The sequence below is a fragment of the Trachypithecus francoisi genome, unplaced genomic scaffold (genome assembly GCF_009764315.1).
Source record: "Trachypithecus francoisi isolate TF-2019V2 unplaced genomic scaffold, Tfra_2.0 Lachesis_group10, whole genome shotgun sequence".
In the NCBI taxonomy this organism is placed as follows: Eukaryota; Metazoa; Chordata; class Mammalia; order Primates; family Cercopithecidae; genus Trachypithecus; species Trachypithecus francoisi.
This window is the reverse complement of record NW_022681455.1, coordinates 41,796,349-41,929,281: the sequence shown is the minus strand read 5'-3', so window position 1 is coordinate 41,929,281 and position 132,933 is coordinate 41,796,349. Positions and strand designations below refer to the sequence as shown.

At 52.5% G+C, this 132,933-nt stretch overlaps 4 protein-coding genes across 13 annotated transcripts in view; 3 read left to right on the top strand and 1 right to left on the bottom strand.

Moving 5' to 3' along the window:
• The window catches only part of PRICKLE4 (prickle planar cell polarity protein 4), a 9,327-nt gene extending 5,683 nt beyond the window's left edge, over positions 1-3,644 (bottom strand). Inside the window, exons 1-4 of the mRNA XM_033217135.1 lie at positions 2,358-3,644; positions 1,735-1,794; positions 600-743; positions 1-85 (exon numbers count right to left, since the gene is read on the bottom strand). The exon at positions 1-85 is cut by the window's left edge and continues 23 nt beyond it. Coding sequence (XP_033073026.1) covers positions 1-85; positions 600-743; positions 1,735-1,794 — 289 coding nt within the window. The 5' untranslated portion in view covers positions 2,358-3,644. The remainder of the gene's footprint in view (positions 86-599; positions 744-1,734; positions 1,795-2,357) is intronic.
• An 80-nt stretch (positions 3,645-3,724) lies between these two features.
• Positions 3,725-13,863, top strand: FRS3 (fibroblast growth factor receptor substrate 3). 2 transcript variants are annotated; one of them, XM_033217133.1, is made up of 7 exons: positions 3,725-4,057; positions 5,984-6,113; positions 7,131-7,219; positions 8,550-8,736; positions 11,089-11,250; positions 12,076-12,224; positions 12,509-13,863. In XM_033217133.1, the coding sequence occupies exons 3-7, from the start codon at positions 7,154-7,156 to the stop codon at positions 13,418-13,420; spliced, it is 1,476 nt and encodes a 491-aa protein (XP_033073024.1). In that variant the 5' UTR covers positions 3,725-4,057; positions 5,984-6,113; positions 7,131-7,153; the 3' UTR covers positions 13,421-13,863. The 2 variants fall into 2 exon arrangements, with proteins under 2 accessions (XP_033073024.1, XP_033073025.1); XM_033217134.1 differs by lacking the exon at positions 3,725-4,057 and adding an exon at positions 4,122-5,120.
• Positions 13,864-36,933: 23,070 nt separating this feature from the next.
• On the top strand, positions 36,934-48,217 carry PGC (progastricsin). 2 transcript variants are annotated; one of them, XM_033217123.1, is made up of 9 exons: positions 36,967-37,097; positions 39,576-39,726; positions 39,870-39,987; positions 40,976-41,094; positions 41,882-42,081; positions 44,230-44,349; positions 45,163-45,310; positions 47,107-47,205; positions 47,924-48,217. In XM_033217123.1, the coding sequence occupies exons 1-9, from the start codon at positions 37,039-37,041 to the stop codon at positions 48,074-48,076; spliced, it is 1,167 nt and encodes a 388-aa protein (XP_033073014.1). In that variant the 5' UTR covers positions 36,967-37,038; the 3' UTR covers positions 48,077-48,217. The 2 variants fall into 2 exon arrangements, with proteins under 2 accessions (XP_033073015.1, XP_033073014.1); XM_033217124.1 differs by lacking the exons at positions 44,230-44,349; positions 45,163-45,310; positions 47,107-47,205; positions 47,924-48,217 and adding exons at positions 42,525-42,572; positions 43,145-43,688 and having other exon boundaries at positions 36,934-37,097.
• Positions 48,218-49,402: 1,185 nt separating this feature from the next.
• TFEB (transcription factor EB) lies at positions 49,403-104,000 on the top strand. 8 transcript variants are annotated; one of them, XM_033217119.1, is made up of 10 exons: positions 63,202-63,299; positions 88,460-89,059; positions 96,424-96,658; positions 96,742-96,996; positions 97,841-97,921; positions 99,632-99,752; positions 99,850-99,906; positions 100,482-100,557; positions 101,737-101,884; positions 102,902-104,000. In XM_033217119.1, exons 3-10 carry the CDS (start codon positions 96,446-96,448, stop codon positions 103,379-103,381), a joined length of 1,431 nt encoding a protein of 476 aa, XP_033073010.1. In that variant the 5' UTR covers positions 63,202-63,299; positions 88,460-89,059; positions 96,424-96,445; the 3' UTR covers positions 103,382-104,000. The 8 variants fall into 8 exon arrangements, with proteins under 8 accessions (XP_033073007.1, XP_033073013.1, XP_033073012.1 ...); XM_033217116.1 differs by lacking the exons at positions 63,202-63,299; positions 88,460-89,059 and adding an exon at positions 49,403-49,511; XM_033217122.1 differs by lacking the exons at positions 63,202-63,299; positions 88,460-89,059 and adding an exon at positions 50,037-50,306.
• Positions 104,001-132,933: the final 28,933 nt, after the last annotated feature.

Sequence of the window (132,933 nt, the reverse complement as noted above, 5' to 3'; positions counted from 1 at the left end):
GCTGCAGGAGGGTCCGAAGCCCAGTCCAGTCCGGGGCTTGGTTGGTGTCCAGGCAAAGGGAACCCAAGCTCGGAACTGAAGGACCCTGGGGAGACATGGAAGAAGGGGAGAGGTGAAAATAGGTTTTTCTTTCTCCTTTCCCCCTAGTCATTGCCACCTCTTCTCCCATCTAGAGCAGCTTCTAAGCATGCCCTCCATTTGGGAGGGTCCTCCTTCCAGATCTTCACTGAGTGCAAGGATAGCTGACTGATGCCTGTATCTGTGGTCTTCCTTGAGGGAGGCTGGGGAGGCCCCACACCCCAAAACAGCTTCCCTTATGCTTTCCCTTCTTAACCCCCTTCACGCCTTGGGGCCAAAGCCCCTAGAGTCTGCTTTGACAACACAGATTCCCTAGGAGAGGTAATGGATATTCATGTGAATGAGTTTAAAGTCAAAACCCCATGTTCTAAGCAGCTGCAGAGACAGGAATTCCTGAAAAGAGAGAAAGGCAATAAGAGATTAGGCACGAAGTCAAACTACCTCCGGGTTACTGGAAAAAGGTGGCCACCCCACAGGATAGAGGATATGTTGGTCTCAGAGGAAGGGCACAACTTTACTACCTGAGCAGAGGTGTCCTCAGGGTCCTTCCCTGGCAGGTGGCCTGAGTCACTGTCTGAGTTGGCTGGCGGACCTGGATCCTGGGGCTTGGGGCTGTCCTCTTGGTGGGGCCAGCCAGAGTTTTGCACTGACATTAGTGGCAAAGCCTACCCCAAAACAGTAAGAACACCTCCATGTATTAGGCCGTTACAGTGTGCTAGGAAGTGGTAAGTGCTTTACAGGTATTATTTCCCTCAGTCCTCCCAACACCCAAATGACTTAGGTAGTATTATCCCCATCTTACAGATGGCCCAACTGAGGGTCAGACCATGAGTAACATGCCTAAAGTCAAACAGCCAGTAAGTGGCAGAACCAGGTCTTGAGGTCATGTCTTTTGGTCCAGAATTTCTGAAGTTCAAACTTCTGGGGTCTCCCAAGATTGGGATGGAGGTAAGCGGAGGCCCATGGTAGAAGGAGAGGGCACTTTGCCTTTCTGGTGGGCCTTTGGGCAGGCTGGCCCCTCTCTCCTTACCTCATCAGCCTTAACTTCCACCATTTCTCACCATGCACCCACAGCCCCAGTGAGCATGCTTCTTCACAACTTCCTACATGGGTCCAGTTTTTCCAGCTACATAGGCTTGGGCCTCTGGTTAAAGGATCTCCTTACCAGGAAACCCTTCTCAGCCTCTGTGACCATACCAGCTCTCCCTTCCCTGAGCAACTGAAGCAAGCACTGCCCCAAGATTCAGTGCCCCAAGATTTAGCACCTAATGTTTTTCTCTTTGCTCCCTCATCTCTCTCGGCTCCTCATCTATAACTTCCTCGAGGACAGGAACACCTTGCACTTTTATATTGCAATTGCATTGGATAATCTAAGTTCATCTCTTCAGTTTTCCTCTCGGCAACTCCTGATATCGCCACAATATCTCGGGGGTAAGAAGTGACTATTGGCTGGGCACAGTGGTTCAGGCCAGTAATCCCAGCACTTTGGGAGGCTGAGGTGGGCGGATCACCTGAGATCAGGAGATCGAGACCATCCTGGCCAACATGGGGAAACCCCGTCTCTACTAAAAATACAAAAATAAGTCAGGCATGGTGATGGGTGCCGGTAATCCCAGTTACTAGAGAGGCTGAGGCAGGGGAATCGCTCCAACCTACCTGGGAGGCAGAGGTTGCAGTGCAGTGCACTCCAGCCTGGGCGGCAGAGTGAGACTCCATCTCAAAAAAAAAAAAAAAAAGTGACTATTAATGTAGAGAAGAGATGAGCCCTGCCCTCAAGGAGCTCATAGTGGGTAAGACAAAGATGAAACCAGGTAGAATGGGATCAGAGCTCTGGGCAGATACAAACCCTGGAAAAAAAAAAATAACCAGAGCAAACTTTTTAATAATATTTACTCTGTGCCAAGGACTCTTCTAGAATATTATATAATATAGTCTATCCTCACAATAATCTTATGAGGTAATTTCTTTTATTCCACTTGACAGTTGAAACAAGTTAATTAACTTGCCCAAGATCATACCAGAGGCTAAGGGAAGCCTTAGGGGGACCTGGCTTCTGAGACCTGGGATAGATTCTCAAAGTAGCTGGGCACAGGAGGGTCATCATCAAATCTCTGGCCTCTGTAAGACTGGGCCAGGGATTTGTATTGGGGTTGAGGTGAGGGTTTAGACCGTAACAGTTAATATTGCTTTCCAGCACTGAACCCTCCTCAGCACTGCCCCTCCACTCCCACTTCAAATGTCCTGTGCCACCCTTCCCTCCTTCCTGGCTTCACACCCACCTGCTTCCTTCCTCTTCTGTCCCTCAGGTCAGGTTTCCTGTGGAAGGTGGCCAGGATGGGCTGTTCACACCAGGAGTAGCCACTAACAGCATTGCCCCTGCTCCAGGGAGCAAGAAAGGAGGAAGCATCTGGGGCCCCAGGAGGGGACTTGCACCCTCTTCCATTTTAGCTCTAGTTTGCAGTTTGCATGGAATTGTCCAACACAGAAACAACGCTCAGAAATCAGGCCTCTACTACTCACCCTTCCATCTCCCCAAAGGCAGCCAAACTCCACCTCCACCTAGCACTGGGACACCCTTACTAACAGGCCAGCTGGATTCCCTCCATAATTCCCTTCCCCCTCCTACCTCAGATAAGGGACAGAGCTGAATCCCTTGTCTTGCCTCCGTCAAGGTGCAAGAGGGCTCAGGAGCTGGACATCCCCAACCCCCGCTGCCCTGAAGGGCAGAGCCTGAGAAGACTTAGGGCTTGGGGAGGTGGAGGGATGGGAAGATTTCTGGGGACAATGGGAGGGAGAAGGAAGCGGAGTGCCCGGTCCCGCCGAGTGCCCTCTCGGTAGATCCCCAAAGCTTTTCTAGAACTTGGCGGGCCCGCCTCCGGGGCTGGGACGCGGTGTTTCCCGAGTCCGCTGGGCTTCCGGGTCTGGCTGCTGGGATTTTAGGGGAGTGGACCAGGACTTGGCTGGGGTCTCACCATCGCTGTGCATCGCTGTCCGGGCAGTTCTGGACCGACTCTGCCGTCAGGCCCCTCACCCAGACCCCACCCCAAGGCGTCAGCGCCCGCCCCCGTCCGCCCCCGCCCTCACTAATAGCGTGGCCCTTCCTCTCCCACGCCCCAGGGGTCCCCGTCCGCCCCTCCCCTGCTGGTGGAGAGGGGCGGCTCAGGCAGGGGCCTAGAGCTGCAGATTGGGGGCGGGGGGGAAAGCAAAACAAAACCACATTTGTGGGATCTCAGGGTGGAAATGTGCGGGCTCCACGGCCTCTGCCATGCAGGTGCAGGGGCTCAGACTGGGACTGCTCCCGGCAGGCATCCAGTAGACGCCGGGAGCCCCGTTTACGTTGGGTTCTCAACCACTCGCTGAATGGAAACGCCTCGCCAGGCCCGCAGCCCTGTCCCTCCGCAGTTCCCAGGTCTCCCCAAACTCTCCCTCTGGTGTCCCAGCCCCGCCCTCCGCGTGTTTCCCTTCAGTTCTCTCCCCCTTGTCTCCAGTGGTCCCCCTGGCCCCTTCCCCTCCCCTCAGCCCTCTTCCAGGTTACATCGTCTTGCCCGTCTCCCTTCAGGTCCCTTCAGACTCTCTCCCCTTCCCTTCGTTTCTCGCCCAACCCTCCGTCCCGTTTTCGCTCGCTGCAGCACCCCCAACTTTGGTGTCCTCAGCCCCGCCTCTGCGCCCCGCCTCCGCCGCAGGCTCCGCCCTTCTCCCCCCCCGCGTCGGGCTTTCTCAGCCCCTGGCCAGGAGCGCCCTCTGGCGTCTGCGCATGCTCACTGCTCCCGACTGCAAAGTCCTCCAAAGGGACCTTCTAGGCTGCGTGCCGGTCGCCCCCGCTCGGGTCCGCCCGCCCGCAGCGTCTCGTTGGTGCTGCCGGTGACCTCCGACCCCGCGGCCGCGGGGCGGGGCGGGGAGGCCTTAGCTCTGGGCGGGCGGCGGCTGCTGCAGCGGGACCCGGGAGCGGGGCCCGGCGCCGCCCGGGCCGCGGGGCGATGTGAGTCGGGGCGCGGCGGGGCGGGGACGAGGCGGCTTCACCGAGGCCGCGTCGCGCCGCGCCGCAGTCTCCACTCCCTCCCTAGGAAGCCCCGGGCGGGCGGGCGGGCGGCGGAGCATCGGGGCTGGGGGCGGGGATCCGGGCAGAGCGCGCACCCAGACCTCCTCATTCCTTATGAGCGTCTAGAAATTCCCCTTGACAGTCCTGCAGACTCTGGCTCCCCTAACCCACCTCTACCCTCGCCGCCCTGGACACAACATCGCATCTCCTGGAGCCCTCAGAACCCCCTCACTCGCTCAGCAAATCTGCTATGCGCACGGACCCAACATTTCTCTTGGATGCTCCCAAATGCTTCCGCTGCCCGGAAATTCCTAGGATCCCTCATATCCCTATTCTCCTTGCACTATCCAAAATGCCCACATCCAAAATTCTTGCTCATGTTTCCCCAAACGTCCTCATACGTTTTCAGCCCCCACACCCCCTCTAACTCCTGCCCCTGATCCATAACTATCCGAGACCAGAGGCCTCTCCCCATTTCCACTCAATGCAGTCCTTCCTCAGTGAGCTATATGATACATCCTGATATCTTAAGGAGAAGAGATGGTGACAGGGAAGTGCAACCCCTCCCCCATCTTGCATCCTAGAGTTCTTGGTGCCCCCGCCCTCCCCCCACCCCGTCGGTGGCTCACGCCCCAGTATTTTCCCAGCAACTTGTCTTTAGTCCTTGCACACCTCCCTGAGCCTGCTTCTTCCTTCCAGAAAATAAGCCAGATCAAGGGGATGGGGTCCTTTTACCTGGAAGTTGTCCAAGGTTGCAGGGTGCAAGGGGCCCTGGGAAGTATTGTTTCTCCAGAGCAGGAATGTGGAATGTCCAGGGGTCTGCAGGGTCCTGGCTTGTTGACTTGTTTACCTTGGGCTCAGATGCCCTGAAATTTTGGCTTACTGTTAACATTTATGTTGAAATTAGGCCTTTCAGAGCTTGGGGAGCAGAAAATCTATCAAGCTTCCAAATGCGAAATTGAAGCAGCCTGTCTTGGAAGAGGAACATGTCAATTTTAGTGATGTTTGTCTTACATTTTTACCTCTACAAGTTATTTAAGCTAGAAGCTCCCCAGTTTATAGATGGTTTCCCCAAAAACTAAGACCTTAGGTGGGAGTTGGGGGGTTGACTTAAGTCTCCCAGATACTTAGTAGCAACAAAACTGACTGGAATATTGGTTTCCTGAATCTTAAACCAGTGTGCTCTCTCTACTATATCACAGTGTCCTTTTGAGAAAGCTCTTTGTAGAGTTAAAGTTCTCTGCAAAGGTAAGGTGATGGTTTTGGTGTTTGTTGTAACAGCACTCAGAGGGAGACCTAAAGTGACTTAAAAGGCCTTGGCCAGGCGTGGTGGCTCACACCTGTAATCCCAGCACTTTGGGAGGCTGAGGCGGGCAGATCACAAGGTCAGGAGATCAAGACCATCCTGGCTAACATGAGGAAACCCTGTCTCTACTAAAAAAAAAAAAAAAAAAAAAAAAAATTACCGGGCGTAGTGGCGGACGCCTGTAGTCCCAGCTACTCCGGAGGCTGAGGCAGGAGAATGGCGTGAACCCAGGAGGCAGAGCTTGCAGTGAGCTGAGATCGCGCCACTGCACTCCAGCCTGGGCGACAGAGCGAGACTCCGTCTCAAAAAAAAAAAAAAAGGCCTTGGGTTGTCTTAGACTTCAAACTCATTGATGCTCTGGGATTCTGTCCCTCTCAGGACCCATGGGGCTTGGAATTTGTGCTCTCTTTGCCCTTGATTTTTCTTTCTTCATTGGTGTTTTTGTCCCATTAGGGCTGAAACAGATATCCAGGTGGGATGGACTGCCAGGTCAGTTTCATTAACAGTTGGGAGTGAAGATAGAAGGTTTTATTAATCAGTGTCTCTGTTTCCTGTGCTAGGTGAGCCCCAGGTGTATCCCAGAGGGATCCGGGTGACTTCTCTGCAGACCGTTTGCCATGACAGCCCAGCAAGGACGGGGGGAATAAAGTGGGAACCCTTCCCCATGCCCTTCCCAATGGCCTGGGTGAGGTAAGAGCTGTGTATAGGAGTCAGTTTTATGGCGTTTCCCAAGTTGGGAGGAACAGAGGATACAGGTCACCTGGTTATTCAAAGCTTTACCATTCAGCAGGAGTTCTAGAAGAACAGCTAATCCTACAGATTGGATTGTAGGTTGTGACAAGTTGCAACCCCTTAAAACTGCTGCTTGGTATTGGTCCATGCGTTTCTTGTTCCCTTAGGTCATTCAAGCCTGGGTGGTGTCCTCTTCATTCTAGGCACAGCTCTGACTGTTGTGACATATAATCCAAGTACCAGAATCCTGGAGGGAAGAGCCAAATAGTAAGGCCTCTGGTCTCCCCTTCAGACAAAGGGAAGCAAACCTAGCATTTTTTTGTGTGTGAAGAAATATCCAATTGAGGTTATTAAAATTGTGCACTGTTTTAAATGTTCAGTCTTCCGAATGTATCTTTTTGATCACAGTGTAACAACTCACTTGAAGAGGGTATCAAAAAGATAAATTTGCGCTGGATGTTGGGATGGTAGTAAGGGAGAAGAGAGAACTTGGATGAAGTAGAATGGATGAGGTAAAAAGGGAGGAAAAAAGAGACAGGTACAGGCCAAAGTATCTGAGACCCCCCCAAGTGACAATTTCTTTGCTGAATCCAAATAAGGGCCTTGGGTTGGCATCCACCTCCATCTGCTGTAGATCACTTCTCCTGGGCCCCTGCTTTTCTTCCTGCCTATGTCCTTCCCTTGTCATTACATGGGTCAGAATCCTACATACTTCTCAAGGTCCAGATCAGTTACCTCTGAGAAGCTCTCTCCCCCATCAGCATTCATCCGTAACACATTGTAACTTGAATTAAGGTTTATCAAATGTGTGTCTGACCTGGATTGAGAATGTGAAGTCTTTGAGGGAGGGTCTGTATCACACAGTCTCTTGGACAGAGTAGGTGATCACAATGAGGTGCTTCTTCCTGAGTTCCCCAGAGCAGGGTTTTTTGAAGCTGAAGTTGGTGACCTGCATATCCCATATGTTTTTCCTAGGGCAGGCTGGCTGCTCTGACACCATGGGGAGCTGCTGCAGCTGCCTGAACAGAGACAGCGTTCCAGACAACCACCCCACCAAGTTCAAGGTACCCAGAGCCCTCTCTTCTCCTGCGTTCCCAACATGGCCTCCTGGGCTCAGACACAACTTAATGGAGTTGTCTCCGCTTCTCTTAACAGCAAATCAAATGCCAGGCCGAGTTGTAGGCTTATGGAGACTTCTCGAGCTCACACCCTCTCAAGTAGCCTAAGAAAAAGAGGCCCAGACCACTGCTGTTTTCATGGCTCTTGGTATTACCAAGAATGAAAAAATGCCATAATGATGCTTTTGGAACTGTTGTCAGTGTGTTTTTATACCTTTATATATCCCCCACTTTTTTTTTTTTTTAGAGAAAACAAAATTATGTATTTGTGGGTTAATATATGTAAAGTATTTAAAATAGTGCTTAGTGGCCAGGCACAGTGGCTCACACCTGTAATCCCAGCACATTTGGAGGCCAAGGTGGGCGGATCACCTGAGGATCAGGAGTTAGAGACCAGACTGGCCAACATGATGAAACCCCACCTCTACTAAAACTACAAAAATTAGCCAGGTATGGTGGCACACACCTGTAATCCCAGCTACTTCGGAGGCTGAGGCAGGAGAATCACTTAAACCCAGGAGTTGGAGGTTGCAGTGGGCCGAGATCACACCAGTCAGTGCACTTCAGCCTGGGCGACAGAGTGAGATGCCATCTCAAAAAATAATAATAATAAATAAATAAAATTAAATAGTGCTTAGCACACAGTAAGCACAACATTAGTGTTTGCTGTTTGCTGTGGGAAGCTGAGGGCAGACCCAAGTCCACCTGTGCGCTCCCCTGCCCCACCTCTCTGTAGAGGGAGCCTCCTTCCTCCTCATTCTGGGGCATCTTGAAGCACATGTTTCTCCAGCCCACCAGAAGAGGGAGCCCTCAGCAAGGGCACGTAGCTGGGGACAGGGTAGAGGAGATATGTATTGTTTCTGCCTTGGGCTTGACTTTTCTATGTCAGGGTGTCCCAGTCTCAAGATTTTGAATTTGCAATTGAACTCCTTCCCCATTAACACCTGGCCCTTGGATACTAAGCCATGGGCTGTCTGGGGTCATCTAACGTTTGTTATCTAACCGACTGACCTTGGAGGTCAACTACCTACTTCTTCCCTCACTGTCCATATGACAAAACTCAGCCCCAGAGAAGTGGGATTTGCCCAGTGAACTGCCGTGGGTCCATGAAACTGCTTCATATAGTTATGTAGCATTCAGTAGAATCTGTGATAGTCAGATGTGACCTTTGGTTCCCCACCTCTTGTCCTGCATCAGATTGTCTCCCAGTGGCTCAGGGAGCCATGCGAACACTTGTTGGACTCACTCATTGACCCTTCTGTCCTCTCCCCTCCAGGTGACAAATGTGGATGACGAGGGGGTGGAGCTGGGCTCTGGGGTGATGGAGCTGACGCAGAGTGAGCTGGTGCTGCACCTGCATCGGCGTGAGGCCGTCCGCTGGCCCTACCTCTGCCTGCGGCGCTATGGCTATGACTCCAACCTCTTCTCCTTTGAGAGTGGCCGCCGATGTCAGACAGGGCAGGGTGAGTACCAGGCCCTGCTCCACCGTGGGATAGGGGCTTATGCAGGACTCTAGGGTTCCTAACGTACAGATTAGCCCCCAAGAGGTTAATGTTGTCCCCATCACCTGTGGGCAGTAGAGTGTGATGTATTCTCCCTGCAGTCAGAGGTCAGGGGTGGTAGGTTATTCCATGAGGTCAAGGCTAGAGCCAGCCACGGCTCTCTGAAGGAGTGGCATAGTCTGGGTTTATCTCTTAGGATTCAGACTTAAGCTGTGCAAAAGGAATACTGCATGGGATTGTGTTCAGTGCAGTTTGGGATTATGACTATGCAGAGGTGGAATGAAGGAGCTTCTCTGATGAGGCTGCCAACAAAATAGTGAGCCTCTGAGGTCATGTTTGCTGGAGGAGACATCCTTCCGTACATCTTTTTTTTTTTTTTTTTTTTTTTTTTTTTTTGAGACGGAGTCTCGCGCTGTCACCCAGGCTGGAGTGCTGTGGCCGGATCTCAGCTCACTGCAAGCTCCGCCTCCCGGGTTCACGCCATTCTCCTGCCTCAGCCTCCCGAGTAGCTGGGACTACAGGCGCCGCCACCTCGCCCGGCTAGTTTTTTGTAGTTTTTAGTAGAGACGGGGTTTCACCGTGTTAGTCAGGATGGTCTCGATCTCCTGACTTCGTGATCCGCCCGTCTCGGCCTCCCAAAGTGCTAGGATTACAGGCTTGAGCCACCGCGCCCGGCCTCCTTCCGTACATCTTACACTTGGAGTTCATGAGGCAGAGGCATGGGCGCTGGGTGAGCAGGCAGAGTGGGCAGAGATATTCTTGCTTCTAGTGATGTTTGATCTACACTTGGGTTCCCGGGGGGCTACCCCTGGCCCCAGCACAGGGTTCTCTGCAACTCCAGGCTTTCCCAGTCTTTTGTATTTCTCGTCGTATTTTGCCAGAGTAGTTCTTTTTTTTCACTATTTCCTCCCCATCCTATTTGTGCAAACCACAGTTATCCCAGTCCACAGCCTAATTGTGTCTTACTTGTGGGTATATGCACAGGCACACCCCAAGTACCCTTCCCTAGGTCCAGGTCCCCCTGTTACAGAGGGGAGTGTAGGAGTCCAGGCTGGCCCAAGACCCCAAGGGCATCTTTGAGTCCCCTGATTCACAGACACTCAGCCCAGTCCTGCTGTTCCTGGGACCTTGAGTTGCAGCATTGCAGTTTGAAGGGCTGTAAGGCTGGCTGCATTGAGGAGCCATGTGATTGCCTTGCCATATTTGCCTTTAGCTAGTCTGCCCATCATTTCTTTCTTTCCACACCAGAGTTTAATGTATGAGGTCAGGGACCTGTATACAGTAGGCATTCGCTTTCTGGCCACGCACTGGGCTAATAAGTGAATAAGCAGGGAACAGAGTAGACCCTCTTGTCATCAGCGATCTGAGGGCTGGTGCTCTGGATGGAGCTTTTTTACCTAGGAAGCAGGGGGTGTTAGGCAGAGGAAGATGGGGGCAGCATGTGAGGTAGAATGTTCACTCACCTGGCCGGGCGCAGTGGCTCATGCCTGTAATCCCGGTACTTTGGGAGGCCTAGGTGGGTGGATCATGAGGTCAGGAGATTGAGACTATCCTGGCTAACACGGTGAAATCCCGTCTCTGCTAAAAATATAAAAAATTAGCTGGCTGTGTTGGCGGCCGCCTGTAGTCCCAGCTACTCGGGAGGCTGAGGCAGGAGAATGGCGTGAACCCAGAAAGCGGAGCTTGCAGTGAGCCGAGATCACGCCACGGCACTCCAGCCTGGGCGACAGGGTACCCTAGTACCCAAGGTACCCTGCCCCACCACACCCACACCACATTGAACACTCCAGCTGTACTCCTCTGAGGTGAAATCATTTTCATAAGGATGTGTGAGTTCAGGTATCACAAGAAGAGAATCAAAATCAAGGTGCAGGCCAGGCGCGGCGGCTCACGCCTGTCATCCCAGCACTTTGGGAGGCCGCAGCAGGTGAATCACCTGAGGTCGGGAGTGTGAGACCAGCCTGACCAACATGGTGAAACCCCATCTCAACTAAAAACACAAAAAATTAGCTGGGCATAGTGTCGGACACCTGTAATCCCAGCTACTTGGGAGGCTGAGGCAGGAGAATCTCTTGAACCTGGGAGGTGGAGGTTGCAGTGAGCTGAGATCGTACCATTGTGCTCCAGCCTGGGCAACGAGTGAAACTCCGTCTCAACAAAGAAAAGAAAAAGGATGCTCGGGATGAGAAGAGGCTTTCCTGCCCCGCAGGACTGGGACTGGAGTTCAGGGACGTTTCCCACACGTTATGCATCTGTTGAGCTCCTCTGGTCCTTCCCTACTGCCCAGGGTCATTTCTTCCTCTCCTTCTCTAGGAATATTTGCATTTAAGTGTTCCCGGGCTGAGGAAATCTTCAACCTCCTTCAGGATCTGATGCAGTGCAACAGCATCAATGTGATGGAAGAACCTGTCATCATCACCCGCAATAGCCACCCCGCTGAGCTTGACCTCCCTCGAGCCCCTCAGCCACCCAATGGTGAGGAGACCCCAGTGTATACACACGCACAGGCCCAGGAAACACAAATCTTGGAGGGATGAGTCAAGCTGGCAGGTTAGGGGAAGGCTGGGTGAGCCAGCCTTCCAGGACAGTTTGTCCATGATCAGAACCGTTCTTGAGGATCGGTAAATCCTGGGCTGGGCTAGGTGACTCAGGCTGAGGCTGTTGAGTCCTGGGCCTTGTATTGACCGATGGTTGGGCAGCAGACAGGAAGACTTTGGGTTTCCATAGAAACGGCAGTCTGGAGTTTTTTTGCTTTCTTCCTGTGTCTATTGGGTCATCCCCATATACTTTCCTTGCTAGTGCAGGCATCTCTGGCCATGACCGTATTCTGGAGAGGGTCCTACAATTTCTGCTTATTCAGTCATTGAATTCAGACCAGGCACCTGCTTGGTGTTCTGCTTGTTGTTCTGCGCTCCCTGGACTGGCCCATGGGGGGCAGGAGAAATAGAAGCACAGTCCCTTTTTTTTGAGGAGCTTTCCTGGACCTTACTGGCAGACCTAGAATGAAGCAAAGGGATGGTCCAGTGACAGCAAGATGTGCTTCACGCATTTTGGGTGAGGCTATAATGGAGACAGTGGTGAGGTGCTTCAAGCTGAGCTTGAGGGAAAGGTCAGGGTTTGAAGAGCAGAGGAAAGACGAAGGATAATGGGGGCTGGTGGCTCAGTGGGGTTTAACCACTGTGAGGCCCTGAGAACATCTCTCCTCCATTGGAGGAGTCCCAGAATGCCTCACACACAGCTGCAAGTGGTTGTCAGTTGGCTTAAGTTCCCCTCCCCTGGACTTGTCTCCCCTGTGTCCAGCTCTAGGCTACACTGTCTCCAGCTTTTCCAATGGCTGCCCTGGAGAGGGCCCACGATTCTCAGCTCCCCAGCGGCTCTCAACGAGCAGCCTACGGCACCCCTCGCTTGGGGAAGAGTCCACCCATGCCCTCATTGCTCCTGATGAGCAGGTGAGCAAGCAGCCGGCCAGCCCCTACCCTGTTGGTCTGGGTGGGGATGAGGGATAGGAAATAAGGCCACCTCCTCCCAGTAAGGATCACGGGAAGGGGAAGAACATTGTTAGGGTCCCTTCCTGTCCCTAAAAGGGAGTGTCTTCCTTGGAAGAGTTGGAGGACAGGGAAGAAGAAACTCCAGCTCTTTTTCTGTGTGCTTTTCTTCTCTCATCCTGTCCTTTCTGTTCTCTTTTCTCCCTGCCCTGGGACACTCCTGCCTCACTTGGACTCTCTGTCCCCAGTCCCACACCTATGTCAACACACCGGCCAGTGAAGATGACCACAGGGGCCGCCACTGCCTGCAGCCCCTGCCTGAGGGTCAGGCACCCTTCCTCTCGCAGGCCCGGGGTCCTGACCAACGGGACCCACAGGTGTTCTTGCAGCCAGGCCAGGTGAAGTTTGTGTTGGGCCCGACCCCTGCTCGGCGGCACATGGTGAAGTGCCAGGGCCTCTGTCCCAGCCTCCATGACGCCCCACACCACAATAATAACAATGAGGCCCCTTCCGAGTGCCCAGCCCAGCCCAAGTGCACCTACGAGAACGTCAGCGGGGGGTTGCGGCGAGGGGCCGGCTGGAGACTGAGCCGAGAGGAGCCGGGCTGGAATGGCCTTGCCCACCGCCGGGCCGCCCTGCTGCACTATGAGAACCTGCCCCCGCTGCCCCCTGTGTGGGAAAGCCAAGCCCAGCAGCTGGGAGGGGAGGCTGGGGATGATGGTGACTCAAGGGATGGGCTCACCCCCTCTTCCAATGGTTTCCCTGATGGTGAGGAGGACGAGACCCCACTGCAGAAGCCCACCAGCACCCGGGCCGCTATCCGCAGCCACGGCAGCTTTCCTGTGCCACTGACCCGCCGCCGCGGCTCCCCAAGGGTCTTCAACTTTGATTTCCGCCGGCCGGGGCCCGAGCCCCCAAGGCAACTTAACTACATCCAGGTGGAGCTAAAGGGCTGGGGTGGAGACCGCCCTAAGGGGCCCCAGAACCCCTCGAGCCCCCAAGCCCCCATGCCCACCACCCACCCTGCCCGAAGCTCAGACTCCTACGCCGTGATTGACCTCAAAAAGACAGTGGCCATGTCCAACCTGCAAAGAGCTCTGCCCCGAGACGATGGCACCGCCAGGAAAACCCGGCACAACAGCACCGACCTGCCTCTGTAGGGACGTCCCGGTCCTCACCACCCTCTGCCCCACCGTGATCCAGCCTCTGCCTCACACTCCTTTCCTCTGAACCCACCCTCCCCAGGGTTCAGGGTTGCTTTGCAGAAGGCATGGAGGTGGGACTAGATGCTTCCCTGTGCTGGCTGGAGTCCCCAGAGATATCAGCCGCCGAGTCTCCTGGTCTGTCTCCAGGCTGGGGAGAGAAGGGTGACCAGGCGAGGAGGGAGCCGAGACATCAACTGTGAAGGGTTCCTGTGATTGCGTTTAGCGCCCTCCCGTTCTGTCCATTTGTCTTGTCTGCTGACTGTCTGTGTGTGTTTTTTTTGGTTGGAATTTTGAAACATTTTGTACCTGTTGATTTTATTTATCAGTTTATTTTTCTATTTATTGTTTTAAATGTAATTTAACATATTTATTATTAATATAATTATTTTTAAATTCTGGCCCAGTGGATATCATCTTCTCAGGGAATCTTTTCTGGTGTGGTACTGGGTTGGACACAGGGCAGGCCTAATTGAGGTAAGAGTTTCACTCTGGGGAATTTGGGGCAGTTATGGTTTTTGTGACAAGTCCATGTTTTTTTTTTTTTTTTTGAGACAGAGTTTCGCTCTTGTGGCCCAGGCTGGAGTGCAATGGCATGATTTCAGTTCACTGTAACCTCCGCCTCCCGGGTTCAAGCAGTTCTCCCACCTCAGCCTCCCAAGTAGCTGGGATTACAGGTGCCTGCCACCACGCCCAGCTAATTTTTGTATTTTTAGTAGAGATGGGGTTTCTCCATTGTTGGCCAGCCTGGTCTCAAACTCCTGACCTCAGGTGATCCACCCACCTCGGCCTCCCACAGTGTTAGGATTATAGGCATGAGCCACCACGCCCGGCCAGTCATTTATTGTTCTCCTCCAAGAAGCCCTGGCCATGAACTTAAAGTTGCCAGGGATGGATGCTCTGTTGAAGGAAAGCGGTGGGATGCCTGGAGTCCTAGAAGCCAAAAGGAGGTCCTGTGAGGACTGCCCTAATGAGGTAGAGCCCCAGCCATCTGAGGCCGACAACAGGTGGGGAGTGCAGTGGAGTGGACACAGCTACAGAAGAGGTACCTTCACCTTCTCGGGGAGCCTTTACTGACGCCCTTGCAAGTAGGCAGGCCCCAAAGGGCACTGCTGTCCTTTACCACCTTAGCCCAGAGGTGGATCCTGGATCCTCCTTAGCTGCCCCCAGCATGGCTGAGTCAAGACTAGACCTTTAAACAGGACTTTACTAAAATCCTAGGATTATCGCAAAATGAAAAAACATGGTGTAATGTGTAACTAGATAATCTGGCTTGCTAAGTGTCTTTCCTAGAGAATGTCCCTTCAGGAATGGACTGTTAGGATGCCTCTACCCTGCCACAAGGCTGGGCGCTAACAGAGCCGCCACATTGAAGCACCTGCCTAGAAGCGCAGGGTCCAACGGGGATGTGCTGCACACACACCCTAGTGCTGATTCGTTCCAGGAGCTCCTTTCTCTGTCCTGAGGCTGCCTCTCTCCTCTTCCTTCTCTTGCTGGCTTCCTTTCCTCCAAAACTCCCATTTCTATCTGAAACCCCAGTGGGGTTCATCTAAAGGAAATCCTGCTTTTGTGATAAGCCACTCAGGGCCCAGGTGAAGAATGAGAGCTGTGTTTGTCCAACTTGGGGAAAAGCCTTGTCACTGTTTGTGCCCCCAGCTCCTTGTCCTGTGGAGCAAGCAGACCTGTCCTCTTCCTCACCAAGGAAACAAGCCCAGGCAAGACACCCCATCCAGTTCCCTCCCCCTCCTACTGTCCAGGACAACTGCTGCCTGGGCCTCATTTCCTGGAGCTCACCTCCACTGAGTGGGGGTTGGACTGGCAAGCTTCCAGACCCCCCCGACCTCAGGTGTCACTTTCTGTCAGTGAAATGGGCAGTGACAACTGACCACAACAGGATATGAAAAGGCCCTTCGAGTGGGGCCCAGCAGAGCTCAAGAGGGCAGCTGCCACAACCCCAGAGCTGGCACCAAACCCTTTTCCCCCTTATATCCTTTTGATCTCTGGACCAGAGGGGTCACCTGCTGCAGGTTGGATTCATTGCAGTTTTCCACGCTGCAGTAGGGAAATGCTGTCTTCTCTCTGCAGCTTATCCAAGCAGCTCGATTCTGTTTGGATGTCCTCATACACTTGCCCCTGCTACTACTCGTGACCTCCACAGTCAGGGTGGTGGGTGTCTCCGAACAGGAGGGTGGATGTGGGGGAGCAGGTATGGCTATGCCAGGACCAGAGTTAGGGGTCCTGGCCGTGCTTGGGACTCATGGGTCAGTGCAGGTTCCACGTTATCAATGGACAGATACTATGATGGGGTAGCCAGAGGCTGGCTTAAGAGACCCAGGGTCCTGACTTGGTCATTATCTCTGCTACCTTAAGCATTTGGTTACCCAAATGGGCTCGGTTTTTGCACCTGGAAGACATGGAGCTGGTATGAGAAGTAACCAATGAAACCATGAACATGGCACCACGTTGGAAGTAGACAAGACTCCTGCAAGCTGTGCTAACAACCCAGCTGTTCCCTTAGAAGTCACAACTCTTAAGTCCCTCAGGCTGTTTCTTTGCTGAACAGATCAAGAAGGGGCAGTTATTCTCATTCTCTGGGTCCCCAGATCCTAGCCTGACCCCTGGGGTCTCCCTAGAGCAAGTCATAATTGCTTCGATGAGCATGTTTGTGGGGCTTGGAGGAGTCGACTTGCAGCTCAGTGTGGCCCCCAAACCTTTCCTGTCCCCTCCCCTGGTCACTGCCTCTGGCCCATGGGGTCTACTACAGGAATTTTCCTCTCGAGGGAAGGACAGGGTGTGAGTGGACAGCTTTCCTGGCGGGAAGGGGTGGGTGGGAGCGAGGCACAGGAGGGTAACTGCCGCCCCTGTGTTTGAGCCCGCCCTGCCGACAGGGTGTGGTGCACAGATAGAATCAGTTTCCATCACCATCATCATCCAAAGATCATCACCAACATCAGTGCGTGTTTGCCGAGTGCTGGGTTCTCTTCTTTAGAAACAGGCTCTACCCACCCCTGGGCTGCCCTCAGGAAAGGACAGGATCCAGCATCCTGTCTGGGAGTGACATTTCAGGTCAGACCAGGAGGGGCCCTCCCCAAAGTCCCCCCCCCCCGGTAATAATAGCACTTTACAAGGGTATAAACACAGTCAGCTTTCCACAGGGACTTGTTATTTATCTTTATCAGGACTCACTGGCGGGATGTTATCATCACTGTACAGAGGAGGAAACAGGCCAAGAGGTGACGTAACTTGCCTTGGGCCACGAAGTTAATTGGCGGCTTGGGCTAGGGCTGGATGCCGGTCGTGTGTCTCCTCCACCCCCGCTCCCTGCCTGGCCTGAAAGAGCCTCGTTCCCTCAGGTGGGCTGTGTTGGGTGCTTCTCCCTGGGTTGAGTCCCAGCAGGGGATCACATTCCAGTGCTCCCACTTAGGAATCCTGAAATCCAAGCCAGGGCCTTTCTCAGTTAACTACAGGGTGAACCTGCTCTCCCCTGGGGCCTGCCCTACACCCACTTACCAACTCTGCCCCTCTACTCTCATTTCCTCAGAAATGGCTCCTGGTTGTATCGATGGGAGAGGCCAGGGCAGGTGTGCAAGAAGAGGCTTGACTTCACTCGCCCCTGCCTGCCTCTCCGGAGAGCAAATCAGCCTCATGGGAGGCCCTCAGAGCCTAGGCTCCCTGAGCTCTGGGGCGCTCTCTGACCAATATCTTCAAGGGGCATCCTACTCACAGGTGGGGGGCTTGTAATGAGGCACCCTTGGGCCTTCAGAAAGGTATAGGGAGGGCTGAGGCAAGGGTGGGGAGGGCTTCAGGGCTCTGTATAGTTCACAGGGTCCAATCCAAGATAGAATCTCAGAGCTTGTAGGGCAGCTAAACTAGGACCCATCCAGGGATTTCTGCAACAGGATTCCTGAAGATGTTTATCTAGTGTTTGCTCACACATTTCCAGGACGGGGAGCTGACTACCTAACAAACCCTCCCTCGACTCAAGTCTTATGAAGTCCCTACAATTCTTCCCATTGGGTCCTAATTCTGCTCCTGGATCAGAGCATGGCTAAGTCTAGTCTCTCTGCCAAGAGTACTGAACTTTGAAAGTTGGCGTCACTACTTACTAACAACTTGACTCATGCCCCAGTTTCCTCATCTGTCACACAGGGATAATAACAGTTGTTGTGAGGGTCAAACAAGAGACTGTCTCCCCAGCATGAACCAAGGCGACTGCCCATAGTAGGTGCTCAGTAAGTGGCAGATGTTATTTTTACCTGAACATGTTCTTTCTTTCTTTCCTTCTTTCTTTTTCTTTCTTTTTTCTTTCTTTCTTCCTTTCTTTTCTTTCTTTCTCTCTCTCTCTTTCTTTCTGTCTCTCTCACTCCTCTCTCTCTCTCCCCTCTCTCTCTTTCTTCTTTCTTTCTCTCTCTCTCTCTTTTTGAGATGGAGTCTCACTCTGTAGCCCAGGCTGGAGGGCAGTGGTGTGTGATCTTGGCTCACTGCAACCTCCACCTCCCAGGTTCAAGCGATTCTCCTGCCTCAGCCTCCCGAGTAGCTGGGATTACAGGTGCCTGCCACCACACCCAGCTAATTTTTGTATTTTTAGTAGAGACGAGGTTTCACCATGTTGGCCAGACTGGTCTCAAACTCCTGACCTCAAGTGATCTGCTGTCCTTGGCCTCCCAAAGTGCTGGGATTACAGGCGTGAGCCACCACAGCCGGCCCTGAACATGGTTCTTTCCAGCATGGCTAGTTGTCTACCGCTTTGTGTTCTAGTTTGACCCAGAACTGAGTGCCCGACTTAGCGTAAGTATAATGTCCAAGTTAGCACTTTACTGGCCCTGTTGACTCTTGGGCCCTTAAAGCTGATCCTGACCTGAGATCACCAGGTCTCCACTTAAACAACTGCAGCATTCCTCACCCCGACCTCTTCTGTGTTGGAGTCCTTGGCTTGTTAACTGTCCATTCATTCAGGTGACATTTCTTCTTGATGATTGGAGTCTGTTCTGGAATTTAGAGGCACTAAATTGTCGCTAAGACAAGTGAAGAGTAGAGAGGGGTGGCTGGGGGTGTCTGAGAGAAGTGTCTGGGAGGAGGGTCTCCGCTGAGGGTGGATCGTGAGGCTGGAGTACCTGGAGCTCTCAGCCAAGTGCTCCTGGGAACTTGGTTCTGTGAGCCGCCTGACAAGAAGGTCTTCTCGCCACTTGTTCTTTTTCTTTGTTTGTTTGTTTGTTTGAGACAGAGTCTCACTCTGTCACCCAGGCTGGAGTGCGATGGCATGATATCGGCTCACTGCAACCTCCACCTCCCAGGTTCAAGCGATTCTCCTGCTTCAGCTGGGATTATAGGCACCTGCCACCACGCCCAGCTAATTTTTGTATTTTTAGTAGAGACTGGGTTTCACCATGTTGACCAGGCTGGTCTTGAACTGACCTCAAGTGATCCACCCACCTTGGCTTCCCAAAGTGCTGGGATTAAAGGCGTAAGCCACCGCACCTGGCCTCGCCACTTGTCTTGCTTCACCAGGTGAATCACTCTCTGGGTCTCTCTGGGCTCCTGTTTCTCCCAGGATGGTCATTCCTTGCAGAGTTGCCTGTGGAAAGGAGCTGGATGAGTGACGCAGGCAAGTGAGAGCATCACCTGCGTTCCAGGTGCAAGTTGTCATTAGGCTCACTTTTTTTTTTTTTTTTTGAGATGAAGTCTCACTCTGTCGCCCAGACTGGGGTGCAGTGGTATGACCTTGACTCACCGCAACCTCCGCTTCCCGGGCTCAAGCAATTCTCCTGCCTCAGCCTCCCGAGTAGCTGGGATTACAGGCTCCCACCACCATGCCTGGCTAATTTTTATATTTTTAATAGAGACAGGGTTTCACCATATTGGCCAGGCTGGTCTCAAACTCCTGACGTTGTGATCCACCTGCCTCAGCCTCCCAAAGTGCTGGAATCACAGGTGTGAGCCACCTCTCCCAGGCCATTAGGCTCACTTTTAAGGGATCATTAGTATAATGGATGGGGGCAGGGAACCATTAGCCCTGCTGATGAAGGGGAGTGTCCACAGCTGTCTCCTTCTCCCTGCACTTTACCCCCTTAGCTGGAGAGGCATGGTCCCTTGGGAGTCTTTCCATGTTGCCTACCTCCACCTGTCCCCGTTCAGCCTGGCCTGGTTGCCCTCTGGGTAACAGTGTCCCAGAAAAAGTGTGTGGGGTGACAAAATGGAGAACTGGGGGCTCTGGCTGTCAGGGGGAAAATAAATGTAAATTGTAATTAAATTGTTCATTCTGACTGTGTGCTGCCTGGGCTAGAGAGAGCTGGGCGGCTGCTGGGGAGGAGGTGGGAGCAGCAATGGCAGGTGGGGTGCAGGACATCAGGCTGAGGGGTGTGTGGGGTGGGGAAGAGTTACCAGCCATCCTTTGAGACTCCTTGTCTCTCTAGTCCAATGGGCTGGTGCTGGCCACTTTCCCCAGTGAGCTCCTGTCCCTGGGATTAAATAGCCTGAGGAACATCAATTTTGTATTCATGGGGGTGGGGGAGGGGGACACATGTACAGTCACACAAGTATAATGGCTTTGATTTCCCATACACTGGACACAATGGGCCCAGGATACAGAATCTGGGTTGTGTGGGCTGAGTCCAGACAAAGCCCTGACTCCCCAAAGCTTGCAGTCTAGTTGGGGGAATGAGGATCACACCAGACAGGATTATGGGACACGTGCCTCTGCCATTTGGTAGCTGTGTGACCTCAGGCAGATCACTCAACCTCTCTGAATCTGTTTTCTCATCTATTAAAGGGAACGAATGACTTACCCCATAATATTGCTATGAGTTCAATAGGAAAACACACATAAATCGTTCAGTGGGTACTTGGCACGGAGCCAAAGCTTAGCTTTGTTATGGTTGTCACAGTAATAAGTGATGTGGAGAAGCTTCCTGAAGGAAGTGGACCACGAGCATGAGGAGGGCTTGGGGACCAAGAGGGAAGTGTGGGCTTAGCAGTTAGCCTGGTGGGAGGGCTGGTGGGAGGGCAGTTGGGAGGGGAAGGACTGGGCTGTTGGGAGGAGAGAAGCAGATGGGGCGTGAGGTGGGAGGGCTGGGTTAGGGGTGGTCAGGGAAAGTGGAGGCGACTACAGTTTCCAGGCTGTGGAATGGCGGGCTGTGCGCCTGCATGTGGATTGCATGGGTCAGGCTGTGGATCATGAGGAGGCGTGGCTCAGACCGGGTGTGGACATTCACTCACCATTCACCCAACACATATTTTTGTTTTGTTTTAATTTTTGTTTTTTGAGACAGAGTCTCGTTCTGTCACCCAGGCTAGAGCACAGTGGCGTGATCTTGGCTCACTGCAACCTCCGCCTCCCAGGTTCAAGTGAGTCTCCTGCTTCAGCTGGGATTACAGGGACCCGCCACCACGCCCAGCTAATTTTTGTATTTTTAGTAGAGACAGGGTTTCGCCATGATGGCCAGGCTGGTCTCGAACTCCTGACCTCAGGTGATCTGCCCACCTTGGCCTCCCAAAGTGCTGGGATTCCAAGCGTGAGCCACCGCACCTGGCCTAATTTTTTCTTTTTTTTAAATCTTAATAAGACTCTGTCTCCTATTCATAACCAACACGTATTTATGGAGAGCCTGCTAACGTGCCAGGCACTGTGCTGAGTGCTGGGGACAGAGCAGCAAGGAGGACAGATACAGCGCATGCCCATGTTACATTCTTCTGATGGTGAGGCGATTAACTGGCAAGTATTAGTACATTAAGTTTAGGGAAGAGATAACTTTAAAGAAAATTTAAAAGGAAGCCAGATGTGGTGACTTCTGCGTATAATCCCGGCGACTTGGGAGGCCAAGGTGGGAGGATCACATGAAGCCAGCAGTTCGAGACCAGCCTGGGCAATATAGCGAGACCCCATCTCATATATATATATATATATATATATGATTTTTTTTTTTTTTTTGAGAAAGGGTATCACTCTGTTGCCCAGGCTAGAGAGCAGTGGCAGGATCTCAGCTCACTGCAACCTCTGCCTCCTGGGTTCAAGAGATTCTTCTGCCTCAGCCCTGGAGTAGCTGGAATTACATGTGTGCACCACCATGCCAGGCTAATTTTTGTATTTTTTGTAGAGACGGGGTTTCACCATGTTGACCAGGCTGGTCTTGAACTCCCGACCTCAAGTGATCCACCTGCCTCAGCCTCCCAAAGTGCTGGGATTACAGGTGTGAGCTACCATGCCCGACCTCTAAAAATATTTTTTAAAATAGAGGCTAGGTATGGTGGCTAATGCCTGTAATCCCAGCACTTTGGGAGGCCGAAGTGAGAGGATCACTTGAGCTCAGGAGTTCAAGATGAGGCTGGGCAACATAGCAAAACCTCATCTCTACTAAAGATTTAAAAAAAGGGCCGGGCGCGGTGGCTCAAGCCTGTAATCCCAGCACTTTGGGAGGCCGAGACGGGCGGATCACGAGGTCAGGAGATCGAGACCATCCTGGCTAACACGGTGAAACCCCGTCTCTACTAAAAATACAAAAAGTAGCCGGGCGAGGTGGCGGACGCCTGTAGTCCCAGCTACTCGGGAGGCTGAGGCAGGAGAATGGCGTAAACCCGGGAGGCAGAGCTTGCAGTGAGCTGAGATCTGGCCACTGCACTCCAGTCCGGGCCACAGAGCAAGACACTGCCTCAAAAAAAAAAAAGATTTAAAAAAGATTAGCTGGGTGTAGTGGCATGCTCCTGTGGTTCCAGCTACTCAGGAAGCTGAGGCAGGAGGATGGCTTGAGCACAGGAGATTAAGGCTGCAGTGAGCTGTGTTAACACCACTGCACTCCAGCCTGGGCACAGAGGGAAACCCTGTCTCAAAAAATTAGAAGAAAAGAAAAGAAAAATGCACAAAATGTGGTTGAGTGTCGGGAATGGGCATGTCAAGGAAGACCTCTCTGGGGAGGTGACATTGAAGCAGAGATCTGAGCGCAAGACAAAGGCTGAATGAACCGCTGAGAGAAGGAAATTCCCAGCAAAGGGACGACAAGTGCAAAGGCACGATAGGGGAAATGTGCTGGATGGGTTCAAGGAAAAGCAAAAGGGTGAAAGGAGGCCAGTGCAGCTGTCAGAGGGAAGAAATGGAGTGAGTTGGGGATGAGGACATGAGGAGGATTCATGCCCTCGTGAGGACCAGGACCTGGGGAGGCATGCAGATTTTACTTTAAGAGCAATAGGAAGCTATTGGAGGGTTCTGAGTAGATGAGATCCAGCTTAGGTGTTTGTTTGTTTGTTTTTGAGACAGAGTCTCGCTCTTGTTGCCCAGGCTGGAGTACAGTGGCACAATCTCGGCTCTCCGCAACCTCCGCCTCCTGTGTTCAAGCGATTCACCTGCCTCAGCCTCCAGAGCAGCTGGGATTACAGGCATGCGCCACCATGCCTGGCTAGTTTTGTATTTATAGTAGAGATGGGGTTTCTCCACCTTGGTCAGGCTGGTCCTGAACTCCCGACCTCAGGTAATCCACCGGCCTTGGCCTCCCAAAGTGCTGGGATTATAGGCGTGACCCACCGTGCCCAGCCAAGTGTTTATTGTATAAGCACCCCAGTACTTGGTAATTTGCTACAGCAGCCCAAACTAGGACAGGAGGCTACTGCTATAACCTACAGAGAGATGATGGTGGCTTGGAATTGGGTGGTGGCAGTGGAAAAGGGGAGAGGTGGACAGATTTGGGATGTATTCTGGAGGTGGACCCAATAGGACATTGACAATCGAAATATTGGTAGGAGGATATGGGAAAAGGAAAAAGAAGATTAAGGAGGACTCTGAGGTTTGGGGTCTGACAAGTGGAAGAAGAGAGAACTTTTATTGATATGGGAAAGGAATTTGGGGGTAAGAGGAAGAGATTTGAGCTGGAGGCCTGAGGGGACAGGTCCCTTGACACTGTGACCCATCCCTGGAGCCAGAGACTGCAGAGCAGGTCCTTCAAGCACCGCCAACTCAGAGCTGACGTCTCTACCAGCCCCACACTCCTGGGGGCCAGGCCAGGCCTTATGGAGGTCCCACCTCACTGCTCCTGTCCCTGTGATTTGTCCTCTGCTGTCTGCTGAACCTGTGACCAAGGGTGACCCAGATGCCAAGCCCCACCACAGCCCCAGGGCTTTGGGACATGCAGCAGCAGTGCTGCGGGTGGAAGGGCATATTCATGTCCAGAGCAGGTCTGGGGAATCCGCAGAGAGAGTACAGCAGAAGTGAGACAGACTCCCTGGAGGACAAGCCCCTGGGGCCTCGGGCCTAGCACTAGGCAGCAGTGACACATTCTCCTACAAAGGGACAAAGTGGAGATCCTCAGAGATCCTCCTGGAACTTCAGGATCGGAGACTTAGCTCCCTGGAATCTGAGCAGGACTCGGGGAGGGACCCCAGACTTGGCAGGAAACAGGCATAGTCAGACGGACACCTCCCAGGTAACCTCAGAATCAGCAAAAGGGGATCTTTGGCAGGAAATCAATGCACGTGGCTTTAAGGCTCATCTAAGGCCTATGGATCCTTTCTCTTCCCCATCACTGTGGGGTGCATGAAGACCCCCTGAAGCTAGGGGTCCCCCTATCTGCTCTAGTTCTCAGTTTCCCACACTGTACAATGGGCACACAGAGCCAGGCCCTCTGGATGTTGGGATGTCGGGAAGGGTTGATGTGCTATACATACCTACCATGGGGCATCCCTCTGGAGGCTGCGGCCCCAGCCCTTGTCGTGGGCCCCTGGTGTCCCACACTAGGAGTCCCTGAGCACAGGGAGAGCCGTGGCCAGTGGCACACTGCGGCTCACAGGCACACCTCTCCAGAACCCAAATAGATTGGCCAGGATCTGAGCTGGCTCCAAGGACCTGGACTGTAACCATATCCATATGAGGCTTGACTCAGGGCCATGGGGTGGAAGACATGAGGGCCGGACCTAGAGCCTCCTGAGCCCATTATCAGTGTTTGGTTTGGGACTTTTGCATTAGGCTCAGTTCCTGCTCCTTATCCAGGCCCTGGTGATTACATTCTCTGGTCTTTGATGTGCCGGAACCCGGACACTGGGCTCTCCCCTTTCTGCCACCCAATCCTCAAACCCCAGCACTTCTCAACCCCACCTAGAGAGACCTAGTCTGGGACCATGTCCAGCTCAGTCCAAACAACCCCTCCTTTATGGCCTCTCTTACCTGCACTGCCTCCTGCTGCCCCCACCAACCCCCACAGGGTATTGGGAGAACATGGCATAGGAGCGTGGGTTCCTCCTGGCACCTCTGGAACAGGTCTGGGAGCTCCCCACCAAGAGTCCTATCCATATCCCCCCCCGCGCCCCAGCCACCATCCCTCCTCTGCCTGGATCTTTCCCCCTGCTTCCTAAGCTCATGGCTGGGCTAGGGTGAGGTCTCTCCCTCCAGCTTTGGTGAAGAGGTGAAAGCTGCCCATGAGCAAGTGGCTGCTCCTTGCCCTCATTGGCTTCCATTTCTCTGAAGGGCTGCTCTGGTGCAGAGTCAGGGGGTGATCAGGGGCAGGGACAGAGGTGTCAAGTGTGACTGTACTCCAGGCCTGGTCTTTTTTTTCTGAGACAGGGTCTTGCTATGTCATCCGGGCTGGAGTGCAGTGGCTCAATCATAGCTCACTGCAGCCTCGACCTCCTGGCCTCAAGCAATCCTCCTGCTTCAGCCTCCAGAGAAGCTTGGACTATGGGTGCATGCCACCATACCTGGCTAACCTGCCCAGTCTTGAAAGACATCAAAGTTCAGGAGTTCCTTCCTTCCCTGTATCCAGGAATTAGATTAGATTTCCCTTGGAGCAGATTCGATTTCTTGCTCTCATACGTCGCGTTCAACCCTGTCTCCCCACTGAATCCACCACTGATGGCAGCAAGAGATGATTAAATAAAGCAGTGAGACTGTGGCCTATCTCAGTCCCAGGCCTCATGCTAACGTTGGCTGGAGAGCCTTAACTTGTGGTTGTCTGGACTTAAGAGAAACTGGGCTATGAGTGAAATCAGCTGAACTCCCACCTGCCAGGGTCCTGCTAAAGAAATGCAGGGGCGGCTGTCACTTACAGAATTCCTGAAGAAACACCAGCCTGACCCTGCCACAAATACCTCAACTACGTCACACATCAATGACAGAGGCTTATACACTGCTGTCCCATATGATAATAATACTGTATTGTTACTGTACCTTGTCTAAGGTTAGACACACAAATGCTTACCATTGTGTTACAGTTGCCTAAGGTATTGAAGACCGCAACACGCTGTGCTGGTCAGGGTAGGAGCAACAGGCCCTACCACACAGCCTAGGTTTCTGTAAGTGCGCTCCATGATGTTCACACAATGAAGTCTCCTAATGACCCCTCTCTCATAATACATTCCTGTCATTAAGTAACACATGACTGCCTATACACCTGAGTGGGTCAGGCTCTGCCCACCCACCTGTCACCACCCAGCTCCTCACAGGGGTGACTCATTTCTTACTGTGTCACCAAAGCTGAATGAAGCTGAGTCCTGAGAGGACACAGCCCTGTCCTCAGGGAGTCCCAGTCTGAGGGAGACGCAGCCCCGTCCTCAGGGAGCCCCAGTCTGAGGGAGACGCAGCCCCGTCCTCAGGGAGCCCCAGTCTGAGGAAGACATACAGCCCCGTTCTCAGGGAGCCCCAGTCTGAGGGGAGACACAGCCCCGTCCTCAGGGAGCCCCAGTCTGAGGGGAGACGCAGCCCCGTCCTCAGGGAGCCCCAGTCTGAGGGGAGAGGCAGCCCCGTCCTCAGGGAACCCCAGTCTGAGGGGAAATATCTTAAAGACTCAAGACAGTGGGGAAGTCATCTGTCAAGGTCAGAGTCATGCCCTGTGGGAGCTGCTGAAGGGTGGGACTGGGGGTCAGTGTGGGCCTGGGGCCCAACTCACCCTCAGTGCCTGAATCTCTCTCCCCAAATGTATTACTCTGGGGAGATCAAGCTGGGGACACCCTCAGAGCTTTATGATCCTCTTTGGCATGGACTCAGCCAACCTGGCAGTGCCGTCAGTCTTCTGTGAATGCCCAGCTGTCGTGCGTGCTCTTCTAGAGCCCACAGGAGGGAGGTGTCTAGAGCTTGTGGGAGAAACAGTCCCTCCCTCCTGTGAGCTGCAGCAGTAAGTCCCAGAGTGGCAAAAGGCATCATTCTTGTCCTCCTGAAGCTTCCAGTCTCTTCAGAAAGGTCAGGAGCACAGGCAGGGGAGAGCAGCGCACATTATAGGCCATATGTTTCATGATGTCCAATACAGATTTCAAAAAGAAGCCCCTCGGCTGGGTGCAGTGGCTCACGCCTGTAATCCCAGCACTTTGGGAGGCCGAAGGGGGTGGATCACCTGAGGTCAGGAGTTCGAGACCAGCCTGGCCAGCATGGTGAAACCCCGTCTCTACTAAAAATTCAAAAATTAGCTGGGCCTGATGGCGCATGCCTGTAGTCCCAGCTACTCATCGGGAGGTTGAGGCAGGAGAATCGTTTGAACACGGGAGGTGGACGTTGCAGTGAGCCAAGATCACACCACTGCACTCCAGCCTGGTGACAGAGCAAGACTCCGTCTAAAAAAAAAGAAAAAAAGAGAGAGAGAGAGGCCCTTTGGAGGGCTGGAGATTCAGGAAGGGCTACATGGAGGAGGCAAGGTGGGAAGAGCCACCAGAATTGGAAGTGGCAGAGGCAAAAGGTGAGGGCACCAGGCAGGAGAAGCCACAGGAGCCAGTGTGGCCTTCATCTCACCATTTAGGAGAGCACAGGGTCCAGGGTGGGGTGCAGGTCACCACCGGAACCAGATGGCGCTGATGTGGCGTGAGGGGAGGGGAGGCGCAGTGTGGGCCTGATGTGCATGCCTTGCTCCTAACAGCCAGGCACAGGCGCTCCTTGAAGGGCCGTCTCAGCAGAGGCCTGGGCTTTGACGTTGTGACTATAGGTGGGGGCAGGCAGCCAGCCAGTGCCCGACTGAGTTGGGAGTCCAGCTTCCTTCCTGCTGAGGGAGGTGGCGACATCCTGGTTCTCCTGAGGGCCACCCCCAGTGGATTCCCCTCCTCTCAGGGGGGCAGACCCAGGGTTTGGCCATCACCAACCAGGAATGTGGCCTAAGCCAGAGGGAGCTGGACACTACCTTCTAAAGCATTCCCTTTGATGGGATAATGGGGTTGTCCTATCCATCCATCTCTGCACCTGGGGCCACCGCAGTCATGGATGGCCTTGTTAAGTGGAACCTGATTCCAGAGCCGTGGTCAGTTTCTATCTCAGCAGGTGAGAGAACCCTTCCCAGGAGCTTCCTCCTCCACTCCTCCATGCTTGATCTATCTCTGAACAGAAGCTTCTGTTCACAGTACCACAGCCAGGGCCTGTGTGGGTACAAGAGAAGCAGGATAGTGACAAAGTGGGCCAGGGCTGCTGGGTTGATTCAGAGAATGGGCTCCTGACATTGGGGTCTGATCACCCTGCAGCTGCCTCCTCCCAAGTCTGTGTCTTTGGTTTCATAGCCAATAGGATGCAGTTACTCAGGAGAAGTCGCCTTTGGGAACATGAACAGCCAGCTGTGCACAGGCAAGGCCCACTGGAGCCCTGTGAATGCCAGAGTTATTGGAAGGTCACTTTGCTTTAACCCATTGCGTCCATAAAATCACAGGTGGAATGCACCTGTTATATATGTCTGCAAAATGTATTACGACAAAAACATGGCTATTCAAAGGAGGTCACTCATCCCTATTTCACGTGAACTCTCCTCTGCATCTTTGCCATTGTGAGCTATGTTATAATGGGTGAATATGTAGTCTCCCCAGCAGCCCAGGACTCCCTGAGAGCAAGGACTGCCTCCCCTCGTTGCCACTGGGGTTCTCTGAGGACTAGTGTTCTGTCTCCTTTCTTCTCTCCCTTCTCTTCCTCCTCCTTCTTTATCTATCTATCTATCATCTATCTATCTATCTATCTATCTATCTATCTATCTATCTATCTATCTCTGTCTATCCTCAGAGACCTTTGTTCTGATCTTCTTTTTAAAATGTGATTGGCCAAGCGCGGTGGCTCATGCCTGTAATCCCAATACTTTGGGAGGCTGAGGTGGCTGGATCACAAGGTCAGGAGTTCGAGACAAGCCTGGCCAACATGGTGAAACCCCGTCTCTATTAAGAATACAAAAATTAGCAGGGCACGGTGGCAGGTGCCTGTAATTCCAGCTACTTGAGAGGCTGAGGCAGGAGAATTGCTTGAAGCAGGGAGGCAGAGGTTGCAGTGAAACGAGATCATGCCACTGCACTCCAGCCTGGGTGACAGAGCAAGACTCTGTCTCAGAAAATAAATAAATAAATAACTTAATAAATAAAATAAAATGTGTTTTTGGCCGGGCATTGTGGCTCATGCCTGTAATCCCAGCGCTTTGGGAGGCTGAGGTGGGCAGATCACTTGAGGTCAGGAGTTCAAGACCAGCCTGGCCAACATGGCGAAACCCCATCTCTATTAAAAATACAAAAATTAGCCAGGCGTGGTTGCATGTGCCTGTAGTCCCAGCTACTCGGGAGGCTGAGATATGAGAATTGTTTGAAGCTGGGAAGTGGAAGTTGCAGTGAGCTGAGATTGTACCACTGCACTCCAGCCTGGGTGAGAGAGTGAGACTCTGTCCTTAAAAAAAAAAAGTGACTTTATAAAAATTTTGTATTGAAGTATAATGGATATATAGAAAGTCAGTCGCATCTATCAAGATTGCAGCTCACTGACTTCTCACAAACTGAACATACCCACAAAACCAGTACACAGATCATGAAACAGAATGTTATCAGCATTCCCCAAAGATCCTTTTTCCTTTTCATGCCCTGCCTCTAGCCCCCTGCCCAATTTAAAGAAAAAGATTAATACTCAGCTGATAGTAAGGGCCGGCTCTGTGCTGGCACATTCATAACCAGGGCCTTATTGAATCATTATGGCAAGCCTGCAGGGTAGGTATTATTCCATTCTACAGTCAAGGGAACCCAGGCTCAGAAAGGGTAAGTGAATTGTCAGGATCAAAGCATTCATAGGTGGTGGAGATTGGCCTTTTAAAGTCAACTGCATGTCACACATCACATTCCTTAATATGTGCATGGAAGAGTGAGTGAAGAATTTGAATAGAGTCCACAAGTCGTCAGAAATAAATCTATGTGGATATATCTGATATTATTTTCCCAGAAACATCCCTTATTTCTTCTGGGAACTCCTCCTGTCCACACTCTTCAAAATGCTTCCTAAGAGAGCCACCAAATTCTTATATGATCCTACCTGCTGCCCATAGTTGACTGATTCAGGAGAGGACACCTGACCTCTGATGGGCCAATCAGAGAACTTTCCTGGAATTTTGGGTTAATTATTTCTCTGGAAAGGTAAGACTCAGCTGCTGTTGGTCAGTTACATGGAAAAAGCCAACCTACCAGAGGAAAGAGAGAGAGGAGAGAGGGCAAAGCAAAGAGAAGCGGGAATGAGAAATGGAGAAAGGGTCCTAGTAGTGTTTGCATCTCAGATTCTAACTGAATCCTAAGGCTCCACCCTAGCCCTCCCCTTCCTGAAGCTGGGCTGCTCTGCGAAATGCACCTTCATCCACCCAATACAACCTCCTTTCCACCAACCCAGAAAGGAAGCAGCCATCTGCAAGCAAAGGTATGTTAATCAAAGACCAGAGGAAAAAAATAGTTTATCTGTCCATTCATCCCTCTAGATATACAGAGATCTATTTTCAGATGTTTGAGATACAGACAGATAAAATGAACTCCTCTGTATTCTACCATGGTAGAATGGGAATAAGGTAACCTATGTTGTGTGATTGTTGTGAGAATTGCAAGATTAAACCCGTAGAAAGTACCCTGCCTGGCACATCCTCAGTGATGGGATATTTTGGCAGGAGAGTAAGAGCCCATTTTAAAACCCTAGGTTCAGTTCTTCCTTACAGTAGAGTCCTAATTAATAAATGTAGAAGGAATGATGGAAATAGAAAAATCACCAACACCATTGTAATGACTATTGCAAGCGTGAACCAGTAAGGGATGCTAAAATTAATGGGCAGAATGATGAGAAACAGGATACTTGCTTAGCCTCAAAGTATCTCTCCAGAAGATACTTAATCATTACCAGTGGAAAAATGGTAACTTTACTGCAGAGAAATCTGGTAGACCTCACCTCACCACATGATCCAGGTTAAATGAGCAGTAATAAGACACATCAATATCATGTATGTCCTGGTACAGTGCACTGAGAAGGGCACATCTCTGTGGCATACTTCCCAAAATGCATGCCCTTAATCTCATATGAGCACACATGAGAATAACCTAAATTGAGAGGCATTCTACAAAATAACTGTAGCAAGATCAGGCCAGGCACAGTAATTCTGTAATTATGAATTACAGGCATGTAACTCTCACACCTCTGCAAGAGACCCCACTACCAGTATTCCTCAAAAGCTGCTCCTTGGCCGGGCGCGGTGGCTCAAGCCTGTAATCCCAGCACTTTGGGAGGCCGAGACGGGCGGATCACGAGGTCAGGAGATCAAGACCATCCTGGCTAACACAGTGAAACCCCGTCTCTACTAAAAAATACAAAAAAACTAGCCGGGCGAGGTGGCGGGCGCCTGTAGTCCCAGCTACTCGGGAGGCTGAGGCAGGAGAATGGCGTGAACCCGGGAGGCGGAGCTTGCAGTGAGCAGAGATCCGGCCACTGCACTCCAGCCTGGGCGGCAGAGCAAGACCCCGTCTAAAAAAAAAAAAAAAAAAAAAAAAAAAAAAAGCTGCTCCTTTAACCTCTGCTTGAGTGACTCTAAGAATGGAGGGCTCACTATTCTACTCCTTTGGATGATTTTTAGCTTGTGAGCCCAAGTGCTATTGATAGCAGTGAGGAATTGGAAATAACCCGAATGAATAGGGCCAGGTAATCTTAGCTACCAAGATGATAAAGCACTGTGTGGCTACTGAAAGTGATAAAAATGTGGCCTATCTTAATAAAAGAAATAAAATAAAAGAAAGAAAAGAAAGAAAGAACATGTAACTCATACCTGTAATTCCAGAACTTTGGGAGGATGAGGTGGTAGGATCACTTGAGGCCAGGAGTTTGAGACTAGCCTGGGCAACACAGTGAGACCCCGTCTCTACAAAACAATTTTAATTTAATTTAATTAATTTTAGAGAGAGAGTCTGGCTCTGTTGCCCAGGATGGTCTTAAACTCCTGGCCTCAAGTGATCCTCCCACCTCAGTCTCCCAAAGTACTGCAATTCTCCTGCCTCAGCCTCCCGAGTAGCTGGGATTACAGGTGTGCATCACCATGCCCGGCTAATTTTTTCTATTTTTAGTAGAGATGGGGTTTCACCCTGTTGGCTAGGTTGGTCTCGAGTTCCTAACCTCAGGTGATCCACCTGCCTTGGCCCCGCAAAGTGCTGGGATTACAGGTGACAGCCACCGCACCCCGCCAATTTTTCTTTTCTTTTCTTTTTTTTTAATGGGCTAGGCATGATGGTTTGCACCAACTACTTGGGAGACTAAGAGGGAGGGTCAATTGAATCCAGGATCAAGGCTGCGGTGAACCATGATGGCGCCACTGTACTCCAAACTGGAATACAGAGTGAGACCCTGACTCAAAAAGCAGCACATAAATAAAAGAAAGAAAGAAAAAAGAAAACTAAATGCCATATGGAATCCTAGACCAGATCCTGGACCAGAAAGAGGGCAGGAATGGGGAAACTGGGGAAATTTAAATAAGATCTGTAGAATACTTAATAATATTATATCAGGGTTCATGAATGTATTTGGTTAACAGAAAAAAGAAGTATTCTATCAGGGTTAATTTCCTGGTTTTGGTAATTACACTATGGTTATTTATGTAAGATGTTGACATTGGGGATGTTGGATGGAAAGTATGTGGGAACTCTCTGTACTGTGTTTATAACTTTAAGTCTAGAATTTTGTCAAAATAAAAATTAAAAAGCATACATTTTTGAACTTGAGAAAAACAAACCTCAGGTCCAATATGTCCCCAACAGGTTCAGTTGAACTAATGGTGTAAGTATAAAAGACACATACAACATTTAAGGGAAAAAAACTATAAAATCAAGGCAATAGCTGAAATTGTACCTAAAAATGTATGCAGACAGCCGCCAAAGATTTAAGGTTTTTAGATCACTTGTCTCCTGAGTTAAGGCAACAAACTCAGGGGTTAGAGTATACAGGGAAAACTGAGATACCAGGCCCGATCTCACACCCTCTGCAAGAGACCCCACTACCAGTATTCCTCAAAAGCTGCTCCTTTAACCTCTGCTTGAGCAACTCTGAGAATGGGGGGCTCACTATTCTACTCCTTTGGATGATTTTTAGCTTGTGAGCCCAAGTGCTATTGATAGCAGTGAGGAATTGGAAATAACCCGAATGAATAGGGCCAGGTAATCTTAGCTACCAAGATGATAGAGCACTGTGTGGCCACTAAAAGTGATAAAAATGTGGCCTACCTGAATGCACAGAAATGTGTATATGCAGTAATCCAAAGTGACAAGGGCAGAACAGTAGTTGCCTTTACACAATGATCATGGCTATGTTCACATCTCAGTGTGTACAATAAGAGCTGGAAGATAATTTAGAAGGCCACAAATAGTTGCAATTTTGAGTTGCCTTGATTTTTTTAAAAAGTGACCTATGTATAGAATTTTAAATACATTTAGTATGCAGAATTTTATTTCTTTCTTTTATTTTATTTATAATTTTTTTTGAGACTGAGTCTCACTTTGTTGCCCAAGCTGGTGTGCAGTGGCACGATCTCGACTCACTGCAACCTCTGCCTCCTGGGTTCAAGTGATTCTCATGCCTCAGTCTCCTGAGTAGCTGGGATTACAAGTGCCCACCACCACACCTGGATAATTTTTGTATTTTTGTAGAGACGGGGTTTCACCATATTGGCCAGGCTGGTCTCAAACTCCTGAACTCAAATGATCTGCCTGCTTCGGCCCCCCAAAGTGCTGGGATTACAGGCGTGAGCCGCCGTGCCCAGCCTAGAATGCAGAATTTTAAAAAAATCCTCCATTAAGGGACTTGGGGATTGTCATGTCATGATTGATTGAGAATGTCTGCATGGAACATTAGATAGGGAGGGATTCTAAGGCCATGTTTGAGCCCCGTGGGAGTGACATGATTGATTAGTGATGTCTGCCAATGGTGGTGAATGAGCAGTGGTAGTGTGCATGCTATGTAGTTGCCACCTCTTCTAGAGACATTCCCATTCCTATCGTCATTTTGTCATTTTTGTAGACCTTCTGAAGATGAGTTTGTGATATTGAAGGGACCATGTGCAGGAAGAAACCTCTTCCAGTTAAAAGCTATAGAATTTTGAGTAAGTCACTGGGATATAAGATGGTATGAAATAAATACCTTAAGGGAACAAAAGCAAAATTTTCCACAATAACAGTCAGTTTGAGAGTAGGTGGGCTCAATAGAGAAGACTTCATGGCATTTGTGCTGGGTCTTGAAGGATGAGGAGGTTTTACAGGTGTCTATGCTCAGGAAGCGTAATTCAGATGGAGGGCATAGTGTGGATAAAGGCATAAAGGTGAGAAAATAATAGGCCTCCTGGGGAGAAAGAAAGCAAAGTATATATGTAGGTTAGTTGTAAAAGATGATTTTGGAAATGTAGGAAATGGAAAATGTCCTGAATGCCAAGATAACAAGTTTGAGTTTTATTTAGATAGTGGTGGGCTTCTGGTGAGTTTTGATGCAAGTGATGCTTAAAGGAAATGAGACTAGAAGGCGATAAGAAAAAGCCTGGGCACCACCACCATGAGGGGACCTAAGGACCCGGAATTTGACAAAATCCTCTGGGGGCATAGGCTAGCAATCAGAACCCTGGGATAATGGGGTATGGAAGCTATAACTAAGCCCCAGAGAGACAATCTCCTGAGCTCTATCCATTGTTCAGAGATTTCCTGAGCTCTGAGCCAGGCACAGGGATCAGAAGCTGTGGGCTCTGCTCCCTGGGAGCTTCTAGTCTATGGAGAAAAAAACAACATGGCCCTGGGAAACAACTGGAGACCAATCCCAGACAGTGTGAGATCCAGTACCAAGGGAAGGACACCAGCTGGGTGTGCAGCATTTAGGGGTAGAATTTGGGTGAAAGCCAGCAGGTCAGGCATCCTGGGGCTTCTGTACTCACAGGAGGTGGCCTGGAAGACTTCTAAGATATCCTTTGGCACTGCAGGCCTCTGGCTCTTGGAGGAGAGACCTTGAGGGAGAGCAGAATTTGACCATGTAGCAGAGAGAAAGTGGGTTTTTCAGATATGGGGGGCAGCAGACAGGGCAGACCACAGGCAGGAGAGGACTTGGGATCTGACCGAGCTGTCAGAAGATCAACTGGGTAGGCAGAGGCTGTAGGCCCCATGGTCTGGCAGCCAAGCAGGGATGCCCTAGCTTGATGCAGTTGGTCAGGGACTCTCAGAGGGATTTGTTGGGACTTGGGTGTTTGGGGAAGGTTAGCCTGGCAGCAACCAGACTCCTGGAATCCTACCAGATAAGAAAAGGGTCCCTGAAGCCTTTGTTGGGGAATCTGGAGGCTTCACATGACTTAGGGTATCCCATGAATTCTGTTATATTAAAGGATTTGGCAAGATTCTAATGACCCGGGCTGGGCACGTGGCTCTCGCCTGTAATCCCAACACTTTGGGAGGCTGAGGCAGGCGGATCATGAGGTCAAGAGATTGAGACCATCCTGGCCAATATGGTGAGACCCCGTCTCTACTAAAAATATAAGAAAATTAGCTGGGTGTGGTGGCATGCACCTGTAGTCCCAGCTACTTGGGAGGCTGAGGCAGGAGAATTGCTTGAACTCAGGAGGTGGAGGTTGCATTGAGCCAAGAGAGAGCAAGACTCCATCTCAAAAAAAAAAAAAAAAAAAAAAAGATTCCAATGATCCTGTAACTTTTATTTACCTGCTCTTCCAAATATGGGGACTCGCCCCAACCCAGGGAAGGCATTCCCTATCTTGTCTTTCACCTCAGAGTCCAATGTACCTCTGGGGACTGCAGGGAGGAATGGGAGCTGAGTCGGCTTGAGACACCATCAGGTAGGGACCTCCCTTCTGTGCCAGGCCCAGCCGACTTCTAGTCCTCCCTCCCCTCGCGCATTATAAGGCTTAGGGAAGCTCCAGGGCTCTGGCTGGGCAGTGGGTGGCAGTGGCCACCCCCACCTGCTGGATGATATCAGTGTTTAGCAGATCTGGTCCTGGCCTTCTGCCTGGGGCCTGAGGACCTGATAAATCTGCTTGGACCCCTGAGTATGGGGTACAAGGTGACAGAGAGGATATTGGCATGGGGATTTTTTTCCACTCACTCCAAAATGGAGAGCTGTCCTGGGCCAGGTGGGCAGGCACTGGGCCAGCTCCAAGTCACCTCAGGCAATGGGAAGCTGGAGCTGGGAAGTGGGGTGGGGTTTGGGGGAGGTAGGAGGAGGGGTGGAGTCCGAAGATGAGGGATAGAGGAACTAATAAATCAGACTTGGGGACTGCACAAGGGCTTGGGAGTGGGTCCTGGGAGACATAGGCACTTTAGGAGAACTGGAGACAGAAGCAGGGACGCAGTGGGGCAGAAAAGAGAACGAGGAACAGCAGCAGGGTGCAGGCCTGTCACTCCTCATATGCCCCTGCTCCAGGCCTCTGATCCAGGCTGGTATGAAAGGCACAACCAGAAGCTGGTGTGGCTTATTCTATGAGTGTGTCTTGAGCATTTGCTGAATTATGACAAGCATTTCTCCAAGTGTCCTGTTTGATCTTGAAAGCCTCTGAAGCTGCTCAAATAGCTGTGACTTCAGCCATTGTCATCCCAGCCCCACCAGCAGCACCAGAACTCCCGACACTGCCATCAGCACCACCCTCACCACCACCATCATCATAACCAGCATCCTAGCTACTGACCTCCTGACCCTCTGACACCCCTATCTCCTCCCCTGAGGGTTTGAGGGTGCTAGGAGTTAGGACTTGGAGTCAAAGCTCCAAGTACACAACCTAAAGACAAACAGTTCTCAATGATTTTGCCCATCCAGAAGACACTTAGCAGTGCCTGGAGACATACTTGGTTGGCACAATGGGTGGACTGCTCCTAGCGTCCAGTGGGTAGAGGCCAGGGATACTGCAAAACATTCTACAGTACACAGGATGGGGTCCACAACAAAGAACTATTTGTTCGAAAATGTCAACAGCACTGAGGTTGCGAAACCCTGGCGATAGATCCTATCTATCCCAGCACTCTGCCTCTACCTTTTTCTGGCCCTTGTCCCCAAATGCACACATTATGCCTCTGGTTTGGGGACAAGATGTAATCTTCACCACTCCATCTTACAGTAACTTTCTCTCTTATCACTTGTACCTCCTGGCCTCTGATGCTTGAACTAAAAAGTCAATAAGATGAAAGTCTGTTGCGGCCACCCTCAAGAAGGAAAAATACACAGAAATAATTGATACACAAAGAACAGGGCACACCCTGGGTTGAGGTCATGGCTGCCCAGGGCAGGGAGGCAGCGACTAGGCTAATCCTGGGCATATAAAAGAGGAAAGAGTACCCAGGTCTTCACTCCACTGCGACTGCAGAACTTGGAGTGGCTCTTCCTCTGTGGCCAGTTGGAGACCAGCATCATGAAGTGGTTGGTGGTGGTCTTGCTCTGCCTCCAGCTCTTGGAGGCAGCAGTGCTCAAGTGAGTCTGGGACCTGGCTGCTGGTGCAGGGAGACTGGGTGGGAGCCTAAAGCCCTGCCAAGGGCAGCCGGGCCAGGGGACACCCTGCCTGTCTCTACTCTGGGACTTCTGCTAAGGGAAGGGAAGCCTCCCTTTGCTGATGTTGGACAGGACACATAGGTGGAAGGAGACACAGCCCCTGCCTTCAGGAAACTTCCCACCAAAGGGAAAAGCACAATCCCTTCCCCCATCTGATGAGGAAAAGATAGACCTGAAACAGAGATGGTAGGGGTGACTACTGCCCAAGCAGCCCCTGAATGGCAGGTGTGGATTCTTCCCACAGAAAGGAGCAATCCTTTCTGGATAAGGGATATCTTATCCAGAATCCTTTCTAAAAATTGTTTTAAGGCTGAAAATTTACTGGCAGATGCCAAAATCATCTAAGCAGAAACACAGTAAATATAAATCTCTATACCCAAGGGGTCAGAAGAAAACTCTGGAGTAGATGGCATGGCTCACAGGCCATCAGGAAGGCTCCCAGCCTGCCATCTTGCCTGTTACTTCTCTATCCAAGAGTACTTCCTGAGGCCAAGAGCTGGCTCCTCTCAGAAACTTCTATCAATATGCATATTTGGTAGAGGTGGTTAATTAATTTTCATAGCTCAGGCTGAAGGGGTTTAGCAGAGAATTTCTGGGGAACGCAGAGTCCCCCGGAAATGGGGATTAAGCAGGAATTCTGGAGCCTAGAGCAAGGCCAGAGTGGACCCCTAGAAACTCCCAGGCAATGGCAGCAAGGAAGTCTGGGAAGGAGAGTGCCGAGGGGGTGACTGAGCCCATAGGAAGGGACAGAAGCCGTGATTTCTAAGTTCCAACTCTAGAGCTGATCTGTGGTCCAGACCACCCAGACCAACTTCCCATGGTCCTGGTGTCCTGAGAAGAGCAGTGATGGGGCCTAGGACATGCAATTAGCAGCTGGGACAGAACTAGGACCCTGTGTCCTGAGTCCCAGCTAGTGCTGTTGCCCTTGCTCCATGCTCTGTCACATCCAGCTGTTGCCAGGTGCCTGAGGGCCGCCATAGGAAGGAACTCTGGGGTGAACTTTGCTATCTCTGAAATCTTCTTTTTTTATTTGAAACAGAACTTTGCTCTTGTTACCCAGGCTGGAGTGCAATGGCGCGATCTTGGCTCACTGCAACCCCCGCCTCCCAGGTTCAAGCGATTCTCCCACCTCAGCCTCCGGAGTAGCTGGGATTACAGGCATGCACCACCATGCCCGGCTAATTTTGTAATTTTAGTAGAGACAGGGTTTCTCCATGTTGGCCAGTCTGGTCTCGAACTCTTCACCTCAAATGATCCAACCGCCTTGGCCTCCCAAAGTGCTGGGATTACAGGCGTGAGCTACCGTGCCTGGCCTGAAATCTTTTCTTAAAAATGTTAAAAATGTACATATCCTGGGCCGGGCATGGTAGCTTGGGCCTATAATCCCAGCACTTTGGGAGGTCGAGGCAGGCGGATCATTTGTGATTGGGAGTTCGAGACCACCCTGACCAACATAGAGAAACCCTGTCTCTACTAAAAATACAAAATTAGCTGGGCATGGTGGCCCTTGCCTGTAATCCCAGCTACTCAGGAGGCTGAGACAGAAGAATCGCTTGAACTCTGGAGGCGGAAGTTGTGGTGAGCCGAGATCGCGCCATTGCACTCCAACCTGGGCAACAAGAGTGAAACTCTGTCTCAAAAAAAAAAATAAAAAACAAAAAACCAGTACATATCCTGGGCCGGGCGCGGTGGCTCACACCTGTAATGCCAGCACTTTGGGAGGCCTAGGCAGGCGGGTCACGAGGTCAGGAGTTCGAGACCAGCCTGGCCAACATAGTGAAACCCTGTCTCTACTAAAAATACAAAAAAATGCTGGGCATGGTGACAGGTGCCTGCAATCCCAGCTACTTGGGAGGCTGAGGCAGGAGAATCTCTTGAACCCAGGAGGCGGAGGTTGCAGTGAGTGGAGATTATGCCATTGTACTCTAGCCTGGGTGACAAAAGTGAAACTCCATCTCAAAAAAAAAAAAAAAAGTACATATCGTGAAAAGCGTAATGCTTAAAGTCCCTCTTCCTTTCCTGGGGAGGAATCTATGGGATATTTGACAGCAAAGGGCCAGAGAGATAGGAGGACCCTTGAGATAGAGTGAGGAGGGCATGCATGGATGGGTGAAATGAATGGTTTTCTGAATCTTAGAGCGAGTGCTGAGAAGAGCTTTGGAAGAAAGAGGGGAAGAGGCAAAGGGAGGAAGACACACACACACACACACACACACACACAGAGAGAGAGAGACAGAGAGAAAAAGGCTGAGAGAGAGAAAGACACACACACAAATAGACAAGAGGGAACAGAGTGGCAGGGAGGTTGAAGCATGTAGTTAAGAGAAGGAGAGAGAGAAAGAGAGGACTGGGAAGAGAGGAAGGAGGGAGGGCCTAGCCTCATACACAACGCTTCTGTAGGGTGCCCCTGAAGAAATTTAAGTCTATCCGTGAGACCATGAAGGAGAAGGGCTTGTTGGGGGAGTTCCTGAGGACACACAAGTATGATCCTGCTTGGAAGTACCGCTTTGGTGACCTCAGCCTGTCCTACGAGCCCATGGCCTACATGGATGTGAGTCCTGACCCTTCCTGGGGGTAGCCTTCTCTCTGGTGTGGGCTGGAGGGAAGGGGCAGGTCCCTTCACTCCTCTGCCCATGGAGAAACCTGGGGCCCCTGCATCCCTCTGGAACTAACAGCCTGCTCCATGGCCCCCAGGCTGCCTACTTTGGTGAGATCAGCATCGGGACTCCACCCCAGAACTTCCTGGTCCTTTTTGACACCGGCTCCTCCAACTTGTGGGTGCCCTCTGTCTACTGCCAGAGCCAGGCCTGCAGTGAGTGCTGGGCTGGGCAGAGAGGGGCAGTGGGCAGGGCAAGGCACTGATACTCTCTGGGGAAGGCCAAACTTCCAGAGGGAGCTCAGGACTGAGGGGAACTCAGTCTTGGGGAGGACCAGAGACATGTGCAGGGCCACACAGCATGCCCAAGCCAGAGGAAAGATGCTGGTCCTGCAGCTGGATGGCCCCTTTGCCTTCCCTGCCAATATGTATCCCTTTGCTTATGCCAGCCCCTAACCCGCCACTCCCTTTTATTCCACTCTCCCCATTCTCTTTACTCTGGGCAGTGCCATTCCATTCTATGTGACTAATTTTCAGTCCATTCCATCCCACTCCATTCTACTCCATTCTATTCTGCTCCACCTCAGTATTTACTAAGTTCTCACTGAGTGTCTCCAAGAGACATAATAGAACAATATAGGATGTGAGCTCCATATTATAGTGGTTTTGGGAGATAGGCAATGTTTGCTTTCCTAAGGTTGCCTTGGTCCCTGCTGAAGCCTTGGGGTTTGGGTCCTGACACCTCTGGCCCAAAGGTTCCTTGATGGCCCCACCCTATGCTATGACTGGCTTCTTGATGAGTGAAGGTGGGGGCACTTGGGGATGCCCCAGAGGGCTGGGGGGAATGCTGGGATGTGGTGCAGGCCCATTCGCTTTTTCATCTGATGAGTAATTACTCGGCACTGCTGTGAGCCAGGTGCTCTGCTGGGGGCCAGGGACTCAGAGCTGGGTTCTCTGCAACCCTGAGCACAGGGAGGCCACAGTCCTGAGGCATCCGAAGACTCTGTAAGTCAGAAGGGGCTTTGGGGCCAAGGCTGGCCAGCTCCCATGGACCTTCCAATACCACCCCTTGACTTGGCAACCAGGGATGCTGAGGTCCCAGGATGTGAGCGCAGCCTGAGCTGAGGTGGGAACCCAGCATGCCTGAGAGCTGAGCAGCCTCGCCCCGGCCAGCCTGATTCCCCATGCCCTGACTCCCCTGCAGCCAGTCACTCCCGCTTCAACCCCAGCGAGTCCTCCACCTACTTCACCAACGGGCAGACCTTCTCCCTGCAGTATGGCAGCGGCAGCCTCACCGGTTTCTTTGGCTACGACACTCTGACTGTGAGTTGGCATGGGGAGTGGAGGCTGAGGCTGTGAGCTGTAAGCTGGAGGGGACAGTTAGATGGAGTCACCTGAAACACAGTGGAATGCTGGTGTTCTGATGTGCAGGACAGGAAGGCAGGACAAGACGGGTCCATTCAGTCACTCCCTCAACACTCACTGGTGGCCACCATGTGCCAGGCACTGGGGCACCATCCTGAACAAGAGAGACATGGTCCTTTTCCTTAAGAAGCATAAGGCCTGGGGAGCTCAGAGAAGAAGGAAATGGGTGAGGAGGTGAGCTGTGGCAGTCAAGGAAGGCTATGCAGGAGAGGTGGCTCCTGCAACACCTGTCAAAAAGGGGCAGAGGTGGCCAGGCACGGTGGCTCACGCCTGTAATCCCAGAACTTTGGGAAGCCGAGGCGGGCAGATCACGAGGTCAAGGGATTGAGACCATCCTGGCCAACATGGTGAAACCCTGTCTCTACTAAAAGTACAAAAAATTAGCTGGGCGTGGTGGTGTGTGCCTGTAATCCCAGCTACTCGGGAGGCTGAGGCAGGAGAATCTCTAGAACCAGGGAGGCAGGGGTAGCTATGAGCCGAGATCATGACACTGCACTCCAGCCTAGTGACAGGGCGAGACTCTGTTTCAAAAAACAAACAAACAAACCAAAAAACCAAAACAAACAAAAAAGTAGGGGGCAGAGGTGAGGAAGGGATGAACAGAGGCTTGAGGAGTCTCTAGGGGAACCTAGGGGAGGTGAGTGGAATCAGACTTGTCACCTCCCCTCGTTTGTGTCCCCATTAGGTCCAGAGCATCCAGGTCCCCAACCAGGAGTTCGGCTTGAGTGAGAATGAGCCTGGTACCAATTTCGTCTATGCGCAGTTTGATGGCATCATGGGCCTGGCCTACCCTGCTCTGTCCGTGGATGGGGCCACCACAGCTATGCAGGGCATGGTGCAGGAGGGCGCCCTCACCAGCCCCATCTTCAGCGTCTACCTCAGCGAGTGAGCAACCAGCTGGCCGGTCCCCACCTCCCGGGGTGCTCCCCCCAGCCGCCCTGGACAACTGACGCTCAATACTCAATGCTTTGGGGTTTGGAGACATTCCAGCGGGCATCTGGCTCCAGTCAGTCTTGCTCCAGGGCCTTCCCTCCGGGGCTTCCTCTCAAATCCTCTCCCAGCCACCCCACCACACCCCACCCCTGCACCTGTCCCCAGTCCCCTCCGACTTGTCTTTGCATTCCATAGCCAGGATGGAATCTCTTTCACAGCGGCTGAACTTTGCCCTGAGTTTTGCTGCTCTGATTCTCAGCACCCCTTGGAAAGGCCTCCTGGTGGAGAAGTGGGTGGGGCAGTTCGCTCACTTCCTTCTGACCAAATGTTTTCTACCTGTATCCCTCTTTTGCATAGTAATGTATTGCTTCATCTCCTTTTATCTATTGTTCTAGCCCGGTCCTGGAGTCTTCTGGTCTAGGTCCACCGCTGACCCCTAGCAGGTTGTTATCCCTGCCAGTCAACACAAGCATGTGCAGGCATTTAGTGAGACGGGCAGTGGGTGGGGGAGAGCGGCCTGGGGCCCGCTTTTCTTTTTTCTTCTTCAAAATTAGCCGGCCAGTGGCTTGTTTTTTTTTTTTTTTTTTTTTTTTTTTTGAGATGGGGTCTTGCTCTGTCACCCAGTCTGGAGTGCAGTGGCGCAGTCTCGGCTCACTACAACCTCTGCCTCCCGGATTCAAGCTATTCTCCAGCCTCAGCCTACCAAGTAGCTAGGATTACAGGCGTGCGCCACCGCATTCAGCTAATTGTTGTACTTTTAGTAGAGACGGGGTTTCACCACGTCGGTCAGACTGGTCTCAAACCTCTGACCTCAGGTGATCCACCTGCCTCGGCCTCCCAAAGTGTTGGGATTATAGGTGTGAGCCACCGCAACCAGCCTTAGCCAGCCACTTTCTAGAGACAGTTAGCTTCATTGGGCTAATCCGGGGAATGTGAAGTTCCAGGACCTCACCCTGTTACTAATGTTGCTAACTTCCTCTCCACCTCTGTTTACGATTCCTCTGCGTGTAAACAGAGCAGCTCCACCCAGCTCCACTCTCCAGCTACCAGGGAAGCCTCTGGAACAAACACGGAATATCCTTACCCCCTTCACCAAGACCCTACCTGTCTCCAATCTCAGCAGAAAAGTAACAAGCTGGGCCCGGGTGGGGCTCTCGGGGACATGTCTACCAGAGGCAGGAAGTGGAGGGGAGAGGACAGCAGAGTGTGGGGTGGGGGTCCCAACCACTAGGGGCCCCCCCAGATGTCAGCATCATTCAGGAGCCCGAGGCACTGGGAATTCCAAGGCCTGGCCAGAAAGCCCCAGTCTAAGGGACACATCCCCTTCCCCAGGGACCCCCAATCTAAGGGATACAACGCCATCCTCAGGGAGCCCCAGTCTGAGGGAGACACAGCCCCGTCCTCAGGGAGCCCCAGTCTGAGGGGAGATACAGCCCCATCCTCAGGGAGCCCCAGTCTGAGGGAGACACAGCCCCGTCCTCAGGGACCCTCAGTCTGAGGGAGACACAGCCCCGTCCTCAGGGAGCCCCAGTCTGAGGGGAGACGCAGCCCCAACCTCAGGGAGCCCCAGTCTGAGGGGAGACGCAGCCCCAACCTCAGGGAGCCCCAGTCTGAGGGGAGACGCAGCCCCAACCTCAGGGAGCCCCAGTCTGAGGGGAGACGCAGCCCCAACCTCAGGGAGCCCCAGTCTGAGGAGAGACGCAGTCCTGTTCTCAGGGAGCCCCAGTCTGTGGGGAGATTCAGCCCCATCCTCAGGGAGCCCCAGTCTGAGGAGAGACTCAGTCCCGTTCTCAGGGAGCCCCAGTCTGAGGGGAGACTCAGTCCGTTCTCAGGGAGCCCCAGTCTGAGGGGAGACTCAGTCCCGTTCTCAGGGAGCCCCAGTCTGAGGGAGACACAGCCCCATCCTCAGGGAGCCCCAGTCTGAGGGGAGACTCAGTCCTGTCCTCAGGGAGCCCCAGTCTGAGGGGAGACTCAGTCCTGTCCTCAGGGAGCCCCGGTCTGGAGCAGTGAAAGAGCTGTTTCCCTGTGGAGGCGACTGCTTAGGAGGGAAGCCCTTTTCCCTGGTGCTCCCTGACTTCCCCTTCCCTTTCTCTCCTGCAGCCAGCAGGGCTCCAGTGGGGGAGCGGTTGTCTTTGGGGGTGTGGATAGCAGCCTGTACACGGGGCAGATCCACTGGGCGCCTGTCACCCGGGAGCTCTACTGGCAGATTGGCATTGAAGAGTGAGTCTGTGGTGAGGCTCGGGGATGTGGCACTTCCTTGGAGTGGGCTTCCAGGCCATGTCACACACACACACAGTCTGGCACTGCTCTGGGATGGGGCAGAGGACCCCTGAGGCTTCCTCCTACAAAGCTGCAACTGCCCTCTGCAGGAGTGACAAAGCCCAGCTCAGCCTGGAGAAGAGAGTGGGTGTGGACAACATAGGGAGGGGCAGGACTTGGACTCCCGAACATTAGGGACTCTGCAGTCCAACCCCATCATGGGCTCACAGATTAGAAACGAGGGTGTGTTCGAGGTCAGGAGATCAAGACCATCCTGGTGAACACGGTGAAACCCCGTCTCTACTAAAAAAAAATACAAAAAACTAGCCGGGCGAGGTGGCGGGTGCCTGTAGTCCCAGCTACTCGGGAGGCTGAGGCAGGAGAATGGCGTGAACCCAGGCGGTGGAGTTTGCAGTGAGCTGAGATCTGGCCATTGCACTCCAGCCTGGGTGACAGAGCGAGACTCCGTCTCAAAAAAAAAAAAAAAAAAAAAAAAAAAAAAAAGAAACGAGGGTGTGTTAACGACTCTTTTGCTCAAAGTCCTTACAATGAATCAGTGGCCCTAGTTTTCAGTGTTTTTAGAAACTTACTTGACACTTTTGAGGAATAGGTCCCATGGCGTGATGCAGGTGAATAGCTGGATTGATCTTTGCAGGGTCCTCACATTCCTCAAGAAAGTAGCTGCAACTGTTTGTCCCACAGCGGTGAGGAAAGCCCGCCCCAGCTGCCCTGAACTGGGGGAGTCCTGAGGCTGCCTGTCTTCTCCCCATACAGGTTTCTCATTGGCGGCCAGGCCTCCGGCTGGTGTTCTGAGGGTTGCCAGGCTATCGTGGACACAGGCACCTCTCTGCTCACTGTGCCTCAGCAGTACATGAGCGCTCTTCTGCAGGCCACCGGGGCCCAGGAGGACGAGTATGGAGAGGTGTGACTGGTGGGGGTGTCTCCCTTCCCCAGGAGGCTAGTCCAGAGGCATTCATGATTTCCCCTGAGAACACAACAATAGCCATCTGAGCACTGGGCTCATGCCTGTAATCCCAACACTTTGGGAGGCCGAGGCAGGCAGATCTTTTGAGCCCAGGAGTGCGAAACCAGCCTGGGCAACATGGTGAGACTCTATCTCTACAAGAAATACAAAAATTAGCTGGGTGCGGTGACATGCACCTGTAGTTCCAGCTACTTGGTAGGCTGAGGTAGGAGGATTGTTTGAGCCCAGGAGGTGGTGGCTGCAGTGAGCCATGATCTTACCGTTGCACTCCAGCCTGGGTGACAAAGCAAGACCCTGCTTCAAAAAAACAAAAGGCCTAACTCTTGACCTCCATGCCTCTATCTGCCCAAGGCACTGGGGGCAGGGGGACCTGGGACGACTGGGGCTGGGGGCAGGATGGGGGCCTGGAGGCTTGTTCAGGTGGGGCCAGCTGCTTGCGCCAAAGGGGAGTGGGAGGTTACTATTAGGCAGGAATTTCTTCTGAGCTGCAGTCACTCAGCAGAAACAGAGGAAACACTTGCTGGACTTTGGGATAAGAGCAAAATGATTGGAATGTGGGGCTGAGTATGTGAGCAAGCAGGGCTGACCTTTTATCCACACCTCCCTCACCTCCACAGGACCACGCTCCCCTGCACCTGTCTGTCCTGAGTCCAGCCAAGGGTTTGTCTAAGTAACCCAAGCCCACTACCACTAATTGTAATTTTGGGAGACCAGTGGGGTACTCATTATGCAGATCTGTGTTTTTCCTTTTTTTTTTGTTTTTTTTGAGACGGAGTCTGTCTCTGTCACCGAGGCTGGAGTGCAATGGTGTGATCTCGGCTCACTGCAACCTCTGCCTCCTAGGTTCAAGCAATTCTCCTGCTTCAGCTTCCTGAGTAGCTGGGACTACAGGCGTACATCACCACGCCTGGCTAATTTTTTTTTGTATTTTTAGTAGGGATGAGGTTTCACCATATTGGCCAGGCTGGTCTTGAACTCCTGACCTCAAGTGATCTGCCTGCCTCGCCCTCCCAAAGTGCTGGGATTACAAGCGTGAGCCTCCACGCCCAGCCATCTGTGTTTTTGTTGTTGTTGTTGTTGTTGTTTTGAGACAGTCTCACTCTGTCACCCAGGCTGGAGGGCAGTGACACAATATCGGCTCACTGCAAGCTCCGCCTCCTGGGCTCAAGCAATCCTCCCACCTCAGCCTCCTGAGTAGCTGGAACTACAGGTGTGCACCATCATGCCCAGCTAATTTTTGTATTTTTGGTGGAGGCGGGGTTTCGCCATGTCACCCAGGCTGGTCTCGAACTTCTGGAGTCAAATAATCTGCCTGCCTTGGCCTCCCAAAGTATTGGGATTACAGGCATGAGCCACTGTGCCCGGCCAGATCTGCATGTTTTAAAATGCCACTTGCAGGCTGGGCATCATGACTTATGCCTATATATATATATATATATATATAGACACTTGCAGAGAAAGAGGAGAGGTTCAATCTCTAATATGGGAAATTGAGGCAAGAGGAGTGGGGAGGTTCTGGGATCACTCTAAATCACACCCATTCTGTGAGTCCATGGGTATAATGCCAGCATTACCTACACAGGACTTTCCCTTGGAGTTGCATTTTCTAGTCCAAAAACAGGCTTAGGGCTTGGGTCCGGGGCTCAGGCCTGGGATCCAGGGGCTGAGATGATGGGGCTGGTGGGTGCTATCAGGGGGAAGATGAGTTAACCAGGGACCGATTCCTCTTGCAGTTTCTCGTGGACTGTAACAGCATCCAGAATCTGCCCACCTTGACCTTCATCATCAATGGCGTGGAGTTCCCTCTGCCACCCTCCTCCTACATCCTCAGTGTAAGTCCTGGTCCCTGCAGGCTGAGCCACCATGATTGGGGGTGGGAGGAAGGGCTGGGGAGCCGGAAATGCTGGGTCTCCTACCTTGTGCCATTTTCTGACTCCGTGCTGCACTCATTTATCTTCCGCATTCATTGATTCTAAACCCCCGTCTCTGGAACAAGGCTATGAAATAGAAGATTGTCATCGATGATCAATTATTATTAATTAGTGGGAAGAGGCACTGGGCTCTTTGTTGAGCACTTACAGACCACTGTGCAAAGCACTTTGCTTCATGATCCCATTTAATTGTCACAGTATTTAATGAGGGAGATACTCATTTCTGTTTTACAAATGAAAACTTGGAGGTTCAGAGAGGTTGAGTAACTGATTCAAGGCGACACAGCTAAGGTTTGAATCCAAGTTGGTTTGGCTGCAAGGTTTAACCACCAGGCTAATCTGCTCCAAGTTGGGAGCAGGAGGGAGGTCTGTGGGAAGGGAAGTTTCCCATCATGGGGAGAAGAGACCCTGCTGAGGACCACCGCAGCCTGAATGTACCTGTTCCAGAAATCCTCCCACCAGCCCTGCTCTGGTGGCTCAGCTGGCCTATGAGCTCTGAAGGCAGAGATCCTGGCTCCCTCAGCTCTGTACTTGGGCTCCCAGTCCAGGGCCCAGAGCTGAGCAGGACCCAGCTCATGTGTGAACCAATGAATGAGTGCTGCCTTTCTGTGTTGAGCAGAACAACGGCTACTGCACCGTGGGAGTCGAGCCCACCTACCTGTCCTCCCAGAACGGCCAGCCCCTGTGGATCCTCGGGGATGTCTTCCTCAGGTCCTACTATTCTGTCTACGACTTGAGCAACAACAGGGTGGGCTTTGCCACTGCTGCCTAGACTTGCTGCCTCGACACGTGGGCTCCCCTCTTCCTCTTGGCCCTGCACCCTCCTGGGGCATTGTATCTGTCTTTCCACTCTGGATTCAGCCTTCCTTTTTCGGACTCTGGACTTTCTCTAATAATAAATAGTTCTTCTTTATGTTGGTCATGCTGTTGTTTTTGGAAGGGAGTTTTCCCTGAGTGGCTGGGAGCTTTCCTGGTGGGTCACTGTGATTCTAAGAGAAATGGGACCTACGGTATGGCTTGGGATGGGCTCTGTAACCCTCAGAACTTAAAGTTCACACTTTTCCCCTGGAAAGGGAAGGCAGTGGTAGTGCCATCATGGGTGACTGGGCCGGGGGCAGGGTCGGGAGAGTGTTCCTGTGTGATAGGCAAAGAGGGCCTACTCTAACAACCTAAAATGCTCTGCTGGCTGGGCATGGTGGCTCACGCCTATAATCCCAGGACTTTGAGAGGCCAAGGTGGGTGGATCACTTGAGGTCAGGAGTTCGAGACCAGCCTGATCAACATGGTGAAACCTTGTCTCTACTAAAAATACAAAATTAGCCAGGCATGGTGGCACATGCCTGTAATCCTAGCTACTTGGGAGGCAGAGGCAGGAGAATCACTTGAACCCAGGAGAAGGAAGTTGCAGTGGGCCAAGATTGAACCAGTGCACGCCAGCCTGGGCAACAAGAGTGAAACTCTGTCTCAAAAAATAAACAAACAAACAAACAAACAAACAAATAAAATGATCTGCTGACCCGATTTATCAAACTACCACCAGAACTACCCCAGTGACACTGGGACCCACATGTATGTCTACTAGCAGTGTGATTAGTGGTCTAACACACCCCAGGTCTAGGTGGCTGTCTCCTCATCTGCTGATCAAATTTGAATTAGAAGTTTCTGAGGAATTCTAGATGCCCGTGTGCACTTGTAACAGTCATGGGGTCCTTTAGAGAGGAGGGCAATGCTGCCAGAAACTATTTCTTGGGGGGCTTCAGAAGGCCAGGGCTGTTAGGCTGATAGTATTTTTACCCAGACCCCTAGGTCCCAGGATGTGTATTTGAAGAAGGGTTCCTCTCAGCTGTGGAGAAGAGGGAGAGCTACTTGAGTCACAGAGACATGGAGCCTACTTGCTCTAACCAACTCAGCAAGGGATCTTGTCCCTTTGGACTTCATCCCTGTCCTCCTCAGGAGCCTCTTAGCAAAAGATGCAGAAACCAGGAGCAACGTGGTATGTGGGGAAGGAGAGAGAGGACGAAAAAGAGGAGGGGGAAGGAGAAGAAAAGCAGGGGAGGGGCGGGGGGAGGAGACAGGGAAAAAGGGGCGGGGAAGAGGAGAAAGTAGAGAATGATGCCTCCGCGCCCTGTGAACTTCCAACAAGGGAAGGTGACATGAAAGGAGATCAGACAATTTCTGTCCAGCAACATGACAGCAAGCTCCGGCTGGTGAGTGGGGCGTGAATGTAGAACCCATAATGGGGGCAGGCTGCCTTCTACAGTCATATTTTACCCTGTCATTCGCCAGGCTCACCCCGGCCTTGCCCCTTATGATCAGGGGCAGGGATAAAAGCGCAAGATCCAGATCTTGCACCCTACTCCTGAAGAGAAACTGGAATTTGCCACAGGTGGAGTTTCTATGGCAACAGCACACCATCTGGGACCCTCTATCTTAGACTGCCGAAGGACAGTCGGCTGCAGGTTCCTTCTAGGGGGTCGGACACGCTACAGAATGTATCGTAGTAAGCCCTGGTTTGGGACATTACTGACAGGAGAAAGAAAACTTGCAAAGGAGTAGAAGTGGAACAGAGGTTCCGAGTCAGGAGCCTCTTTCCCTGCAAGCTTTGGTCGGCTGAGCGGGACTACAAATCCCGGCGTACCTAGAGGGAATGCCCCGAGAACTACGCTTCCCAGTGGGCGCCGCGGTCGAGCGGCTGGGAGGCGGGGCGGGTGCTGCCCTCTGCCGGGAGCGGAGGGAAGTGTGCGCGGAGTGACAGCCGGAGCCCGGGCGCCCGGCGCGGGGCTCGGTGACAGCGGAGGCGGCGGCCCGCGCGGGACGCAGGGAGCGGCCGCGGCGCCGACGGCGGCGGGAAGGGCGGACAGGGCGGGCCTCCCTGGTGGCGCGGGGCCTGAGCAGCCTGGGAGCAGGTGGCGGCCACAGCTCGCGGGCCAGGCACCCGAACTTGGGACAAGTTGTCGGAGCCGCGGGGCGCCGGCGGCGGACAGATTGACCTTCATAGCGAGGTGAGCGGCACCAGGGGGCGAGGGGCGCGAGGAGGGCCCGGGACCCCCGACCCAGGCTCCGTGGCCCGTATCCCGTGGGTCCCGGAGACAGGTGGGTGGGTGGGGGATGCCGGCAGGAGAGGGAAGCAGGACCGTGCGCGCCGCCACCCACCCGCAGTCCGTCCGCCCCCGGGCGCCCAGCGCGTAGCCCGAGCGGCGCTGCCCGCCAAGCCGGGAGCCCCCTCGGCCCCTCCCTTCAGGCGCGGGCCGGGGGCGGCTTCTCTGCGACCTTATGTAACCGGGCGGGAGGGGCCGGGCGGGCATGGCCTTCCCGGCCCGGAGCTGGGAGTCGAAGGGGCGGGAGGCGTGATGGTGAACTTGCAAGAAGTTTGAGGGACGCGCTGGCCCAGCGCCCACTCCCCCTCCACCGGACACGGCTGGGGCAGACGATGCCGGAGAGGGGGTCGGAGGTAGGGGAGGTTTGCGGGGGCTGAGTCTCGCCCGGCCAGCGGGGGAGTGGGAGGGCCGGAGTGGCGCCACGCCCCGGGGGCTGGGCTGCTGGAGTGGGGGCGGGTGGAAGTACCATCTCTCCCTCCCTTCCCGTCCCTTCCTCCAGCTCGGTCCCTTGAGGAAGCCGCCCCTGGCCTCGTCCCCTCGAGTCTCTGGGCAGTCTCTTTCTCCCCGTGGGTTATTCCATGACCCTGGGAACACCAACCCCGGAGCGCTCCCTCCATGCGCCCCGTTGTCTGCCTCCCCCGGAGTTCCCAGCCGCCTGCCCGCCCCCCGAGTTTCCCCCTCCCCCCGTCTCGATCTCCAATCCCGGAAAACACGCTCCGATCCACTGAGTCCGCGCCGCCCACCCCCGGGCTGTCCCGACCAGCTCTGGCCCAGCGCGTCCGCTCGCCTCCTGGAAGGGAGAGGGCAGATGCCAACTCGGCCCCCGCCCCTCGGCCCCCACCCCGCGCGGGGTTCCGGCTTCACGCACGGCTGCCCCGAGCTGCTCCGGGCTGCGCGAGCAGGTTCGCGCCGCAGCCGCCTGGCGCGCCCCAGCCCCGCGCCCCGGGGGAGGAAGGGAGGGCGCCCGGGGCGGGGCTTGTCTGCGCGAACCCTGCTGGGCCCAGGCCCCAGCCCTCCGTTCTCCGCCAGCCCCTGGCCGCTGCGCCTTCCCCCGAAACCCCTCTTAGCTCCAGCCGTCGTTCTCTCGCCTGTCTGTTCTGGGGACGGTTCAGCGCGGAGCTTCTGCACTCAACTTGAGCGCAGTTTTTGGCTTAGCGCTCGCTGGGGAAGTGCAGGTTAATTACTGCCCAGCTCCCATCCCCTGCCCTCCCTCAATCCCGAGTGAGGGGCTGCTTCATCCCTCAGTGAAAGGATGCAGGCCCCTAGCGACACCTCTGGGGTGTGGTGGCCTCAGGCCCCTACACCCGCCCTGGCCGAGATTCTATTGGCCCAGACATGGCACTGTAGGGCAGCTGGAGATGAGGTGGGAGGCTGGTCTCTGGTTTCCTCCTGGGTGGCCAGATGCAGACGCGCTCGGTTAGAATGCAGTTCTTGGTGCCACGACTGGGAGACAGTCCTCAGGCCCTCCCCTCAGGGAGCGCACTGTCCGGAGAGGGACAGCCAGCAGTAGTTCCTGGCCTGCCAGAAGAGGCAGAGGAAGGGGAAGGGTCAACTGCCTTGAAGTCCCTGCCTGCTAACCTGATGGTATGCTTTCACCATGCCGGTGTCCGCAGCCCCAGGACCATGGGCAACTCGCCTGGCTCCCTTCTTTCCGTCTGCCTCCTGGCTGCGAGGCCTGGAGAGCTGGGAGCCAGAGGGTGTAAATGAAGGGCAGGGCTGTTTGGGTGACGACATGCTCTGCTTCTCCCCAGGGAAGCCAGTGGTGCTTACCATCTACAAGGCCTGTTACAACTGCAGGGTTATTTTGTCCTCAACTCAGCTCTGAGAGGCGGAGCCAAATGGGGACCCAGGTATCTTGGTCCTGGGTGCCCTGGAAGGAGTTCAGGGGCCAGGACAGGGGACACCCTAGGTGGGCACCGAATCCAGGGAGAGCCAGCTGGGCTTTTGCGGGCTAATGGCCTGGTGACTCACAGTCAGAGGTGGGCAGGGAGTGGGCCAGGGCAGGCAGGAGCCCTTCCAGGGTCCCACGTGTAACAACCTGTTTCTGGAAAGCTCAGAAGTAGGTGGAAGGGGACTCCCACCCCTCAAGCCTGGCTGCCCTTTGAGGGTCTCGCTTTTGGCTCTGAGCCCTCCTGGGGCCCTGTTTATGACTGTAATTGCATCATTAGCCAGAGCTGATGGAGTTACTTAGCACCTGCCCCCACAGGGCGTGGCCCAGCCACCCCCTGGGTTCTGTCTCTTCCTTTTCAAAGTCAGCTTGGTTTCTGCAGGCAACAGGGGTTTCCCCAACCACAGCTGTCATGAAAACCAGGTTGGGCCTTTGTCCTGGGGATGGAGGTCAGTCAGCACTTGGGGCCCGGCTTGGGGCTGCCCTGGAGATGACCATGGAAATTGGGTTGGCCTCCTCTGATCGGAGGGAGGGAGTTCATGGTTCCCAGAGCTGCCAGAAATGTCCACATCCCAGGACGCAGTGAACATACGTACATGTGCAGTGTGGATCCTCATCTGAGAGGAGGGAGATGAAAACACACCCACCTCACAGGCTGTTGTGAGGACTAAGGGTGCGGCAGTGTCTGGTACATGGTGAGGACATGATGTTGCTTTCTGGTTTGGTGTGGGGTTTGTGTACTGGTTGTGCGTGTGTGTGTGTGGTTAAAGCGCCTAGGAATGTGGGTATAGATGGATTGTGAATGTGTGCCTGTGAGAGGGTAACAATAAAACAATATTATTTTAATAGAATATTCATCTCTTCTTTTATGCTATACTAGAACAATATTATAATAAGATTTATTACACAACAGTTGCCAACATTTATTGTGTGTTTACTCTTTACAGTGAGGTGGGAATTACTGTTTGCGTTATACTTACTCAGAGAAGTTAAGCAAGTCACTTAAAATCACACAGCCTGGAAGTGACAGGATTGGAATTTTAACCTAGGTCTATTTGACTCCAAAGTCTGTGTTCTCAGTCCCTAAAGAAGACCACTTCTTCAAAGGGTTTCCCAGGAGTTCTCTCTTAAAAGGTGGGGTGTGGTGGTCTAGAGACCATCTTTCCTCTATCCAGGGTTTCCTGCTCGAAGCAGATCTTTGGGAGGTCTAGGTGGGAGGATCGCTGGAGCTCAGGAGTTTGAGACCAGCCTGGGCAACATAGCGAGACCTGGACTCAATTGAAAAAAGAATATGTGTGAAGGGGGAAAAAAAAAAAAAAAAAGCAGGGTAGGAACTTGCGGAGGCCCTGTCTGAGCACCATACCTGTTTCCTGGCCTTTCTTCTGAGCTGCAAGCGTGGGTGACCAAAGGACCCCCGGCTGGAACCTGTCTTGACTGGCCAGGGAAGGAGACGGGTTCAGGCAAGATTTCCTAGGCTTCTTTGGAAGCCCCAGACACCCAGGAAGGGAGGAGGCATCCTTACTGATGGCCTCCTAGGTGCCCAGCTTTGTGCCATGCGCTTCATGTCCATTAACGTACAGTGCAGCCCTCAGCAGGCCCTTGTTTAATCAGATGTGCAGAAGAGGCTGTGGGGATCACTGGGTGAGAATGGGATGGCAGTGAAAGTCATAAGAGCACTGGACCAGGAATCAAGAGCCCCCACTCTGCCTCTCACCGACTGTGTGGCTGGGCAGGTCTCTGCTCTGTTCAGCCTCAGTTTCCATATCTGTGAATCTGGATCATCTGTGGGATTCCCTCCAAAGTGAACCTTCTACAAATCTTTCCCAAAGGCACTGGGGAGGAAGAGACAGGAAGAGAAAGGAAGGGGTGATGGGGGTGGGTTGTTAGGGGTGTTTGGGAGATGCTGCAGTCTGCGGAATTGAGCTTTAGCTAAAGACTGGTCCTGGGGAAGCAAACAGGAAGTTTTTCTTGGGACAGCCATAGCCACTATATATTGAGCACTGGGCCAGTGTCACCTGACCGGGGGTTGTTGAGAGCATGGGCTCTGGGGCCAGGCTATATGGCTTGCACAGCTCTGCCACTTAACACAGTGAGCCTCGGCAAGCTGCTTAACCCCACTGTGCCTCAGTTTCCACACCTAAAAAGTGAGAGTTCTTGCCGCACCCACCTACTAGTGCTGTAGTGAGGGCTGAGTATGCTGATGTTGATGCACATGTGGTACTTAGAATAGCATCTAATGAACTCTTATGACTCAGTGAGTTATTTATTTCTCATTCTTACGTGAGGAAATAGAGGCCTGGATAGCTCTAGGGAAGGAATCAAGACCTGTGGGTTGCAAACAGGCCTCCTCGTGTGTCTAACGTCCTCTGATGTAATGCTTTACATGAGGTTTCCCACAGCTCTCTGTCCCACCACACCAGCCTGCTCTCCTCATTGAACAAGACGGTGCAGGGGGCTTGGCAATGCCTGCAGCGTCTCTACCACCCCTGCCCTGCCTCTTGGGTTTCCCTGGGTAGTGTCTGGTCTGGCCACTGACCACGCACTCCTAGCTGTGGCTGTCCCCTGCTCTCCTACCATCTGTCCCTCCTCCACGTTGCACCAGAGATACAGATCCCCTTGGCTGTGATGTCACTGAGGGCAGAGATAAAATTGCAGTGATAGGGTAGGATCTGGGACTTTTCATGCCCACAGGAAATGCTTTGCTGTGAAGTGGGAAAGCCTTGGGTGAGAGCCAAGAGGAGCAGAGGCAACAGGCAGGGTCATCACCAGCTTTCCTTCCTGGCTCTTAAGTGTGGGCTTAAGGAGGAGAAATGAGGTCTTTTGTCCAGCTTTCTTATGGAAATAGCCACCTGGCCCCATAAGATCCAGCACCTGCTTGCTGGCCACGCAGGCCACCTGGTTGGCTCTTAGGCATACAGCGGTGGTCCTAGAGTAAGATGTGGTGCCATAGGGATTAATCCAGGAATTCCACCAGACTCTCCATCCAGAAACCAGTGGCTCATATTCCCTCTTCTTAGCCCTTCCTTGCTCCTTCCTTATAAGCAAATCTTTTCCTCCATCAGGGCACACCTTTCAAAGAGACCGGGGCACTGTTTTATCTTACTGCAGCCTGGCTGGATATTATGATCACCTGCAGAGCTCTTAGACCACACCATTGCATCTGAATCTCTTGGGGAGGGGCCTAGGCATCATTCTTTAATTTTTTTTTTTTTTTTTTTTTTCTGGGATGATTCCGACGCCCTTGCTCTAGGGCAGTGGTTCTCAAATTTGGGCATCCTGAGAACTCCCTGGAGGAATTGTTTAAACATAGATGCTGAGCCCCTCCCGGTGTTTCTGCAAATTCCATGCAGTCTAGGATTTGAATTTCTGACAAGTCCTCTGGTGATGCTAATGCTGCTGGTCCCCAGAGCACATCTGGAAAACCAGTGCTTTGGGCCCTGCCGCTTTATAGCTACCCAGGTGAGAGTCGCCCTTCTCCTGGGTTATGTGTCTCTGACTTCGGGACTGGTAGGCCTGTCTCCTTTTGAAAGCAGGTCCCCAGGGGCACGGACCACTTCTGAGACAATTTGGTGTCCCCTCTACAGTCAGTCCTTCCCCTTTCTCCACATGTCCCCACCTCCCATGAAACTGTCCACTGTTGGGCCTTGCAGCTCTTGGTCCCACTGTCTGGGACGAGCGCTTGAAACTATGCACTGGTTGATGAAGGCAGGATGAGGCAGACAAACAAGGACGGCGCTAGCTGAGGGGCCTCAGAACATGCGTCAGGGTCTGAAGCTGCTGTGAAGGTGCTTGGAGCTAAAGTAGCATTGTTGCAATAATTGGGGAGGCGTTCAGAGAGGACCCTCACTTTGTTGAAGGGAGGCTCTTAAAATACTTCCCATTGTTTCACTTTCCTACCTCATGGAGGGCAAGTATTTGATTCCAGCTTGAATCATAGTTCTTGTTGACAATAAAAATGATAGAGACACACATAGAAAGAAGCTGTTCCCTTCTCCTTTCCTCCCCCAGACCAGAGATGTAGGGAGGGTAGAGGAAGGCCCCTGCTGGAGGCGGTAGAGTCTCTGTCATCTTCCAGGAGATCCTGGGCCGTGAGAGAGCGGATGCTTGGGAGAGCCTGGGGGCTGGCCCCTGCAAGGAGGGAGGGTGGAGTTGTCTTTGGAAACTGGAGGGAGTTGGGGTGAAGCCTGGTAGGAGGTGAGGAGAGGTGGCAGGTCCCACAGCCCTGCGGCAGGGGAGGCGAGGTGGGGCCGGAAGTGGGGGTGAGATTGGCGTCTGAGCCAGCCAGCCCTCTGGTGACTGGGAAGAGGGTTTGGTGTGTTTTGGTCCATGCTGCACCCCTAGCACCTAGAAGAGAGCCTCGTATATAGTGGCTGCCCAATAAATCTTTGTGGAATGGATGAGAGAATGAGATTGAGCCCCCATCGTGTGCCCAGAAACGTGGACACAAAAAAAATGCTCTGTCTACCGTCTCTACCCTGCAGGCACTTCACCAGCTGACACCCAGGGGCCTCGCCCACAGGTCCACAAGGTGCTGAGCCCTCTGCCTCTGCCTTGTCTCCCTCCCCGCACAGTGATCCAGGCCCAGCTTCCTTCTGGTGTGGGGCTCACAGTCTGTTCCTCCCCACAGAGAGTCTGCCAGCACCTCCCCCAACCCCCCTCCCCGAGTTCTACCAGTGGGTCTGTGGGGTGGGGCTCCGGTTTGTTTTCTCCTGTTTGCCAAGGGAAGTCACAGCCTGTCCTTTGCCTTGTTTATAATTGCTTTGAGGACAGCACCTGCCGCGGCCCCCCACAGTCCCTGAGGGGTGCAGAGTGGCCAGGAGGTGATACACTATACTGTCCACCCCCTGCTGCCTCTTGTCCCCTCCCGGCTCTAGCCAGGTGCACTTTCTGCTGCCCTGCCAGGACGGCGCTGGCTGGCCTTGCTTTGGGGCTAATTGGAGCCGTAGAGCTGGGGGCCTTAGAGGGCAGCTGGCGCTGCCCCCATGTTGTCGAGAGGAGGGGCCCGAGGCCCAGGGATTCAGCAGCACAAGGCCTTCAGTGTCAACAGGCATGTACTGAGCACATCAGAGGTACCTGGCACTGGGCTGGCCAAGCAGGGTGGGTGGGAACAAGATCACAGCTTCTCCTACAAAGCGCCAATGGCCTAGCCAGGGAATCTTAGTAACCAGAGGGCACAGGGGGCAGAATGCGAGAAGCTAGTGTAGACTAACGTACTAAACAACGTAAGCGTGGTGATACCTGCCCTTTGCCCTGAAGAGCATTCTCCTTGGGCCTCTTGCTGGCACAGAGACCTTGACTCAGCGTGGTTTAGGCTCTCAGCCCTTTCTACCCTCTGGGCCCCAGGAAGAGCAACTCTACTGCTCCTGGACCCTCTCACCTGGGGGTCACCTCTGCAGGTTCCGTTCTGGACAAGTCCCTCCTTCCAGGAGGACTAGAGGCTGCTGGAACCTTTGAACGGATGCTCTGAGCCACCCACCTGCCACTTGGAAGCCCTGGGGCCGTGGGGAGAGGTGGTGCTGGATCAGGGCCGACAACTCAGGCCTCTTTGGACCTGCCTGTGACTGAGCCTCCATGCTTGGGCCTGGAACCTAGGGGCAGTGCCTCTGTTCCCCCCAATTCCAGAACCTTCTTTTTTGTTTGTTTGGAGACAGGATCTCACTGTGTTGCCCAGGCTGGAGTGCAGTGGCACAATCATGGCTCACTATAGCCTCAACCTTCTGGGCTCAAGTGATCCTCTTACCTTAGCTTCCCAAGTAGCTGGGACCATAGGCCCATGCCACCACACCTGGCTAATTTAAAACATTTTTTGTAGAGATGGGGTCTCGCCATGTTGCCCAGGCTGGTCTCAAACTCCTGGGCTCAAGTGATCCACCCGGCTCAGCCTCCCAAAGTGCTAAGATTACAGGCGTGAGCCACCTCACCTGACCACAAGCCTTTTTCCCCCCCTCCACCCTCCGCCACCCTCTGAGCCTCCATTTAGTTCCACAGCATTTGCAGCCTTGGACTATCTCTCTCCTGCTCTTTGTCTCCCCTTCTCTCCTTCATCTTTATTTCCTTCTCTGCCACCTTCCTTCTTTTGATGTGTTCAAAGGATGACTGGGGCCGCCCCCGCCAGGACCTTTCTCACAGTGAGCCTCCAAGTCCTGCTGTCAGGGGCCCAGCAGAATGGTCCACGGTAGGGGGAGGTGGCTGCGAAGGTGCCCAGCCTGATGCAACCCCCTACCTATGGCCAGGAAGGGGTGTGTGGTGGCTGGGACATCCAGGGCGGGGTGGCAGGTGAAAGAGGCGAGGGTAGCTGGCTCCTGTGGGTTGAGGGGCAGCCGGCAGCCTGAGCCAGCTGGGGGAAGGAGCCCTCCCCAGACAGCCCAAGTGTTATCCCTACTTCAGACCTGTGCCTAACTATAGGTTGTCATCCACTTCTTTGGATCTAATTATAGTGTTTTGCAAAACCAGGTATGGGAAGAAAATACTGTATCTATTCACTTATATCTCACCCTTTTCTTTCTTTTAAAATTGTGAAATATAGCATAGTTGCTTAAAAAAGCATAAACATACACATATAATAGAGTAAATAATTATAAAAGTGAACCCCTGGCCGGGCGCGGTGGCTCAAGCCTGTAATCCCAGCACTTTGGGAGGCCGAGACGGGCGGATCACGAGGTCAGGAGATCGAGACCATCCTGGCTAACACGGTGAAACCCCGTCTCTACTAAAAAAATACAAAAAATTAGCCGGGCGAGATGGCGGGCGCCTGTAGTCCCAGCTACTCGGGAGGCTGAGGCGAGAGAATGGCGTAAACCCGGGAGGCGGAGCTTGCAGTGAGCTGAGATCCGGCCACTGCACTCCAGCCTGGGCAACAGAGCGAGACTCCGTCTCAAAAAAAAAAAAAAAAAAAAAAAAATTGTGAAATATAGCATAGTTGCTTAAAAAAGCATAAACATACACATATAATAGAGTAAATAATTATAAAAGTGAACCCCTGGCCGGGCGCGGTGGCTCACACCTGTAATCCCAACACTTTGGGAGGCTGACGTGGGCCGATCACGAGGTCAGGGGTTTGAGACCAGCCTGGCCAACATGGTGAAACCCCGTCTCTACTAAAAATACAAAAAGTAGCCAGGTGTGGTGGCATGAGCTTGTAATTCCAGCTACTTGGGAGGCTGAGGCAGGATAATCACTTGAACCTAGGAGGCGTAGGTTGCAGTGAGCCAAGATCGTATCACTGCACTCCAGCCTGGGCGACAGAGCAAGACTCTATCTAAAAAAAAAAAAAAGGCCGGGCGCGGTGGCTCAAGCCTGTAATCCCAGCACTTTGGGAGGCCGAGACGGGCGGATCGCGAGGTCAGGAGATCGAGACCATCCTGGCTAACACGGTGAAACCCCGTCTCTACTAAAAATACAAAAACTAGCCGGGCGAGATGGCGGGCGCCTGTAGTCCCAGCTACTCGGGAGGCTGAGGCAGGAGAATGGCGTAAACCCGGGAGGCGGAGCTTGCAGTGAGCTGAGATCCGGCCACTGCACTCCAGTCCGGGCGACAGAGCGAGACTCCGCCTCAAAAAAAAAAAAAAAAAAAGTGAACCCCTAGGCAACCATCACCCAAGTGAATAAACAACAGAATGTAGCTTGTACACCAAAATCAACTCATGTGCCCTCTACCCCCAGAGGTAACCACGATCCTGACTGTATGATAATCAGCTCCTTGCTTCTTTTCTCATGTAACCACCTATGCCTGCATCCCTACGTCGAGTTTAGTTTTGCCTGACTCTGAATTTAATACAGATGGAATGGCACTAGACATCTTCTTTTACATCATGCTTTTCCCACCCAACAGTGTATTTGTGAGAGTCACTCATGTTGTGTGTAGCCATAGTCTGTTAATTTTCTTTCTTTTCTTTTTATTAGTTATTTATTTATTATTATTATTATTTGAGATGGAGTCTCACTGTGTTGCCCAGGCTGGAGTGCAGTGGAACGATATTGGCTCACGGCAACCTCCACCTCCCCGGCTCAAGCAATTCTCCTGCCTCAGCCTCCCAAGTAGCTGGGATTACAGGTGCCCGCCAACATGCCCAGCTAATTTTTGTATTTTTAGTAGAGTTGGGGTTCTACCATGTTGGCCAGGCTGGTCTTAAACTCCTGATCTCAGGTCATCCATCCACCTCGGCCTCCCTAAGTGCTGGGATTGCAGGCGTGAGCCACCGGGCCTGGCCTTTAATGTATATTTCAACTTTAGTAAATATTTTGTTAAGTGACTGTACTACTTTACTCCTTGCTAAGTGGCCCATAGAGTTCCTGTTGCTCCTTAGCCTTACCAACACTTGGTCTTGTTAGACAGTTTAATTTCTGCCATGATGGTGAGTGTGTAACATGTCTCATTGTGGTGTATTGCATTTTCATTCTCATTTTTTTTTTTTTTTTTTTTTTTGAGACAGAGTCTTGCTCTGTTGCCTGGGCTGGAGTGCAGTGGTGCGATCTCGGCTCACTGCAAGCTCCGCCTCCCAAGTTCATACCATTCTCCTGCCTCAGTCTCCCGAGTAGCTGGGACTACAGGCGCCCGCCACCTCGCCCAGCTAATTTTTTTGTATTTTTAGTAGAGACGGGGTTTCACCGTGTTAGCCAGGATGGTCTCAATCTCCTGACCTAGTGATCCGCCCGCCTCAGCCTCTCAAAGTGCTGGGATTACAGGCATGAGCCACTGCGCTCGGCCTTCATTCTCATTTTTAGAATATACAATTTTTGGGTATGTTTGCTGACATCTATAATATATTCATGCATCGGGGTATATATGAGCAATTTGTAAGGAAAGAAGCATGTATTGAGAGTGCTCAAAAGTTTTTACTGATAGGAATATATGAGCAAAACAGTTGAAAGATCAGGGTAATATTGAATGCCAGGAAGGGGGTTGGCGTGTAGCTTGGGACTTGGAAGGTGATACTGGTCTTGTGGGGAGACCCCCTAAGTGGCAGTGCCTGTTGGGGCTAAGAAGCCTCTTCCCAGAGGGTACTGAACCCACAGAGTACCCACCACCCTTCAGGCCTTCTTGCCTAGCACATCTGGCAGAGGAGAGGGGGAGACTCTCAGGCTAGAGCCCTCAGCAGGTGTACCCTTCAATTTGGAATTGGCAGGTGCCCATCTTTTAAGCGCTTCTAGGGCAGTAGTTCTCTACTAGGGGTGATTTTGTCCCCCCAGGGGACATTTGCCAATGTCTGATGATATTGGCCAGGGATACCACTAAACATCTTAAAATGCACAGGACAGCCCCTATAACTAATTACTTGGCCCTGAGTATCTGGTGTTGAGGTTGAGAAACTCTGATCTAGGAAAAGAGCCAGGAAACAGATTTGCCATACACTTGCTGCATGGCCTCAAGGAAGTCACTTAAGTGATTTGAGCCTCAGCCTCCTTGGAATCTGAAAAATGGGTAGCAAGGGTTGCTGCCCCTCCCCCTCATGGGGCTCTTGTCAGGGTGGGGGAGATGGTGAATGTACAGGTGTTTTGGGAGGTGTCCCTGCAAAGGGGCCTTGTGGCTGTTGCGTTCCAGTAGAGCCAGGACTTTTCAGCGCTGGACCTTCTTCCTTGATTGTGTTCCCTGTCCACCAAGCTGGAGGCATCAGATGACAGCTGTGAGCCTCAGTCCTGGTTTGTGCTGCTGCAGGGGCTGTGGGGTGCTTCCCCCACAGTCCCTGCGGGCCCCAGCCTTTTGATGAGGGCTGCAGAAATGAGGGGTTCTCTGGGAGCCTTGGGGCCCAGGACAAAAGCATTTCCAACTTTGTCCTTAGCTGGATGGGAGTCCAAGGTTGTGGGGGTGATAAGAGGTATTTATCATGTTCCTTATCTGAGGACCCATTGCAGGTCTTAGGCAGCAAAGAGTGGGAGCCAGAGGTCCTTCTTGGGGGCTGTGCACACCCAGGCCTGGCTCCTACTCATCCTTTGTGTCCTTGCAGAATTTGCCAGCCCAGGGAGGCCCAGGGTTGGGCCAGAGTCTGGGTCATTCCTCCCTGGGCCTCTCTGGCCTCCCTGTTCTGGTCTTCCCTCACATTGCTGGCATCTCCTACCTTCTCCAGGAGCCACGGCCTGCCTCATCTCCTCTCTGCTGTCCCCTTCCTTCCTGAAACCTGCACTCACGAAAGGGCCCAGTAAACTCATCCACCCTGAGATGCAGATGACCAAATAGCTTAACTTTTCTTAACAAAGGGTATTCGCTTATCAAAGATGGGAATCCCTTGGCCACCAGAAAGAAGCACTAAGTGAAATCTCTGCCCAATCTCTTTGGCAGGCTGTTAGAAAAGTGCTGGGGGGCTGAGGAACCACTGAACTCGCATGTGTAGCAAGAACAGTTTCTGCACAAGTGAAAAGTGTGCGGTGGTGTGGATCCTCCCGGAGCTGCCCAGGGCTCTGCTTGGTCTCAGGCTCCGTGTCAAGATGGGCTGTAGTTTGGCCTCGACTTGGGTGTCTGGAGGCCCCGGGAAGGCCCAAAGCCAAGGCTGAAAGTGTGTGGCCAGTCAAGAAGATGGTGAGCTGTGGGACTTCTGGCTAGAAGGACACATGTCTCTAGGAAGCGGGGCTGGGGTTAGGGTTAGGCCTACCCTGGACCTGTTGGGATTGGGACTCGGGCAAAATTCTTGCTGCTCTGTGTCTCTCCATCTTGGTGCCTAGGGCCCTCTGAGGCCAGGCTGGGGTCGGGGCGGCCATGAGAGGAGCTCTGTGGGCGCATGGAGCCGGTTGGGTGAGATTGGAGCAGTCTGTGTTGGGTAGGCTGCGGTGTGTGAGAGGCCGTCGGGGCGCAGTTCCCTCTGTGCTGTGAGTAATCCTCGGCCACATTTGCAGCTCCCAGGGGATTGTGCAACTTCCTCTGGGGTGAGGTGCAGGGGGCTGGGTGAGAAACAGCAGCGGTGGGGGAAATGAGGAAACTGGGCCCGGCCTTGGGGCTGGGGAGCGGCCCTGGGCTCCGGCCCCTGGAGGAGCTGAGCATTCCAGGGGCCTCCTTCCAGGGTGCTGCCCTCTTGAAGGTATGAAAGCACACGACTGCATGTGTGTGAGCATGAGCATGTGTGCATGTATGTGTGTGCATGTGTGTGAGCATGTGTGTGTGCATGTGTGTGAGCCTGTGTGCATGTGAGTGTATGCATGTGTGTGACCATATGTGTGTGTGCGTGTGTGTGCATGTGTGCCTGTGTACATGTGTGTATGTGTGAGAGCATATGTGTGTGTGCATGTGTGTGAGCATGTGTGTGTGCATGTGTGTGAGGGTGTGTGAGCATGTGTGCATGTGTGTGCTTGTGTGCATGTGTGAGAGCATATGTGTGAGTGTGTGCATGTGTGAGCCTGTATGCATGTGTGTGTGTGTGCATGCATGTGTGTGAGCCTTTGTGCATGTGTGTGAGTGTGTGTGCATGTGTGTGGTGTCTTTGGGGAGGTGGGTGGGTAGGGATGAGGCCCCTCAGGCTGCACTGGCATTGGGATGTCTTTGGCGGGGGTGGGAATCTTTGAGCATGGCCAAGGCTGGAGTAGGGGAAAGAATGGGGAGGCAGGTGGCCAAGCTTGGGAGTGCGGGATGGACAGCATGGGAAATTAGGAGTCAGCCAGAGTTGTGCCTCGGTTTCCTCATCTCTCCAGGCTTGTTTCGAGGGTCTAGTGAGAAGGTCATGGGCAGGATGTGCTTAGCATGTCACCGGCCAGGCCACAGTGAATACCCACTTACGTTAGGGGCTAGGAGCATATGCTCTACATCCACCTGCTTGAATCCTGGCCCTGCCGTTTTGCAGTTTCGTGATGCTGGCAAGTTACTTACCCTCCTGTGCTTCCTCATCTATAAAATGGAGATGACAGTTATAGTGCCCAGCTTGTGAGTTCTGAAGAGTAAAAGACTTTACTCACGTGAAGTGCTCAGAATAGAGCCTGCCACCCACTAAGCGCCTGCACAGGTTAACATTTCACCAGGACATAGCATGTTTGTGTGCAGATGGCAAAAAGCTGCCCAGGGCTCCTGACGATCATTTTTGATGGTGGAAGTTTGAGCTGGAACTGAGAATGACAGTAAGAGCTCATGTTTACCTGGCCTTATTCCGTGTCAGGTACTGTGCCCAGTGCTTCACCTGTGCCAGACCCTTCACCCTCACAGTCACCCCATGAGGGGATGCTGCCATCATTCCCATTTTGCAAATGGGGACATGGAGGCACAGGGGCTAGAGTGACTTGCTCCAGGGCAGTGACATCAGTGAGGGAGAATGGCAGAATGGTCCACTCAGCCCACAGGTGGGCCCCTCACCCACATCCCTGCCCCTTTTCTGGGTTCCAATAGAAGTATGGGGGAGGAGGAGGATGGAGGGTCTGCTGGGAGGGGTATGAGGGCTGGCCTTGCAGCCTGTGGGCTCTGGCCAGGGAGCCCTCTCTTTCCTCTGTGCCACCTCCAATTAAGTAATCAAAGTAACCCACAGCTATAAAGAGTTAAATTAATATAGGGAATGGAGCCAGGTGCAGTGGCTCACGCCTGTAATCCCAACTCTTTGGGAGGCCGAGGTGGCTGGATCCTCTGAGGTCAGGAGTTCTAGACCAGCCTGGCCAACACGGTGAAACCCCATCTCTACTAAAATACAAAAAATTAGCTGGGTGTGGTGGTGCACGCCTGTAATCCCAGCTTCTTGGGAGGCTGAGGTGGGAGAACTGCTTGAACCCAGGAGGCGGAGGTTGCAATGAGCCTAGATTACACCACTGCATTCCAGCCTGGGCGATGGAGGGAGACTCTGCCTCAAAAAAAAATAAAAATAAAAAATAATATAGGGAATGGCTTATTAGTAGTTGGAGTTGGAAGAGACTTCCTGGGAGAGTGAGCTCCCTGCCAGTGTGTAGTCTTGAGAGAGCGGTTGAAGCCCACTCCTTTTTGGGCATGAGGGTGCGGTGGTTCTGAATATTGCTTCAGATTCACACAGGCCTAGTTTCCAGCTCTGTCTGAGTCAGTTACTGTGTGGCCTCAGGCCTCAGTTTCGCCACATTTAAAATGGGGGTGATAGCAGTTCCTATCTCCTAGGGTGATGGTGAGGATGAAATGAGACATCATAGTAACATGCTTAGCACAGGTCTGGGCTGGAGTAAGTGTCTGATCGATGGATGCCATTATTAGGCATCTGTTGTAGAGAGGGCCACACGCCAGGCAGGGAGTTGGGCTGCACAGATATTTTTGGAGGGAGGTTTTTTGAATTGTGGATCAGGGCCACTAACTGGACCCTAATTCAGCCATGAAATCAGTATTAGTGGGTCTCCGTGAATATATTTTTTTTAATGAAAAAGAAGAGACTAGAAAATATTCACATGTATTGCTCAGTATCAGTAAGCATTGTTGTGTAGAACACGTTTCATGTGTGTGTGTGTTTGTGTGTGTGTGTATGTGTGCCTAGTGTCAAATAAAGTATATTTTTCTGTGAGTCATGGTCCAAAACTTTGGTGCCACCACATCAGAGATTCTGTCCCTCCTGTGCCATGTTTATGGAGCACCTACTGAGTATAAGACGCAGCAGCAGTACTATGACCAGGGTGCCTCAGCAAACCTCGTGGTCTCACTGGAGAATCAGGGCCCAGTTCTTAGTAAGGTGGCTACCAAGCCTGTGGGTCAGCAGAGGAGGGAGCCGAGTGGTAAGAGAGGGATTCCTGGGCGGTGACCCTGTGTCAGGTGGGGACGATGAGAGAGGTGGGGTGAATGGTTGGCCTGGGTCCTGGGGGCTGGGGGTTGGAGAGCTACCTGGAAAGGTGGGAGGCTGCCGTCAGTGGAAGCCTGCAGGGCCAGGCCTGGCAGGAGCTGCTCTCTGGAACAGGGGGTTGGGTGGAGGTTGTCTGGGGGCTCGGGATTATTCAAGAGCATTACATTTATTGTGCACTTTATATCTATGATCATTACATTGTAATATATGATGGAATAATTATACATGGGTGAGGGATGTGCCAGTCTCCCTGGCTGGGGTGGGGTGGGGTAGAGAAGGACTTGGCCTTACTGATGCCCCCTTCCCCAGCTTGCAGGATCTATAGTCACTATGGATGAGACCCATGTGGGCCTGGCCTGCAACCTGGCTCTCAGCTTGAGCCCTGTCCAGAAGCCAGAAGACTTCCCACTATTTAGATCCCTGCCCTGGCAAGTGCTTGGCCTAGTCAGGGCCTCAGTTTCTCCATCTGTAAAGGAGGCACACTGTCCCCTGAGCAGCCAGCCTCCTGGGTGGTGATGCCCGTCTTGTGGATGAACCAGCTGCAGGAAGTATGGAGAGCTCTGGGTGGGTTATGATTGTTGTCTTTAAGGCTAGAAGAATTGGGGGAAAGTCATGAGGACATCAGCTGCCTGTCTGGAGAGCCCCTGGCCTCCCTAACCTGTGACCTAGGCCAGTGGGAGGAGAAGCCTGTGACCCATGGCAGGCTGGGGATATCCCCAGCTTTGAGTGCAGGCAGCCCAGTAGGGGCCTCAGAGGATGAGACTGAGCTCTGGCCTAATCTGGGAACCCCCAACCTCTAAAGCTCCACTCATCCTTGAGTACCCTAGGAGTCCCAGCTTGAGGGACTCTGGTAGCAGGTGGAGAGGCAGTAACCCAGGACTGACTGGCAGGGGCCAGTTTCCAGGAGGCTGTGGGTGGCTTCCAACCCACTGAGCACAGAGCCCAGAGGCTCAGGCATGAGCTCCCACAGTAGAATGTGGTGTTTAATGACAGGTCACATATATTGGCACTCCTGTGTGCCAGCGCTGTGCTAAGCACTTTTATATATTTGCAAACTTTATACAATAATCAAATGCAGGTCTTTTTATTATCCCGTTTTACAGATGAAGAAACTGAGGCCCAGAGAGGTTAAATCTCTCTCACAAGGTTACCTAGCTAGTAAGTGAGAGAGCTGGCCTGAGGGCCTGAGTCTGGATTCAGGATACCAGAGTTCCAATCTGGGTAGTGCCGCTTTCTAGCTGTGGGTCCTCAAACAGTGACTGAATCTCTCTGACCATTGGTTTCTTCCTCTGTGTCTTCCTCAAAGGGTTGTTGTGAGAGCTGTGTGAGGTAATGACTGAGAAGTATGTAGTACACAATAAGGACTGAATAAATGGGACCTGCTTCATGACCTCTCCTGCATGCCAGTAGCTGCCGTGTGACCCTGGGCCGGGTGTCTGGCCTTCTAGGTCTCAGTCTCCTCAGTTGTGTGACACAGGGTACTGACCCCTTCTTTGATCCTCTCAATAGCGTTGTTGAGGATGTTGGGTGGGTCCTGAAGGAGACCTTTAGTGAAATAGAAGTGCTAGACCAGCGGTCCCCAACCTTTTTGGCACCAGGGACTGGTTTCATGGAAGACAGTTTTTCCATGGATGGACAACAGGGGAGGGTTTCAGGATGATTCGAGAGCATTACGTTTATTGTGCACTTTATTTCTATTATTATTACATTGTAATATATGATGAAATAATTATACAACTCACCATCATGTAGAATTAGTGGGAGCCCTGAACTTGTTTTCCTGCCACTAGACGATCCCATCTGGGGGTGACGGGAGACAGTGACAGGTCATCAGGCATTAGATTCTCCTAAGGAGCATGCAACCTAGATCCCTCATATGCACAGTGCACAACAGGGTTTCACTGCTATGAGAATCCAGTGCCACCGCTGATCTGACAGGAGGTGGAGCTCAAGTGGTAATGTGAGTGACAGGGAGTGGCTGCAAATACAGATGAAACTTCGCTCACCTGCCTGCCTGCCCGCCACTCACCTCCTGCTGTGTGGTCTGCTTCCTAACAGGCCGTGGATTAGTATGGGTCTGTGGCCTGGGGATTGGGGACCCCTGTGCTCCAGAGCTCTCAGGAATTCTTTAGGGTTTGCAGCTAACCGCAGGTCCCGACGGATTGTGTTTGGGCCTGCTTCAGGCTTTCATGTTTCCTGTTGGCCCCTGCAGGCATTTCAGTTGGTGGCTCCACATCTATTCCAGGGTTTCCCAAGATGTTTTCTGTGGAAAGGTTTAGAGGTCAAGCAGGCACAGGAGATTGTAAGTCAAAGGGAAAAAAAAAGAAAAATAGGGGTTGGGGGAAGGGGGAGATGCTAGTCAATGGGTACAAAACCTCAATTAAACAGGGGGAATACGTTGTTTTCCTTGAGATGTATTATGTGGCATGGTGAATATAGTAAGTAATAATGTACTGTGTATTTCAAAATCATTTAAGAGTTAATTTTAAATGTTCTTGGCTGGGTGTGGTGGCTCATGCTTATAATACCAACACTTTGGGAGACCGAGGCAGGAGACTTGCTTGAGCCCAGGAGTTCGAGACCAACCTGGGCAACATGATGAAACCCGTTTCTACAAACAAAAAAATACAAAAATTAGCCAGGTGTGATGATGCATGCTCGTAGTTCCAGCTATGGGAGAGGCTGAGGTGGGAGGATCAATTGAACCTGGGAGGTTGAAGCTGCAGTGAGCTGTGATCATGCCATTGCACTCTAGCCTGGGTGACATAGCGAGACCCTATCTCCAAAACACACACACACACACACACACACACAAAACCCAAAACAAAAATTCAAATGTTCTTACCACCCAAAATGACAAGAATTTGAGGTGATGTATATGTTAATTAACTTGATTTAATTATTCCACATGGTGCACATAAATCATAGCATCACCTTGTACTCCATAAATACATGCAACTACACAAAACCTCAAATGGGTTTCTTTGCTGTAGGACTTGTCAGAACCTTTGATATGCTAATTTTTGTTGTACATCTCCAATATGTGGTCATGGTATACTCTAGGGTATCTCAAAGGCCTGGTGTTTAAAGCCCCATTTTCCAGATAGAGAAACTAAGACCTGGAATGAAACTTAGGAAGGGATTTTCCCAGGTTATGCAGTTACCTGTAACAGAGTTAGGGCCAGACTCCTTGCTCCTGACTCCGTGGCCAGTGCTTTGCCCAGGATACCTCTTCCTCTTCCTCCTTCCTTTGTCCTCAGAGAAGTGTTGTGTGTGCTGCTGCTTCTTTCCTGAGGGCTCCTTACCTTTTTCTGGCCCCCTCCCGCTGGCTTCCAGCATTAGAAGGTGTCTGTTTCCTTCTGGGCATTGCTATGAGATGGAGCTATGCCTAGTTTATGGCTGCTGGGAGATCCTTCTCAGACTAATAGATGGCAATAAGGCTTCATCCCAGCTGCAGGGCCCCTAGCAAGTTAATTCCATTTCCTGAGCCTCATTCTCCTCAATTGTATAATGAAGCTCATTGTCTTGTCTGTCTTCTGGAGTTTTTGAGAAGTTCAGCTCTGACATGAACGTGCTCTATAATTTTCAGTTCATATGCAGATATGGGATCCATGAGTCTGACAGTTTTTATAATTTCTGGAGGCAAAGAGGACATGGGAAAAGGAGGCCCTGGCTGTGGGAGCTAGCATGGTTGGGCCCTAAAGTTCTGATCCCTTCCCCTGGCCACAGTGGGTGTCTGCCCTTCAGTGTACTGCTGCTCCTCTCTGCTCTCAGTTCCCCTGAGCATGTCTGAAGTGGGTCGGTCTAGCTGACTCGAGGGACCCACGTCCCAGGTGAGATGTGAAATGAAGCACGAATTTCAAGCTGGAGGCCTGTTTTCCTAGCTTCCTGCTGGGAGCTGGTGTTAGAGTGGGGAAACAACTCAAGTGACTTGGCGCCTCAGTACAGCTGTACCTGGAGCAGGGAGTCCCCACCAGCTTCTGCTCAGTCCTTTGATGCCCCCGCCCTTCATGGGGGGTGACCGGTCACCTGGTTTGTGATGTAGGGTGCATGCGGGCATGCCAGTGCCTCCATCAACACAGCAGTCAGGGTTGAAATGCTCCAGGTCCTCTGCTGGCTGTGGGGGACTCCGAGTGACGGGCCAGGGGGTAGGCCAGGCCGGGTTGGGAGGTGGGAGGAGGTGGTGGCTCCCTGGCAGACAGTGTCCTCTCCTGAAGGGCTGTTTGCCCAAGTTATTCTTAGCACAGATTCATTATGGAGTCTATTTTTAGCCCTGTTTCTAAGTGTTGCCAACATCTGGTGCAGCCAGCACTGAAGGGGGTGGGGGTGGTAGGGGTTACTCCTTTGGACGTTTCTGGGGACTGGAGCCTCTGGCAGGAGAGTAAGGACAGAGTCTTCTACTTCCTGCACCTGCCACAGCTTGAAGCTGGGCATGCAGTAGGTGTCCTATTCATGCTTGTGTGTTGATTGCTCTCCCAGCATCTCATCCTTCCAGGTCTAGCTCCTGTGAGTGGGTGGGAGAGGGGGTGGTGTTACCACACCTGGAAAGGATGAGCTGAAGGTGTTCCTCAGATAGGCTTTCCACATCCACCCCTCAGGGGTCCAGTTGGCCTCTGACCCCTGCAGAGAGGCCTCACAGGAGGGAGGCAAGCCCCAAACTAGGGTGCTTGTGACAGCTACCACTGAAGGAGGAGCCAGCAGACATTATCGGGAGGGGGTGTAGCACTGGGGTGAGACTGCCTGGGATTGAATCCTAACTTGGCTATTTCCTAGCTGTGTAAACTTGGGCAAGTCATCAACCTCTGTATGCCTCAGTTTCCTCCTCTGTGAGATGGAGATGGGAGCGTAGTGTTGTGGGTTTAAGTAAGATAATACTGTATGAACTGCCTAAGTGGAAAGTGCTGTATAATAGAGAGGTGGTGGTATTAGTAGCAGTGGTAGTGCTATATTACTGAGAAGCTCTGTATGTGACGTCCTGTTGGGGTGAGTTGGGTAGGAGACTTAGCGCTTTTCTTTGATGAGATGAGGCTTGCAGTGGGGCTCAGAGGAAGTGGTTATAGCCAGGCATCATGACGGTGGTGATGTCTGCAAGAGCTGTGTGTTGGGTTGGAATGTGGGCTTTGCCACTCACAGGTTGGGTGACCTTGGATGAATCACTTAATCTTTCTGAACGCCCATTTCTTTATGTACAAGAAAGAGATGATAATACCTGGGCCATAGGCATGATGTACGTGGAGCATTTTGCCCTGTACTGGGAGCATGGGAGGACCTGAATCCATGATTTTTTTTTTTTTTTTTTTGTCTTAATTGAGACAGAGTCTCACTCTGTCGCCCAGGCTGGAATGCAGAGGCATGATCTTGGCTCACCGCAACCTCCACCTCCTGGATTCAAGTGATTCTCCTGCCTCAGCCTCCCGAGTAGCTGGCATTACAGGCATGCGCCACCACACCTGGCTAGTTTTTGTATTTTTAGTAGAGATGGGATTTCACCTTATTGGTCAAGCTGGTCTCGAACTGCTGACCTCAGGTGATCCACCCACCTCAGCCTCCCATAGTGCTGGGATGACAGGCGTGAACCACTGCGCCTGGCCTGTGAGAATTTTTTGGGAGTGGGGGTGTTGCTGTGTCCCTTTCCCATGTGCAGGATGGGGTCCTGTTGTCTTGAGAGTCTTGGGGAACAGCTTGGCCTGCAAGTTGGGAGGGCCAGGGCTGTGGTCCTAGCTCTCCCTGAGCTGTGTGGTCCGCACACACTCCCTGCTTCCTCCAGGCTTCCGCAATGTGGAGAGGCCAGAGAAAACTGTGGTTTTCAGATTCTTCCTCACAGTCCCAGAAGGTGCCTTGTATACTGTCTGGGAGCGTGGGGGAGGCCCTGGTTGGAGGCCAGGTGTGATCCTCCCCACTCCCCATGCTGCTCTCCTGCTCCTCATACTGACTCCAGGTGCTCCATGGAGCTGCTTCATCCTCATGTTTTACATATCAAGGGTCCAGGCCGACTTTGTCTGAAAATGGGAGTTCTGCTGCTAAAATCAACCTGGGACTTTCTGGTAGGTGACTCCCAGGCTCCTTGTTGTCTGACGTTTTGTGCCCTCTGACTTGGCATGGACTCCCAACCTGTATATCAGGGTCTGGAGTGCTGTGGTCACTGGATTCCCTGAGGGCTGGAGTCCCTCAGGGTGTGGAGCACAGAGGAGGCTGCCTCCAGGGCCTCTCTGGGGCTGGGTTGCCACTCAAGGGTAGAGCTTCCAGTGCTGCCCCAGTCTCCCTGCACCCTCAGGATGGGGGTCCCCTGAAGACGATAGTCCATCTTAGAAGCAGTGTCTCACAGGAGGGAGGGGTGATATGGGCAGAAAGGCCCTGCCACAGTGCTGGCATGTAGTAAGTGCTCAAGAAATATTTGAAATGAATGAATGAAATGGTACCAGCAAGGCTGCACCTCTGATGTAGTGGTAAAACTTCCCCTGCCTCCCTTTTCTTCCTTCTCACCCTTGCTCCCTCTTCCCCATCCTCTGCTTTGTCTGACCAGCCTTAAGCTACCCCAGCCTGGGTTCCAGATTCAGCCTTATTCATAATCTAGAACAAAGACACTTCCCCAATGTAAAGTTACAGTTTGTTCATCTGGAAAATAAGCACAATATGCTCAGGTTCTGAAGGCCCTTTGGTTCTCACCGTCTCTTTGCTCAGGGCATGGGGGTGATTTCTCAGGGTAGGGGTGGTAGAATCACATGCATACGCACACACACACACACACGTACGCACACGCACACACACGCACACACGCGCACGCACATGCACACGCACACACACAGGACTCAGTGCAGTGGTCTTGGCTGGGAAAGGTCCTTGCCTTCTGACCAGGAAGGAGCCCTCGGGGCTGAGGTGCTCCCAGACTCAGCACTGTTCGGGGCCTACAGGGTGTGGTGTGGCCCGCTCTAGCTCAGGCTGGGGGGTTCCTGTGGGTGTCAGGGGATGGGTGGCCATTCAACTGTGTCCACTGGGCTGGGCCGCCACTGTGACTTTGTGTATGACCTTCAGGGAGTGAGGGGGCGTGCATCAGGGCGCCTATCTGTGTCGTTATGACTGGTCGTGAGGGAGGGTGCCACATGTCTAGCCAGCCAGGAAGCAGGGCCAGTTAGCTCCTGTTCCTGGGTGCCTCCTGGCTCTGGGGACAATAGAAAATGATTCATGCAAAGGGGCCCTCCCTGTTTTGGCCACAACCTGAGGAGTAAGGTGGCCTGGCTGTCTGCCTTTCCCTGCTTCCCACCAGGTGCCCGAGTTCTCCCCTCCTTCCTCGCCTCAGACCCCGTTTCTCCCTGGGGATAGGTGGCTGCCCTTCCCTGCAGCCTGACACCCTCTCAGAGACAAACAGAGGAGTGGGCTGCCCATGCCTATAGCTATAAGAGTGAGTCAGTGTAGGGACCGGAGGGCATGAAGTCCCTCTGCTTCCTGCAGCCAGGTGGTCCCTGCACCAGAAGAAGTGGCCCGATGAGGCCTGGGCTGGGACGCTGTGGTCAGCACTGATACCAGCTGAGTGGCTTTCCAGCTTAAGAAGACCTGCCAGAGATGGGAGCGGACAAGCTCCAGCTGCCCACCACTCGCCTTGCCATCCTGGGTGCAGCCGGCTGGTGACTCATTCCCCTGGGGAGTGAGCCAGCTCCTCTCCTGGGGTACCCCAGCACCTTGGTGCAGGCTGGGTGGCCAGGAGTCCTGGGTGCTTCAGAAAACCTGTGCTGAGCCCAGGCCCTGGTAAGCTGGGGAGGGAGGACTGAGGCCCTCTGTATGGGGTGGGGGTCGCAGCCAGACTTCTCTTGCTCCTTTTCCTGGCGCCCGCAGACTTCACCCTCCCTCTGGCCACAGAGGAGGCTGCAACCCCAGATTACGTAATGGGTCCAAAATGCCTGGCAAGCAAGCAGCCTAGCCAGTGGCTAGACTCAGGAGTCCCCATTCCCCAGTACCTGCCACCAGGGCAAGTTCCCATTCCCTTCCTGGGCTGGGTGGGAGAGTGGGTGGTGCTCGCTCACCCCTGGAAAGAGCTGTGCTGCCTGGGAAGGGGTGGGGAGGCTTTCTCCAGAGACATGAATTCTTGGCCTGACCCCAGATGCCAGCCTGCCCAGCTCCACTCCAGAGTAACGCTGGGTACACACACAGCCCCATTGTGTGCCTGGGCCCCGTGCCTGCCCAGGGCCTGGCACTGGCTCTATCAACAGCAGTGGCTCCGTCAGCTCCTCAGCAGCCCCTGCCAGCGCTTGAGCCCTTGGGCCCCTGGTGAGGAGGAAGAGGGAGGACTAGTGATTAAGGGTATGAGTCCTGGGTGGGGTACCAGGACCTTTTTGGATGCTATCAACTATGAGAGACAAGAGCAGGGAGACTTAGCCGCATTCCCCGAGGAGGAAACTGAGGCCCTGAGAGGCTTCAGTAACTTGCCCATGGCCTCATGGCTAGTGAGAGGCAGAGCTGGGGTTGGAGCCCAGAGCTGTGGCTGAGCCCCTTACTGTGCTCATCACCCAATCCCAGACCAGGACTCAGGAGAAGGCATGGTGCCCGCTTTCCACAGCCCCACTTTGGGGAGCCTCTTTCTGGAAAATACATGTCCCCAGGGTGGAAGGGGACCCTGCAACAGTAGGATTTGGAGTCCTGTGTGCTTGTGAGAAGCATGGGGGTTCATTTTCAAGGATGGTGCTGGTGGCCACACAGGCAGAGTAGGTTTCCAGAGCTGGAGGACAGGCTCTGTGCCTCAGTTTCCCTGCTCTACCCACACTGTACATCCACTGTGCCTTCTGGGAGGGGATAGGAATATTGAGGTGAGGTATGGCCAGGGCTGGGGACTAGACCCCCACTCCTGAGCTCTACAGGCTGGTGTGAAGCCCCCTTCACCCACCCAGAACCCCACTCAATGCCTCTTGATGCTTCTGTTCTAAGTTGGGTCTGAGTCGCCCACCTCCTCAGCTTTCCCAGCCTGAAGAGGCCTCTGAGCTGGGTGAGCCTGCCAAGGGGGTAGCCCAGCTCAGTGCCATGAGGGCCCTGCCTCTGCCACAGGCCCATGTTCCACCACCCCCCTGCCAAGGTGAGGGTGCCCAGACATGACCCTTTTGGGGCCTGCCCTGTATTTTACTTTCCAGGCTAGGCTTATTCACTCCAAGAGGCTTGATTCCCCTGGGGCTGGGGGGAGCTCAAGGGCTCCTCCGTTCTCCAATAGCCCACCCTTTTGTTCCCCTGTCTGTCCTGGGCATGAAGCCTGGCTCCCTCCTTCTACACCATCTCAGTCCTCTTAGCAAGGGATAGGGAATTCTGCAGTGACTGCAGGATTGTGAAATGCCAGGGCTGGACTTTGGGGACAGGCGGGGAAAGAGAGATGCTGGAAGGGGACACTGAGACCATGTCCCTTCATACCCCACGTGGGAGGTCTGTCTCCTCCATTCTGCTGGCGCTCATTTTCCTGCATGTATACCATTCCCACCCACCAGTCAGCATACCTTCACCCAAGGCCACAGTGGTGGGGACGTTGAGCCCAGAGGACCATGTCCGAGTGTCCTCTACCTGGGGCCTGTGTGGGAGAGGAGGAAACCAAGGGACAGCCCTCAAGGAGTTTACACTGCAGCTGAGAAAACCAGACAGGTGACTTCTTTGTACCTGTTTCTCATTTGTAAAATGAGTACAGTAGTATTTCCTACTTCCTAGTGTCATTGGGAAGGCCAAATGAGTTAATATATGATGAAGCTGAGGGCCTGGCACCGGCTCTATCATGACTTTAGAAGCCACCCTTGATAGATGGTTTTACAACTCAATACAAGTTTTAGTAGTATCCATAGTGGTAGAAGAAATACAATATATGATATCAGATAATGATGTTTTTTCCAAGCTGGATTGTAAGAACCATAGGGCAGGGGCTGTCTTATTCATCCTTGTATTCTTGTGTCAGACACAGAACCAGGCTTGGAACAGAGTAAGTCATTGTTCCCAAATGGTGATCAGAGGTGGGTGAAGTCAGGGTGTGCTGCCTGGAGGAGGAGGAGACCCTGGAGCAGGGCTTCCAGAGAGCAGAAGTTGGATAATCTGTGGGAGAGGAACTGGGGGAGGGTCTGGGGGCCCAGATTGGATGGGGAGGTCCCCTTGGCTGCACCCAGTGCTTGTTTAAGGAGAGGGATCCTGCATGCTTTGGAGGCCCAACTAGAGCGCTTGGACTTTATCTGGTGGGTAGTGGAGAGCAATTGGGGGTGATGGAGCAGGAAAACAATCTTTCTATGTTGCTCAGTCAATTTAATTTTTTGTTTTGCTTTGTTTTGTTTTTGCGACGGAGTCTTGCTGTCGCCCAGGCTGGAGTGCAGTGGCGCGATTTCGGCTCACTGCAAGCTCCACCTCCCGGGTTCATGCCATTCTCCTGCCTCAGCCTCCTGAGTAGCTGGGACTACAGGCACCTGCCACCATGCCAGGCTAATTTTTTTTGTATTTTTAGTAGAGATGGGGTTTCACCGTGTTAGCCAGGATGGTCTCGATCTCCTGACCTCGTGATCCGCCCACCTCAGCCTCCCAAAGTGCTGGGATTACAGGCGTGAGCCACCGCGCCCGGCCTATTTCATTTTGGTTTTGCTCCCTTGTTCTCTGAGGACTATTTTATTTCTTCATTTCTCCGAAGACAATAAATCCTCTCTGCTTTTCAGTCTCTTCTTTCTGATCCCTAGTCACCCCTGTCCCACATCCCTGTGTTCTGTTCTTGGCTTCTTCTCCTTGGCCATCCTGGCCTGTTCTCCCTGTTGTGCTTTTGCCTGGCTTCCCCTTCCTTTACCTGATCCCTGACCCACCTTCTCTGGAATAGGAGTTGGGTGGAGTTCGACTTGCTGAGAGATGGGTACTGGCATGGTGTTACCACATGGTGGGAGCTGGCATGAAGGCACCTGAGCCAGGAGGATATCTTCTATTCTGATGTAACCCTATACATCCTTCAGGGAATGACCCTGCCCCAGTTATGTGGCTAAGGCCCATTAGAAGGATCTTACTTTATATTTGTCAACCTGTTTAATGAAAATGTAGATTTCCAAAATATATAAATTAGGAAGTGATGGGATCTTGTTTTCTTGTTTATAAATTTAGTGGAGGCCGGCACGGTGGCTCAAGCCTGTAATCCCAGCACTTTGGGAGGCCGAGACGGGCAGATCACGAGGTCAGGAGATCGAGACCATCCTGGCTAACACAGCAAAATCCCGTCTCTACTAAAAAATACAAAAAACTAGCCGGGCAAGGTGCCAGGCGCCTGTAGTCCTGGCTACTCAGGAGGCTGAGGCAGGAGAATGGCGTAAACCCGGGAGGCAGAGCTTGCAGTGAGCTGAGATCCGGCTCCTGCACCCCAGCCTGGGCGACAGAGCAAGACTCCGTCTCAAAAAATAAAATAAAATAAAATAAAAAATAAATTTAGTGGAAAGATCAGCACTTTGGGAGGCCGAGGCAGGAGAATCGCTTGAGGCCAGGAGTTCAAGACTAGCCTGGGCAACATAATGAGAGCCCCATCTCTACAAAAAATAAAAACAATTAGTGGGGTGTATTGTCACACACCTGTGGTCTCAGCTACTTGGGAGGCTGAGGTGGGAGGATTGTTTGAGCCTGGGAAGGTGAAGCGGCAGTGAGATGTGATTGTGCCACTGCACTCCAGCCTGGATGACAGAGTGAGACCCTGTCTCAAAAATAAAAATAAAAAATAAATTTAATGGAAAGGAATATTAAACCAGATGGGAACAATGCAGACAACTAGTGCCTTTTTCATCTCCTTTTAAACATCCATCCATCCATCCATGCCTACATCTATCCATTATATCCACCTTTTCATCCATTATATCCATCCATCCATTCATCTACCCATTATTATATCCACCTTTTCATCTGTCCACCCATCCATTTATGCATGCATCCATTATATCCATCCATCCATCCATCCATCCATCCATCCATCCACCCACCCACTATTATATCTATCTTTTCATGCATCCACCCATCCATTTATACATGCATCCATTATATCCATCCATCCATTATATACATGCATCCATCAAATATTTATTGAGCACCTATCCTGTGCCAGGTACTACGTTAGATACTTTACGTTTAATCCCTACAGAAATTCTCCAGGATGGATATTGTCCTCATTTTACACATGAAGATACTGAGACCCTGGGAAATTAAGTAAGTTGATGAAGGTCACACAGCTAGAAAGTGACAGATCTGGGATTCAGCTCAACTAGGTTCAAAGCACACTCTCTTAGTGTTTAATCAAATGGCCTCTCTTGGTGTCACCAGTGCCTAGTTCTAAGTGTGGAACATAACAGCTGTGTTATCGAATGAACGGGCATGCCAAGGTTCTGGAATGCTGGATCTCTATAGCTCTATCCTAGGAGCAGCCTAGGGGCAGAAGGCAATGCTGGGCTTCTAGTTCTGTTGGCATTTGCTACCAGCAACCTAATGTTGCCGTCACTACCCCCGGTATGGAGGTTTCTTCTCCACGCACCTTGGAACTCTGGCAAGTCTGTTTTCTTCTCTCCACCTTCCCAGCTCTCCCTTTGAGGACTGAGTCTTACCTTCTGCCAAGTGGGGAAGTTCCAAGTACACATTTGACCATTGCATCCAGCTTGACCAGTCTCCCCAGTGACTGAGTCTTACACGCCTGCCTCTCTCCTTCCCTGTAGGGTGGGTCAGCTTGCATTACTCTGACCCTTTTATTGGCCCTTATTTCTAAGTTTTAGAGTGAGCTGTTCAATGTCAGGTCATAACTGCCTCCTCGGGGCCCATTGGCTGAGGCAAGGATGTGAGTGCAAACAGTTTATTTGGGAGGCTCCCCCAGGGAGCACCAGTGGTAGAGGAGGATTCGTGAGACAGGAAGGGAAGGAAGCTGATAAAATGTGTGCGAAGGAGCAAGGTGACTAGGCACCTGAGGCTCACTGCCATTGGAGGCCTCTGCAGAATATGCTTTAGAGTTCCCCAGTCAAGTGATAGGGGTCTTTGACGAAGGGGTGGTGGGGAAGGGAGGGTGCTAACTTCATTGGCTCAGGCACCAATTCAGGTGCTGGCACCCGGAAGTCCTAAGGTGGGCACTTTTGACATCGTGAGGGCCCAGAGCATGTGACTAAGCCCTGATAGCTTTTGCCACCTCACCAAGCCCAGTCCTAGGGGTCTGCCAAGCCCTCTTCCCACATCTCCCTTTCTATGTCCAAGAGGCTTCCCCGGGCATACTCTTCCTCAGTTGCCAGTTCCACGCTCACTGTGTTTCACAGATACTTGAGGAGCATCTACAAGGTGCCATGGACAAAAAAAGGAAGCTGTCAGGATGCCTCCAGGTGCTCACAGCAGAGGAAAGTGACCTGTGTGACTGAGACGCCTGCCATGTGCCAGACACTGGCTCGCCCTTCCCAGGCCTTGTGCAAGGCCAGCAACGCTCCTGTGTCATGGCATCCTCTCCTAGAGGGAGGTACAGACGTGCTGGGCGCCACAGAGCCTACAGCCATCTTCCACTTCCCTCCCAACTCTAGCATCCTGAGACTGTGATTGTAGTGGTTTTTCAGACTTCCTTTTCCTTTCTCTCACTGCCCCTGCCTCTTCCCCTAGCCCCATGGCTGCCACGTGGCTGCCTTTTAGTCAGCCGGGAACTGAGCCTCTTAGTAACCTCCCTCTGTGTCTCTGTCAAGAACAGAATGCAATTCAGGGACATTTTGGTGGGGGACTCATTTAGTGCAGTGGCATACCTGTTTGCCCTGGCACAGGCTCTGTCATGCCTACTTCCTGGAGAGGAGCCTTCTCCCCCTGGGCTCCACCTGTTCCCATCCCCAGACCTCCCAGCTTCAGGCTGCAGGTCTCACGACCTACAGGGCTGAGGGAATGGGAAGAATTAAAAGAGGGAAGTGGCGTGTAGGTAAGACCTTCTGGGGTGGGGGCTAGGGGAAGGGAAGGAGATGGGGATGGGGTAGGGGCTGCGCCTGGCAGTGTTCTCTCGCTGGAGACGTGGTCCCGGGCCACAGGCATGCGTGCCAAGTCACAGCCTCTCTGACTTCTTCCTCTAGCCGCCAGCCCCAGCCTTTCCCCTTGATGTTTCATTTCCAAACCAGGTTTGCTCTGGGTGCATGTGCTGGGGTGGCGGGGGCAGGGCTGTTTTTGCCTGTGCCATTCCCGACCCTGTGGGCAGGCCCAGCCATGGCAGCCCGAGTCTATCACCTCCCCACTCCGCCACTTGGATAGGAAGGTGGCTGCACTTCCTCCAGGCAGGTGTGTTGTTGGGAGGAGAACAGAGAGGATGGGTTCAGGCATTGGAAGGTGGGGTTTATGTCTCAGGTTTGAGCTCAAACATCTTGGGTCCAGGGAGAAGGTATAAGGCAGCCGCTGCCTGAGTCTCACCACTCTGGGGGAAAGAAGAGCAGCTCTGAGCCTTGGGGCTGGGCAGGCAGGAGGGCATGGAGCGCAGATGAGTGGAAGAGAATGATGAAGGGAGAGCGGACTTCCCAATGCTCCTCCCCCCACCCCACCACACACAGAGTTCAAGGCACCTGACTCCTCGCTCTGTCCTGGTAAAGGCAAAGTGCTTCTTATGGTGTTTAAGGACAGGAAAAGGGCTGGAAATGTGTGTGTGTGAATTTTGCTTCCTGTTTCTTTCATACCTGGGTGTGGGCGAGGGGGAGATGGGGGCAGGTGGGGGCAGCTCACTCACTCCATCCGGTGGTCGGGTAGCTTGGTGGGCTGTTGGAATGTTGCCGTAGGAGGCCATTTCTCCTCTGTCGGGAGGTGGTGGCTTCCAGATCAGGTCTCCTCTGGCTACCTGACAGAGATGGGGTGGGGATGCCAGCTGGAGCGCACATGACAGGGCAGGGGCAGAGCTGAGTTATGGGTCTAGGGCAGCTGACAGCATTTGGGAATCCTGGGGTAGGCCCAGGGCTGGGATAGGATTCAGGCACGGGAGCCCCCTGGACTTTGTGTCCCTGTTAGTTCTTCCCAGAAGCCCAGCTCTTGGGCAGGACAGGGGTAAGGGTGGTTGGGGGTGAGTGTAGGTGTGTGTTATGAGGGGAGGAGAGCCCCCACTGAGTTCCTGGGCCGCTGCCTGTGCTGTCTAGTGGCCTCTGCCAGCACTGGCTGCCCTGTCCTGCCCCCACCAGGCGTGACTCAGATCGAAAGCAGAAGCTGCCAGACACTGAGCAGGGTGAAGTGAGGCAGAACCAACTGTGCTATTTTGGAACCTGGTTAATTCCCCCTTCTGCCCCCGACCTCCCTGCTCTCAGGGCTCCCATACCCTCCTGCCGTCTGGCACTTTAGCTCACTCAAGGGGACAGTTGGGGCAGGCCTTGGTTTCCCCTGGCATGGATGTGGAGGGCCATGCTGAGGTCCCTCCTTGCTAGGCCCCTGTCCCTGGCCAGAGGTGCTGGATTCTGGGGACCGGCACTCTGGGGTCGGGGAGGAAGAGCGCCCTCTTCTGGTGGGAACTCGTGGGCAGGGAGGCCCTGGCGAGATGACGGTCACCAGGCCTGGCACCCACTTTCCCCCTGCCCATCTTTGGCCGCTCTCAGGCCAGCTGTCAGCTGCCTCTCCCAGGGGTGTGAACTGACGAGAGCTTCAGGTGGGAGCCTCTCCCGGCAGTGAATCTGAGGGTTGGGAGGGATTTCCGGACCCAGAGGGAAGATATTTTGGGGCTGAGGGCCTTTCCAGCACCCGTGAAATCACACACTCTGCTGCGGCCAGACGGACCCTCCCTAGTTGATGGTTCTTTTTTGGACATGCTAGGCCTGCTTGGGGTTCTGGCCCCACGATTTAGGGTCTGTTTGGAGCCCATCTGAGCCGGGGGCCTGTGATGGTGAAACACGTCAGTTGGTGTGTGTTTCTGAGCTGAAAACGGGTGTGGAGTGGAGAGCTGTCACCTCCTCATGGATAGGGTGGATGAGGGTCCCTGGCCCTTAGAAGCTGTGTGGTTGGGGAGAGGATGGGCTTTACAGCTGTCCCGTGTGAGTGTGCATGGGAGTGGGCACAGGCCTGCGGTACGGCTGCCTCTCAGGGAACCCTGAGGTCAGAGCTCCACTCTGCTGATTACCCCCCAGCAATCTGGTGAGGAAGATGTTGGTGTACTGGGGGAGAGGGGGAGTCAGCAGGCAGGTGACCAATTAAAATTTGGGTCCTTGCCAACCTCAGGTGAGCAGGACTTAGGTTTCTCATTGCTTAGAGGGAGCTGGGGTTTAGGCAGGTGGGAGGCAGAGGTAGAGCCCTGTAGAGGAGACAGTGGGCTCCTAGACCTGCTGTGGGAGCCTCCCCACTCCCAGGCCTCCTGTGGAGCACACAGGCCCAGGCACACACTATCCCAAAGGTTGTCTGCTGTCTTCTGGAGTCGCTCTTTGGGCAGACAGGCAAGTCCTGGTGCAGTGTGTGTGTGATGGTGAGTGTGTATGTGTGGACAGTGGTTTGTGTATAAGAGGTGGCGTGTGCATGAATGAGAGTGTCTCATATGGTTTGTCTGGGCTGCTTTTCCACTGGTAACCATCTCAGCTTTGAAGCTGTTTCCCCATAGACCTGGATTATTTTCCCCTCCTGCACGGGCCAGAGGCCCAGCACTGAGTGAGCCAGAGCCCACCTGCAACCTTGCATTCTGGCCTCCGCCTTGGCTCTTGGGCCTGAGAATCAGCCTGCTCAACGTCCCTGTGGGGCTCAGAAGGGCCCTGCCTGTCCTTTAAAATAGCTCTGTGCTTCCACCAGGGGCCTGTGCTTCCCCACCCACCACCAATTTTCATGCTTGGAACCAGGGAACTAAGTCCCCAGAAGACAACAAGTAAAGTTTCTTTAATGTGCCCACGCGTCTCCCAGGGCAGTTTGTTAAAATGCAGATTCTGACTCCGTGGGTCTGGGTGACGCCTGAGAGTCTGTTTCTAACCAGCAAACAGGACATGTGATGCCTTAAGAGGCCCTCTCCCATCTAAGGCCCTCACCGTCCAGCCAGATGGTCTGTGGTCACCCAGGCAGGGAGCTAGTGCTCACAGACCACCTCCAAGGTGCTAGGCACATCACATACTTCAGTTCCATTTACCCCCTCACTGACTCTGAGGAAGGTGGCATTACTGCCATCCTGTTGTACAGATGGGGAAACTGAGGCTCTGAGAGGTTAAGCACCTGCCCCAGTCACAAAGCTGACAAATGGCAAAGCCAGATTTCAATTCTGGTCTATCAGGGTCCAGAGCATATTCATGATCCACTAAGCCCGGCTGTCTTCCAGAGGGCGGACTTGGGACAGATGATGCGGTGGGGGTGGAGGCAGGGGAACTGAGGCTCTGTTGGGGAACTGCAAGGGTAGTCCTGGGTGGTTTTAGGTGGAAAGGATGTCTTGAGGGGAAGGAGGGTTGAATGGGAGTAGTTCTAGAGGAAACAAGGAGCTGAAGGGAGGCTGGTGTCCTGCCCCCACCTACTTAGCCAAGGGCCCCTTCACTAATGGGCTCAAGACCCCCTACCTGCCTCCCCTGGCACTTTCCAGACAGACTCTCCACAGGGGCACCCAGCACACTGTGGGGAGACCAGGTGCCCCAGTTCCGCTCCTACCAACTGTGTGACCTCGGGCAAGTTTTCAGCCCCCTCTGTAAAACAGGGATTTGTGTACACCTCCATCATGGTGGATGGAGCTGTTGTGAGGATTAAATCAGTAACACATATCAACGCAGAACAGCGCCTGGTGCAGAGCAAGCACTCAGTGTGCACAGTACTAATGCCTCTTGGTTTGCACCTGAGAGAAAACAGGCCACCTTCTGTGAATTTAATGCAGTTGTCCATGCTCATAGGTGTTTGTGTCCTTTCTCCCCCATTCCTCTCCCCAGTGTCGTCTTCTGTTTAGGAAGACCTGGCTACTTCATTTGTACACTGGTCATTTCCAAAGTACTCAGAAGCAGGTTCGACTCTTCAAAACAAAGCCAGGGAGTCGTTCTTTACAGCAGACCAGCCACAGGGAGGCTGGGGCGGCTGGGGCCAGGCTGGGGCGGCAGGTGATGAAGGAGCAGGGGCAGGAGCCAGGTACTGGTGGGGTCAGAGTGCTCTGAGGACTCTGGGCCTGGGGCAGGGAGGACTGAGGCAGGGGTGGCTTAGGTACTGGGACCCTGAGAGCCCTTATTGGCCAACTCAGGATAGATGCAGGGAGTCCTGGGCCTGTGACTGGGTTTGGGACCAGGAGCCAGAAGCTGGTCTGCGTGCCCACTGTGTGCCCGGCTGTGCTCATTGTGCCTGCGTCTTCTCACACTTGGAGTCAACGAGCCTTCCCTGCCCTCAGCAGCTGGCAGCTAGCAGAAGACGCTGGAGTGTGGATTCTTTTCTCCTGAGGAGATGGAAAAGCAAAGACTGGATCCTAAGGCTGCCATGGCTCTGGAGAGGGAGCTCCCAAATGCCAGGGCAGCCAGCACATGGGACAGTGAAACTGGTGCCTGGCTCTTCCCCTCCCAGCCCCACAGGCCGATCCCACCAGACCAGCCCTGCACACATCCATGCTGCCAGAACCATCAGCACACCAGGCAGACGGCGGGGAGCCTACGAGAGGTCCCACACAGCCTCTGCATGTTATTTGTGAGGGCCTTGAGGCCCAGAGAGAGGGACAGGACTTGCTCAAGGTCACGCAGCTGGGTGGTGCATACCGATGCAGGTCTTCCAGTCCCACTCTGGCCTTAGGTAGGCTTTTGTGCTGGGCCCGTGGGGGCTGAGGGAGCCCTTGCAAAACAGACTCATCTCAAAGAGTCAGAGCTTGTGGGCCCCAAATCTACAATGGCATGAACTGGCCAATCAGATAGAGTCTTAGGCCTCATCTTCCCTGGGGAGGGACCTCATTGGCCACATAGGCTGACCTAGCATCCGTGAAAACTTAGCTGATCTTCTCTGCAGGGGACGCGAGCAGGTTCGCCGGGGTGGGTCAGAGGGTACCTGGGGCAAGTGGAGTTTCAGTCTCTAAGCCCCTCTCTCGCCCTCAGGCCCCTTTCCTGTCCTAGGAGCCATCTATGGCTGAGCCCCACTCCTCCCCCAACCCTTACCACCCTTACTTCACTATGATCTGGTGCCAGATCTCTGGTCCCTGGAATCACATTTCTGTCTGACCAACTTCATATAGCCTCCCCTTCCGCCCCCTCCGACCCAGGCCCTCGGGTGGACTAACGTCTCTGTGAGATTCAGATTTGTCACCCTCTGAGCCTCCTGGGCATGAATGTCTTGGCTATTTAGCAAAAAACGTATCTGTGGGTGGGGCCTGGGAGGGCTGAGGAGCATGCAGGCTTCTCTGGGGAACCTCTGTAGGATTTGCTGAGGGTGACATGGAATTGGGGGGGGGATAAGGCTGGGAGTGCAGGGGACAGCAAGCCATCTACATGGGGAGACCTTTCCTATGGGCCCCAGGTTTCTTCTCCTTTGCTGGAGCTGGTGGTGTTCACATACCTGAGAGACCTGGGCTTGAATTCCCACTTCACCGTGTTCTTGCAGTGTGACCTCTGACAAACTGCTTAACCTTTCTTTTCCTTTCCTTTTTTTTTTTTTTTTTTTTTGAGGTGGAGTCTCGCTCTGTTGCCCAGGCTAGAGTGCGGTGGCTTGATCTCAGCTCACTGTAACCTCCGCCTCCTGAGTTTAAGCCATTCTCCTGCCTCAGCCTTCCGAGTAGCTGGGACTACAGGCGTGTGCTACCACTCCCAGCTAATTTTTGTATTTTTGGTAGAGATGGGGTTTCGCCATGCTGGCCAGGCTGGTCTCAAACTCCTGACCTCAAGTGATCCGCCCACCTCAGCCTCCCAAAGTGCTGGGATTAAGATTAAGTAGGCATCTGCCCTACTTAACCTTTCTGAGTCTTGGTTTCCTATCCTGCTGGTGTTGCTGTTTATCCCATCAAGTGTTTGTGAGGATGAATGTGATTGAACAGAGGCCCCTCGAGCAGTGCAATGTGGGAGGGACTCGGAGCGTTTGCCAAGTGGGTGACAACTGTGTGTGTGGGGGTCATTGGATCAGCAGCCCTTGAGGGCCCTGCATCTCTCTTTGGAAAGTCTGATGGGTGGGATGGCGTGGAGGTTCTGAAGAAGAAATGTGTTTTATCTGAAACTTCCTTGTAGCTGAGGAGACTGGTAGGTGGCAAGGAAACTACTAGAGAGCAAAGCATGGCAGACACAGGCAGGAGGCTGGAGTAGATGGAGTGCCCAGGAGGCAGGTGCAGGGGCACAAGGGGTGGGGGTTCAGTATCACCACTCCCCAACCCAGGAGAAAGGTGGCTGCCTGCTAAGGGGATCCTTAGACAGCAAGCGGCAGCTGAGGGATGCGGCTACACGCGTGTGCACATGGACATGTGTGCATGTGTGCGTGCATGTGTGAGAAAGAGGGAGAAGAGAGAAAGAGAGAGGAGCAGACACAGAGAGACAGAGGGTCCACATGGGTGGCTGGGCCAGTCCATGCATATCACAGGGGTGGAATCCTTTTCTGGTTTCTCCTTTCATGTTCCTCTTAGCTACACGTCCCTCGTCCCTATGCTGCCGTGCCCAGTGGCAGTCTTCTTTGCCAGGACCCAGCTGGTCCCTGTGGGATAGGACAGGGCGACTCTCTGGTCTGCAATGGCCTTTGAAGCTGCTCCCCCTGTTGTCCTGGGCCAACAGTCTGGCCAGCCAGGAGGCGCCAGTTCCCACCCTTTCCTGTGGGATGTGAGCTGAAACTTGGGGCTGATGGGCCTGAGCTGTGGGAACGGGAGGCCATTAAGTGGGCCAGGAGCTTGTGTGACCGCCCTTCCTCTCTTCTCTCCTTCCTTTCCCTCCTCCCCACCTCCTGCTGGTGCTCAGAGATTTAAAAACAAGCCCCTGACTGCCCCCTGCCCCCAGCCCTGCAGTCTCCCACAGTGCATCCCTGCAGGGGGTCTGGGAGAGGTGGTGCAGAACGCATCCTGGGGTCTTGCTCTGCTGCCACTGAAGTGCATAGTGCAGGTCCCCCTTTTGGAGCCTCCGCTTCCTCATGTAATTCATTCTTTGTTTCTTGATCTTTATTCATCGCAAACAGGGGTTGGTCAGTCCTCAGTAAGTGTCCCACTTGGCAGAGTGGTTCCATTTCATGAAAGATACTGAAGACCACATCCTGCATGGCAGCCTGTGTGTGCTGTTGGAGACCAGTAGCACTCAGCCATGGTGATGCAGGACAGGGTCCTGGAGGGAACCTGCCAGGGTAATGGTGACATTCTCCATCTTGATCTAAACAGTGATTACACAAGGCCACACACCTGTAAAAATTCATTGAGCTGTACACTACAAGTATATGCATTTTGCTAGGATAAGTTATACTTCATTAAAAGGGAAAAAGACCAAAACATGGCATTAAAACTGTTAAAAGCATTTGCGTGTCCCATTGACCTCATTTCTGCTTCTGATATCAAGGACCTTCCAATCAAACAGTGCACACTTACCAGGTGTCTTGGGTTTGCTATGTTTCAGTATCAGAAGTTGCCAGCTAATATAATAAAAGGCTATAGTATGAAGTATCTCCAGTGTGCCAGGAACTGTGCTAAACACTCCGCCTACTTATCCCTCAGAACCCAAAGAGGTGGACATTGTTATTGCTCACCTGCCTCTCTCATCTCCTGCAGTGAATGACATGATATACAAGCTCTGGAAAAGAAAATCTTAAAAGACCCAAGGCTTTTGGAGAGGAAACAGAGGGCTCCTGGTAATAGGAAAAGCTAGCCTGAGGGCTTTCTGCCCCTATCTAGTAAGGAGAGACTGAGGCTAGGGTTACCACTAGGCTGCTCTGCCCAGTCTGGGCTTTCAGATGGGGTGTGTGTGTGTGTGTGTATGTGTGTGTGTGTGGTGTGTGTGTGTGTGAATGGGTGAATGGATGGGACCCTTTTCCCCAAAGGAACTTGTGCAGGGATGCCCCCAGTGGGCCTGGATGGAGGAACATTGAACAGTGATCAGAATGGTGACACCTCCCCTCTGCCCACAAATTCACACCTGCAGACAACCTCCACACCCAGCCTCCTCACTTAGAGCACAACTGCTCTGAGGGAGACGTGGCCCCAGCTGGCAAGCCCTGCTTGACTGATGGGGAGACTGAGGCCATGCCCAGACAATTGAGTCCAGTCTAAGGCTACGACTTGAACCCAAGCACTTGGCCTTTCCCACAGCATCATATGGGCAGGATTGCTGGCTCCTGGGAGTTGTAGGACACCTTTCCACACCTCACCCTGTTTGGGTCTGGGCCATCTGATGCCCCCTCCCCAGGCCCTACAGTGACTCATGACCACCTCCATAATTTGGAATGGCTTTGTCCATGAGGATTATGTGATGTCCTTGTTCTGTTTCCTAGTTCATCAGAACTTCCTCTGCTGCCTCCTCTGCCAGAGAGGGCTGAGAAAAACCCCAAGTTTGGTATTTTCCTCTCTTCCCTTCCCAAGGCTGAAAGGTTCCTAGGAGGCCACAAAGTCCTTCCTTTGCCTCCAGGAACCTCGCACCTGTTCAGGAAGCCTTCTTTTAGCAGTCAGTTTCTTTCCCCAGGACTGAGCGGGCAGCTCCCCCACAAGAGAGAGTGTGTAACAGACTGAATCAGAAGAAAACTTCTTCCGACCACAGAGGTGCAGAGCGTCATCAATGGCTTAAACAGGCCTCCCAGCCGCTGGGCTTGCACACTTTGTTGTTTCAGCCGCCAGACATATGCTTTTCTGGGAATACAGGAAATTATCTCTGCTCTTTGAGGAAGGGTAGAATTTTTTTTTCTGCCTGTGTTTGGGGATTCCAGACTGTTCCATCATCCCGGACACCCTCTGGCGCCTGGGCTGGATGAAAGAGATCAGCTGCTGAAACTCTTTGATCACAGGGAGACTTCTTCAGTGAGAACTCCTGAAACAAAACGTGGCCGCCCTCACCCTGAATGCAGGACTGAGGCCAAACTCCCAGCCCCAGGGTTGGGGCGGTGCAGCCAGACTGCTAGGGTCCAGCCTTGCCACTCATTAGCTCTGTGACCTTCAGCAAGTGACAACCAATCTGGGCCTGTGTTTCCTCATTCCTTGAGTGGGGACAATAATGGTACCCACATCACTCATATCATGAAATAATTGTGATAATTACATAGGTGCTTTGAGCCCTACCTAGCACAAGGTAAGCCCTCTGTAAGCATTAGCTGTTAGCATAACATATTTTTTTTTCAATTAGAAAGATATACATGTTCATTATAGAGAAAGAGTAACATTCCAAAAGGCTTTTAAAACCACACAAAATACTTAAACGGTTACATCATCTGAAGAAATCAGTAATAATTTTGTATATTTCCTCCCAAGAGGTTTTTCTATACATATTTTACATTGTGATGATCAGATTTTATATACAATTCCCCCTACATCCTACATTTTGTCACCTGACATATCCCCATGTTATTTATTGTAAGTATAGCAGTCCATCAGGAGGGACATGCCGTAATTGATTTAACTATCCTATAACTGGACATTGAGGTTAGTTTTGACTTTTTTCTGTATAATGTGAAGTGCATCTTTATGCACAAAATCTTTTTCTGCATCTATGATTACTTCCTTGGACTGGTGAATATTTTTCAAGGCTTTGACATATATTGCCAAATTGCTTTTCCAAAGAGGTTGTACCAAGGTATGCTCTGGCAGTTGTGTTGAAGGTGCCTGGTACCAAAGGCATTTTAAAGTCATAGACACACTTGGGCAAGGGGGGGTTTTGGGGGAAGGGATGGTGTTGGTGAAGGTAGTTTACCTAACTCTTCTTTTAAACTATTTACTGTCTGCCCTTATTCTTTTTTTTTTTTTTTTCGAGATGGAGTTTCGCTCTTGTTACCCAGGCTGGAGCGCAATGGTGCGATCTCGGTTCACTGCAACCTCTGCCTCCCGGGTTCAAGCGATTCTCCTGCCTCAGCCTCCCAAGCAGCTGGGTCTACAGGCGTGTGCCACCACACCTGGTTAATTTTTGTATTTTTAGTAGAGATGGGGTTTCACCATGTTGCCCAGGCTAGTCTTGAACTACTGACCTCAAGTGATCCGCCTGCCTCGGGCTGCCAAAGTGCTGGGATTACAGGTGTGAGCCACCATGCCAGGCCGGTCCACCCTCATTCTTATGTGATTTTAAAATGAGAACACACATACAGAAAATTATAAATTGTAAGGGAGTAGCTATACAAATTATTGTAAATATGACACTCTCATGGCACCAACACCCATATCAAATTACAGAACTTTCCTAATCTCCTTAACCACCAAGCCATCTTGTGCCCCCTCCGAGGCACTCCCCCAAGGGTAATTAGGATCCTGAGTTCTAACATAGTAGATTACTGTTGTCTGTTTTTGAACTCATATACGCAGAGCATGCTGTATATGCTTTTGTGTCTGGCTTCTTTTGTTAACATTATGTCTTCGAGAGTCATCTATGTCATGTGTGACAACAGTGCATTTGCCGCCATTGCTTTGTAGCATTTGATTGTATGGATGTACCACCACTTCAATATTTATTTATTTATTTATTTATTTATTTTGAGACGGAGTCTCACTCTGTCGCCCAGGCTAGAGTGCAGTAGCACCATCTCGGCTCACTGCAACCTCTGCCTCCCGGATTCAAGTGATTCTCCTGTCTCAGCCTCCCGAGTAGCTGGGACTACAGGTACGCACCGCCACACCCGGCTAATTTTTGTATTTTTAGTAGAGATGGGGTTTCACCATGTCGGCCAGGCTGGCTTCGAACTCCTGACCTCAAGTGATCTGCCTGCCTCGGCCTCCCAAAGTGCTGGGATTATAGGCGTGAGCCACCGCGCCCGGCCCACCACTTCTTTATCTATCTTTTTTTCTTTTCTTTTCTTTTCTTTTCTTTTCTTTTTTTTTTTTTTTTTGAGACGGAGTCTCGCTCTGTCACCCAGGCTGGAGTGCTGTGGCCGGATCTCAGCTCACTGCAAGCTCCGCCTCCTGGGTTCACGCCATTCTCCTGCCTCAGCCTCCCGGGTAGCTGGGACTACAGGCGCCGCCAGCTCGCCCGGCTAGTTTTTTGTAGTTTTTTTTAGTAGAGATGGGGTTTCACCGTGTTAGCCAGGATGGTTTCGATCTCCTGACCTCGTGATCCGCCCGTCTCGGCCTCCCAAAGTGCTGGGATTACAGGCTTGAGCCACCGCGCCCGGCCATCTATCTTTCTTTAATGGACATTTGGGTGGTTTCCAGTTTTGGCTCCTATACACGCAAACATTCTAGTATATGTGCTTTGGTGACCACGTGGATGCTTTTTTGTTGGGCATGCATAGGAGTGGAATCCATGGATCATGGAGTGTGTTTTCAGCTTCCTGCTCCATGTTTTAAAGGATCATTTAGAGGGCAGAAAAATCCCCAAGGCAGTTCAGGCCTCACAAGCCACTGAATGGACCGGCGTCAGCTGAGGGTAGTTTGAGGGCACTGCATGAAGGTGGTACTCCCCAAGAAACCCTTGTCTGGGACTGTGGTAGAACCTGAGTGGGGCCCTGGCCCTCCAGCTCCAAATGCTCTGTGGCTGCTGGCCCTGGCTCTGTGCCTCTGCTGGCCACTTGGTGTCCTCACCCAGGGTCCACGCCTGGCCTAATGACCACTGCACCGAGCAGGGCAGGGTTTGGGCCAGCCCAGGTGGAGCTGGGGGGATTCCTTCCCATTGGCGACCCACCTGTGGACATGACTGGAAGCACTGGAAGCAGGTCAGGCCCCCCATAAATCCCCAGAAGCTGCTGTGCCTTTCTCCTGTTAACAGAATCACACAAGTCACACATATTCCCACTGTAAGAGCTGAGTGCTTCTCCAGTGGAATGAGGAACTATAAAAATCCCTCTTTATCCCTCCCCCTCCATCACCCCTTCCCACTCCCCTCCCCAGCGGTAACAACTGAACAGTTTGGGGTGCTGGGAGAGCCCAGAATAGTAGTTAAAGAGTAGGGGCTGTGAACCAGGCTGCCTGGATCATATCTCCATTCTGTTACTTAATCAGCTGTGTAACCTTGAGTGAGTTCCTTCACCTCTCTGTGCCTTGGTTTCCTCCAGGAAAAATGGGGACAATACTAGAAAAAACAGAATTAACATTAGGAAAAGCACATTGACCAGCCCTGACCCGTGGCAATCATTCACGAAGCATTTAGCGGCTGGTACTATGATCGTCCTGTTTTCTACACATACACCATTTCATGCTTCATGGGCTCAAGCTGTGCCTTTTATTCTGCAGGTTACCTTGTCCACTCAGTGCTATATCTTTGATATCTTCTTCCATACATCTGAGACTTTTCTCTTCTGGGCTCCTCTTTCTCATTGCCTCTCTCATGGAGACCAGTGATTTCTCCTTGTCTTTCTCCTCCCTGTGCCCACATCTTCCCTTAGGTACGGCTCTAACAAGACTGGTTCATACTAAGGTGTAAATGACTGACAGGCAAAGCCCACACACAGGCTGGGTGAAACCAGCTATGGCCTGACCAGAGGAGACTGGGATCCCTGGTTATGAAGCGACTGCCACACACTTACCTTGAATCCTCCCAATGGCCCCAAAAGGCAGATGCTGTGATGAGCAGGTGCTGCATTTTACAGAGGAAGACAGCAAAGCACAGAGAGGTGAAGTGGCTTTCTGAAGTCACCTAGCCAGTAGGGGCAGTGAGCCTGTGGGACTGCAGAACTCATTTTGGACATGACTAAGCTGGAACCCAGTCTGGGCTTTGAGGCGGAGTCAGCAGAGAGGTTCTGGGTGGGCAGCAGCAGGAGGCAGCTGGAGGGTCCTGGGGCTGTGGATGGGGACAGCTATGCGATGGGGGAGAGGCAGGGATTCTCTGGGGCATCAAACCCTTCCTTTTAGGAGGAGAGTCTTACCTGGGAGGGGCAGGGGAGATGGCTCTCCAGGGAAATGCCCATCCCTGGTGTCTACATGCAGTAGGCACTGCAGGCCCCCAGTGTTACTGAATGCGTGCACGGGGGACCCTTTCCAGGCATGGTGGGTCTGAAGGGCCAGATGGTGGGGGGGCTAGGGACATTTTGGTTCTCCCATGTCCATCCTCTTAGTTCTTCCTGGCCAGACTGGGTGTTAAGGGAGGCTGTGAGTGGCCCCTCAGGGTTTGAGAGTGAGTAGGCATGCTTGGAGGCTGAGGGTGGGGGGACCAGCATGTCCTGGACCACCCCCATTGCTCTCTGATCCCCTCAGGCCCCTCCCTTACCCCATATCCATCCCACCCACACCACATTTAGCAACCCAGGCTGGCAGCCGGGGCCAGGGGAGAGGACTGAAGCTCCACTGGAGGACAAGCTCTGTGGGTGTGACAGCTCCAGCAATGGGGATGGGGAGCCTCACTACCCTGCCAGCCTCTGTCAGAGGACAGGGGACGGTAGCTAAGGCTACTGACACCCACTGATGCACAGACACCTTGCTGTGTCCACTTCTCCAACGTCCTCTCCCGGGAGGCTCACCCAGATTCTGGCAGGGCGCGGTGGGGCAGGGATTCCCAAGTCCATTGTGCGGATGAGGGAACTGAGGCTGGCCCAGCCAGTGAGAGGCAGGGCCCAGCCCAGGCTCTCCTCATAGCAAAGCCAACTCCAGTCCAGGCGAGGCCAGGCCAGACGCTCAGCTCTTTGTCAGAGAAACAAGGGGATCGTTCTCCCCCAGCCCTCCCTGTGCCGGCTGGCACTGCCAGGCCCGGTGCCCACACCCCCACCAGGGCCAACTGAAGTCAGATTGTCCCCAAGGGTTGGGGGGGTGACCCAGTGCCGTGTGGATGGGTGTGTAGGGGGTACAGCTGTGAGGGGGTGGGCTGGGCTGGGGTCAGAGCCTATGAGGTCTGTAGGGCTAGTGTGTGTGTGGTGGGCAGTGGGGGTACAAAGATAGGGATACCCCTCTGTAGCAGCATAGGAAGGGGGTGGGTGAAGGCATGTGTGGAGGCTGCAGCTGTGTTCCTGCTGCAGGATGGGAAGGGGGTGGTGGGCATCTGCTCCTTTCTTTCTGGGGACTGCCCCATTGGGAGCTGGCGGAGAGACCCAAGGGGCTGAGACAGGCCCTTTACGGATTCATGGTGTAGAGGGGCAGAGAAGGAAGGAGGGTGGGGTGAGAGCCACTTCCTGCCTTCCTACCTTGTCGGGAAGGCACAGTGGTGGTGGGAGGAACCCTGGCTGGCAGTCAGGTGGCATGGGCTCCATTCCTGGGCCTGACAGCCAGGCAGCCTGCAATAAGCTTCCTCCCTGCTCTGTGTGGAGACCCTCTCCTCCCCAGCATGGGCTCACAGGCCATGCTACCTGGGGCTGGGTTCCAGCTCTGTCCCTTTCACGGCCAAAAGACACTTAATCTCCTGTGCCTCTGTTTCTCCTTATTTATAAAAGGAGAGTAATATGCAGAACTACTTCATAGGGCTGTTCAAGGTGAAGGAGTTTGGAACATTGCCTGACATACAGTAAATGCTCACATAAATGCAAGTTATTATTATTTCTATGACCTGGTGATTTTCACTGAATATTTGCCAGTTTTTATTTTTATTTTTTTTTAATTTTTTTTTGTTGCTAATGCTGACTAAGTCCACTGTTTGGCATTAGCCAGAACATGTCAGCCTTTGCTGCTTCCCTTTTGTCACCCACTGAGGTCTGGGCCTCATTGTTAGGAGCTTGAGACGCACCTCTGGCCTCTGGTCCACACTGATCAGTTTGCCTGCCAGTCATGTGCCCATCTATGTCTCATGCACGCAGCCTCCCAGGTGCTACATGCTGTGCAAGACTTATTAATTGCATATCATGCTCCAGTCTTCTGAAGCAGAGACTGTTTACTAATGAGAAATTGACGCTCAGAGAGGTTAAGTGACTTGCCCAAGGTCACACAGCAAAGAAGTGGCAGAACTAGGATTCAAGCCCATATTTTCTCAGTTCAAAAGTCCTTGCTCAACCACAAAGTCATACTGCCTCTTGCAATATTCCCAAGATGGGACCCTCCAGTCCCTGTCAGGACCTTCATGGGGTCTGGACACACTCAGGAGCCCTGCATCTCTCAGAGTCTCAGCCTGTCTCAGCTGGGGAGGACCTTAGAAATTACTGGGTCCAACCCTTTCATTTTGTGCGTGGAGAGATGGAGGCTCAGAGGGGGAAGGGACTTACCCAGGGTCACTTACCCAGGGTCACTCAATGAGCTAGGGACAGAATGGGCCCAGCTGTAGGACTCATTCTTCCCTGTCTTTCCTTCCAGACTGGGCTGGGGGGCTTAAGTCACTCCTGTCCCACTGAGACCTGTAGAAGATTAGGGCTGATGTACTGGGTGGTGAAGTCCTCTCTGGGCTCTGGCAGTGCCAGGTGCTCGGAAGTGGCCTTCCCCATCCAGGACCTCCTAATCCTGTGGCCTTGCCTTCCTCTTTATTACGCTGTAGGCTCCATGAGCTCAGAAACTACAGTTGTATCCCCATTGCCTGGCTCACTAATAAGATACATTTCTTCACACATGCATTCAGCATTTGCCATGTCCCTGGTCCGGGGCCAGAGGCCCAAGGTATAGCAGTGAAAAAGACAGAAAATGCCTGCCCTCAGGGAAGTTTGCATTCCCAGTAAGAAAGAGACAGACAATGAATGAAACAGCTAGGCAAAAATGCATAGTACTTAAGATGGTGATAAGTGATATGGAGGAAAATAAAAATAAAAGGGAAGGAGCATAGGGAGTGGGGATGGGGGACTTTGTAATTTTAATAGGGTGGTCCTAGAAGGTCTCTGTAAGGTAACATATGAGCCTTGGAGGAGGTGAAGGAGTGAGCCATGATGTCATCTGGGGGGAGAGCATTCCAGGCAGAGGGAACAGCAAGTGCAAAGGCCCTGAGGTGGGGGCATGCCTGGGATGTTTCAGGGATTGCAAAGTGCCTGGAGGATGCACCCGGAGCAGATAAAACAAGAGGGAGAGCTGGTGGATGGGGTCAAAGGGGAACATGAGGTGGGCCAGATCCTAGGGGGCCTTTCCAGTCATGGTAAGGACTTTATCTTTTCCCCTGAGGAAGGTGGGAACCATGGGGAGTTGTGAGCAGAGGGGAAGACAGGATCTGACTTAGGATTGAACAGGAGTTAAATGAGTTGCTCTACTGAGTTGCCAGTAGAACGTCCGACGGCAGCCAGAGGAGGCAGTCTGAATACTGGGCTGCTCCTGCGGGATTCCGGGTAAGACCCGGGACAGCCTGGGCCCACCTTGTGGCAGCAAAGGAGGATGGATCTGAGATCAGATCTAACAGGATCAGGATGTGGGCGTGACACAGAGAGGAGTGGAGGTTGACTCTTAGAGTTTGGGATTTACCAACTGCAATGAGTGAAGAACACAGAACCTTCAGTTTTGGTCCAGGAACCAGGAAACTTGGATTCATGTCTCAGCTGTCACCCGCTTGCTCAGCGACCCTGGGCAAATCTCTTCCCCTCTCAGGGCTCGGTGTCTTCTCCTGTAAAATGGATGCGATCCCTGCCAGCCCCTGTGCATTGAGGAGGACACATACCTCATATACCTGCCGCCCCTTCTTGTCCACAGGGAGCCAGTACCGGCAGCCACCATGGCATCACGCATAGGGCTGCGCATGCAGCTCATGCGGGAGCAGGCACAGCAGGAGGAGCAGCGGGAGCGCATGCAGCAGCAGGCTGTCATGCATTACATGCAGCAGCAGCAGCAGCAGCAACAGCAGCAGCTCGGGGGGCCGCCCACCCCGGCCATCAACACCCCCGTCCACTTCCAGTCGCCACCACCTGTGCCTGGGGAGGTGTTGAAGGTAGGGCCTGTTCTGGCCTGCCCCCTACCCTGTCCCCACTAGTCCCAGCCTCCCCTAGAGCCCTTGCCTTTTCCCCATCCCAGGTGCAGTCCTACCTGGAGAATCCCACATCCTACCATCTGCAGCAGTCACAGCATCAGAAGGTGCGGGAGTACCTGTCCGAGACCTACGGGAACAAGTTTGCCGCCCACATCAGCCCGGCCCAGGGCTCTCCGAAGCCCCCACCAGCTGCCTCCCCAGGAGTGCGAGCTGGACACGTGCTGTCCTCCTCCGCTGGCAACAGTGCTCCCAATAGCCCCATGGCCATGCTGCACATTGGCTCCAACCCTGAGAGGGAGGTGAGTGAGGAGCTGGCCAGTGGCCGTGCTGCTTGCAGAGCTCGTGCCCACTGCTGTGCTTCTGAGACTCACGGTCTAATGGCAGAAGCAGGGGTGCCACCTTCAGGGATCCTCAGTCTGAGGTGGGGACAGAGCCCTCCTCAGGGAGCCCCAATCTCAGCGGGGGAGACACAGCCCTGCCCTCAGGGAGCCTCACAGAGGAAACGCCATCCTTACTTTCAAAAGCTCTGCTAGGAAGCCAGGTGCTGTGGCTCACGCCTGTAATCCCAACACTTTGGGAGGCTGAGGTGGGCAGATCACTTGAGGTCAGGAGTTTGAGAACAGGCTGGCCAACGTGGTGAAACCCCATCTCTACTAAAATACAAAAATTAGCTGGGCATGGTGGTGCACACCTGTAATCCTAGCTACTCGGGAAGCTGAGGCAGGAGAATCGCTTGAATCAGGAAGGCGGAAATTGCAGTGAGCTGAGATCGTGCCACTGCACTTCAGCCTGGGTGACAGAGTGAGACTCCTTATCAAAAAAAAAAAAAAAAAAAAAGCTCTGCTACGGAGAAACAGAAGGCATATCTGGGAAAGCCCAGCACACTCCCCAAGCCAGAGACAGAAGTGAGATCAAGGAAGCTCCCTGGGCAGGTAGACTCCTTGGCAAGAACTGTGGCTTCACATTGGGCCAGTGGGACCTGGACAGCTCATCTCTTCTCTGGGCCTATTTTCTCTTTCCCCAGATAAGTATGTTGGGTGAGGTGGGCTCCAAGGTCCCTCCAGGTCAATGGCTGTCCCATTGCCTCTTTCCCCTGCCCATCTCCTGATGGGCCCTCCCCAGATGGACTTTTCTCTTTTCCAGTTTGATGATGTCATTGACAACATTATGCGTCTGGACGATGTCCTTGGCTACATCAATCCTGAAATGCAGATGCCCAACACGGTACTACTGGCCAGGGTGGGGTGGGTGTGCAAGGGTTCTAGGGAGGGGGGCACCCACAGTGGCTCTGAGCCTGGAGAGAGCTGGAGACAGGGTTCTCACTGGGCAGAGCTGGCATGCTTCTGTAGAGATAACAGTCATTTTCACTAAATAATGTGACAAGGGCCAGGGCCAAGAGGAATTAAGAAGCAAGAAGGATGTGCCTCAGCCTCTGCACACCATGGGGCTTCAGAGGGGAGAAGGGGCTGGGGACATGGAGCAGGCCTGGTGGGGGAGGTTTCCAGGTTGGGGAAGGGGCAGGGAGAGGCAGGGAGAGCACTGCATCAGTGGAGGGACAGTGTGTCTACAGGAAGGTGTGGAACTAATGAGTTCCTTTGGGGACCTGGGCTTCCCCTCCTTTACCAAGCCCGGGGCCCAACAGGCAAAAGCCTGTCTGTGTCCCTTACTCCATGGGGCAAGTGATCTGGGGCTGGCCTTGTCCCCAACCACAGGAACACTCCCTCTGGCAGCTTCCTTTGTCTCCTGGCAGAGGTGGGGTGGCAGGTGGGGAGGAGCTGGGCTTGGAGTCAAGAGGCCTGGCTTCTGGCTTTTGCTGTGACCTTAGGAAATCCCTCAAGTGTACTAAACCCCAGTTTTCTCAGCTGCAAAATGGGGGTGATGCTCTCTACCCACAGGATTGTGGGAAGATTAGATGAGGGAAGAAGTTGAGGGCAAGCTCTGTACAAAGGTGACAGGTGTGTGCACTGAGCAGGTGGGATTGCCAGCACCTCTCCCGCCCGCTTTTCTTTGGAGCTCCTGAATCTCAGCTGCTTACTCCTGCCTTTGGGCATGAGCCTTTTACCCTGATCCTGGCACCTGCCCATGCCACTGAGGGAAAGTCCCCAGTTCCTGTGGTGGGGAGTCAATCCTTAGTCCCCACTGCCCTGGTGACATCGCTGAGTGGCCTAGCAGGAGCTGGCCGGGACTGGTTGGGTCCAAAACTACAGCTAGCAGGGGCAGCGAGGGCTGAGGAGGGAGGGAGGGTGCAAGCGATTGGTCCCTTTAGTAGTTCCTGTGTACACTGTGGGGTATCTGGGCCTGTGGTTTGTTCTGCATGCTTCTGTGGCAGGAGATCTTTCCAGAGTTCAGATCTCTCCCTGTCAGACTCCTGCTTAAACTTCCCTTGGCTGCCCATTCCAAAACTCCAGTATCTTTGCAAGTCAAACACTGTACTGGGGATCCAGATACATCTGCCCTGCCTGCAGCACCTCCACCCCCACCACTTCTGCCCCTTGAGCTGCTGGAATTATGCTCTGCCAAGCGGCCCTGTCTGCTGGTGCCCTGGCGGCTGTCCGGAGTGCCTTGTCTCACATCTCTGCTCAGACTCTATTGAGTTCCACGCCCTCCAGGAAACTGTCCAGAAACTCTAGAATTGATTAGATGACCTGCTCTAGGGCTTCCATAATGCCTGGGGCCTAACCCTATCACATATTATTGGTTGGATCACTCTCTCAGCCACTCTAGGCCAGGGGCTCCTTGAGGGCAGGGAATGCATCTTATTCAGCTCTGGACTCTGCAGACCTTCAGGTTGAATTGCTGGGTGAAGGGGCCCAAGGTGAATTCTGACACTCCAGGTGTCCCCGGGAAGGACTGATTCTGGGATGACAGGCCCCAGAGGGGGCTCCCCGTGGACAGGGGGATACTCATGGGTCTCCCTCACCCCTCACCCCACAGCTACCCCTGTCCAGCAGCCACCTGAATGTGTACAGCAGCGACCCCCAGGTCACAGCCTCCCTGGTGGGTGTCACCAGCAGCTCCTGCCCTGCGGACCTGACCCAGAAGCGAGAGCTCACAGGTACTGCCTCCCTCTATCCCTGTGCCTTTGAATACCCGACTCCTCGTCCTTTTCTCCCTCCCTCCCAGCTCCTCTCTCCTTCTCTTTTGGCCTCCAGATGCTGAGAGCAGGGCCCTGGCCAAGGAGCGGCAGAAGAAAGACAATCACAACTTAAGTGAGTCCTGCCCTTCCCTGCCTCCCTCTTCCTTGTTCTCACCCGGGCTGGCTGAAAAGCCACTGCCTGACCTGCACAGGTGAAAGTCTTCCCTGCTCATGGCCAATTCACTTGCAGATGGCTTAAGCCCTCCCATTGCTGTCACTCAGTGGTGCCTGGGTCTATTAGTGCTGTCTTTCCACTAGACCTCTTTAGGAGCAGGTGGGAAGGATTCCTGGAAGGGATATTCATGAAACCTCCAGTTTATCAGGTTGTTTTCTGGGTTAAGGCATGGGAGCTGGGGCGTCAGAGTTCTGTGTAGCGGGGAAGAGTCCTACCTACCCCAGGCAGCTTTGCTGTGCTGCCAGCATCACTAGGGCTGATTCTACCTTTCAGCGCTGTTAATTGTGTCTGGCCTTTGCCCTGGACCCCCTCATCCCTGTAGAAATCCCAGTCTGTCACCTCTTACTTCCTAGAAGGACAAATCGAAGCTGCAGGTTGCCCTGAAGCACCCCTCCCTGGGTTGGATACTTCTCCCTATGGGGCGGGGGATCCCCATCCCTCTAATTGCTCCTTCTGGAATCTGTTACCTTTAGTTGAAAGGAGACGAAGGTTCAACATCAACGACCGCATCAAGGAGTTGGGAATGCTGATCCCCAAGGCCAATGACCTGTGAGCAGGTTTCTGAGGGGGAGGGTGATGGGTCTGCGGTGGGCAGCAGCTGACAAGTATTATCTGTCCTCAGCCCTGTGCTAGTTGCTAGGTTGGGAGCAGAATTCCTTCTAGAAGTTCATCTATTTGAGAAAAGATCTCTCCCTCTCCCAAATCAGGAAAGCCCAAGACAGATGAATTTCTGTCCTGGAAGTGAGGCTGAGGTCAAGGGAGGATTCCTGGAGGAGGAGTCATGCTGAGAAAGTTTTCTTTTTTTTTTTTTTTTTTTTTTTTTTTGAGGCGGAGTCTTGCTCTGTCGCCCGGACTGGAGTGCAGTGGCCAGATCTCAGCTCACTGCAAGCTCCGCCTCCCGGGTTTATGCCATTCTCCTGCCTCAGCCTCCCGAGTAGCTGGGACTACAGGCGCCGCCACCTCGCCCGGCTAGTTTTTGTGTTTTTAGTAGAGACGGGGTTTCGCCGTGTTAGCCAGGATGGTCTCGATCTCCTGACCTCGTGATCCGCCCGTCTCGGCCTCCCAAAGTGCTGGGATTACAGGCTTGAGCCACCGCGCCCGGCGAGAAAGTTTTCTTAAGGCCATTTGGCTGGTAGACAAGAGGCTGGGCTCACGTCTGTAATACTAGCATTTTGGGAAACTGAGGCAGGCAGATCACTTGAGGTCAGGAGTTCAAGACCAGCCTGGCCAACATGGCGAAACCCTATCTCCACTAAAAATACAAACATTAGCTGGGCACAGTGGTGTGTGCTGTAGTGCCAGCTACTTGGGAGGCTGAGACAGGAGAATTGACTGAACCCAGGAGGCGGAGGTGGCAGTGAGCCAAGATCTCGCCACTGCACTGTACTCCAGCCTGGGCAACAGAACGAGACTCCATCTCAAAAAAAAAAAAAAAAAAAAAGGTGTTTGAGGGGCAGGAGGTAGGCTGGGCTGGGGTCTTGGTAGTCTTGGGAAGAAGGCTGCTCTGAATTGTCTGGTTTCATGAGATTAATGAGGTGGGCAGTAGCAACAGAAGTCACCAGGGAGGGCCTATTCTGTGCACACTGAGATTAGCTGCCTCCATCTCTAGGTCTGGGGTTGCTGGGTAAGCCTGGACAGGCCACATCAACTCTGCAACCAGAGAAGTGGCAAGGATTTGGCCACTCTTCTGAGCAATACACCTCTAATTTGCCTGGCCTGCTGCTGCAGGGATGTGCGCTGGAACAAGGGCACCATCCTCAAGGCCTCTGTGGATTACATCCGGAGGATGCAGAAGGACCTGCAGAAGTCCAGGGAGCTGGAGAACCACTCTCGCCGCCTGGAGATGACCAACAAGCAACTCTGGCTCCGTATCCAGGTCTGGTTCTGAACTTGGACTTCTTTGGTAACTCTGACCCTTAACCTGGCTCCTGGCCCCAGGGGGGCAGTACTTAGACTTCTGAAGTTGGAGACACAGGAACGATGCCCATTAGGAAGGAGGATGTATCAAGTTAGGATGTTTTGCTTTGGTAACAAACAATCCTCAGCATCTTTAAGCAACATATATCAGCTGGAGGTTCTGTTCTGTGAGACCCTTATTCTGGGACCCAGGCTGCTGGGACCTAGCTCTCTGATGGCACATCTAGAGCTGGTTCTTAAAGCCATTGTCACTCTTAAGGTGCCACATGTCACTTCTGTTCAATGGGCTTGGCCAATGCAAGCACACTCTGTAAGTACTCTAACCTCAAGAGGCAGGAAAATGCAAACCTATTATGTACCTGGAAGGTAGAGAGCTGGAATCATTTGGTGGGTGGCACTAGGAATCTCCACAGGGCCAACCTAAAGAACAAGGAGCTTGGCAGAGTCAGCCCTACCAGCTGGAACTGAGAGTTCTAGTCCGGGCTCTGGTTGAGGCCCTCTTGTCCTCTTTAGACCTGAGACTGGCCCTTTACACAAAGGGCGATTGGACTGTACCTTGTTTCTCTTTCTTATGGTAGATGATACAATTTACATTAAAATCTAGCACACACAGGCACACTCAAAGTGAAAAATCAAAGTTTCATGAAGGAACGCTCCACTCATCCTTAATAGATGCAATGCATTCTAATAATGTCTATTCTAGTCTAGTCTAGACAAGTCAATTTCAATTAAAAAAACAGAAAGTTGGTCAAGACTCACTACAGTGGTTTTACAGCCCACTAATGAGTTACCACTTGTAGTCTGAAAAAACACTGGTCTAGACTCTAGAGCTACCTGATGCTTTCTTCCAGCGGAAAGACTTTGAGTCTTGGGTGCTGTAGGGCAGGGGCAAGTGATGTGACAGAGGCCTGGGGAGGGGTCCTGGTGGCTGGTACCCATGGGTGTGTTCCCCAGCCTTCTGTCTGCTCCCCTGCAGGAGCTGGAGATGCAGGCTCGAGTGCACGGCCTCCCTACCACCTCCCCGTCCGGCATGAACATGGCTGAGCTGGCCCAGCAGGTGGTGAAGCAGGAGCTGCCTAGCGAAGAGGCCCCAGGGGAGGCCCTGATGCTGGGGGCTGAGGTCCCTGACCCTGAGCCACTGCCAGCTCTGCCCCCACAAGCCCCACTGCCCCTGCCCACCCAGCCACCATCCCCATTCCATCACCTGGACTTCAGCCACAGCCTGAGCTTTGGGGGCAGGGAGGACGAGGGTCCCCCGGGCTACCCTGAACCCCTGGCGCCAGAGCATGGCTCCCCATTCCCCAGCCTGTCCAAGAAGGATCTGGACCTCATGCTCCTGGATGATTCACTGCTACCGCTGGCCTCTGATCCACTTCTGTCCACCATGTCCCCCGAGGCCTCCAAGGCCAGCAGCCGCCGAAGCAGCTTCAGCATGGAGGAGGGCGATGTGCTGTGACCCTGGCTGCCCCTGTGCCAGGGAACAGGGGCCGGCCTGGGGGCTGGGAGGGCTGGGGGCACCACCCTCCCACCCTTCAGGCTGCACTGTGTGTGAAGTAGCCACCTGCCCTGCCTCCCTCCTCCCCGTTGGCCCCTGTTTGGACTTAGTGCCTGTCTGGCAACCTGTGGGGGCAGGAGAAGCACCCCCAGGGCAGCCCGCTCGACTGGCCCAGTGGGAAGAGGCCTTCAGCCCCTCTCCCAGAGATGGAATTGGGGGGCAGTGAGGGGCAGGGTGTTCTAGAGGTGAGAAGAGGGCCTGGTCGAGACACCCTGTCTTCTGAGCCCGACCCCTCATTACCGGTGAAGGACATGCTGGAGGGTCGGGGAGACTCCTTATCTGAGGCAACTGGTCCTGGGGGTGCCCAGGCCTGCCTTTCTGGGACTCAGATGGCAGGAGGTCCGCCCCGCAGCCTGGTCCTCGGCCCTCCCACAGGTGGGCACCCCCCACTTTGGTGCTAACAGCTCTCCACCAGGTGGTGTGAGCGCGGGGGCTGCCAGAAGCGGGAGGGGTCTCTGCCGGAAGAGCAGCTGCCCTCCGACCCCCCACTTTGTGCCTTTAGTAAACACTGTGCTTTGTACCTTCTGGTCCTGTCTCTTTGGAGTGGGTCTAGGGCTGACAGCGAACGGGAGGATTCAACCCTGTGGGCCCCCTCCAGAGTGCGGATGCTGCCTGGAGGGGGTCGGGGTGGGGGGTACAGGGAAGAGGGAACACGCTTGTCACCTGGTGTCCCCACGCCTCAGCCTTGCCCGGGGAAGCCGAGGGGTTTGGGTGCTGATGGGGGCACGGTCCCTCCTCACGACCACGAGGTGGCGCTGCGGCCACGCCGGTCCCACGCCTCCAGCGGCGGCCCGAGCGAGACCAGTTGATGTGGCGAGCGGGTTGCTCACAAACCAAGTCTGCCGCCCTTAGCTGCTTATTTGGGGCACCCTGGGCCCGGGGTGGGGGGCATGCTTCTTCTGTCCCACCCCTGTTCTGGGGGTGACCTCCCCAGGTGGGCGGTCACCTGGTTCGAGAAGATGTAGCTGAGCGCTCTGGAGGCGGCGCTCGCCCTCTGTCTGCCAGACGGGCTTCCTGGTAACTGAGGGGCTGCGTCCTGCTAGGGCTTTGGGGAAAGGGACCCCCGTGAGCTAGACAGGGAGGAGACGGGAGCCCAGGACGCTGCGTGGGTTACGGGCCCGGGTTCCCCCGCCCCGCTCTGGCTCTGGCAGCGAGGCCTGGGCGAGGCCTTTCCTCCGGGCTGCAGTGCTCCGGCCTCTGCTTGGAGACGTTGGTGTTTATACCTCGCCCAGGAAGGGGACATGCGCTGGGAACAGTCAGGGGTCGAGTGGCGGCTGCTCGAGCCCCGGTGCCTGGCGGGAACGGGGAGAGGGCTTTTCGGGCTTCATCCAGTTCCCCTCCGCTCTCCATGGCCGCTTCAGGCAGAGACCAAAATGGCTCCCCGTCATCGCCCTGACAGGCTGAAGGAGCCTAATTAAAAAAAAAAAAAAAAAAAAAAAATCCCAGGATGAAAATGGCTAAGAGGGCAATTTCCTCTATGCAGAACGGGAGATCAAATCAACGTTGAGCAATTAACGTGCGAGGGGAGAGAAGGAAAATGGGCCGGGCGGCTGGGCGCTGATGGTGGCCGGGCTGGCGGAGGCTGCAGGATTAATCTCAAGGTCAGATGGAGCCAGGGATGACCTTGTGGAACCAGCCGGGTCGCTGGGGCCTCCTTCTAGTTCCAGGTTCCACCCCACTGCCTGGGACTTCCCCATGCCCTGGAAACCCCTCTGAGCCCCGTCTGGGTCAAGCCCTGAAGTCTGGGAGACACCTGATGATCTAGGCTTGGGCTGCCTTGGCCGGGGGCGGGGGGGTGAAGGCTCCCGGAAGTCCCAAGGCCAGTCCTTCAGGCCCCTGAGAAATCTCTCCCGACCCTACTGGCTCCTCCACTTCACCCCGGGGATTCACCTAGTGGAGTGGAGGGCTGCCCACCTGCTTCCTCTCACAGCCCTTCAGGATCACGGATAGCCCTTCCTGCTAGCAGAGGTCTGCTAAAAAGAAATAAAGTTTTAAAATATGTTTAAAAGGGGGAAAAAAAAAGATCACTGATATCGCCCCCTCCACCTGCCTACTGGTTTCCTGCCCCTGGGCTCCTTCAGCCTGGCCCACTACCTCTGGGATTGGAGTATGGACTGTACATTCGACAGGACAGAGAGTGTGAGTGGGGTTCTGTCCACAAGAGGGTGCCCTGGGCCAGGACTAGGCAGCTGCCTGCCCAGGCTGGTGGGGTTGGGGGACTCTCAGCTTCATTGTACATTCCAAGCTGTCTGCCTGGGTGGCTTCCATTCTGCCTGGGAGTCCTGCAGTCCTACCGATTTGGTTGAGGCCGGCCCAAGGACTACTTCCAGTATTTCAATAAGCCACTAGAAAGTGTTCCTGTTTCTGAGATCAGCCTGAAGGACCCTCACCTTGTGGCTGGAATGGAATCTGACTGGTGATTATGAACGATTCTGATTCAGTAAGAGGGGAATGCATCCTTTAGCAATATTTATTTGATGGACAACACCTTTCCAGGTGTCAGGTCCGTGGAGGAAATTCTTTTTTTTTTTTGAGACGGAGTCTCACTCTGTCGCCTAGGCTGGAGTGCAATGGTGCAATCGTGGCTCACTGCATCCTCTGCCTCCTGGGTTCAAGTGATTCTCCTGCCTCAGCCTCCCGAGTAGCTGGGACTACAGGCACACGCCACCACACCCAGCTAATTTTTTACATTAGTAGAGATAGGATTTAACCATGTTGGCCAAGCTGATCTTGGACTCCTGACCTCAGCTGATCCGCCAACCTCAACCTCCCAAAGTGCTGGGATTATAGGTGTGAGCCACCGCACCCCAGCCTTTTTTTTTTTTTTGAGACAGAGTTTTGCTCTTGTTGCCCAGGCTGGAGTGCAATGGCGCAATCTTGGCTCACTGCAACCTCCACTTCTCAGGTTCAAGTGATTCTCCTTCCTTAGCCTCCCGAGTAGCTGGGATTACAGGTGCCTGCCACCATGCCCAGCTAATTTTTTTGTATTTTTAGTAGAGATGGGGTTTCATCATGTTGGCCAGGCTGGTCTTGAACTCTTGACCTCAGGTGATCTGCCCTCCTTGGCCTCCCAAAGTGCTGGGATTACAGGTGTGAGCTACCGTGCCTGGCCTGGAAATTCTTTTTTAAAAAACAGAGTAGGGCCAGGTGTGGTGGCTTGCACTTGTAATGCCGGTTACTCAGAAGGCTGAGGCAGGAGGATTGAGGCCAGGAGTTCAAAACCAGCCTGGGCAACATAGCAAGATCTTTAACTCTATTTTCTTTTTTTAAATTAGCCAAGCATGATGGTGCACACATGTAGTCCTAGCTACTCAGGAGGCGGAAATGGGAGGATTGCTTGTGCCCAGAAGTTTGAGGTTGCAGTAAGCTATGATCATGCTATTCCATTCCAGCCTGGGCAATACAGCAAGACCCTGTTTCTAAAAATAAAAAGGCAGGTAAGGACATTGGCTGGTGTGGACACAGGAGGGATAAGCCTGTCTAACCCCTTCATTTTAAGAAGGCTTAGAGAACAAACAGACATGTACAGTGGGAGAGGAAGCAGAGAAAGAGGTCAAAGCTAGGCAGGAGAGGACGAGAAGCAGTAGCTCCCTCAGATCCCTTGTGGGGCCCTCAGCAGGAGCCAGGCAGAGGTGGTGAGGGTGGAGGATGCAGACAGCGCCCCAGCCCCTGACCCTGCTGTCCTCAGCTCCAGTTCCTGCATCTGTCTGTCCCCACCAGCTGCTCGCCCTGCCTTAGTACCTACCTCCTCAGCCTTAGGAAGTTCTGCATGTCCAACTGCATCTGCTGGGCGGCCCGCTCCACCGTCGGTAGAACAGGGCCTGGGAGGCGAGAGCTGGAGTGGCAGCCCGGGAGGCGGTTGCAGGGCCTTGGAATGTGCTGCTTGGAATGCTGTGTTTCCATTCTCCATGGTTCAAAGCAGAGATTCTTCCTTTACTATTTGACGTCATTAACTTAGTTGAGAGTCTGATACACACTACAGACCTTCTCCCCCAGCCCACACACACATGGCCTCCTAAAAACTAACCTCAGGTTCAGCACTCGTGCTCTCAACCCATGCCCCATGCTCCATCTCAAAGCCCATGCCCCTCCCCTGTCTTTCAAGCTGCCTGGCTCAGCTGGAGCTGCTAGAGAGCCCCTTCCCAGGCACCTGGGTGTACTTCCTGCCCTCACCTCCCGCCCCTCACCTCCTGGGACTCCCACCTCTAGGGGCCCAGACCCCGTCCCCCTCTCAGACTCCTCCAGCCTCATCTTTTTTCTTTGCTCTGTTCTTTCCGAGGGGGGCAGTGGAATTTATACAATATTTAAGCAGCCAGAGCTGAGTCCGGGAAGATATTATTAATGTAAAAGGGACGGGCTGCAAATGCTTTTGGACCTGGTTACAATTAGAGGGTGATTTTTCTAAAGGTCAATGAATTCAGATAATATCCACAGGGGGGAGAGAAATTTAATACCTTTTTAGTGAATTAATTAATTATAATATTATATCGGCTTGGGGTTCTTTTCCAGAGTGATTAAGGGAGCGATCTGTCTTCTGTGAGGCCGGGGAGTGGCGCCTGCCGCCAGCGAGGACCGTGGCGCAGGCCTCAGGATGGGGGCCCTTCCCTCTCCTCTCACCCCTGCAGTGGCCAAGGAGCTAGGGGCTTTTTAGACATGAAAGAAGACAGGCTGGACCCGGTCAGGCTGAGGGTGGTGCGGGTATTGGCCTTTCCCCTTGGCCTGTCTCCTCCACCCCTGGGTCCGGCCCTCCTGCTGCCATGTCACCAAGCCTCGTGCCATGGTGGCCTGAAGAGCTGAGAAGTGGGGTATGGCCTCCTTCTTTACACTTGGAGAAACTGAGGCTCATGGGCTTCAGGGACATGCCTTAGCCCCACTGTAGGTTAGGACAGACTGAGGTGGCAGAACTGGCTGGAAATACCGAGAAGACAAGAAGGACCTCCCTAATATCTCCCAAACCAGGCCTTCTGGAAAATCTCCACCAGCCAGAGGTCTGTGGAGCTGCCTGGGAAGCTTCTCCATCTCCAAAAGAGGCTCTTTCAGGGTGTGTAGTGTGCCCAGCCTCTGCTTATAAAATGAAAACGCCCCAGGAATATTGATACCTCCAGTTGGCTGTGAGGCCTAAGATTTCTGTCCCTGGAGGGATCTGAAAGTGGCCAAGGAGTGCTGCTTTTCATCCATTTATTCATTTATTCATACACAGTCAAATATTCAGTCAACAAACATTTGTGGCACACCTGCTTTTGTGCCATCAGAGAGACTTAAATATCACCTCTTGAGCCCCTGCCCACTTCATCTTAAGCTCCAGCTGCCCATCTGAGCAATGGAGGGTGGGGTGGAGAGACCTCCATGGTCCCTTTCTGTCCAGACAGCAGTCCTAACTCAACCTGAGGGCAAGAAGACTGGCTGGGATGCAGTGGGTTTGTGGAGCAAAGTGGGTGCTCATTAACTCAGCACACCCTGAGCACCCACTTTGAGCTGGCCTTGTGCTGGGAGCTGGGGATATGTGGGTGGATAAAGGCCAGCTGGTCCTGGTGACGGGGTGGGCACAGGGAGGCAGACATGAGCCTGCAATCATGATTCCATGTGGGTTCGGAAAAAGGAGTAGAAGTGACATTAAGCTGGGTTGTGAGGAGCCAGACTGACAAGGGGAGAGGGAAGGCGCATGGAAAGAGAGTGAGGGGCGTTCTAGGCCTTGGACACAGAGTGTGCAAAGGCCTGACAAATGGGGGTACCTGCAGATAAGAGGGGACGGTGGGACAGTAGATGAGGCTGGGTGGGCGGTCACCTTCGTCCCCACCCACGGGCCCAGGCATATTGACAGGAAGACAAGGCCATAGGTCGGGTCCAGAAAGGCAGGGAGCAGCAAAGACAAACAGACTTGCTTGTTTCCCTTTGTTTTTGAGACAGAGTCTAGCCCTGTTGCCCCAGCTGGAAAGCAGTGGAGTGATCATAGCTCACTGCAACCTCAAATTCCTGGGCTCGAGGGATCCTCCTGCCTCAGCCTTCTGAGTAGCTGGGACTACAGACACACACCACCACACCTGGCTGCTTTTTGTATTTTTTGTAGAGACTAGGTTTCACTATGTTGCCCAGGTGGTCTCAAACTCATGGGCTCAAGCCATCCTCACGCCTCAACCTCCCAAAATGTTGGGATTACATGCATCAGCCACCATGCTGGGCCCAGACTGCATTTAAACGCTGGCTCTGCCATGACTTGCCGTGTGATAGAGCCTTTCTGTGCCTCAGTTTCCCTATCTGTAATGGGAGATTGCAGTGTCTCCCTCCTAAGGATGTTGTAGGAATTAAAGGAATGACTGAAGGGAAGAGGTCGGCCCTGCGTTTAGCACATGATGTGGCTCCATATATCTTAGCCTACACATGGCCCTCGAGAGAGTGGATGGGTCAGGGCCATGCCTTCTGTTCTGCCCGAAATTCCTTTTTCCTCTCGACGGGGTGCCAGCAAAGGCCCTATCCTGGGGACATTTCTTGGGGGGAAAATCAATATTTTCCTCCCCTCATGGCTCAGCCCCATCTTTCCCCCCTCCCTGCCTCTGCCCCTCTTCTCCCTTCATGCAACACCCCCTCCGCCCTGACTCCCCCGCAACGGTCTCTTCCCCCACCCCTCCTCTCTCTCCATGTGCGGCGGGCCGGGGAGGGCCTTCCCATTGTACTATCTTTGGGCCCTAAATTAAAATTGATGACATCTTGAAATGAGCAGTGAGGGTAATTTTGCTTCTGAGCCGGGATGCTAATGAGGCCCCTTAATGGTGCAAACGCGGAGCTGACGGGTCGTGTGTCACGCGCGGCAGCGAGGGGGGTAATGGCCGCGGTAAGTGCCGGTAATTACACCCTGTCTTGCTGTATTTTGGCAGGCCTGGTGGGAGAGTGGGGGCTCAATCACCAATGGCGGGGGCACCCCCACCCAGCACGGGATTGACAGCCAGAGATATCCAGTTCCACCCAGCCAGTCCCCTCGACTCCAGCCTCACCTAGAATAAGGGACCTGGGCACAGCCCCCTTGCCCCATGCACACATGGCATGCAAAACACATGCCACAGTCACACCATTGTGCACCTCCACCCCCCACTCCACACACAACTCCACAGCCTGGGCACTCCCCCAGTGTACACAAAGCACATGCATAGTCACACACACGCACATGCACACTCACCCGTTATGCGTCCCCATACACTTCTACACTCTGCAGATACATACTGCTCCATATACACAGCCTGCACAGCACACACACATGCATGCACACAAATACATTCTCAAACAGCACACATGCATGGAGCGCCTACTGTGCTCTATGAGCTCTATGTCTGCGAACTCTGCTCCTCCCAACTCTTCTGAAATAGGTGTCATTCTCATTTTATGACACAGAAAAACTGAGCCTTGGGAGATTCAGCAACTTGTGTAAGATCACACAGCTAGGCAGCAACAGAGACAGGACTGGAATCCAGCTGTTTTTACTTTGCAACCTTTTCAGCCCCCATATTTCCTCCTATGTGTGCATGCATATACACCTCTCATTGTATACACACAGGCTTGCATGTGTGCACAGTCATCACCCGCAGATCACGTAGATCTTCTGTGCACCCAAAGACACATACGAAGGCATCGTTCAAATACCTATGCATTGCTGACACACATATGCAAGGTGTGCTTGGTGTGTACACAAAGATGTGCACATGTGTCACACGGTGCTTGCACCCCTCACACGTGGTGAGCAGGATATCATGGAGAAGGAAGCCTAGTTTCCTACATGGGGAACTAGGCATGTAGCCTCTCCAGGCTTCAGCATCTCAATCTCTAAAGAAGGGGAAATAAATCCTACTCCACTTCCCTCCCCAGCACTTAATTGTTGTTAAGGCAGAATGACAGCTACACAAAGGACTGTGACGTGCCCTCCTACAAACCCCCAGCAGAATCACACACTGGGTGCACGTACATGCATTGTACGAGTGTGCACGCGCTGTCCAAATGGCGTCTAAGATCTCTGTACATACAACATTGTATTTAGATACATCTCTGCACACACTGTACACATGCTGTGAACACACATCACAGCACCTGTGCGGTAACCTAAGTGTACCTGCCAGTGAAAATGGAAACCCCACAAGCCCGTGGGTACTTGTCATATGTGTATACTACATCCCTCCCTCCTCTCCCCCAAAAATGTGTATCAATTCCATGATTACAGTAGAGGTTAAAAGTATAGACTTTGGGCCAGGCGCGGTGGCTCACGCCTGTAATCCCAGCACTTTGGGAGGCAGAGGCGGGTGGATCATAAGGTCAGGAGATCGAGACTATCCTGGCTAACTTGGTGAAACTCTGTCTCTACTAAAAATACAAAAAAAAAAAAAAAAAAAAATAGCCAGGCATGGTGGCAGGCGCCTGTAGTCCCAGCTACTAGGGAGTCTGAGGCAGGAGAATCGAGTGAACCCGGGAGGCGGAGCTTGCAGTGAGCCGAGATCGCACCACTGCACTCCAGCCTCCAGCGTGGGCGACAGAGCAAGACTCCATCTCAAAAAAAAAAAAAAAAAAAAAAAAGTATAGACTTTGGAGTTGGACTGACTGGGCTCTTGGCCTGGGTCTACCACTTTATTTGCTGTATGACCTCAGGCAAATTACTTAACCTCTCTGTGCCTCATTGTCTCCTCTGTTAAATGGGGATAATAATAGTGTATCTGCCTCAAGGGATGCTATCAGGTTAAATGAGTTGACAGATGTAAAGCACTTAGTGCCTGACATGCAGTAAGCCCCAGTGAGTGTTGTGATAAGGTGTACAACTACAACAAAGGAACATACCTCAGGGTGTGACAAGCACCAGGGAGCAGGCAGTGTAAGGCAGAGGAGGGAATGCCCATATAAGGCTGGGGCAGTCAAGGAGGGCCTCCTGTAGGAAGAGGGATTAGGGCTGAGCCTTGAAAAACTGTAGTTCCGTTTACTGAGTACCTGCGCTGTGCCAGGCCCTGTGCTACATGCTTTATATGAATTATCCCAGTAAGCCTTCTGCGAACCCTGGGAGGTGACCACGGTTATGTCCATGTTAGAGATGAGGCGGAAAAGGTGCAGAGAGACTCAGTAACTCATCCAAGGACAACAAGGGCCTAGATAAGAAAAGGAGAGGAGGCACAGGAATTCCAGGCGGGATGTGCAGCTTCTGTTAGAAATAGAGCAACAGATGGGAAACACACCCAGAGGGCTTTCCATGCTACACTGTCACAGTTTCCAGTTAATGAGAAGGGGGTGAGCATCTGGAGGGGGCACTGACCTAATTGCTGTGTCTCTTGCAGTGACAACAGGGACCTGTGGGGAGTGGGAGTGGCTGGCATTGCCCACAGCATGCTCAGGGCAGGGGCCAGAGCTGGGCATCTGATTCACCTCCCTTGCCTCCTCCCCCACCAAGACCCAGGGCCTGAGCCAGTTCGGGAAGAGGTGGGTCCTCCTGCTCAGGCCGTGGAGACCGGGCCTGGATCCCTGGAAAGGGACCTGGACAGGTGAGAAGCATGGAGGAGTTGGTGAGGGGTCAGTGAGCAAATCTCTGCCCGCCCCACCCTGAAGCCAGCGCTGCCACACCCCAGGGCTGGTTCCTGGAGATGTCTACCTGAGGAATAAACTGTGGGCCGGGACGCCGAGGCTCCCCTCAAACCGGCCTTAATATCCCTGTTGCCTCATGTCCTTTAAACTCTGCAGGGCCCGACAAGCCCATTCACTGCCCCTTGGAGAGATCATAGGTTTTTCCCCTCGATGTTTTTCATGGGCTGTTCCTGTTTGTAGTGCAGTTTTTGACATTCAGCAAACAGCTCCGCACAAATAACCTCCTGTCCCCCCGCCCCACAAATAACCTCTCTAGCCCTCCTCACCCATGCACCCACCCTTCTTTCTTGCTAGCATAGAGAAGGGGGCAAAGTGGAGAAGGAGCGGAAGTGCCATGGCTTCCGAGGCCCGGGACATGGGTTGGCATCCCACCTCCTCCCCTTCCTAGTGTCGGGGCTTGGGGAGGTCCTCCACCCTCATCTCTGTGCCTTTGCTTTTTTCCTCTTTGGTCAGGTGGGGACAACAGTGCAACCTCCCAGGCTGGGGTGTCTCCGGGGTTGGTGTGAATAGCATCTAGCACAGCACTTACCCCGCGCCGGGGCGGCGTGGTACCCAAGGAGGGATCGCAGCATTTATTGTCCAGATAAGGAGACCCTGAAAGTGGAAGAGGACACTGTTAAAGGTCACACCAGGGCAACACACGACAACTGGGACTGTCTCGGGAGCAGCAAGATGCGTGATCACTGGTCTATGAAGCGTCTGCACCCTTTCTGCCCACCCCCCGTTGTGGGCTGGGCTGGGGCGTCTGTGTGCACACATGGAATGGCTAGGGCTGGTTCACCTTGGGGAAGCAGAACAGGCTGGCTGTGGAGGTGTATAGAGAGGTAGGAGCAGAGTCTCAGGAGCCGGAGGTGACAGCCTAGACACAAGGAAGGCGGAGCTGTTGGGAGTGGCCCCCAAGGCTAGACAGAGGAGAGGAAATCTGAGGGTGGGAGAGAGGGGTCGGGAGACTCAAATCTGCAGACAGGCTTGGAGGTATGAACAACCCCCACTCCAGATCACAGTGACAGCCACCTCGTGGAGCACCTGCTTACAAAGAAGGCACTGCTCTGAGTACTTTTCATGCATTTGCTCATCCAATCCCCACAACAAGCCTATAGAGAGGGTACTATCCTTGTCTCCATTGTACAGAGGAGGAAACTGAGGCACAGAGGGGTTGAGTAGCTTGCCCAATGTCACACTGCTATGAAGGACAGAGCTGAAATTTGAGCCCAGGCAGCCTGCTGCTGTTCCCTGGGGCCCTCCCTGCTCCTGGCTCTGCCGAGAAGTGAAGCTGTGTTGCTGGGGGGCAGATGGCTCCATGGAAGGGGCAAGTCCCCTTCCCAGTCCAGGTCCCAGTTTCCAACACTGTGGGACCCGGCAAATTCTACAGGAGGCTGCCGTGCCAGGAGACAGCAGCATGGCTTTGGAGACGGCCTGTTTGGACCTGGCTCCACCCCTCACGCACAGTGCGAACCTCCTGGGTATATTTCTCAATTTTGTGGAGCCGGTCTCCTCAACGTGGGAGAGGCCTGTTCCGTTGGGCGTCGGGAGGGTCAACATTCTCAGCTGTGGGAGGCGACTGGCGTGAGTGGCCTTTTGAGAAGGCTGGTTCCCTCTCACTGTCTGAGCTGGGCCTGTCCTGGGGTCCCCTTACCCTAGGGAGGAGGAAACTCAGTGCTCTGGAGCATATGTTTACTCATGATCTGGGCCGGGGGTTTTGAAGGAGGATGGCTGCAAAGGCCAAGATCCAAGATGCTCAGTGATCATTTGTGTCATGATTATGGAAGGGCAGCTAGCTTCAGGCCAGGGCGGCGAGTGCTATTCCAGCTGAGGCTCTGGAGCAGGCTGGGCTCGGGCACTGGGCTGGGTGGTGGGGCTGCCACCAACTCTGCGCCCCTCAGGTACCTTCACTGGTAGGTCCTAGGAAAGGGGTGGGGAACAGAGGGGGCTGCCTCCTAATGAACAATTAGTGTCTGCTGCGTGGCTAATCATGTGGGTCCATGTAATTAAGAAGTTAATTAGTGCTGTGTCAATTAAGGTTTAATTAGTCCCCTCTTCAGAGAAGCCTGAAAGACCTTCCTGCTGGAAGCTTCTGGAATGGAAGGTGGGGGAGTGGGAGGCAGATGGAAGAGGGAACAGTGGGTGTGGAGGGGACCCCACTTCCTCTTGTGCCCCTCCCAGTTCTGGGATCAGTGACTTGCTGCCCCCAGCCCCACCCAACTGGACCTGGTCATGAGGACTTCGGGGCCCTACAAGGCTGTCTTGTACCACCAGGGCTTGCTTACCCTGGAGTGATGCTATCCTGTGGCGCTCTTGTGGAAGGCCCTCTTAAGCCACTGCACCCTGTTCTCTAAGTCTGCTTTTGGGTAACTTTCTTTTTTTTTCTTTTTTTGAGACGAAGTTTCACTCTTGTTGCCCAGGCTGGAGTGCAGTGGCGCGATCTCGGCTCACTGCAACCTCCGCCTCCCAGGTTGAAGCGATTCTCCTGCCTCAGCCTTCTGAGTAGCTGGGATTACAGGCATGAGCCCCCATGCCCAGCTAATTTTGTATTTTTAGTAGAGACGGGATTTCTCCATGTTGGTCAGGCTGGTCTCTAACTCCCGACCTCAGGTGATCCTCCCGCCTCGCCCTCCCGAAGTGCTGGGATTACAGGCGTGAGCCACCATGCCTGGCCGTCCCTACTCTTTTTACCACTCCCTTCATCCATGATGGACATCATTGAATGTACGACTTCCAAGCACATCTTGGATCATTTCTTTAGGACATAACTGTGAGAAAAGATGAGGCGTTTGGTTTGATCTTCTGCTAACCCCCCTCTGCCCTTGCTATCTAATCAGAGTTGCTTGGGGCCATCGCTGCCCTGACGGCCTCTTTTCTCTAGTGTCTGTTCATCTCACTGCAGCTGCCATATGCCTGCTTCCTCTGCCTTTCATCTTTTTACTCTTGATGCTATTATGAGCACCAATTGACTTCACCTTCCAGGAAGTTCTGACCTGGACAGTTCCCTGGTGCTTCTGCGAGGAAACCCACAATCCTTGGTGGTCCCTCTGTCGTATCCCCAGCCGTTGGCTGCTTCTCTGAGTTCCCCCAATCATTCAGCTGGACAAGGCTCCTCTCCTGCCAGAGGTGCCCATCTCTGACCTTCTGCGACTGCTTACGTTGGATTTTCCTCCGAACTCCAAATTTCCCAAACCAAACACCAGCTGCTCTGTGAAACTTTTCCTGATTCCCTCCACTCAGAGGGATAGTTCCAACTTCAGAGCAACAAAGGAGGAAGGAGGCTGGTAGAGATTATGCCTCCTGCTTGACCTCCTGCCAGGTGTGAGCAGGATGGTATTGCTGGGCCATGGCAGCGTGTGGTCAGAGAGGGTTGTGCAGTAAGTCCCCTACTCTCTGAATGGAGGGAGGCACTCAGCACCGTCACTCTGGCCCAGAGCCATCCTTGCACTTCAGCAATCATTTCTAAGCCAGGCCCTGACCTAGGTCAGGAGACAGACAGATAAATAAGACTAACCGTTACCTATAGTTTAGTAAACAACCCCTTAGGAAGCAACGTGGGGAGTGCCTGGGGCTCCTGGGAATGCAAAGGAGAGGCCTCCAGCATCACCTCCAAGGTGGGCACTACTGGTGGTGACTGGCACGAGCCTTTGTCTCCCTCCTCCCATCCCCCAACCCTGAGGGGTAGCAGGAAGACCCACTGGGGAAGGGAAGCAGAGAGATTTGGCTGGAGGAGGGAGGAAACGAAATGGAGAATAGAGATAATTGTTCCCATTTGGCAACTTTTTCTAATTAGGGACCAATTATGTCCTTGGGTACCTAATTGGGGACCTGGTAGATTCTCTAATTTGCTAGGTAATTACTGGCCAGTAATTCTACCAGCATGAAATTTGGGGAAAAAATATGTGATCACAACAATTGGATTTTCTCTGTTTCAGACACTTTGCCCAGAAGACAAGCTGGGTTCTCTGAGCTCTCTTTTGCCTCTGTTAACACCGCCTCCTGCCACCTGTCCCTCCTCAGGCTTACACTGGGCTGTGTGCCCTTCCTGGTCACTGAGTTCCAGGAGCTGGCAATCTAGCTGGAAACCATCCGCCAATACCACAGGAATATGGGGACATCTGTGTTTTTGTCTCCCTCAAATTCATCCAGCTTTTGGTAACATGGGATTACTAGGTATGGGAAACTGTTCTAAGTAACACATACACAGGCACAGACAGCTTTATTAAATTCCACAACCCACCGATATGGGCATCATTGTTAATCCCATTTTACAGATGAGAAAACTGAGGTACTAAGAGGTCAAGTTAAATATAGGAATTTACCCTAAAGAAATGATCCAAGATGTGCTTGAAGGTTTTATGTTCAAGGATGTCCGTCATGGTGTCATTTATAATGTCCAACACAAGCGGAGCTGGGCCAGATAGTCCGAACTTGAGTGCTCATGCGCTATTCCATATCGTACCTTTCCATTAAATTGCTCTGCCTCAGTTCTTCTCTGTGAAATCATTCCTAACCACAATGCAATACCACCTTACTCCTGCAAGAATGGCCGTTATCAAAAAATTAAAAAATAATCAATGCTGGTGTGGATGTGGTGAAAAGGGAACATTTTTACCCTGTGGGTGAGAATGTAAACTAGTACAACCACTATGGCAAACGGTGTGGAGATTCCTTAAAGAACTAAAAGAACTGGCTGGGTGCGGTGGCTCACGCCTGTAATCCCAGCATTTTGGGAGGCTGAGGTGGGTGGATCACGAAGTCAGAAGATTGAGACCGTCCTGGCTAACATGGTGAAACCCTGTCTCTACTAAAAATACAAAAAATTAGCTGGGCGTGGTGGCACATGCCTGTAATCCCAGCTCCTGGGGAGGCTGAGGCAGGAAAATCGCTTGAACCCGGGAGGCAGAGGTTGCAGTGAGCGGAAACGGTGCCACTGGACTCCAGCCTAAGCCACAAAGCGAGACTCCGTCTCAAAAACAAACAAACAAAACTAAAAGAACTACCATTTCATCCAGCAATCCCACTCCTGAATATCTACCCAGAGGAAAAGAAGTCATTATATGAAAAAGATACTTGGATACACATGTTTATAGCAGCACAATTCACAATTGCAAAAATGTGGAACCTGCCCAAATGCCCATTGGTAAACGAGTGGATAAAGAAACTGTGGGGCATACACATATATATATATATACACACATACATATATATATAAATATATATATATGATGGAATACTACTCACCCATAAAAAGGAATGAATTAATGGCATTTGCAACAACCTGGAGGGATTGGAGATTATTATTCTAAGTGAAGTAACTCAGGAATGGAAAATCAAACATTGTATGTTCTCACTTAAAAGTAGGAGCTAAGCTATGAGGATGCAAAGGCAAAAGAATGATACAATGGACTTTGAGGACTCTGGGGAAACGGTGGGAAGGGGATGAGGGATAAAAGAATACAAATTGGTTCAGTGTATACTGCCTGGGTGATGGGTGCACCAAAATCTCACAAATCACCACTAAAGAATTTACTCGTGTAACCAAATACCACCTGTTCTCCAAAAACCTATGGAAATAAATTTTTCTGTTTTTTTTTTAAAAAAAAGAACTAAAAGCAAGCTATGTGCAGAAAGAAAGAAAGAAAAAAGTCTACTTCATAAAAAATAAAATAAAATGGCTTTATTGAGATATAAAGCCATTTATTGCACATATTTAAGTATACAATTTGATAAGATTTGATGTATGTATCCACCCGTGAAGCCATCACCACAGTCAAGATAGTGAACATATCCATTACCTCCAAAAGGTTCCTTGTGATCCTTTGTGGTCCCTCCCTTATGTTTCTCCCTACCCCACCTCCAACCCCAGGCAACCACTGATGTGCTTTCTGTGCAATAGATTAGTTTGTACTGTTTAGAATTTCACAAAACTGGAATCATAGAGAATGCACCTATTTTTCTCTGGTTTCCTTCAGTAGGCATAATTAGTTTCATCTGTGAATCTAATGAGATGCATAACTGAGACACATTCATATTGTTGCATGTATCAGTATTTCTTTCCCTTTTAATGGCTGTGTAATAATATTCCATTGTATGGATATACCACAATTTGCTTATTCATTCAAATGTAAAGATATTGGGTTGTTTAGAAGTTTGACTATCATGAATAACACTGCCATAAACATTTGTCTACAAATATTTATAGGGACAAGTGCTTTCATTTCTCTTCAGTAAATACCTAGGAGTAGAATGGGGGTCATGAGGTGGGTGTATGTTCAACTTTTTAAGAAATTGTTGGCCGGGCACGGTGGCTCACACCTGTAATCCCAGCACTTTGGGAGCCTGAGGCAGGTGGATCATGAGGTCAAGAGATTGATATCATCCTGGCCAACATGGGGAAACCCTGTTCCTACTAAAAATACAAAAAAAGTAGCTGGGCATGGTGGCACGTGCCTGTCATCCCAGCTACTTGGGAGACTGAGGCAGGAGAATCACTTGAACCTGGGAGGCAGAGGTTGCAGTGAGCCAAGACTGCGCCACTGCACTCCAGCCTGGCAACAGGGTGAGACTCTGTCTCAAAAAAAAAAAGAAAAGAAAGAAATTGCCAGAATGTTTTCAAAGTGATCATATCATTTTACATTCCCACTAGCAATATATGAGAATTCCAATTCTTCCACAGCCTCAATAATATTTGATGTGGTCAGTTTTTAATTTTGGCCATTCTAATAGATATATAGTGATATCTCATGGTGGGTTTAATTATAATTTCCCTAATAACTAATGATGTCGAACGTCTTTTTCTATGTTTATTTGCCATTTGTATTTTTTCTTTGCTGAAGTGTCCAGTGCTTTTGCCAGTTTTGTTGGGTTGCTTGTTTTCTTTATTGAGTTTTGAGAGTTCCTAATACATTCTTGATACAAATCTTTTATCAGATATCAAATTCTTTACCACTTTCCTGGTAAGGAGTTTAGAGAGTTCCTCCATTCGTCTCGCAGATAAACTAATGCTAAGGGAAGGAAGCACATCAGTCAATACGTTTCTAGCTAAAAATAATAGAAAATCCAACTAAAGTGGCTTAAGAATGATTCTATAACAGGATGTTCAGAGACAGTGTGGTTCCAGGGTTGGTTAATTCAGTACTGAAGATGTCATAAGGAGTAGACAGTTTTCTTCTTTCCACTCTGGAGTCTTTGGGAGCTTTTCCTGACCTCTTAGACTGGCTCCCTTCAATAGGCCCAAGGTGGCTCTTTTTTTTTTTTTTTTTTTGATTCAACTATTTATTGAGCAGGTAAGGAGATACAAAGGTGATTTAAAACATGGTCAGAGGTGAGGCAAATGCACAAGTAATAGAAAGCAAAGGGCAAGGTTCACTGAATCACAGCAGTCAGAGAAAGTGCTTTTGGGAACCAAGAGTGAGATTGTTTCCAGCCTGAGGAGCCATGGTGGCAAATCAGAAAAAGCGATTGAGATTAAAACAGAAGACTTCAGTCTGGATTGTTGGTGACACTCAGTATGGACTATATTTGTCTCTCCTTTTCCTGTCCCCCCACCTTTGGGCTTGATTAAAAAACAGCCTATGACTTGTTTTTTCATTCTCTTAACAGTGTCTTTTGGAGAATAGAAGTTCTTAATTTTGATAAAGTTGAATCCATCAATTTTTTAAAAAGATCTGTGCTTTTGTTGTTCCATCTAAGAAATATGTAGCAAACCCAAAGTCACAAATATTTTTCTCCTTTGCTTCTTCTGGAAGTTTTATAGTTTTAGATTTTGCACTTAGGCCTATGGTCCATTTTAAGTTAGTTTTTGCATATGGTGCAAAGTATGGTTCTCTTTTTTTTTTTTTTTTTGCAGATGGATAGCCAATTGTTCTAGGACCATTTGTTGAAAAGATTATCTTGCTCCATTAAATCATCTTGTCACCTTTGTTGAAAATATATTGATCAAGGCTCGGTGCGGTGGCTCATGCCTGCAATCCCAGCACTTTGTGAGGCTGAGGCTGATGGATCAGTTGGGGTCAGGAGTTCAAGACCAGCCTGGCCAACATAGTGAAACCCTGTCTCTACTAAAAATACAAAACAATTGGCCAGGCGTGGTGGCTCACAACTGTAATCCCAGCACTTTGGGAGGCCAAGGTGGATGGATCATCTGAGGTCAGGAGTTCGAGACCAGCCTGGCCAACCTGGTGAAACCCTGTCTCTGCTAAAAATACAAAAATTAGCTGGGCATGGTGGCAGGTGCCTGTAATCCCAGCTACTCAGGAGGATGAGGCAGGAGAATTACTTGAACCCAGGAGGCGGAGGTTGCAGTGAGCCAAGGTCGTACCATTGCACTCCAGCCTGGGTGACAGAGCGAGACTCTGTCTCAAGAAAATATATATATATACAAAAAATTAGCCAGGCATGGTGGTGCACCTGTATTCCCAGCTATTTGGGAGGCTGAGGCAGGAGAATCACTTGAACCTGGGAGGCAGAGGTTGTAGTGAGCCAAGATGGCACCACTGCACTCCAGTCTGGGCAACAGAGTGAGACTCTGTCTCAAAATAATAATAATAATAATAAAAGAAAAAAAATTGATCATATATGTATGGGTCCATTGCTGGACTTTCTATTCTGCAAATCTATTTGTCTGTCTTGATTACTGTAGCTTTATAAATCAGGTAGTATCAGTCTTCCAAACTTTTTCTTTTTTAGAGTATTTTGGCTCTTCCAGATCCTTTTCCTCGCCATAGAAATTTTAGAATCAGCTTATTGATTTCCACGTAAAATCCTGCTGGATTCTGACAGGGATTGCACTGAATCTACAGATCAATTTTGGACAGAATTGACATTTTCACAATATTGATTTTTTTGACTAATAAACACAGTAATTCCGCTCAGCAATATATTTTAATTTTCCAGTGTACCCAGTCTTACACATCTTATGTGAGATTTATTCCTAAGTATTTAATAGTGTTTTATGCTATTGTAAATGTTTTTACAGGTAATTTTGGATTGACTAGCAGTTCATACATTTTATCGATTTTTCTCAAAGAATAGGCTTTTGGTTTCATTCATTTGGTTTATTGTTTGTCTGTTTCTATTTCATTGATTTCTGCTCTGTTCTTCAATATTTGTTTTTCTGCTTATTTGGGGGTTTATTTGCTTTTCTTTTTCTAGTTTTGTCAGGTAGAGGTTTTGATCATTGGTTTGAAGCCTTTCTTTTTTTTAATAAAAAGATTCTGTGGTACAAATCTCCCTCTAATGTTTTAGCTGCAACCTACAGTATTTATTTATTTATTTATTTTGAGATGAAGTCTCGCTCTGCTGCCCAGGCTAGAGTGCAATGGCACAATCTCATCTCACTGCAACCTCCACCTCCCAGGTTCAAGCGATTCTCCTGTCTCAGCCTCCCAAGTAGCTGGGATTACAGGTGCATGCCACCACTCCCGGCTAATTTTTAGTAGAGATGGGGTTTCACCATGTTGGCCAGGCTGGTCTCGGACTCCTGACCTCAAGTGATCCACCCGCCTCGGCTTCCCAAAGTGCTGGGATTACAGGCATGAGCCACCGTGCCTGGCTGCAACCTACAAATTTTGATATGCTGTGCTTTGCTTTCATTTTCATTCTGCCCAAAATATGTCTTGGCGTGTGGTGGTGGTGGGGGTAGAAAGTCATCAAAGGGCCTCCCTCCTGCAACCCTGCACTGGCACCCCAGGCTGCCCCTCCTCTGCAGGGCCCCCACTTTCTCCTTCCCTTCCCTGCAGCTGGATGCTGGGGCTTTGGCAGCAACCCTGCCGCCCCAGGCTGGATCTGCAGACTGCAGAACAACAGGGTGATCCCAACTGGGAATGTGTATGGTAAGGACCTTTCAGAAGATGGGGCTCACGTGCGACTTTGAGGAATGTGCAGACACTGTCGTCACTCAGGGACTCTGAGCTTCCAGAATTGGGATGTCAACAGGCTTCATGAAAATGATTCTGGTGGCCTTCATGCTTTGCAAGGCAGAGGATGTGATGGGGTCCCGTCTTAGTCCATATGGGCTGCTGTAACAAATGAGTGGCTTATAAACAACAGAAATTTATTCCTCACAGTTCTGGAGGCTGGAAGTCCGAGGTCAAGTGTCAGCACAGCCAGGTTCTGCTGAGGACTGTTTTCCCAGTTGCAGACGGCTGTCTCTCACTGTATCCTCATGTGGTGGAAAGCAGAGAGCTTGCTCTCTTCCTCTTTTTTTTTTTTTTTTTGAGGCGGAGTCTCGCTCTGTCGCCTGGACTGGAGTGCAGTGGCCAGATCTCAGCTCACTGCAAGCTCCGCCTCCCGGGTTTACGCCATTCTCCTGCCTCAGCCTCCCGAGTAGCTGGGACTACAGGCGCCCGCCACCTCGCCCGGCTAGTTTTTGTATTTTTAGTAGAGACGGGGTTTCACCGTGTTAGCCAGGATGGTCTCGATCTCCTGACCTCGTGATCCGCCCGTCTCGGCCTCCCAAAGTGCTGGGATTACAGGCTTGAGCCACCGCGCCCGGCCTCTCTTCCTCTTTTTATAAGGATGCTCATCCCATCATAGCGATCCACCCTCATCACCTAATTACCTCCTGAAGGCCCCACCTCCTAATAGCATCCTATGATAGCTTAGTGTGTCAACATATGAATTTTGAGGGGACACAAACATGTGCACAGCAAGTCAGTTGGCCATTGTGTCTGTCATTTGCCTACGTGTCCTCAGACCCATTCCTTGCCCTTTGTCTGCTATGCTCTGCACCACAGAGATGATGGCCCTTGCAGCTTCCGTTTCTCGGGCTCCTATTTCAGCTGGCTTCCATCTGAGTTCAGCCAGTGGGGCCACTGGAGGGAGTTCACAAGCTAGAAGGAAGGGAGAAGCCAGGGCATTTGTCTCCCTTTCTCTGCCTTGGGTGGGCTCTCCAGAAGCAGCTGTCTCCTCTGCGGCTCCAGCTTCCCCAGACTGCCCTCCACAATCACAGCTTCTGCTGGGCAGCCCCCTCACCACTGTGATTTTAGCTCTTTCCACATGGTTCTGGCTTCTGGGCTCTGGTAACACCTAACACTACCTCCTCCTATTTTCTCTCTATACCTTGCTGGTATTGCTAATCTCTGGGGTGCCTCATCATACCATTGGCATCTTGGTTCTTCCATCATCCATGTAACCTATTCCCCCATGTTAACAACCTCCCTCTGCCCCCCCGCCCCACACACATACGCACACACACACACACACACAATGTGGAATACTCTGAATTGTCCTAACTGGCTCCGACTGATAGATTCATCATCCAAAATGGAATGCCCCCTTTGGCTGGAGTTTTAGGACAAGATTCCCAAGAGGTGGCAGGCCTCCTTTATGGCTCAGCCAACCATCTGCGGTCCAAACTCAAGGTATTATCAAGTTCAGGGTGTCACATTGTCCCACTTCAAGGGTCACCATTCACATAGAATTGAAGCCCTTCTCTGGGTAGCAGGGTTGCTTTCACTCAATATACTGGCAAGATGCAAGGCAGCTTTAGTAGAAAAGAATCACTTGGGGCTGGGTGTGGTGGTTTACGTCTGTAATCCCAGCACTTTGGGAGGCCAAGGTGGGCAGATCACCTGAGATCAGGAGTTCGAGACCAGCCTGGCCAACATGGTGAAACCCTGTCTCTACTAAAAATACAAAAATTAGCCAGGTATGGTGGCAGGTACTTGTAATCAATCCCAGCTTCTCGGGAGGCTGAGGCTGGAGAATCACTTGAACACAGGAGTTGGAGGTTGCAGTGAGCCAAGATGGCGCTACTCACTCCAGCCTAGGGGACAAGAGTGAAATTCCATCTCAAAAAAAAAAAAAAAATTCACTTGGGGCCTCTGCGTTTAGGGGAATGAGATGTGTATTGAGCATCTGTTTTTGTTTTGTCCTCTCAATTCTTCCCTGCTTCTTCTAGAACAGTATACCCAACACTTTGGGAACTGCTCCTCTTCCCCTCCATGTGGTTCTGATGAAGTCATCAATTACCAAAGCTCCTTCTCCAACAGAGGTAAACAGATGACCCAGGCTGTTTACCTCTGGATCAATCTATCCAATGCAACACTGATTCATCCAGAGGATGGGCATGTGATCCCAGAGAGCCATCCAGTGTCCTGTCCTGGGATTGAGAAACCATGCAGAGGGTCCTTTCTCTCACCAGGGTTGCCAATATCTCTGGTTTCCGTTCACCTCATTTTCTCCCCACCCACCAATGTGGAGGAGATCTATCTTCAATAGGAGACATTGAGGCCATCACACAGGGAATCTCAGAGTTGAGACAGAAGGAAGAAGACAAAGAGAGAATCCCAGTGGCACTGGGTCCCCAGCTCCAATCCTGATTCCTGAAGCTCTTTCTTTAATTTTACAAATACCAGAATGTTCCTTCTAGCCATGAGAGCCAATAAATTCCTTTTGTGCTTAAGTTGGTTTGCACAGGATTTCTGTCACTAACATGGTAGACACAGAACTCTCTGAATTCCTTACCAGGAAAGTGAGACTTTAGGGCAACCCCTCCATTCATCTCACAGATAAACTAATGCCAAGAGAAGGGAGCGCATCAGTCAGTACGTTTCTAGCTACAAATAGTAGAAAACCCAATTAAAGTGACTTAAGAATGATCCTATCCCAGGAAGTTCACAGATAGTGTAGCTCCAGCGTTGGTTAATTCAGGGGTGAAGATGTCATAAGGAGTAGATAGTTTTCTGCTTTCCACTCTGGAGTCCTTGGGAGTTTATCTTGACTTCCTAGACTGGCTGCCTTCAATAGGTCCAAGGTGGCTTGTTCTGTCTGGGTTACGGACAACAACCACTTAGGGCAGAAATGGGAATGTCCCGGCCTGATGTCCTAGAAGCCTCTGGAGAGTTTTACTCTTATGTTTCATTGGCTAGGATGGTGTCATATGCTTATTCCTAAACCAGGCACTGACAAGGGGGGTCAGACCACCATGGTTGGCTTAGGCAATCATGATTCATCCCCTGGAGCTGGGGTCTGCTCTCTTTGAATCTCATGGCTGCTTGGAGAAGAGTAAATTAAATGAAGGATTTGTTAAAAAAAAAAAGGAAGAAGGTGAGGCACAGTGGCTCGTACCTGTAATCCCGGCACTGTGGGGGGCTGAGGTGGGAGGATCACTTGTGCCCAGGAGTTCAAGACTAGCCTGGATAAAATAATGAGACTCTGTCGCTACAAAATATAAAAAATTAGCTGGGTGTGATGGTGCACGCCTTAGTCTCAGCTACTTGGGAGGCTGAGGTGGGAGGATCACTTGAGCCTGGGAGGTTGAGGCTGCAGCATCACTGCACTCCAGCATGAGGAACAGAGAGAGATTTTGTCTCAAAAAGAAAAAAAAAAAAAAAAGAAGAGGCAAATAACTGTTGGATAGTGTAGTTGAGACATCTAGCTGTCCCCTTATATCTAGTCACCCTGTGTCCCCACCCAAAATCTCATCTTGAATTGTAATCCCCACCATCCCCATAATCTCCAGGTGTCAAGGGTGGGGCCAGGTGGAGTCAATTGGATCATGGGGGCAGTTTCTCCCGTGCTATTTTCGTGATAGTGAGTGAGTCTCCCGAGAGTTGACGATGAACATATGAATATCTGGCATTTGCCCTGCTTACACTCACTCTGTCCTCCCGCCCTGTGAAGAAGGTGCCTGCTTCTCCTTTGCCTTCTGCCATGATTGTAAGTTTCCTGAGGCCTCCCCAGCAATGCAGAACTGTGAATCAATTATCCTTTAAAAATCTTTTCTTTATAAATTACCCAGTCTCAGGTATTTCTTCATAGCAGTGTGAGAATGGACTAATACACCTCCCTTGCAGCTGAATGTGGCCATGTGACTGAGTTCTGGCTAATGGGAAGCTCACAGAACTTTCACACAGTGGCTTCCAGAAATCTTCTTGAAGAGGACTCTGACATGAACCCTCTAAACAGGACAGGGGCTGAAACGCACCTTCTCTATGTGGTTTGTTCCCATGTTCACCTCACACTGAAGCTTGTCCCCTGTGGCTGGCCTGGGTAGCAGAGTCCAGGGGAGAGGAGGTGGGGAGGAGTTCTGTGGCAGACCCTGGGGCTGAGTCCCTAAAGCTAGCTCCTTTCTCCCTGCCCAACAGTGAGTTGGGTTTATCTCACCGTCAGTCATCACTTCCCTTGGTGGGTGAGGGCAGGTTCTGCTAATGTCTGCCTGTTCGCTGGTGCTTCTCAGGGAGGAGCATCCTGGCCCCCTTCTGCCTCTGGGGGCTTTTCTTCCACAGCCCAGCAGGCTAGGAGCACCGGAGAACACTCCCCGCTGGGAACAGTCCTCAACTGGTGACCATGGGTTTGCTGTGCAAATATCACAGTTCCCTCAGAAGCACATGTCCAGTTGCCCACAGTGGTAACCAGCTTGATAACACTCCTCACTCCCCTACTGGTGTTTCCTGGAACCCCCTCCTAAGCAAACTGTTTGCACTTCAATTCTTGTCTAGAGTCAGCTTCTGGAGGAGTCCGACCTAAGATGGAATATGATCCAATCTGGGCAAAGATGTAAGTAGAAGCCTGTTGGGGCTTCTGGAAATTGTTCCCTCCCTGCTCTGGTAAAAGGTAAGGAAGGAGAAGGCCCCCTTTTCCATCTGCACTTCTTCTTTTTTTTTTTTTTTTTTTGAGACAGAGTCTTGCTTGTCGCTCAGGCTGGAGTGCAGTGGTATGATCTCAGCTCCCTTCAACCTCTGCTGGGTTCAAGGGATTCTTGTACCTCAGCATCCCAAGTAGCTGTGATTACAGGCGTGCACCACCATGCCCAACTAATTTTTTATATTTTTAATAGAGACATAATTTTGCCATGTTGCCCAGGCTGGTCTCAAACTCATGAGCTCAGGCAATCCACCCACCTCGGCCTCCCAAAGTGCTAGGATTACAAGCATGAGCCACCGTGCCCAGCCCACCTGCTCTTTTTGTTCTCGAGGGATGTCATGTGTAAAGACAATGCTTGGGGCTGCAGTAGCTATTTTGTGACTAGGAGGGGAGCCATGGACCACATTCTGGGCATGACGGAGCAGAAGGATGGAAGCCAGGATCCTTGATGGTGTCTTTGAGCTTCCTGATCAGCTCAGGGCTCACCCATTTCTGCATTTCTAGTTAAGGAGACAATAGACGTCCTTACAGTTGAAGCCACATTTATTTGGGTTCTTTGTGGCTTGCTGCGGAACACATCAATATTGATACAAGCCTTGTCCCAGAGGTGTTACCTTTGAAATCAGGTCCTCCCACTACTACCTTGAGCCCTTGGGGTAGAGCAGGAGGCAGAGGGGGGCACAGGCTTGAACTCTACAGGTGGCTGAGGGCCAGGGGTCCTGGATGGGAGAGGAACATGGGGGCAGCTGGTGTCTGGGGTCCCAAGGACAGGGGATGGGGAGGGCAAGAAGGTAAATCCTCCATTAATCCGGGCCAGCAGGAGCATTGTTATTGTTATTATCATGAAGCATCTCGAGGCTCACACTCGTCCTGGCCTGGCTGGGCCCCCCTAATGGTCCCATAAATCCCAGCCATAAAGAGTAATGGGGGGAGACAAACGAGATAATTAGGAATAAATCTCAGCGCGGTCTCTATTCATCAGCGTCCCTAGAACTGGCCAATCTTCCGAGCCATTAGCCAGGTCCTAATTAATGCTGAGCTGCCCAGCTCTGCGGAGGCTCCATGCCTGGGAGGGACCCGGGCTAAGGGGCACCACGGCCCCACCGCCCACAGCGGGCGACCTTGGGAGGGGCTGGGGCCTGTGTGCCTGCAGCCTGCTGCTTCACCTTTCCATCTCCGAGGGCCTTACTTTGTCTGCCCTCTCCTGTCTGCCTCCTTGTCTCTGTCTCCTTTTCTTTTTTTTTTTTTTTGAGACGGAGTCTCGCTGTGTCGCCCAGGCTGGAGTGCAGTGGCCGGATCTCAGCTCACTGTAAGCTCCGCCCCCCGGGTTTACGCCATTCGCCTGCCTCAGCCTCCCAAGTAGCTGGGACTACAGGCGCCCGCCACCTCGCCCGGCTAGTTTTTTGTATTTTTTAGTAGAGACGGGATTTCACCGTATTAGCCAGGATGGTCTTGATCTCCTGACCTCGTGATCCGCCCGTCTCGGCCTCCCAAAGTGCTGGGATTACAGGCTTGAGCCACCATGCCCGGCCGTCTCTGTCTCCTTTTCTTCATCTTACTCCACCTCCCCGACTACCTTCAATCCTGTGTTTCTCTCTTATCAGATGGCCGCCGTCTATGTTATTAGCTATGGAAGGTCTGAGTTAGAAGGAATTGTGGGGGCCACCTGTAAAAACTCTCCACCATCTGTCCTTTCTGCCACCCTGTCAATACCTGGGCAGGGACCTAATCTACACCCGCTCCCCCAGAATAGTCCTTGGAACAGGAATGACCCCCACCCTGCCCACCGCTGTGGCGGTCCATCCTCCCTGGGGCAGTTCTTGCTAGCAGTGTGTTCTCTCCTTCCTGGGGCTGGGAATGCCCTTTCTGTTATGCCTGGTTCTCGGTCTTATCCCTACCTGCTGGAAGCTGAAAACAAGCTGCGCTCTCCTCCCCAAGCTCCAGGTGCTTGAAGGCCATTCTTGCCTTCCCTTCTCCAGCTAAATGTGCTGAGCTGCACCTGACAACTTGAGGTTTCCAGCTGGGTCTCCTCTACTCAGGGACTTCTCTGTAACACCTGTGGTAGTCTGACCCCACGGTAACTTCTGCTGTTTTAATCTGTTAGTTTTCCCCCTGTTTTTCTTATAGCACCCCTACCTCTTCGGGAGGCTTCCCTTCCTTGATTCTATCAGGGTCTGGAGGGGTGGCCAAGGAGCCCACTCTCCCAGGCCACAGAGGCAGCACACAATGAGGCCTGGCCAGCCGCAGCCCTCCATCCCCTGGCACCGTGATTGGCTCGGGGATGAGCCTGTTGCATGTGTGGGGTGAATCAGAGTGCCCCCCTGGCCTTTGCTATGTGGTCCCAAGGTGGTAGAACTGAGACGGTGCCAGGTGGACAGTGTGTCTACCTCTTCCCACTCCACCTGTATCTGTCTGCAGTAGGAGGAAATGTGCCCCACCCCCAGAAAGAAGCAGACCCAGATATGGCAGGGATTGTGAATGGGAAGGTGGCTACAGCCTGGAGAAAAGCGGTGAAACTAGGTGAGAGGCAAGGAAGGGCTGGGAGATGGCTTTTCTCCAGAGGAGGCGAAAGACGAGGGGCCAGCTTGGGTGATAAGAGGGCTGTGACTGCGAGTGCCATCCCATACCACGAGTCCTCACCAGCCTAGGAAAGTCAGAGGGCAGAGGAGCATCTGCACAGAGATGACAAGGGACCAGGTCTGTGAGCTCTGTCCCCACGACCTGCTACTCCCCCACTGTGGCCTGAGCCTCCTGTCCCTGCTTCTCCCTCACCTCTCTTTGCCCAGGGTCAGCCCCAAGGACAGCTAAGCTGTTTTCCCAGCTTGGTCAACAAGTGGAGTCTCGCTGCGCCCTGCTCAGCCCCAGGAGTGTGCGCGGCACTCAGCCTGAAAACCCCAGGGACCAACCCCAGCCCCCACAACTGGACCATCACCCTGGGGAGCAGGTGAAGCCGTTAAGGGTGATGGCATGGGGCAGGGGTGGACCTGCTCAGCCCAGTGTCAGAGCTGCTTAGCGGTGTTCTGTTCTGGCAGTTCTGGAGCCATGGAGGCCACAGGCCCTGAAGTTCAGTTTGCCCAGCTCTGAGTATGAGAACAGGCCATGCCAGTTAAAGTTCCAAATACAGGCTGGGTGCGGTGGCTCACGCCTGTAATCCCAACACTTTGGGAGGCCGAGACGGGTGGATCACGAGGTCAGGAGATCGAGACCATCCTGGCTAACACGGTGAAACCCTGTCTCTACTAAAAATACAAAAATTAGCCGGGCATGGTGGCGGGCACCTGTAGTCCCAGCTACACGGGAGGCTGAGGCAGGAGAATGGCGTGAACCCGGGAGGCGGAGCTTGCAGTGAGTGGAGATTGCGCCACTGCACTCCAGCCTGGGCGACAGAGCGAGACTCTGTCTCAAAAAAAAAAAAAAAAGTTCCAAATACAGGGAGAAGCTGATGGAGACTACAGAGGCCAAGGGGTCTGGCTGATTGCCCTCCCCTCACAAACCAGCCCCTAGCTCAGCTACTTGCTCTGCCGTGGGGCCACCTCTCTTAGGTTTGGCACACAAGGTCACTGAGTGGTCATGGACAGTACTGGACACAGATGGCTTAACTTGGCCTCACCACCTCTCTCCCACAAGCAGGGGGTGCTCACCTTGGTTTAGACAACCCAGGGGGCGGGGGTGGCCTCTTAAGATGTCTTCCGGACAAAAGTGGCCCGATCTGCTGCTCCAAAGATGAAAGAAGACTGGAGAGAGGCAGGTGTTCCCTGGATACTGTGGCCACCATTACGGCTGCAGTCTCCCTGCTCTTCCATCATACACACAGGGAACTAAGGCCTGGGGAGGAAAGGGCCTCTTCCCGGGGGGCCCACAGCACAGCCAGGCCTAGAGCTGTCTCCTGGCTCAGCTCAGCCATTGGAAAGCAGAGCCTGGGAGCCTGTAGTGGACCACAAGGAGCGGGAAGGGCCCAGAGCCAGGGCTTGCCATTTGCTGCCCGGCAGGGATGAGGGCCACCTGGGCAAAGACAGGGAGGTGAGGAAGGCAGGGCAGGCGTGGGACGAAGCGGGAATGGACAGGCATGAGTCTCCGCAGCCCAGCCTCAGGCTGGCCAGGGGTGGCGGCGGCTACAGGCTGTGAAATGTGTGAGTGTGTGTCTGTGTGTGTGCAGATGTGGTGTGAGTGTGTGTGTGGTGTGGATGGTAGAATGCATGAGCCTGCGGAATGTATGTGAGTATGTGACTGTATGGAGAGTCTGTGTGAGTGTATGTGTGTGCACGTCTAGGTGTGAAGTGGTGTGTGTTTGGAGTGTGTGTGTGTGTGTGTGTGTGTGTGTGTTCGGGGGCTGGCTAAATCCTTCCCCAGTCCTGCCCCCACCCAGCTTAGCCTCTAGGGTTTCAGCCACTGTCCTAAAGAAAACAGCCTGGAGCCTGCAGCAGGAAATCGCTGTTTGGATTGCAGAGGTGCCTCTTCCTGCCACAGGCCTGCGGAGCGGGTAGGACCAGGAGCAGGCCTTCCTGCCCACCTGGACCAGATATCGAGCTGGTCAGGAGCCCCTTCACCCCCGATCTGGCCTCCCTAACACCCTCAGACCCCAGCCTTGAAGACTGAATGGGAAACTCTCCCACCGTTGTCTCTCCAGGGCAGTGGGAGAAGTGGATGCCCCTGAGGCTGAGTGAGCCGAGGCTGTACGCCCTCACAGAGGACAGCTGGGCAGTCCTGCCAGTGGTAGGCCCGGCAATCCCATATTCACAAACATTCTGCTGACACAGCTCATTCATGCGAAAAGGTGTGCCTCGCTCAGCCTCGTTTGTAACAAAGCGCTTGGGAGCAGACTAAGCAGAGCTGGGTGCCTGGACTGTGGCGCATCCATCCAGGGCAGCTCAGCCAGCTCTCCGTGTGCTGGGAAGGAAGCTCCCCAAGATATGGCCAGGTGGGAAAAACAGGGTACAGGACAGTGTGTACAGGATCCTCACATTTTTGTAAAAAAAGAAAACTCATACATGTAAATGCTTGTGTGTGCACAGATTAGACTTTCAAACCTTCTGTACCTTGGGCAGGCAATAACTAAAAAAAAATATTAAAATACACACAAATAGATACACGAGTGCTGCGGGGGGGCCTCGGGGCCCCTCTCCCGGCTTAATTGTGAGATCCCAGGCAGATCCCTTCCTCTCTGTGTCCTGAGCTTCTTGTGTGCTCTCAGAGGTCAGAAAACCTTGAAGATGGTGAAGTGGGGCGTGTGTGAGTGGGGATGGAGTGGGGAGGGGGTGGGGGGCTAGTTCTCTCGT

What these genes read in the sequence shown, in the direction of transcription:
- PGC (XM_033217123.1), top strand. Translation starts at nt 37,039, where the DNA reads ATGAAGTGGTTGGTGGTGGTCTTGCTCTGCCTCCAGCTCTTGGAGGCA. An exon ending in AGCCCATGGCCTACATGGAT is followed by an intron (nt 39,727 to 39,869) that starts GTGAGTCCTGAC and finishes CATGGCCCCCAG; the next exon opens with GCTGCCTACTTTGGTGAGAT. An exon ending in TTCAGCGTCTACCTCAGCGA is followed by an intron (nt 42,082 to 44,229) that starts GTGAGCAACCAG and finishes TCTCTCCTGCAG; the next exon opens with CCAGCAGGGCTCCAGTGGGG.
- FRS3 (XM_033217133.1), top strand. Translation starts at nt 7,154, where the DNA reads ATGGGGAGCTGCTGCAGCTGCCTGAACAGAGACAGCGTTCCAGACAAC. An exon ending in CCGATGTCAGACAGGGCAGG is followed by an intron (nt 8,737 to 11,088) that starts GTGAGTACCAGG and finishes CTCCTTCTCTAG; the next exon opens with GAATATTTGCATTTAAGTGT. An exon ending in AGCCCCTCAGCCACCCAATG is followed by an intron (nt 11,251 to 12,075) that starts GTGAGGAGACCC and finishes CCCTGTGTCCAG; the next exon opens with CTCTAGGCTACACTGTCTCC.
- TFEB (XM_033217116.1), top strand. Translation starts at nt 49,492, where the DNA reads ATGACAGCAAGCTCCGGCTG. An exon ending in CCAGAAGCGAGAGCTCACAG is followed by an intron (nt 99,753 to 99,849) that starts GTACTGCCTCCC and finishes TTTGGCCTCCAG; the next exon opens with ATGCTGAGAGCAGGGCCCTG. An exon ending in GAAAGACAATCACAACTTAA is followed by an intron (nt 99,907 to 100,481) that starts GTGAGTCCTGCC and finishes TGTTACCTTTAG; the next exon opens with TTGAAAGGAGACGAAGGTTC.